The sequence below is a fragment of the Diadema antillarum genome, unplaced genomic scaffold (assembly GCF_040938485.1).
Source record: "Diadema antillarum isolate AM-2024a unplaced genomic scaffold, OU_Dant_1.0 seq00001453_RagTag, whole genome shotgun sequence".
Lineage (NCBI taxonomy): Eukaryota > Metazoa > Echinodermata > Echinoidea > Diadematoida > Diadematidae > Diadema > Diadema antillarum.
The window spans coordinates 16,021-160,199 of record NW_027272199.1 but is presented as its reverse complement, the minus strand read 5'-3'; the positions used below and the strand labels follow the sequence as shown (position 1 = coordinate 160,199).

At 39.6% G+C, this 144,179-nt stretch overlaps 3 protein-coding genes across 7 annotated transcripts; 2 read left to right on the top strand and 1 right to left on the bottom strand.

Moving 5' to 3' along the window:
* Positions 1 to 16,559: 16,559 nt before the first annotated feature.
* Positions 16,560 to 29,563, top strand: LOC139709592 (protein mago nashi homolog). Its single transcript, XM_071621554.1, has 4 exons — positions 16,560 to 16,677; positions 24,956 to 25,014; positions 26,213 to 26,406; positions 27,578 to 29,563. Exons 1-4 carry the CDS (start codon positions 16,581 to 16,583, stop codon positions 27,675 to 27,677), a joined length of 450 nt encoding a protein of 149 aa, XP_071477655.1. The 5' UTR covers positions 16,560 to 16,580; the 3' UTR covers positions 27,678 to 29,563.
* Positions 29,564 to 34,579: 5,016 nt separating this feature from the next.
* On the bottom strand, positions 34,580 to 126,302 carry LOC139709589 (uncharacterized). 5 transcript variants are annotated; one of them, XM_071621546.1, is made up of 16 exons: positions 126,250 to 126,302; positions 101,617 to 101,802; positions 100,217 to 100,744; positions 75,473 to 75,577; positions 72,582 to 72,736; positions 70,001 to 70,421; positions 55,990 to 56,016; positions 46,787 to 46,947; positions 45,783 to 45,984; positions 45,002 to 45,301; positions 42,558 to 42,693; positions 41,707 to 41,887; positions 40,981 to 41,106; positions 38,212 to 38,259; positions 36,479 to 37,535; positions 34,580 to 35,040 (listed from the first exon to the last, which is right to left on the bottom strand). In XM_071621546.1, the coding sequence occupies exons 1-15, from the start codon at positions 126,296 to 126,298 to the stop codon at positions 36,495 to 36,497; spliced, it is 3,666 nt and encodes a 1,221-aa protein (XP_071477647.1). In that variant the 5' UTR covers positions 126,299 to 126,302; the 3' UTR covers positions 34,580 to 35,040; positions 36,479 to 36,494. The 5 variants fall into 5 exon arrangements, with proteins under 5 accessions (XP_071477647.1, XP_071477651.1, XP_071477649.1 ...); XM_071621550.1 differs by lacking the exon at positions 126,250 to 126,302 and adding an exon at positions 111,805 to 112,816; XM_071621548.1 differs by lacking the exon at positions 126,250 to 126,302 and adding an exon at positions 110,407 to 110,631.
* Positions 126,303 to 135,203: 8,901 nt separating this feature from the next.
* On the top strand, positions 135,204 to 139,693 carry LOC139709591 (protein jagunal homolog 1-like). The gene is made up of 2 exons (XM_071621553.1): positions 135,204 to 135,520; positions 138,711 to 139,693. The coding sequence occupies exons 1-2, from the start codon at positions 135,435 to 135,437 to the stop codon at positions 139,156 to 139,158; spliced, it is 534 nt and encodes a 177-aa protein (XP_071477654.1). The 5' UTR covers positions 135,204 to 135,434; the 3' UTR covers positions 139,159 to 139,693.
* The last annotated feature ends 4,486 nt before the right edge of the window (positions 139,694 to 144,179 follow it).

Below are 144,179 nucleotides of genomic sequence, written 5' to 3'. Positions count from 1 at the left end.
TTTTAAACTTTCTATGGCATGGTTGTTTCAAGCTTCTACCTCTATTTGAAAGACATTTTTTGCTTCAACTCATCTGCTCCAGAACAATCTACTTTGAAATGATAGCGACCGGCGTCACCTGAGCTACCACTTGGTATGAAAAGTTAGTTTGCAGGCACAAACTCTTGTTTGTCAAACAAGTCTGCGCGCACCAAGACTACTACACGCACCACTGGCACTGCTACAAGCGTCAGTGCCAGTGGTGCGTGTAGTAGTCTTGGCGCGTGCAGACTCTCTTTACGACCAACAAGGTCTTGTCACAGCTAAAGTGGAAATTTTTACATAGTGAGTTTTCAAGTTTGAGACATTATAACTCCTGAACCGCATATGGTACTGACCCCTAATTTCACCAAATATTAATCATATGTTAAACAAAATTCTTTAAAATGTTTCAAGATAATCCTTCAGTCTTTTTCTGATTTAGGCTGAATCAAGCATTTTCATGATTTTCTTTTTTCAGACAAATATCAAAAAATGAGTATTTTTCCTTAAAATCTCAATCCAGTTATCACAATCTCCCACAAAAATGGTATCAACTTGTAGGAAATTTTATTTTCTTTCATATGACATCACATTTGTTGAAATCTGATGTTTCTATCAAATTCTATCTTTCAAATAGCAAATTCAGTAAATATGGCGGCCATCTTGGACGCCATTTTGGATTTGGAGGCTTTCGCAACAAATTTTTTGAGATAGACCAGTGACATGTTGTTTGTTACAATAGAAATTTGAAAATAAGCATGGTCTACTTAGTTTGTAGAGAGAGTGGAACTCACTCGTTAAGTAAGCGAGTTTTTAGGGTTTGGCCCTCCGGTTATTATGACATTTATTAATTTCAAGAGCTGCGTCTGGCGGCCATGTTGGATTTTCGCAATAAAAAAGAAACTGATTCTAATTTAATCCACTGAATCTTATTTCTCTTACCATTTATCATCAAATGGAGTAAAAAAAAAACCCATGCCCAGACAAATCTTAACCACAGAAGGCACTTTTTAGGTCCTCTGGCGGCCATTTTGGATTTTTGGCGGCCATCTTGGATTCGGGACAGATTTCAAGATGGCGCAGAAACTTATTTCGTTAAGTATGGTCTAAAGTACCAGAATCAAGTGAGAAAACCTTGACTGGAAAAAAAGGCAGTTTTTGCCTGGCTCTGCCCTGTCTAATTGTGTCTCGCCCATTCGCGTAGGAGAAATTAAAGTCTTTCTAACTCCCGGAAGTTCATTGACCCCGCCTATGACCTTTGACTTTGTGACATTCAACTCCCCAAGGGACATTTACCATCCAAGTTTGGTCACAAACGGACATACGGATAAAAAGTTATGAACCATAATCGAAACGCGACATAAAAACTTAACATTGAGCCCTAAAAGTTCGTTGACCCCTGTCTGTAACATTTGACCTTGTGGTGACCTTCAACTCCCCAAGGGACATCTATCATCCAAGTTTGGTCACAAAGGGACATACACATCAAAAGTTATGAGCCGTAATCGAAACGCGCCGTAAAAACTTAACATTGGGCCCTAAAGTTCATTGACCCCTGCCTGTGACCTTGAGCTGACCTTCATGTTTGGCAAAATGTGTAACTTTGTATAACTACTCTTCCTTCCAAGTCTGATTGAAATTGAAGTCCTCATTAGAGAGTTATTCAAGTTTTTGTCGCGTTACGGACGGACGACGGACGGACAGACGCCACAGGCGATCCCTTAGTCTCACCACACCTCCGGTGGGCTCGACAATAAATCATGAGGGCAGTTTTATTTTGCTTTGTTTTAGGTTGTTGTTGTTTTTTTTTTTTTTTTTGCTTTGTTTTAACTGCATAGTCAAACTTTCTAAGTACAGTATTTTTACCAGTGTGATGGAATATGCAAAGGGACGCCATGCCCCCATAGAAGTTCTAAAAGCCCCCTCCCCCACAAGTTTGCAATGTTCTCAGGGAGAGTCTACAAGAGTGCATGGAAAGGGAACTTCCGATACTCAGTCGGTTGAGCGGGTCTTTGTTATTCGTTTATGAGTGGTAGAGTACTGGGTAAACATACGTAAGTATGCATTTGCATTAAGCATTATACATTATCAGCTGACTTACAATCCATTATCAACAGATTACGCACGTTTATTTTTCAGACATCTGGAGTGTTCGTGGATGATATTACGCGAGATCTCCAGGCCTCTACTACTATACTGGGCTTAGCGTTGTCACTCTCTAATGGAATCCCCATTCTCTGTAAGTTTTATGCATGTAAATTTATAACTTATGTGTCTATGTCTATGTCTATATCCATACCTATACCTACAGTTTATCTACATTTATATCTCTATGTTTATACTTTTATCTACTATGTAAATCTATATACCTATTATTATGTAGCAATTATTATGACAATGTGTATCTACAATAATGATCTATATCTATATTTATATCTATATCCATATCTATATCTACACCTATATTCTATATCTATAACTATATCTATAACATATTTATATCCATATCTATATCTCATAGTTATGATCAGCATACAAGTCGACCGACAATTTCAGATATGGTGGACGTCAGCATTATTCTCCTTATTGTCTTAACAAAAATGATATGTTAATCAAAGATACCACAAAATGCTTCACTTTTGTGAGCATTTAGTAATCATTTTCTCAAGATTATTTCGGATTTTAATATTAACGACATAAAATCAGATATACAGGTAGTGTGAAGCATGTAGCTCAGAATTTTGTTCATGCTAGACTTTATCGTTCGACAATATGGTATTGTCTCTATAGTAGTAGAGTATATTTACACCATTATAGTACTTTGAATACTACTGTTAAGAGGAAAAATCAAAACTGTTAGCCCGTTGATATCAAGTGATTTATACAGACTAATGGATAAGATGTCATGTGCGCGTTTACATGATATATATACATATATATATATATATATATATATATATATATATATACATATGTATATATACATATATATGCATATACAGAATTTTATATATATGCATATATGTATATGTATATGTATATATATATATATATATAGAGAGAGAGAGAGAGAGAGAGAGAGAGAGAGAGAGAGAAAGGTGTTACATGGGTTTCATGACATCCCAAACTTTATGAATCTTTCACTTTGTTTTCTTCCTTTTCCAATGATTCCAGATACCGTGTGTCCAACACTTCTTCGCTTTATGACGCTTCGGCAATTGACTTTGATCGGTAGTTCCCTTTCAGTGGCTGGTTACATTACGGCATCAATGTCGACAAACGGCGTCCACTTTTTACTAAGCATGATCATGACAGGTGGGTAAATTACAAATTATTATTGTTGATAGGTAGGGTGCACGTCACGAGGCAGACACCCACAAGTCAAACAGCCCACAAGTCATTTATACAGCCCACGAGTCGTACAGCTCACGAGTCATACAGCCCACTAGCTATACAGCTCACGAGTTTGACATCAAGTGAAATAGGCCCACGAGTTAACAGCCCATGACTTCGAACCTAATCTTAAAAGGTTCACGAGACCGACACTACGCAAAAAAAAAAAAAAAAAAAAAAAATTCACGAGACCGGCACTACGCAAAAGAGGCTCGCGAGAACGACACTACGCAAAGAAGGACCACGAAATCGACAGGATGATCATCGAAATCCATAGACCAATTAAGAGTGCGCAATTGGCATAGGGTGTCCAGATAGTGGCATAAGGAAGAAATAATTGATGGGAAAGGGGAGCCGCTAGGGTGTTACCGCGTTAGTTGCTTCCCTGTCTTGAGCCATTTGTTGTTGTTGTTGTTGTTTTTGCGTAGTGTCGGGTTGTGTGCCTTTTTTGCGTAGTATCTAACTTATGGGCTCTATTTGCCTAGTGTCGAATTTATGGGCTGTATGATTCGTAGGCTGTATAACTCATGGACCTATTTTCTGTGTTGGTCTCATGGGTCGTATGACTCGTGGGTGTCGGTCTTGTGGGATGACCCCGTTTGGCACACAATGTCATGTAGACGATGTTACAGGATCAATTATTTATAAGATTTCTTATTCCTGCTCGGTCGCCATCTTGGCTCTGCAAATTAGGGTCAAAGGTCAGAAACGCATCATTCTGTATCTTGGTCATTTCAGTCGACGAAATGATCATTTCGTGACGAAATGACAACATTTCGTCGGCGAAATGATCATTTCGTTAACGAAATGAACATTTCGTCAACGAAATGGTCATTTCGTCGACGAAATGACTGATTTCATAACGAAATAGGCCACGCGACACCTGGCGCTCCATACAAATTGTCCATGGTTTAAAACCATGGTTTCAATTGTACCACCTTCGTGAATTCGGGCCATAGAGGCCACGATACATGGATCATTGTGTAAAATAACGACTTTTTGGCTATATAAGACGCCATCTTGACCGTGCAAATTGGGTTCCAAGGTCAGTTATTTTGTATCTTGACCAGCACATCGTGCCTTATATCCCTATATTTTTTTACACATAAGACCATGTTACATGAAACATTTCGTGGAATACCGACTTTTTGAGCTGATTCTATCTTACCTATGTGAATTATGGCCAGAGCTCAAAATATCTGTCTGGATGAAACCTGACCACTGTAATTTGACAGTCTTGACAAATTTCTAGTGTAGTATATTTGTTTGTTTTTCATTCTAAAATGAAAGGACTTGGAATGACGTTCGTAGTCTTCCTGACGCATGCCAGTCTACTGATCTATTTTCCCGACGTGTTTCATGTGGCAACAAGCGTAATGATGACTGCTGGCGGTCTCGGCATGATGACTCTTCCTCTAGCGGCCGAGGAGCTCCGTTCAACGTACGGATGGAGGGGAGCCATGCTCATCCTGGGCGGTTTTGAACTACACCTCCTTCCTTGCTGCGCCCTCTTTAGGCCACTCGGCAATGAAATGGTACATGTTAGAATCTATTAAGGCCCGAATTCACGAAGGTGGTACAATAATTTGAAATCATGGTTTAAACCGTGGACAATATGTATGGAGTGCCAAGTGTCGCATGGCCTATTTTGTTACGAAATCAGTCATTTCGTCGACGAAATGCTGTCATTTCGTTACGAAATGACTGATTTCGCAATAAAATAGGCCCTAATTGTGCGACACTTGGCACTCCATACAAATTTGTCCATGGTTTCAATTGTAACACCGTCGTGAATTCGAGCCGGCCTTACGGTTTTGGTTGAGATCGGGCTTCAGATTCTTATTTTGTGGGGAGGGGTTGACATCAAGAGAAATTACTTATTCATTATGAAAGAGCATAAAGTTCTAAAACGAAATCAAAATTGTTTTATGAAAATTGGTTGTGAAAAGGCTGAGATAGCCAAAAACAAAGTGGTCGTAATAAGAGGTGCACTCTAAAAAGATCCGGGTCAGAATTGACCGGGGTCCGTTGGGGTTATACACCGTTCCGGGTCAAAAATGACTTGGAATTTGATCATGAAGACCCAGAATGGGGTCACCCTGACCCAATTCATGACTCTGTATGAGGTCATATCTGACCCTATTCCTTGTCATTTCTGACCCGGAACGGTGTGTGACCCCAACGGACCCAGTTCCGGGTCAGTTCTGACCTGGACTTTTTTAGAGTGTGGGACCCACTGAGGTCACAATACATACTTTAGCAGTGCGTATACCTCAATCAGTTCCAAGCGCGCACTCAATCAATCATCTACTGTACAAGAATTCCAAGTTCGAGTTCGATGTGTTTAGAGCATTCTTTGTAGGCCTATAGGCCTACAAAGCTTTTGAGCAACTAGCTTAGCTTTTGAGCTAGTTGCACAGGCAGCTAACCATAAAGATAAATAAAAAGCAGTTCATAGAACCATCTTATAAAACAAATAATGCACAATTTTAGGTTTGTGACATTAGTGGAGATACAGCTCTCTCTCTCTCTCTCTCTCGGGTACATTGTATTCACAATGTTGTGCAGTACGCACTCCGCAGCGCATCGTGCATTACACCATTGCAAATACCCTCGAGTGCTCTGCATCTCCACTAACGCCCTCTCACCTGTGCATTTTTTGTAAGATATTTCTCTATGTCTACAGCATTTCAAAATTGTCTGCTTACTGCATTTTTCCATGTTGTGAGCCCATCGCATACATCACATACACTTCATTGTTTCTTCTTGTCCTCCAAACAAGGAATCGGATCCAGAGGAAAGTACTGATAACAGATTGACTCATCCCGAAAATATCTCCGAGGACATTCAACCTGAGACGAACTGCATGGCAACAGTGAAGGAATGTGTGGGATCAGTCATTCACACTGATCTCTTCCATGAGTTTCCAGCATTTATAGTGATGGGAATCCCTTTCATTTTCTCCGCCATTTCATACAGCTCATGGATTATTTTTGTGATCCCTAATGCCCTGTCGAAAGGAATTGTTCTGCAACATGCGGTGCTGCTTGCAACTTTTGGCGGCAGTGCAAATATCGCGGGAAGATTGCTCAGTGGCTTTGTCTCCCGTGCCCTTGTATTTCCAGATTATGTGATCTATTGTGGGGTTCACCTGTGTTCGGCTTCTGCCTTTTTCTTAAACATTGCGGTAGACTCTTTCGCAGGACTGGCCGTGTTATCGATTGCAAATGGTTTTACAAATGGGGCGTCCGTCGTCTTGGGAAGTGTGGTAGCTAAGAGTTTCGTGTCGAGGGAATATGAAATGAAGGCTTTAGCTGTTTACTACTGTACTTTCGGATTAGGGGAAATTTGTTCCGGAGCCATGACAGGTAATTATGGCATGTTTCCTGTTGATTGGGACTATTGTGCTAACACAAAACCATGTGCGCCTATCAATAAGTGATACTCTAAAAGTGACATGAAGCATGGAATTGAAGTATGAATGTCAACCTCATTACAACTTCAAAAATTGACATAACTCCCTGAAAGATACAAGTGAGTTTAAAGAGCTATACATTTAATTGAACTGAATAAATTGAATTAAATTTGTTCTCATATTTCCAACAAAACCAAATACAATTCATATCACTGGACAAAAAATAATCATTACACTACAATTCAAAACATAATACATATGTGTATATAAACATATCACATTTTTTAAATGCATGCTGTAATCCTAAGTCTGAAATTGATGACATTTTCGTACGTTTCATATTGTTCTTTTGCTTCTTGTTTCTTTAAATGATTAATTTCAGTGTTTCGCTTTTGTTGTATTTTCTTTTCATCTCACAGTGTAGGGTCTATATTATTCACCTTATTGCAAATAGGATAAAGTGTATGTTATATTTTGTTGACAAATGAAAATTTGAATTGAACAAAATTGAATTGAACAGTGCAATTTTTCTTACGTTCCGGCTATACCTTATGAATGATGTGTCCCGAACGTATCATTGATGACTATCAGTAACTTGAACTAATCCTTATTCATTAAATCCGAGACATGACAATTAAGGAGAAACCAGAGGCTATTTCATTAAGCTGTTCTTAAAGTTACGAACGACTTAAGAACGACTGATGATCAGTACTGATGTGCTATACTTATCAGAATTTCCATAATTCAGCACAAGAACTGATCACCAGTCGTTCTTAAGTCGTTTGTAACTTTAAGAACAGGTTTATGAAACACCTCCCCCGCCCCCTCCCCCCCCCCCCCCCCGGAAAAAAATAAGAAAAAAGGCGGTAACATGAATGTTTCATTTTCTTTACCCACTAGGTGCAGTTTTCGACGCCAGTGGATCTTACAACCTTCCGTTCAGTATTTGTGCTGTGACCGATATCATAACCGGATTGCTAACCGTTTTAGCGGTCGCAATATCACGCCACCTTAGAAAAAGTAGATCGGATAAGTAAGACAGCTGAACACAAGACGAATTGACAATGGCTAGAATGATAGATTGTTCGACCATCCCAACAGGTAATATGTATTTTGTACGGGATCGTTGGAAGGTACGCAGAAGAACGTCAAAATTACATCGAGCTTTTTCGAAACGCCCAGAGCTTCGAAAATGAACTGTGGATCAGGGAATCGACTCTTTACTTTATTCAAATTGTTGTGTCTTCTTTTTCGAGTACTTTAAAGATAGCTTCGTAGTCATAGCGGTTGAAATTTTGTGTTTGTTTTTTTATTTACTGGTAGTGTCCATGTTTCCCATGAGGTGGTTCGAAAAGCGACTCATCAATAAACTTCCCAGGCAAAACACGAGTACAAAAAGTAGTAGTTATTTTTTATTCTCCCTGGCGAGACGCTGAACGTATCATGGTACTGATAACACAGCGTGTTGAAGTTCAAAAAAGAAATTGAAGACAGGGACGGAAGCGTACCTGTATAAATCACGCTTGGCAAGTTGGGGTCGTCGTAGATAATTTGAACAATAGTAGCAGAAATGTAATCACCTTACGATGTCCCCACCACCTACGAATTCTCGGCCTGGATGGACGCTGTACAGTAATCACTAGTCTGGGCTCCGTCCCCTTTTCCTTGGTGCGACCAAGAGAGGGCGCAAATTTTCTGATTGCGATAATCGAGAGACTGCGCGCCCAACGAAAAAGGGTTTTTTCTCGGGTATCGCAATCCTCGGGTGTCACGCCCTCATACGGCTTGTCGCGTACAATCACGGCTACGAGAAAAAAGAGTCCAGAAGTTGGACTAAGTAATCACCGGCACGAGGCGGGGAGTGACAGAGACTTCTCAAATGCAGCCAGGAGTACGTTTTCAGGAGTTACGAGATACTTACTATGCTTTCAAAACGAAAGGAGAGCCATGTTAATGACGTTTACCTTAGTACTAAGATTGCATTGAGGGCGTGGCTCATCAATCGCTGTCAAACGCTTGAAATATACGTCGACTTTAACAGTTATCAAATGCATAGTAACGATACAATGTGGAACACACCTGCCAAATTCATAATACAGAGATTCTCATGTTCAAGAATTCCAGAGACTTTTTCAGTGCTGCATGCATTCAACATATCCACACCATGAATTTTCAAAGCTTGCATGCTTAAAATCTTCTCATTGCTTCATATGAAAGACCTCGAGTTCAAAGGGTTAATGTTAATTACATTTCTGAAAGACACGGGTTAAAAAAAGAAGAAGAGTGGGGTGCAAGTCACTGATTCCGTCGGGTGTCTGTCGAGTTAAGGGGGTATCTCACCGGGCTTGAAACTAGTTCGCGACTAGTTCGCGAATCTAGATTTTGCTAGTTGCAGAGACGTCTCCTGAAAATTACAGAGTCTCCGATTAGTCGCCAGTTAGTCGCAAGAAATTTGAACATGTTCGATTTTTCGTGAAGTCTCCACGACGTCTCCGAGACGTCTCCATCAGTCGCAGAGACGTCTTAGAGACGTCGCCGAGACCTACTGGAGACCAGAAAAACTGGTGAGAGGTCGCGGAGACGTCTCCGCGACGTCTCCTCGACTCTATTTGACGCTGTTTGACCTACTTAAAAACCACGTAACCTATCTGCGCGCTGACATCCTGCCTAGATCAAGTCAGGTGATCCTGCAACGGCCCCTCATATTTGAATTTTTTGGCACCTGCCATAACTCGTCTCCGAGACGTCTCCTTGGTGAGACCGCAAGACATTTTTATGTTGGAGACGTCTCTGCGACTGCTGCGACTGATAAGTTGGAGACGTCGCGAAGACGTCTCCGTTGGTGAGATACTAGCTTTATCATGAGGGTGGAAAGGGGCGGATCTATCGTGACGTTTTAGGTTTGGTTTTAAGATTCTTTTGAAAGGGATGATCATGGTTTTAGAAGACGCTACACAATGTATTGTTTCCACAATCACTGAAATTTTTTTGATTATGCTCTTTTATTTTCTACAGATGACCGTTTAAATGAATGGGCATTCAAGTAAGATGCACTGTTATTTTTACTGTCAGGCAAACTCGTAGCAGGGGTTTGGGATGGCGCCGGCGGCGCCTTCGGCCTATTAGTGTCCTTCCAGCATTTAGCTTTGTTCTCATCCTATTGACTGATTTTTTTTTTTCATTTCATTTTATTTCATTTCCGACGAAAGTATACAATATGGCAATTGCATAAAAACAAAGTAAGTACATTGTAACTTTTGCATACCCAAATGAGATTTTAATGCGCGTCATTTGTTTACAATGAGACAATAAACATACTTTAGATGAAGAAATACATGGACAAAATGTGACTGAATCATAACAAAGAAAAAGTCGGAGATGGAGGGGACTGCTAAAAAGCCAAGCTTGTTGCTTAATAAACATTATAAGTGCATTGTTTGAGCTGCTGAGGAAAAGTGGGCCCGGCTGCAGCCTCGTGGAAAAGAAATACGGATTTAGACAACAGCACGTGTTTAGTTACATTATTCAGTTTGTATGAAATCAAAGAAATTATTTTGGTTTTGCCCATTTCTCGCACGAGATCATTGGTTTATTCAATGAAGGCTATTGTTTATCTGTTTCATTGTTTGTGAAACTTATTAAAGGGGATGGCTAGTACCTAATCAGTGGGACTCATTTGGAATGCTGGGGGATGATTGTTCCAATCCTTGTGGATTCATTTAAGAGTACATTATGATATATCTATTGTTGTGTAAAAATTATTTGCTTCAGAATGGTCTCATATTCAAGTAATGTGCAGTTCAATATTTCCAGGTTAGCATGCCTGAACAGTGTCGGGGTGATCGTTAACAGCCCGTTTAATAATCGCCTTGTCACTGTACAGGCATGCTAACCTGGAAACATCATGTGTGTTTATCCTACATATCTCGTTGTGTGTGTGTGCGTGTGTGTGTGTGTGTGTGTGTGTGTGTGTGTGTGTATGTGTGTTTAAGAGAAGCAGTACATTTCCACAGGTTAGGATTAGATAGTGAAAATATAGTTACAGTTTGGAAAATAGGGGAAGTTGTTGTAAAAAGTCAGAAATTTGAGGGAAATATGTATGATGTTTCTTTTGTTGATAAAGAGGAATACGATATTTCTTTGAAAATTTTTGAAAATGTAATTTCATTGAAAGATGTCTCATTTAGAAAGGTGTATGAACTCTTAGTTATAAATTTACAGCAATTGTATACTTAACGTATTAAAGATGGTCAAAATGATTTTTTGTTTTCGAAAAAGGAAATTACACATATATTTCTAAGACCATGAATGACAACGATTTTAACAAAACTCAGGGAATTTCAGTTCAAATTATTACATGGAGTTGTTTACACAAAGGAAAATCTTTTTGAGTTTGGTTCCGTTGAAAATAACCGATGCTCTTTTTGTGAGCAATCGGTAGAAACATATAAACATTTATTTTGGGATTGTGGGCATGTTAAGAATTTGTGGCAGAAAGTGAGAGATAGGTTTAAGATGACAGATCTTCGAAATATAGAGTGGAAGTAGTATTTATTATCGGTGAAGGCAATATTATGTGTTATTGGCTGCGAGCGGGGATGGGCAAGCTGTTGCTGGCATAAACGTTATATTGATTTTATCAGCAGCTTTGAGTTTGATGAGTTTGACGGATTTGTATTTGAATTTGGTGCTTGCGTGCGGGCAGATGCTGCTTTTATGCATACGGTCCATTATGTTTTACGTATCAACATTGGGAAGAAGTCGTTTCATCAGGAAGGAAGGTGGTATCGGGTGTGTGTATGTGTGTGTGTGTGGGTGTGTGTGTGTGAGTGTGTATGTGTGTATGTATGTGTGTGGGTGTGTATGTGTGTGTATGGGTTGGTGAATGTGGGTGTGGGGTGGTTTAGGTTTTGGTTAATCGGGGGTTGGTAAGGATGGGGATTTGATTTGAAGGATAGTTATAAATGTATAGTATATAAAAATGATAGATATTGGTAGGATTTAATATTTAGAATAGATGTAGATTTATTTTCGGTTGGGAGGGGAAGGGTTGGTCGGGTTTTTTTCTTCTTCTTCTTATGAATGATTTCATTCTAGATTTGTATAAAGTATTTTTCTTTTTATGTATATGCCCTTGTAAGTGAGAAGGAGTTACATGAGTCAATATATTCAAGGGAAATAGGTTTGGTACATGTAAAAACTTTCTCGTGAAGAAATTGTTAGTAGGGTTGACTTATAATCGAGTTATTTACGTTGAAGAGAAATTATTTGCAGTATACACTGACAAATGGATTTGTGTGTGTTTTGAATTGCATTTGTACTGATTTTTGTTCATGTTACACCCAGAATGGGTTGATTTATGAATGATTTGAATGAAATCAATAAATATCAAGGGAACAAAAAGTGTGTGCGGGGCGCGCGCGTGTGTTTTCGTGTGTACGTGTTGAGAGAGCATAAGCATTAAGGCATTCGCCTTGTAAAAATTGTCCTCTGAAATGTTATGCATGATGTTGACGTTTATAATAAACGTGACGCTAAGCAGTAGATGAAGTGATGGAAGCGGATGAGTTATGGGCATCCAAATAACAATTTAACGGATTGTACTTACACCCCCACCCCTACGCCTTGACATAAAAAAGCACATGCACACACATACCAAATATAGAGAGACTCTCATAAATGAAGCGTTCATTTTAACTAAAAATACTCATGGCACTGTGGAACAGAGTGTTAGGCCTACGTTACATCAGAGTACCACAGAAGATATAAGAACAATAAGCAAACAAACATACACATGCACACGTACACACACACACAAACACACATAAAGTCATCCATCCGCTTCCCCTCCCTCTCACCAATCTTCCACATTGTCGTCTTCCTGTAACCTTTAATCTCATCCATAATTTTTTTCAGATGGCTAAAAACCCCTCCATTCATTATGCTGGGTATATAGTATGTGCGTCGTGTGCAAAATCCTGTAAAAACTAATCTTCCTCTCATTTGGGGACCTTCGACGTTATACTTTGCTTTTACATTTTATTCATCCATTTATGGACCTCCATGTGCATGAATTTGAAAAAAAAAATGTAAATGTGCCGTCCCTAATCCTTCGAACTGAAATGATGATAGAAAGTTTTTTTCATTTTATGTAACCCAAAGTAATATGTTGCATTCAATCGTTCTATATGCACTTCGTTGAATTGTCACGTGATACAATATTCATCTTGATGAGGTTATGTTGACATACATGTATCAGTTTACTTACCATATATCTACAGTCATTCATCTATTACAATTTCCCACTGCTAAAACATCAACACAATCAATAACACAGGTACGAGGATGACATTTCGTTAAGAAAAAAACGGATTATATGCCTACAATACCTGAAAATTAATATCAATCTTATCGTTCGATTCTTGAGATGACTCCGCATTTTGGCGGGATGCGAACATGACTATAGGAATCACTGCTTAGGCAAAAAAAAAAAAAAATGGAATCTGTGTTGTTGGTGCATATTGCGCATAGTGCTCACAGCAACATGCGAAAGCACGTAGCAGATTATTTCCTTCTTTATCTGAAATGTAAAAGTAAATTATGTCTTCCTTATACACGATAACATGATTCGCAATGTCAAGGTACATGCAGTTTTGAAATACAACCTTTTTGCCTTCAATACGTGAAATGAAGGTAAATGTTATATACCTGGCCAGGATAACAACATAGACCATCTTACAATGCATGTAAAACGTATTCAAATTATGGCATTTCTTCTTTGCCTGATGAGCTAACAAGGGTTTATCCTTTATCGGAAAAAAAAAACTACATTTTTTCACTAGTCAGTGCTACTTGAAATTCGGTTATCATAAGATTTGTGTAAGAAATTTAATGGGATTGTATGGAAAAGTATTTCACACCTTACTTGTCATAGCGTATGCCTAATTAATATCACTACATTAGACGTTTGCTCAAATGTCCTTCTCATAAATTCTGGCTAATTTCAAGCATTCGCTATAGAAATATAAAGTATGCTATCTGTATACTGCAAGTAATACGCATGATACACAAGCAGATGGAACTTGAGCAATATACATGATATATAAGTTCATAATTAGGGGAAATGATATGCAATGCAAATGAACGACATCAGTACGGAGTGGGCCAGTTTACAAGTGTCTCCAAAATGTATGATTTCTTTTCCCTTCATAAACCTGGTAACACGCTACTCCATCACAATGCACATGTCATGGGATACACTTTAAATACATTAGATAGCTGGTACTAGTAAGCCTTAAGCAAACCTCGAACAAGCTTTTGGGCGGCAGGAATTCAAAGTTATTGCTAAAAAGGTACATTAAATGCATTAAACTTGAATATTACAACAATCGTACGGTCTACTAAATTCAGCTGCACTATACTGTTTGGCATTTGTTTCGAGATCTAGGCATGCAAAGTTCCTCATAGGAGTACCAGAGTTGTAACAAAAGGAGTTGTATGGTTCCCATAACATATGCAGACTATTCATTCTTTTGATATATTCTAAAGGTCAATGCGCGAACCTGTGATTACTACCTATATATTTATACATTTCATGTACAAATGCGATTTCAGTTAGAGCCGTTTCATACACAAAATCCGATCTGTTGCTCTTATATTTCAAGCATCCCGTGGGGCAAATAGAGACATTCGAGTTTTCCCTGTTGTAATTATATAACTGCCTGTAGGCCTATACGTCGTGAATATTTACCTATTGATATGCCGATACAGGTCAATGAAAATACACGGCCTAGTACGAAAGAAACGTGCGTTTATATTCACTGTGTGGGTCTAAACATGCTTTGACGATTTCTTATTTGTACAACAGAATGATATAGTAAATATGCGTGAAATTTCTTTGTGGGATCCACATAGGTTATGGAGGAAACAAGAAGTAAACAATCATAGACGTTATACCTGACTTTTTATCTGTCTTACAGTGACAGGTTTTGCAATTACAGAATACTAAGTCGAAGATGGATCCCTGTGATGTCCAAGAATTGTCAGTAGAGATCTACAAGTCATAAAAACAAGTTACACGTGAACAGTCAAACAGATGTTATATTTCTAGCCGATGAGGGAACATATATTCAGGATGTTCAATTTCATTTCATTTCATGCCATCTATCTATTGAAAATGAAATTTCATTTAATTTCATCCTTCTATTTGGGTCGAGTATAACCTCTTCAAAATAGCATCTTGGAGCTTTCAGATTTGGATACAAATTATTGTGATGATACCCGACAGCGATTTTCTCTTTTTTTTTCTGCCATATATTATCTGCGGGTCAGTCAAGTGCTGTGAATCTTAAAGGGACTGCTTCAACTTGCTCCGAAATCTTTGCGGAGTCTGGGAAGAGGCTTGTGTCGTCTTCCACACACACACACACACACACACAAATCACTTCCAGCTGCATTGCCAATTCTATCAACCGTTTGTGTTCTTTTCAATTTATTTCTCATCACTTAAAAATGCAAAAAAAAAAATAGATTTACAGCATTAATAACTACGAAACTTTATTCTTCAGCTTTTATAAGCCAAGAACATCATCGATTGTTCTTTCACTTGGTGTAGTTTGTCACTTGTTTACAATATAAGCACGAACGTGTTCAAGATATGTGGACGAACATAACAAAATGTTTGGTCTCCGGCAAACAATACAAAATCTTTCATTGTCACGATGGGACTTTCAACCAACCGTGATGCATAAATGAGGTATGCTGACATGCAAAATAAAATGACTCATGCACTACTGCTTTGTAGGGCCTCCTGTGATGTTATTATTCCATATGACTGTCGTTCACGAAGGCACCTCGTGATTAACATTTCGTAGTCCTATTCCATCGACAGATCAAGACATAACAAAGTCATGGTGCATTAACATCACAGAACACAGATAGTGAGCCATTTCATTTTACATAAATGTAGGTCCTCATTCATGTACAGTAAGATTGAATGATTTCCATTTAAGGTATACAAAACGTTGCCTCAGATCTAGATAGTGAAGATCATCAACACAAAATATTTTTATTATATTTCGTTTCCGGCGCACGAGCACCACGAGACGGAATCACAGTAAAACACCACACGAGTCTCAGCTGAGTGGGTACTACACGCATTATTTCTCGGTGAATAATGATTAGCCATGAAAAAAAAAAAGAAAAGAAAAAGGCACTCTCATTCGCCTAGACGTAATATGTAAATTATGATGATAGATTGAAATATTTTCCGGAATGTCTTGATTGCTACCCTGAAAAATGAGTGGAAGGTAACACATAAAATGGTCATTCGATTGACTTTTTTGTTTGTTTGTTTTTTTATATTTTCCATCTTCCTTTAAAAAAGACACAAAAAATAAGCGAGTTCACGCCAACCAGGTCATGATTGAAAATATGAATTTCAAGTTAAAGAATTCGTACAAGGTGAAAGATTTCTTCGTCGTTTCAAAACAAAAAGAATAAACGACAAGGAGATAATTTTATCTGGAACTCATCCAACCGCAAGAATATGAACCATTCGTGAATTAAACTTGATCTGATGCGTCTCCCTTCGTTACGTCGTCCTCGGGCATCGACATCGGGTTCGTCGGCTTCTCGAACAGCGTCGGACGAACATGCAGCCGGAACTTCAGAGCTGTCAATGCAGCACCTCCTGCATCACTGGAATCGTAACTGTAGAGGGCGCCACGTACTCGGCGTGGAAGCGTGCAACATGGCGGGATCATCGAGTGAATTCTACTTGCGATATTACGTGGGACATAAAGGGAAATTTGGCCACGAATTTCTCGAATTTGAGTTTAGACCAGATGGTAAGATCTACTCTCTGATTTACTGTCTATTTGTTAATGAGAAGTCACTGTAGAAACGAACACCATTGAGTATAATTCTGTCTGTCTGCAATGGTACGAGTGATAACTGAGCGTAAAGTTTCAATAAAGGAACATGGATCTCAGTACATGGGGTTTATATATTTCGCAGCCAGTAAACAACGCGTTCAGCAAGTGCAAGCAAGCATGCATGTAACCGCAGCAGCGACCCCATACGGACAAATACGTACCGTAAAGGGGTCGCACAGCAAACCTATACCTGTCACGGAAGCACCTGATATGGCTAAGCATTTACGTGACCAGAGACCAAAATACAGGGTTTTATACTGAAATTAGTAGCCTTACTCTTAGATAAGATACTTACAATCACGGCAGGCGAAGTCGATTTACAATATGATCTGTTTTGAGAGCCCTGTGAAAGAGTTTATCCGAGGTTTTTTAGTCCTACCGCATTTCGTATTGTAGTACGACTTACACAGCGCATGCGCTAATATGGATAAAACGTAGCACATACTGTAATACGCAATATATGCGTGTGGAAAAAAAAACGGAAAGCTCGCTGAGAACTGAAATGAATATTCATGAGACGTAACAAATAGAATGCATGCTGGGCGATGATTTACTATCGGGCCTACCGGCACTTATTTATTTCGTTTTTTAAGCACATTTCGAATGTGTGGTTCATTATTTATTTGCAATAAAGGAAGTGCACACATAATGAACATCTGGAGATGTGAAGGATTAAGAAAATAACAGGTGATTTTCATGATAGAGGGTATGTTTTGGGGTTTTTTTTTTATTTTTTTCCCCAGTCTGCAGAGGCAATGCCCCAGATGTCTCATCTATAGATCAAGTTTCCTTTCACACTGTACATTATAGTTTTAATGTTGTACATTCACAATGGGCTCCACTCACAAGCTCTGCTTCTTGGGGACTCATATTCATTTTTGCTTCATGTTTATTTTCTACTGTGATTTGAATTGAATACACTTCTGTTACATGTTTTGTTTATTTCCAATAGTTGAGAATTGTTTGATTGTTTATTGAGAGACCTTTTTTTTTTCCAAAGACTTACTACCACATGAGAGGAGATCCTTCCTGTCTTTCTTTTTCTGTCAGGCTTGTCACTTTCTGTTTGATTGTGTGTATGTGTGTGTGTGTGTCCGCGTGCGTGTGTGTTTCATAATTATTGTGTGTAACAAGTTGGAAGAATTGGAAGCTAAATTTCTATGTACTGTGACATACAGATCAATAAAATTGACTCTTGAGTATTCATTCATTTCATTCATTCATTCATTCATAGCAATGGGACAAGAAGTGTCTTCTGAAAATTTTTGAAATTTCAAATGTCATAACTTCCTTATTTTTTATCCGATTTTATCATTTTTGCACTGTTCTGCTGGATTTTTTTTATCATTGTCGTGAAGTTGATAAAATTTTAGATTGGCTTTCATCTTAAAGGCATAATGGATTGGTTAATGAAAAACTAGAAATTAACCCTTTCAGATCCATCCACATGGTCATTGGGATTGTATTCCATTGCTCCCCATGGCTTTTTTTTTTTTTTTTTTTTGATGTTGTCTTGCTTGATCAATACCCTTTTAAGCCTTATACATACGTGTATGTACAATACTACTGAAATGCATGCCGGTATTCCCCAACGCGTTTACATCGTTCGTTTGCTTGCGATCGGCGGTCATGCCATCAGACAAGGAGTATGTATTCGTAGAGGCGCACGCATTTCTGTGGTCATTTCACTCATGCCTTTTTTAAACCCATGATCCGATCCCGGCTTTGCAGCAGCGTGGCAGATGACATGTTAGAACGAGTTTACTTGTGCAGATTTTTAGAAAAATTGAAAAAATTACAGCAGTATAAAGATCTGATTGCGTTTGTTTTCATTTCATTCCTTCAGAATGGTCTCATAATGAAGATAGGCACAAAAGGGATAACAAAATTTGTCCTGTTGTGTACCTTTCAAGAACGCATGCACAAAATGTGACGAGAAAAAAAATTTTAAAAAAATCATAAAATCATCGCAGTCCCGTTGAAATTTGTGGAAACAGTAGGCGCGAAAAGGATCTTGAATTCGGTCCTGCATGCCATGTTGGTTATCAAAAATGCATGCACAAATGTGAAGAAATTATCGGGAAAAAAAACTACTTTCAATCCTTCTTGTGCGTACATCACAACAGATTACAGCCGAAAGAATTCACGAAATCATCGCAATCCTGCTGATATCTGAGTTATAGAAATAGGCGCAAAAAAAAATCGTGATATTCGAATAGTGCGAAGAGATTATAGGGGGAAAAATAAAAGACACATTTTCAACCCCTTCTGGTGGTGCATCATCAAGATTACAGCCGAATATCAAATCATGGCAATCCCGTTGAAATTTGAGGAAACGATAGGCGCAAGAAGGATATCGAATTCGGCCCTGAATACTGTCTTTCAAAAAACGCATGAATAATTCCGAAGAGATTTTCGGGAGAAAAATAAAGAATGTTTTTTCAACCCTTCTGGTGTGTGCATCACAAAAGATTAGAGCCGAAATAATTCATAAAATCACCGCGATGCCGTTAAAGTTTGAGGAGACAATATAGGCGCAAAACGAATCATAAATTCGGCCGTGAATACCTTCTAATCCGAGAAGACGCGCATTTACGAAATGTGGGAGAGATTATCTGTAAAAAGTATAAAAGGACACATTTTCAACCCCTTTTGGTGTGTGCAAAGTAAAAGATTACAGCCGTAGGAATTCATGAAATCGTCACAATCCCGCTGATATTAAATTGATAGGCGCAAACAGGATCATGAATTCGGCCGTGTTATGATCTTTCAAGAACGCATTTACGAAATTCGAAGATTTTATCGGGGAAAAATAAAGAACACATTTTCAACCCCTCTTGGCATGTGAATCATTAAGATTATAGCCGAATAATAATCCATGAAATCATGGCAATCCCGTTGAAATTTGAGGAAACAATAGGCGCAAAAAGGATCGTGAATTTGGCCCTGCATGCTGTGTATCTTTCAAAAACGCATACCGCATGCACAAATTCGGGAGAAAAATAGGACACATTTTAAACCTCTTTTGGCGCGTGCATTATAAAAATTACAGCCAAAATGATTCATGAAATCATCACAATCCCGTTGAAGTTTGAGGAGAACAAGAGGTGCAAAAAGAATCATGAATTCGGCCGTATCATTTCTTCTAATCCGAGAGGACGCATTTACGAAATGCGAAAAGATTATCGGAGCAAAATAAAGGGCGCATTGTCAACCATTCTGGTGTGTTCATCACAACAGATTACATCCGAACAGTGATCCGAAGTAAAGTTCATGAAATCGTCACAATCCCGCTGATATCACGAGGTAGAAATAAGTGCAAAAAGGATCGTGAATTCGACCCTGATGCCGTATGCTGCCGTATATACCTTTCAAGAGCGCATGCACAAATGCGAAAAGATTATCGGGAGAAAAATAAAGAACCCCTTCTGGCACGTGCATCAGAAAATACTATACAGCAAAAATAATTCATATAATCATTACAATCCAGCTGAGCACCAAAAATGTGAAAAGCGCAGCAACTTAAGTAACGCGTGTTACTCTACGTGCGCCGATGTTGACAAAAAGTCACAAACGCATTTGATACAATCTGATTTTGTTCATAATCATTTAACACTTTAATTCACAAACATTCAATTCTTTTAAAATGGTTCTATACACGAAGAAGAGATAGGAGTACAAAGCATCACAAATTCGACCCTGCAGTGTACTTTCAAGAACGCATACTTGTAAGATACGGGAAGAAATTTTCGGAGGAAAGTTAAAAACCGCATTTCAGTCCCTTCTTTTTTTTCACTTCCTTTTCGTATCAACAAAACAATTCACAAATGATTCCTTTTTGTTCCTTCTCAAGGAAATGATCCATAAACAAGGCACTTGAGTTTACAAAATATTTATTTGCAAAATGTATTTTTTTTGGGGGGGGGGGGGAGGTAATATTATTGTCGACAAAAACATGAAAATAAATTTGCAAGCCAGTTAATGCTTTTTCAGGTTGTTGTTGACCAGTTAATTTTCTGTTCCGACCAGTACAAAAATGGGGAGGAAAAATGGATATTTACTGATCCGACAGAGACAGGTTGGACCGGCAGAAAAAAAAAATGGGTTAGTGTGCAGCCCTGCTTTATCCAACTTCCAAGATTTGGTGATGAAACCAAAGCAAGCACTCTTGCCAAACTCAGTTGGCAACATTAGGAAGGTGTCATTCTGTTTCACTGCGTTCTCCATAATTTCTATTTGCTCCACTTTGAACTTAATTCTTTTTGCATCCTCCTCTACTTCACTTAGAGCATTTTTGAACTCCATGATACCTATGGTATTGGTACGAACAGGTGTCCTTTATTAAATGAGACCGAGAACCAAATACGAGCGACATTGTACATATGGCAGATGACGTAAAATATGCATATTCATTTGCGCATGCGCAGATCAGTATATTTACGTGATACGTTCAAAACGTTGAACGGACAGTATCTCGAGTAGACGGTCTCAAAGATGACTATTTATCTTGTTTTCGGAGGTAATGGTGAGAAATACATAGTCGTTTCTATTGTTCAACAATAATGGTTTTATATCATGTGGCTTTTCGTTGCGAATCCAAGTGTCCTTTTGAGCGGTGAGTTGTTTACATGTTGCAGTGCATTTGAGTGCTTCTAAAATTGCATGGGTTGCTTCGGGGCGCTGTTACTGTGTTACAGCGCCCCGCGACGGGGTTAGCATGCATGCAGCAACAGCAACAGTGTAGTGTTGGGCCCGCATAGATAGTGTAACTCGACCACTCTGTTCTAGAGTTTCTAATCTGCCATCGACACTGTCGTAGGGCTTGTGTGCGTCTTGGCGTTGATAATTACCCACGCCGATGAAAATCGGCAGGGGGTTATGTAAAGGGTTCCGTATGTTTGTTTGTTTGTTTGTTTGTTTGTTTGTTTTTTTGTTTTTTTTTGTTTGTTTGTTTGTTTGTTTGTTTGTTTGTTTGTATGTTTGTTTGTTTGTTTGTTTGTTTGTTTGTTTGTGTACAAGATAACAAGAGAACGGGTAAACGGATTTGCACGAAATGTTCAGGGAATGTTTGGATAATGACAGGAAAGAATCGATTAGATTTTGGTGATAATCGGTTGACCCTTGCAAATTCTGTGTGACCTTGAAGTTTTGACCCCATGGTATAGTGACCATTCCGAAAATTTCCCGTTTCTCACTTTGCGATTTTCCGCTACCATACGAACACATAAACTCCCCAACGATCCGACTTCGCTGCTCAAATGTTCGTAAGAATTCCGAAATTTACGTTTAGGCCTATTTGAGGGACTATGTCCTTCTAGATTTATGAAAGTTCGTTCTCCGTCATCACAAACTGGCCCGTATTTTGATGATTTTTCAAATTAACATTGATTGTTTTTTTCGTTAGAGGAGCATTTTGCTCGGTCGCAGTCACACTGCACGATATGCGTGCTCAATGTCAATGCGTGTGCAAGGCCGCTGAAAATGCATCGCGCTCTACACTGTTGGTGCAAAATTGCACCGGGGACGTTGCGGCGCTCGTTGGTAGCCGAATACTGGTGCAGTAGACATTTGCATTCAACCCTTGCATTGAATAATTCCCGTAGACACTAATCATAGGGGTAATTGCCTAGGGGGTACGTAAATTTTGTTTTTCTTTTTTGCTTTTGTGGATACCATCAAAGATCGTACACTCATACGACCTTTGATATTTGATGATTTTTCAAATTAACATTGATTGTTTTTTTCGTTGGAGGAGCATTTTGCTCGGTCGCAGTCACACTGCACGATATGCGTGCTCAATGTCAATGCGTGTGCAAGGCCGCTGAAAATGCATCGCGCTCTACACTGTTGGTGCAAAATTGCACCGGGGACGTTGCGGCGCTCGTTGGTGGCCGAATACTGGTGCAGTAGACATTTGCATTCAACCCTTGCATTGAATAATTCCCGTAGACACTATTTCATAGGGGTAATTGCCTAGGGGGTACGTAAATTTTGTTTTTCTTTTTTGCTTTTGTGGATACCATCAAAGATCGTACACTCATACGACCTTTGATATTTGATGATTTTTCAAATTAACATTGATTGTTTTTTTCGTTAGAGGAGCATTTTGCTCGGTCGCAGTCACACTGCACGATATGCGTGCTCAATGTCAATGCGTGTGCAAGGCCGCTGAAAATGCATCGCGCTCTACACTGTTGGTGCAAAATTGCACCGGGGACGTTGCGGCGCTCGTTGGTGGCCGAATACTGGTGCAGTAGACATTTGCATTCAACCCTTGCATTGAATAATTCCCGTAGACACTAATCATAGGGGTAATTGCCTAGGGGGTACGTAAATTTTGTTTTTCTTTTTTGCTTTTGTGGATACCATCAAAGATCGTACACTCATACGACCTTTGATATCATCACACTCTCGGCTTGCTATAATCAAAATATCCCGTAAGAAAACGGCGTATTTCTCGATTTTTAGCGCTTTTTCCGCGACCCGTCGTGTAGACAATACTCTTAAAACTGGACTTAATTCGCGCGCGCTTGGAAAAGTTCCGATTCTGCACTTTTGACGGTGGAATTTGGGATTTTCGATGGATTTTTGGAGGAGACTTAAGGACTTTCCTGTACGTGAATGAGTGTTAATACCGTATGTGTAATGATGTGATTTGCGTGTGATGTGACTGTAGAACCAAAGATCGTACACTTCAGTGTACGATCTTTTGTAGAACTCACTGGCTGGTGATAAAGCACACTGGCAATTAAGTGGCCGAATTCTGGTAGATGACCGAATGCACATTATGTTTACCCCGACTTTGTACTTAGGCGTGGGTCTGCCGCCTTTGACGGCCCCTCTCTAGTTGTCTTTATTGTAATTTAGATTGTAATCAGGAACCTACCATTTTTTTTTTTGTTGTTTTTTCGAGCGCCTCGGCTTAGCCCACTGCTGTGGGCTGTGTGTCATCGACGTCACTCGCTGTCTGTGTGAGGAAAGCAGAGAACCTTGCACTAAGCCATGGATGACATTATCCTTGTGTATCCCCTGCGCTTGCTTGGTATTAATGCATAAATGGAAGGTTATCATAACATAACCCACCTAGGTCTAGACATTTAGGGTTAGATGTCTAGACCTAGGCCTAAATTACACATGTTTGGTCTTCTGAAAGACTGTTTTGCTTTTGATATCCTGAATCATTCGTTGTCATTTTTTGTGTGGTATGCATGGTGCATGGTGGATGAGCATATTGACATGAACATGCGGTGTGTACATGTGCTAGTGTGCATGTTCCTTGTGTGTATGTGTGTTACAGTGTAGTTTGCATTCCTTTTGTCTACCATGGTGAGTGTGTGACTCTGTGACTTTGCTTCTGAAAAAGCATATTGTAGGCCTAATGCATCTTACTTATTTGATGCATTCAATTTATTCTCTCACTTTATACTTTTGCACAAGTAAATTTTTGCACTCTCGCAAACAATGCCTCCTTGTCATCGTAGTGTGAACAAATAAAGCACAAAAATGATACCTAGATTTAATTCTGGATTAATAGCTTTTTCAAAACATGTATGATAACCTTTCATTCATGAGTCTTTTTTTTTAAATTATGTCAATTTGTATTAAACTTTTTGGACCCACCCTTTGTTACTAATAGTACATGTAAGCAAGGTGGCCAAGTCTATCTAATGTTAATAAAGATACTGTTTCTCTTGAGATTCAATTATTTCTGACTTGGACCACTCCATCACTAATGAAACTTTTTTTTTAATAGCATAGTTATCTAGACACAAGAGAAATTTTTTCTGTCTTTCTCTTCTTCCTTAAAAACAACAACAACAACTAGAGAAATGAAATAATTGAAAAAAAGAATAATTGAAGAAACCACCCATGATTTCCTGTCAATTTTTTGTACCTTCTTTGTCATATACATGTACATGCACATGTTCTAGAATCCCCCGTATTTACAACTTCTAGATTGGTGACATGTAAAAATTTGAAGAGAGAGAAATGAAACAGAACAAAGAGCAATAACCTTTCTACTTTAAGGAAATCGCTTACATTTCAGGTTCTATGTTCATGTTTGCTCAGCCAAGCAATACCCAACCTGAGAAGTTGCAATATAGAATGAAAGCTATGCAAGAAAGTAAAAACATATTTTGTTATCAAAATCAGACTGTATGATATGCAATTCTTGTTCATCTGTTTTCAGGGAAACTTCGTTACGCCAACAACTCCAACTACAAGAATGATGTGATGATCAGGAAAGAGGTTTGTAGTGCTGGGCCATGTTTTATGAAGAGTTAAAATTGATTATATAGTTGATTTCAACTGTAAGTCTATGGCAGCCTGTGTGGTAAGGAAATTTAAAATTGATTTTAGCTTTTGGTAAAACAGGGCCCACCTGGAGTAGTACTTTGTATTTTGGATTGTTTTAGGGGTTGTTTTTGTTTCTTGTTTTTCAGTGTGTTATTTCTTGTTAGCTGTTTTGACTTCTTATGGCTATTTTTAATATTTGCCATGCATATTTCTAACAATGCTTGTGATGTCCGTGAGTGATAATCCAGATTTCACCATTATTTATCATAGTTTTAGTAGAATGATCAATACTGTAGTCTGTCAATGACTAATGAAAGTTATTTGATACTAGAGATTGTTGTTTTTGTGCTCTGTTTTGCCATTTCATTGTAGTCAGAGTATGTTCTGTAGACACATTGCTGTTTTAAGTATGTGAAGTACACATGTACGTGTACTGTAGAACAAAACGGTAGACCTATGATTGTCACCTGACTGGTCTTGGGACTTTTGTTGTTGTAGTTTGTTTGTTAGTTTGTTTGTTTTTATCATGACATGTAGAGAAGTGAAGGTGCATGAAAGAGCCAATTAACTGAAAGTTGAAGCACTAGTTGGAAACAGAGAGTAGATACAGTGTAATTAGAGATGTGTTAGGGTGTTACTTTTGGCTAGCAGACTTAATTGACATTTCACTCCTATATGAAATGCCAAGTGAATAAAGCAACTTACAGCTGCAGAGACATCCATGCAGCTTTGATAAGCTGTGATTAATGGCTGTAAACTTTATATGATGGCTACCCCTTAGTATATATGATGGTTATGCCTATTATAGACTTAGCGTAACAAACCCTAAGACCATTCTTCATTTTTATTTCAGTCTTAATGAGGTAATGAATTTATCAACATCTTGCAGCATTAAGTTCTTCGAAAATTTAAGACAGCACATATCCCGCTGTTATTAGTACTTTGCATGTGTTCTGAAATAGTCTCATGCAATATTTCTTTCACATACAATTGTAGATATCAAATAGGCCCTACACTTATAAATCAAAGCAAAGAAAAGGGCAAACAAATCAGTGTCTCATTCCTTGTCACAAGCAAATGCAAATCTCACTTCATAACAATTTCTGTTAAACTCCACAAATCCCCCCCCCCCCCCCCCTCCCCAAACCAGGCTTTCGTCCACAAGGCGGTGATTGAAGAGCTGCGCCGCATTGTGGAGGACTCAGAAGTCATGCAAGAAGACGACGCCCTCTGGCCGCCCCCGGACCGCGTCGGTCGCCAGGAGCTGGAGATCGTCATGGGCGACGAGCACATCTCCTTCGCCACCACCAAATTTGGATCTCTCATTGACGTCAACAACAGCAGGTACGTACATATACTTACAGCCTGGAGCACCGATAGCTTATCATCAGACTGTTATTGCTGCTTAAAGTCATTATTTACCATTTGCAGATGAAAAAACAAACAAACAAACAGCTTTAGTGCATGAAAATAGTTTTGAAATGGGAGGTAGGGATAGAGAAAACTAATGTAAAAATATTAATTAGTATAATCAATTTAGATATACAAAATATAACAACAGTTAAAATCTTTTTCCTGAATAAACCATCTACATTTAGGGTTTATTTAGAAAATTAGGTGATATCTCCTTGTATTTGTGGCTTTATTGCAAAATTTTTGAAGGAAAGCTGTTTTTTGAAACAACTGAATTGCATATATGCATCAGATGTGATATCTGAGCAATTTTTAATCACTGCTCCCAGTGGTAAACAGTGGATTTAAAGGGGAATGGAACCCAAATATGTGGATTGAGTGAATGTAGTATTATTAGTGGAACACATCAACAAAGTTTTTAGGAAAATTGGATAATCTGTTGAATGAAAAGTTATGAATTTTTAAACACATGTGTGATGTGGACCAGGGAGTACGATCCTTTCAAAATCTAGCAGGATCTACATGTGTGGGACGTGCAATGTACAGAGATTGTTAACCCTGAGAGTATGGCATAAGATGAGGATATAGTCAATACCCCATGAACATTTTTTAAGCACTGATTGAGTATGTGTTGATTTTTACCAGTAATTACATGTATATCTTATCCACGTTCAAAGATGAGAACTGGTTTTCAGGGGATACCACATTTGAGAGCAATAGGATTCTGTTTGTGATCCTCTTATTTATATAATAACTACCTAAACCTATAATTTATACAGATGTCACCCCTCAAGCAACAAGCAATTTTACACACAAGCAATGCACACATAAACACACAGGCACAAATGTTAGAGCAGCCATGATTGGTTCAGTAACTTTCGAGAGGGAAAGCTGCTTGCATTATAGGGGCCAATTCGATGATGTAACTGTACATGTATGCAATGCTAATAAGCGAAGACTTCAACAAACATGTAGATAACAGAGGCACACATGCATACATACACGCACACACACACAACATGTCAGGAATGATGTCAAAGCCAATAAACATGTAGTACTAATACTGTTTCATTTCCCCTCTCACCATTCAAATGCTCTGCAGAGATGCCGAGGGTCTGCGTACCTTCTACTACCTGGTCCAGGACTTAAAGTGTCTGGTCTTCTCACTGATCGGCTTACACTTCAAGATCAAGCCCATCTAAGGACCATCCGTGCTTACTCATTCCAGGAAGAAAGACATTTTGTGTTGACTGTTTTCCCAGAGGGGTAAAGATTGTCGGAATGTAAAACTTGAAAGGGAGGAGCATTGCATGACCAAGTGACCTATTGCAAAAAAAGCTGGGATCTGACATACATCTGAAAATCAAGCACAAGCCTCTGAATACTCAGTTCTGAGTGGCTGATATCTGACTTATGTTTGATTTCCTGACTTATGTTTGATTGTATCTTTTTGTGGAATACAGCCAAGGGAGCAAAAAATGATGTTGTCTCTGCTTTGAAAGTCAGGGGGGAAAATCCTGGCTCCTAAAGTAGAAGCGATGGAAAAAAGACGGCAAACTCGGAAAGTTACTGTAGCAGAAAACTCATCAACCCTTGCAACCGCGAATTGTATGCGTCTAAATCCGTGGTGAAGGACTGAAGGCCGCAGGGAAGCTCACCGAGACAGCAAACTCAAAAGCGTATTCTCACCAGGAAAGGGGTTCCATGGACTTCAGTTGCATCAGAGTTCATCATGACACACTCGATGCATATGATATGATATTTCTCCCTCCATTTTTGTTTTTGTTTTGTTTTCTTAATTTTCCAAACGTATTGTGGGTTATTTTTGCCACCCCTTACCCAAATTCCATGTTGATTAACACCCTTGCAGCAAGATGTGGTTTGGTAGGATGCGAGTGACCCCTGTTACATGTAGGTGCAGCCGTGTGTGCCTTGTTTTAATATCAATGAAGAGAAAAGAACAGTCCGAGTATAATTCAGTGAACAATACACTGTAGAAATGTCATACAGTTACCATATATTGTATATGCCATGTATTTTGCAAGCATAATACATCACGCATTGAGACCTGTTAGATGATTTTGCAAGTGATTAAATTCTCAATCAAGAACCCCAAGTAAGTGCTATCCCTGTTCAAGCAGAAAGTGAGCAATACAGTGCTCTCCCATTATAACGAAAACGGTTATAACGAAATTCCGGTTATAACAGAGTAAAAATTTGGGGTGCAATGTCATCCACTCTATGTATTTCTGTTGTTTATTTGTTCGGTTATAACGAAATTCCGATATAACGAAAGAAAACTGCCGGTCCTGAGGACTTCGTTATAACGGGAGTCCGCTGTACTGTATATTGTACACTGTATGTTCGTTCGTGGGAGGCAGTGCCTTCGCGAGTTTTTTGTATGAATGAGTTGACTCCAGGAAACTTAGTAGAATTATAACACTGCAAAACATTTGGCATTTGGTACGCCTTCCCTTAGCCTTAAGCCATTGGGGACGGTCCGATTTTGCTACAACATGCATTTCCCATGGACACTTGCCCAAGTATACTCGGGACTCGTCCTCCAGGGGTTAAGCTCTTGTGCCATCTGGCTGCTCGAGGTTGCAATAGATTTAAAAAGAAGAGTTTAACATTAAGACTGACCCCAAGACTGTGGTATATGGTTGTGTGTTTGTAACAGATTTTATCTTTTTCTTGTCAGTGTCCAGCAAATTCAAATTCCGCATTTTTCAGAGATGATTCCAAGTATCCTACAATAGCTCATACATGTGCATGTCCATTTCTTGAACTTTAAAAAGTTCATGTTGAGCTTGTGTTGTGTTCAGTTAGTTCCCACTGCATGAGTACCTACAAGCTAGTACGTACATAAACTATCATTGTCTGTGTGTTATGGGTATATTTGTCTCAACAACAACAACAAAGAATTGTGTCGACCCCACTGGCAAAAGTTCAGGATTTTATTGCAGTTTTTAAGTTTTTTGCATTCTCATTTCAGCGTTTATGATTTTCACAATTTAGGAGTATTATGTAAATCATGTGATGTACATATAGTGTACGTAGATGTTAGAGTTGTTTGAGATTAAACAAAGTTCAAAGTAATTTGTTGTCTTGATCATTACTTTCCGAGTACGTTGTATATGCTTCAGTTTAGTGAATGCAGTGCTTCAGCATTTGTAGGACACATCAGAGAAAGTTTGAGAAAACTCGAATAAGCCGTTCGATAGTTATGCATTTCTGAAGTTATGGTGCAGCTTTCACTGGATGACAAGACTACAGCATTTTGTGACGATGGGTATGCACAATGATATAAAGAAAATAAAGAGATTTCCACAAAATTTCATTCCGTATGAAAAGTGCTCATTCCCTTGGCTTTTTACTGACAGATGTTTAGGGTACATTCCCCCTTCTTTCTAGGAGGTAAGTCGAGTGTTTTTTCATTATGCTACATGTAGAAATATGGAAATAGGTCAAGTTTTCTAAATATATACATGTACACGTATTCTGTATACATTGTGGTGTTGTCCATACATGAAGTCACAGAGTGAGGCGGTTTTCTCATCCAGTGATGGCTGTACCATAACTTTGACAATTACTTGTACTTTCAGAAGGGACTGTCCAATTTTGCCTCAAACTTTGCTGATATGTTGTTCTACAACTAACATTGCTGAATTCCCCCAATTCACATATTTGGGTTTCACTTCACCCGAGCAGAAACTAGAGCATGCACTACATATGCAAACCTCAAACAATGCACAGCTGGTACTCTCAAGTTCATTGACCATACCTGCCAAAATATTTTGAATCCTTCATAAAATCCAGAAAAATTCCTGGATCACTACCAAAATTTAATTATCAGTTCCTTGTGTCATTCTCGGCCTTTCCTTAAGTTTCATCCAAATCCGTTCACAACTTTTGAGTAATTTTGCACACATATAAACAAACTAACAAACAAACCAACACCAATGAAAACATAACCTTACTTGGCATAGGTAAAAATCAAACGTCCTGCTAAGTCTCTGTATATACTGCACTCATTTCTGATGGGCCAATACCTGACTTGTGTTTTATTGCATCTTAAACAGGCCCTGGGCCCTGTTTTATGAAGAGATATAATTGATTAGATAGTTGATTTCAATCACGAGTCTATGGCAGTCTGCGTGTTAAGGAAATTTAAAATCGATTATATCTTTTGATAAAACGGGGCCCTGGTCGGTCAACATGCACACACACACACACTTTTAGATTAATTGCTTATCCAGGTATACACATATACATACGGAAACTGAAACATAACTCTGAAAGCTCACACAAAAATAACAGGCAGGGTGGCATTTTCCATAATAATGATTTTTATTTCTCTTTAACAAGAAACAAAGCTTTTTATCATTCTCTCGATAATAATTATCATAATAATAATAATAATAATGATACGCAGCAGCCTGCGAATGAGGCTACATGATGTGATGACAACAATGAAGAGGGAAAAAAAGGGAAAAGGTATCACGAGAAGATAACAGGATTCAGAAATAAGAGACGGACAGAGATGGGCTTTTGTTTGAATTCACTACTGGACATGTTGCACTGGTTAAATCTTCATTCAATTACATCACTCCTCCGCTCGTTAATAATTCAAGACGCCTTCCCTTCGCTCACATGCATTATGCATACCACGTGACACTGGTGTAAATAAATGTAGCTTTTTTTTTTCGTTCTTTTGTATACATATACAAATATCACTCACTTGGTACACGAGATTGAATATAAGCAGTTTCTAGTAGAAGTTACATAGCAAATATCAAACTGTGCCGTGCAACTGCATACTCCCACTTCACTTCATCTATACATGTGTGAATCGATTGATTTTCTTTTTTAATTCTTTCTGAAACCCTATACATTACCACACTAACCAACAACCACCGAAGTGGGCATGGACAAGGAAGTTCAAAGCTTTATGCAAGTAAAAATTGTGGCATGTTCTACATGTCACTCGGCGCTGTTTACATTTCCCAGTCCATGCTCAATATATTATCTTTAGTTCCATTGCTATATAGTAAGATAAATGTTCATGCTACTGAGGAAGAAACACCTACTAAATCTCCTTAAAATGGTATACCCCCCCCAAAAAAAAAACAACAACAACAACTAACAAACAATAAACACATACATAATGCCTTCAATGGACATTGCTGATTCTATTACCTATCTGCAGGAATGCGCAAGTGCACGTAACTTCTTGGTTTCAGTGAATCTCCGTACACCGTATTATGATCCCCACTCTTTCCATTATTCCCTTCTCCCCCCCCCCCCCCCCAAAAAAAAGGAGATAAACAGGTACAACCCCTCTAACAACAATAATTCAGTCTAAATCAGCACACCTCAATTTTCACAGCACTCCGCTGTCAGTACCAGTCTTGGCAGACGATAAGGCATTTACACCAGATTACACAGAGAACAATGATGTTTATGGTAAAAATTCAAGAAAACTTGTACTGCTCTATCTTCAACTTTACGCAGCTGGGCACATACACCTGCATACTGAAGTGACAGCGTGACATCTCCACATGAATTCGTGCATGGGAAAATATGTGACTGTCAAACATTGTTCTTTTGGTAAAAGCTTATAAAAAATAATAAAAAATGAAAACAAAAAAAGCAAATTCTGATGCATGAATGCCTAAAATAACTCTTGAGATTTACACAGTTGTTTGATTCTTTTTATCTAATTCTCCACCACCCAAAACGACTCACACTCTTTATCCACAGACAGTGTGATTGAGTAAGCTTTGAGTATTTATACTTAGAACAATAGAATCTCACTTCGATAAAACATAAATAACTTAATATGATATAGACATTCACATGCAGTACATACAAAAAAGAACACAAATATCGGGAACATCTCAGATCACAAATTCGTAAATACAGGAAATAAAGTGTCAACAAATGTTTTCCTCTCGTGAAATCGCAATTCCATCCATCCACTAGAAGAAAAAAAAAATAGGCTCTGAAATAAATGGAGTAATTACAATAGGAACCAAATCCAGGCTTAGAAAAAAAGAAAACCATGAAAAGGAAGGAAACCAAGGAAATAAAAGAGAAGAAAACCAAGAAAAGAGTATCACCGTAAATAATACTGGGCTTCATAAGAAGTGGCTACTTAAACTTTCATGCTTTGCCCTACAAGTCATCCCCACACTAAAATCAGCAGTAACAGCATACTTCATGCTCTCATTATTTGCATCACTGTGATTTCCTATCATAGCACATCCATAAAACATCCTGAGTTCTTTAAAATTTCTTTTAAAATTAAGAAAATAATAAAGAAAAAAAAGAAAACCAAAAGCCAACAAGAGAGAATGAAAAAAAAAAAGGTATCCTGGATTAGGACCCAAATCACTGGAAATTTCAAGCTGTCTCTGTATTTGAATTAAAATACCAAGTCTTCCTCTTTACTACTCGCTAAAGACTGTTAAGCCCCTCCCCCTTCCCCCCCCCCCCCCCCCCCCCCCCCAACAACGAAAAGGACACAGAATTCAACCAGATATATGACGTTGTAATGCTCCCTACTGCATGGTTAGATGGGGGTCCTCGAACAGTTTCAGAACTCGCTGAGAATTTCATAAGTTTTTTTTGCAGCGTCCCACGAGAGCTATGCCAGTATAATAGATCAATATTTGTTAAGTAGTTACATATCGGCACTACATTACCGCATTGATCATCAGCTTCATTAAGTAGCTTTGTGCTGAATTGGAATTCCTTTAGCATCAACAAAATATGATACACACAAGTGCTACAGTCATGTCATTTCTTGCCAATATGTAAACCGACCCCTTAAGAGTCGAAAATTGTTAATTTTGCTACTGTCACCGTTACAACTTTTCTTCAATTCACACAATCATAACTAGAATGGGTAGTCAAGATAAACAATGCATTTACATTCGGGGAATATATTCGTGGAAACGAAATCGGATGATATAATCTCTTGACACAACACTCTACAGTTCTCAACACCATTTTGCACATTCGTAAAAAGAACATACGCAACAACACCTCACTCTAGCGAAAAGCAGATGCAAATTCTCGACAAGATCATCACGTGTGCGTACTTCAGTAGATTTCTTATTTTCGCTGTCATTTAAATAGAAATGAGAGAAAGGAAGTATCTCTTCAATCAATGATAAAATTGCATCAAGTATACAGAATTAGTTTCATTTTGTCACCTTACATTACGCCATGTTATTTCTTGCCAATGTATAGCTTTCATAATGCATCATTTTGATCAACCCCTTTCTCCATATCACTGACATAGAGTGCATACCAATTATATCTGATATCATATCATGGCACTTAATTAGTAGATAAGACTACACTACATATATTTCTGCCTCTACTGGGTGTATGGTACAAGTTGTGACTTACTGAGATTACTCCGAGATTATTCACCACTAAAATCAATGCAATTTTTTTTTCATTTGTTTAAACCTTTACAATATCATTCTCTCCGTTCGCTGCGTCTAAGTATGTACATACGCGACATATGTCCAAAACGGCAGCGCCTCTCACACGCCGGGAATGAAGGCACACGTTGCTAGAGTACGGCAGAAAATAAAAAATAACGAAGAATATCCTCTCCTTCGAATATCACCTCCGCTGACAATATCATCATCTATCTCGTGGCAGAGTTGCCACACAAACACCAGGATAAAGAATGAAAAACATAGTTTGGGAGCATATTTTTTTTTTGGGGGGGGAGGGGAAGGGGGAGTAATCAGAGAAATTAATGGTGTAAGAAGGGGAAAAAACTGCTTTGGTTTTGTTATTATTTCTTAATGACTGACCACAGATATATTTTGTCCAATTGCAATAAGTTAATTAAAATACAAAAAATAAAAGTGATGGCAGTTGGATGTGAAAAAGAAATTGTGATGCTGAGGAAAGTGGGGGGGGGGGAGGGGGATTGATCTTATTTGAGTTCTGTCTATCTTTGTCTCCCAAATGAAGATGGCAACATGTGAGAAATCATACTTCTGATAAAGTGTGTGTGTGTGTGTTTGTGTGTGTGGGGGGGGGGGGGGGGTGGGGGGTGGGGGGGTGGGAAGGGGAATAATATTTTTACTCATGCATTGATATGCCAAGCTCATGTGGCTGGGAAAAATTGCTCTCACATGGAGCCAAGCTTTCTCTAGCAACTTGTGTCTTTTGACAGCGGAGAAGTGCAGTATTTGGAGGAGATACTCCGTCAACGTCACTTCTCGCTGAGAGAAGAAAAAAATCTCCATCTGCGCCCAAGTCCATACAGTGTATATCGTACGTACAGTGCTAATACAACGGTCTTCCGTATGTCATATATATAGATATGTACACATTACACTACGCATGCTGTCAGATCAGGAGGCAGGGGGGATGAGGGGGGCGGGGCATTGTAATGTGGCTGCCTCCCACGAGTGGGCGGAGCTCTCCCGATGCTCGGCCAATGGGGAGGTGCCTCCAGCAGGGAGCAGGCTGGTGGTGACTGGATGGAGATGTCCACTCTGCAAGCTGCCCTGCCATGTCATCAATGAGATTCTGAAAGTGGGTAGAGAGAGAAGGCGAGCAAACGAAATGTTAATATGTTAGGATAAAGATGTGAAAGAATTACATGCAACACTGTTTTTCTCTGGGTTACTACAGAGACAAAGGACTTCTTTATCTCTCCCCCTTGGGTCATATCAGCGAGAAAACATTTTAGCATCACTGGTCCCACCCCATGATACTATGTCATTACTTCATAATTTCATTTCGATATGAAAATCAATTCCTCACAAAACATATGATGGCACACAGCAAAACCTCAATAGATGTACACACAAGTAATTAATACTAGGAAATTGACGTCACGTTACAAAAACAGAAGAAGTGCTACACTCTCTGCCATAGTATTACAGTAATTGAAAATTGGACATTTCTTTGAATGACGGTGGTGACAGCAATGACACTATGATAAAGCGATGAGAGAGGGTTCTGGTGACATCGGACAAATATTACCAAGGTTGTGGCTGTTCCCATAATTGAGCATCTGCATCTTTGGTCAATGAATGTGATATTGGGTTAACACTGTAACTTGTCAATTCATGAGTTGTGAGTGCATAATATAATTATATTAATATATAGAATCTATTGTATACTTGTATATACGCAGATGTATGGTATACAACACATTTTTCACAATTTGTATGAAAAGATAAGAGTCAAATTTCTTGGGATTGAAGGATGGAGATCAGTCAAGGGAAAAGTTATCTCTTAAAGAAAGAACAAAATATGTGATACATCGCACATGAATTTAAGTTATTGTGTCAATCCCATGTGACCAGGATGCCTTTTACAGATTTGTCTACTGAATCAACAATGAGATGATTTACTAACATTCAACTCTTCACAACATCCTTAATAATACTTGTCTGTCCTTCCACACGGCTACTGCCATCTGTTTCTTTCTGCTGCAATTCACCTGCACAAAATAGGTTTTTCGCTCGGGTGTATTCTCCCGTAACCAAACCCTCATAAAGTCAGTATGCCTACTGTTTATGTACAGATACCTCCATGTGATAGGATACATGTATATGCATATTTGTTAGATGCTTTCTAAATGGCATGAAGAATGATTACACTCAAGCAATGAATGGATGACTGAAGGAACAAATAGAAACACACTTTGAATTTACTAAGTCCACATATCATACCGACAAAGCCAATGAGTTAATAGATGATTCAGAAATGAATGGCTACATGGAATGAAAATAATATGGCACAAGCGAAGTAAACAAAATCCAAACTCTGCATGACTCTACATGATGTTGTCTGCTCTCAAACACATTGATAAGAAGGATTTTGTCATTCCTTTCATCCATTCCTATGTGATATTTTCTCCGGGCTGATATCTGCTTCGGACTCACTGCCAAATGCAGGCAGTCCCCTATGAGATAACCTCGCGGTATAAAGAAGGAAAATGGTGTGTGAGACATACCTCTGTTTTAGGCACATCAGATCTCACTGGTCAGCACAGCCCCTGATTGGCCATTGCCTTCAATCCCAGAATCCTCTGGGCTCTGGGCGAGCTTGACCCCAACCTTCAGACTGGCCTCCAGCTCTGGTCCGTCCTCCTCGTGTTGCCCGCCCTCACCATTGGTTATCTCTATTTCAGTTTTGGCCGCTGGAGCTTCTATAAGTAGCGGCGCACCCATAGTTCCCTTGGGGTCTATTACAAGATTGGAGTCTTGGTCCATTTGACCATTATTGGCATTCTCTAGTAAGTCTGTTTTCTCATCAGCATCCAAGATCTCTGGTATACTCGGTGCTTCTAGAGGGCCATTGTCCACTGGCTTCTCCTCAACTGCCTTCTCTTTGCTGCCTGGCTCTTCCGCTATTTGTTCTCCATCCGCATCACTGGTTACCATGTCAACGGCAGTGCCATCTTGAACATCAGCTGATGACTCTTGGACATCACTTGATGACTCTTGAACATCAGCTGATGAATCTTGAACATCAGTTGATGATTCTTCCCCCTCATGAGATGCTAGAGCATCAACGCTGGTGCCATCTTCCTCAACTTCCTTCTCATTCTCATCCTCTTTCATCTTCTCTTTCTCCTCCTCCTCCTTCTCCTCCTCCTCCTCCTTCTCCTCCTTGGCAGCTTCCCTATCAGCATCCCCTCCACCCATAATGTTCCCATCACCCTGGTTAGCATCTTCTGTGTTAGCTAGCGATGCAGTGTTAGTGTCACCACCACCACCCACTTCCAGCTCGGCTGCCGGCGGGCCGCTCTCCTCCACGCCATTCTGCGCCTCGGAGACGGTCGCCGCGGCCGCCGCATCACTGGCCTCCCCCTGCCCTTGGTCCCCTTCCTCCGCGCTGTCATCATCACCTGAAACCGGGTTGCTACCGATGGCTCTGTTGCCACTCAGAAGATGGCGGTATTTGTCGTTGAGGAGCATGCTCGAGGAGCTGATGCCGTTCGTCTTGTGATCCGCAGCACCGTCTGAGCTTTTCTCACTATCTGGTGAGCCAGGCTGAGAGTTTTCATCCTGAAAAGAAGAAAGTCATATATTTTGCCTGAAATCACACACACCAAATAATCATCAGTTTCTTCATTTCTGCACACATTATACCATACAGCCACTACCAAGTCTTCACAGGTAAGAAGTGTCCCAAAAGATTTAAGGGGTATGTCACAAGATCTTTTTGAAACTCAATCCTAAAAGACTCGGTTCAAATGAGAGAAAAAAGCAAAGAACAGAAGTTGATAGAGAAGCTAATGAGACATCAAGCAAGAGAAAGCAGATTTCCTTTCCAGTTTTTGCCGCTACACTAGTTGTAGGGGACAACAGGCAACCACAGAAACTGCTACTTTCACATAATCAGTAGCTACAGTACTTCTGGGTGAAAAAAGGGCAAACACTACAAACAAAGCAGAGTACTTTCCTGAGATCTTACAGGGTGTAGAAATGTTACATGGTGCAGCCTGAAAGAACTTTTTTGCAAATGAGAGATCTAATGAGATGCAATTGGTGAAAAGTAACCATTATATCAACAACACAACCCTAGTAGCACACACTTTTTAACCTGTTGACGACGAGTCCTGAGTATACTCAGGCAGGTGTCTATGGGAAATGTATGTTGTAGCAAAATCAATCCGTCTTCAACGGGTTCACAGTACACTGACCCACTGTCCTCATTCTATGTTACAATTTCCATGCTCACCTTGTTCTGAGCTCCTCTTCTCGCCCTCTTCATGATCTCATCAACTCTCTGTACAGAAAAGAAAAGATGACACACATGATTCATTTCCCTTCTGTGATTTTTACTACCAGTGCATACCAGAGGGTCCTGCCATTGTCATTACCCTAGCATTGCCAGGTACCCATTTTTATACACTTGGACTAAGATGGCATTGTGGGTAAAAACATCTTGTCCAAGGATGTTGGCACTGGGCTGGATTTTAACACTGGTCCTCCGAGTGGGAGTCAGGAGTTATATCCACTATGCCGCAGTGCCTCAACATAGCATGATGGATAGGGCAATTTGCTATATATGTCAATTCATCAAACTGCAATATTTGGGCAATTCCGCAGTTAGGTGGACATGACATGGATTAAAGAAATGTGCCTCTTTATCTTACTCCTTGATTTAGGTATCAACTAATGCCATGGATGTTCATCAATCATTAAGGTCTTTCAAATTCAGTAGATTTTATTTTTCGTATTCATTGATTTTGCAAGATCTAAAACCATCATCTAAAATGTACATGTGGGACTGGGGATGCTGAAATTCACTTAAATGCAAATTACAGTGGGTTCCTTTGAAATTTTTTCCTCAAAGCTTTGCTTAAGGGTAAAAGATGAATACATTTAAGTACTCCAGAAGTCATGTGACATTTTGTCAATTACAAAAGGGTGAAATGACCTGCGGAATTACTCCGGACAAATGTAACGTTACTAACCGTAACGTTACTAACCATGCTTTTGGGGGTCTAGCTAAAGAATTATCGGTCGAACTGCTAAAAAAAATTGCATGAACATTTGTCATGATGCAATAATTGAAATTAATGCAACACTTTGTTTGAAGTAACTTGAATTTTTGCACACTTTTTGTTACAAGACATTGATTTTTTTGTCATGTCCTTTTTTCGTAACGTTACTAACCAGCCCTTTAAGTTGCCATAGCAATTCTAATATTTCTTGGATTGTATTCATTCTTTTCTGTATCATAAACATGGGAAGGATGAATATGTTTTTGACATAATTTTGACTCGAAATGAATAAATGGTAATTTTGTAGTAAAAACAAATATCTAAATTTGTTCAAATGTAACGTTACTAACCGCGGAATTGCCCTTTTCCATCTTAGAAAGATAGAAGATGGCATCATTTGTAATGAGTGACTAGATTTCACAAGCTCAGTCCCTGCTGGCTCAGAAAAATCATTCAAAACAGCATTGTTTATTGTCATCATCATTATGAAAATGAAAAACAGAATGACAACAACACAAATATTGGAAGTGTTTAATTTTTCACACTGTCAATGATAATATCTTTGACATTATCATTACTATCATAATTATCATCTCTTTTATGATATTGTCCTTGTTGATATTATCATTATCATCAGTATCATCATTATCATCATCATCATCATCATCATCATCATCATCATTACATTATCATTGCTATCATTCTCACTATCATTATGAAAATACTAGAGACATCATGTGTATACTGGGCCCAAACAACCTGGAAGAGAAACGTAACAGAATTCCAGAAATAAACGCAGCTCCTACTTCTCAACCTTGGGGATGATAAAGGAGCTGAAATTTCCCACCTGCTCTGCTCACAGCCCACTGTCCTTGGCATGCATAATTCCATTCATTATTCAACCTGCTTCTGGTGCTGTTTGGCCTTGTATTCATCATCCTCTATAGTGAGTGTGTTTGTGTGTGTGTGTGTGTTTTTGTTTTTGTTTTCCTTTGCTGTGTCACACAGATGTCAAGACGGCATCAATTGTCCATGAATCAGGGAGTACATAATCTTCCTAAATCCCCCATTTTATCAGAGAGGCCTTCGTGGGGAAGTGGAGCTTTGCTAACACATCCCGTTTCATCTCACTTCCACTACATGGGCCCCATTTCATAAAAAGCTGCTATGATAGCAACTCTTGCTGCAATGGCAAGTATCGATGGTAATGACAAGAATCCTGCTTCCCGATTGGCTGCTGCTACGAGATGTCATCATTCTAGCAAGAGTTGCTATCCTAACATCTTTTTATGAAATGGGATGCAAAACTACACTTTTATTTTTGTGACATTGGGAAAGGGATGGGGGAGGATGAAGCAAATGCCCATAAAATAGTTTGGCATATTCAGGCCATGTAACTGGGGGAACACATTGGACTGAGGAGTTTTGTTAGGCACAGTTACCACCTTTCCAGTTGTGGTGACCCAGTATGTGCATGCCGCATGGGTTGAGCATGGGTTGAAAAAAACATAACGTATTAGCCGGCTTTTCCATGATGTTCAATGTGACTTTTAGAGTTAAACTCAAACATATGTGTAGAGTGGTGACAATTTCATCAACTTGAATATATGCAGAGAGAGTAAAGGACTTTCTCATGGTTAAGTTTTCTGATGATATTGATTACAACTCTTCCATCAGTGTTTGCACAAGCAAAATCATGCTAAGACTTGGCAATTTAGAAACTATGCTCCTAGTAGAATCATTTTATGAAAACCCATGAAACCCCATATACTGGGTCTTTAACGTATCTTCACATCAAGTAAAATGAAATCAAATGAAGACGTTACAGCTTTCTACTAAAATCAGCTTAAGCACAGATTAACAGCATTGCACTCTTTTGGGCAGTGAAAGTCAACTTAAACATGTATCATCTTTGCACTTTTTCAGGTGGCAAAGTGTGGTAAAGTGGCCAAAACCCCACTGGTGTCCAGATAAGATGAGAGAGGAGAAGACTGACTCACCCTCCTCCTTGCATCCCTCTCCTCCTCCTCCTTCTTGTGCTTAGCAGCCAGCTCAGCCTCCTGCTTCGCTAGCTCCTCCTGCCTCTTGGCAATCTCCTCCTGCTTCTTCCTCTCCTCCTCAGCTTTCTGGTAGGTGGAGAGAAGACATGGTGAAATACCATTAAAATGAGGTCCTGGGAACTGCTGATACTACATTGTTATAACTGGTCCCTTGTTTTAATGGTATGCATCAACGGTAGATTCTGGACTTTTTAAATGATATTTTAATCCCCCAAAACAGTTACTAAACCTTACACAGTAGTAAAGTCGAGTAGAGTAATTGTGTGATCCGGAGAACCTAGCCTTGAGAGAGAGGAAGAGAAAAAATATAGTCCAGATGGACTGCTCTCCGCTGGCTAGAAAGGTCAAAAGTTCATGCCTTGTAAACTTCTGAGGGAAAGTTGTCAGCTGTGAGCATATTTAATCGGTCTGGACTATTTGTTCTTTTTTCTCTGGGCTGCAAAGTTCTCTGGATCACATGCCCTCTCTTGACTTGATGCTTACAGTGAGGTTAAGCAGCTGCTCATAAAAAGAGTGCAGAATCTCTGCTAACTCAAACAAAACTTGGTAGCTCTGCCCCTCCCCTTCCTTGCCACATTTGTTAGCGTCACATCAACCTGAATGATACCATGCCATACAAGATCCCATGATGGCCAAGCCAGCCACCGGCAGTCGGATCACACCCACCTGTCTCTCCTCCTCCTCTTTCCTCAACTTCTCCTCCTCCATCCTCTTCTCCTCCTCCTCTGCCTCCCGGCGTAACCTCTCCTCCTCGGCGATGCGGTTCTCCTCGGCGAGCCTCATGGCCTCCTCCTCCTGTCGTATCCTCTCCTCCTCCGCCTTCTTCTTCCTCTCCTCCTCTTCCCTCCTGCAAGCAACCCACCAGAGATGACACTTAATTATCAGTGAGCGTATCAGGGCAATGACCCCCCAGAGGGCAATGATCCCAAGAGGACAATTGCCCCCCCCCCCCCCTTCCCGGCTAAATACTGGTTAGTGATAAGGTTAGAGTAAAGATTAGGATTAGGACTAGGGTCAGGGAAAGAGTCTGGGGTATATTGTCAACAATATAAAAAAATATAAAGAAAATTCCACCAAAATTCACTTTTCTAGCATTATGAAAGAGCACTTGACTAACCGCTTTCAGAAAGCAGGGGGAATAATTGCTACCCTAATCATATGTCAGTTTCAAGTTGATGGAATGTGTAATCTTTATGAAAAATGGATTTTTGTGGAATTCCCTTTATATTCTCTTTACTTGCATATTGTTGTCCACTCATACGTCATAACCTCTAGTAGTCTCCTCATCCAGCGGTTCCAACACCAAAACTTTAAAGAAATCATAACTTTTGCATCGATTGTGCGATTTTCCTCAAACTTTCACTGATGTGTTCTACTAATGTTGCTGCTTTCACTCAATCCACATTGCTCTTTGGGTTTGGGTTCCCTTTAAGGATGATGTTGTTGTAATTGCTACCACCATTGCTGTTCCTAGTTATGAGGGAAGATGGCATTAGAAAAGTTTTTCATCTCCTCACTTGAGCTGTTCCTGTCTCTGCCTTTCCAGCTCTGCTTCCCTCTCGGCCTTCTCCCGGGCCTGACGTCTCCTCTCAGCCAGGGCTTGCTTGGCCCGCTCCGCATCGGTCAGGTCTGGCTTGCCGTCCCCATTCTCACCTGGGCGGGGGGAGATGGAGGTGGGTTTTGAAAAACACAGAGAAATTTATGAAGGATGGGTTCAAAGGGAGACTCTAATGTCCTTAGTATGGTCCTTCACCAAGGTTAGATTGAGACATGTGATAATAGTAGCTATTTTTTTAGTTGGTTCCTAGTGTAATCTGTCTAGAATCTGTCAAATCCTGTTCAAACCGCCAATTAGCATCATAATGTTTAACTTTCTTGAATATTCAAATATGCGCATCATATGCAAATGAGACTAATCTAAATAGTGGGCCCAGTGAATGCTCTCTCTTATTATTATCACTAATTCATCCTACCAAGTGAGTTGCTGTTATAAAATGATATATTAGAATATAGGATTAACCCTTTCTGTGCTATGGACTTTGGACAGTGTGTACAATGCTATGGGGTTTTTCTGTGCTAATCAGCACTCAAAGCACACAAGGGGTTAAAGGTCATGTTCACCTTTGGGAACAGTGATTTAAACAATTTTCAAGATATGACATATAATGCATATGTGAAGGCCTGTTGTACCACAACATATCCTATCATATAAATATTTCGCGATAAAGCCTAAAATGTAAGGAAATGTCTGCATTTTTCTCAATAAACCGTAACTGTAGACGGTTTAGTCTGGAAACATTTTTATCACAACTATTGTTCACATTTAGTATATTTAGCAATACTTAACATCGATCCTACCCATTCAAATTTTTACAGTGGTTGTTTCTATCCATAACTCACATTTTACAACTATTATAAAGCACTAATGCTGGGTTTTTGTTTCATCTGCGATTGGTAAATTATGCCTTTAAAGGATTAAACTGCATACAGATGAGGGATTGGTCGTTACAAGGCACTGGATGTACAGCTGCTGTACTCCATATCATGTTTCTGCTTTCCACATTTTACAAACATTATTACATTGTAGTTTCTTTTCATATTCCTTCTTCCTCTCCTCTCTCTCTCTCTTCCTTTCTTTCTTTCTTTCCTAGTTCTTTCCTTTCCCTCTTCTTTCTATCTTTGACAGGTCATAGCAAGTGTACTCAAAGCACAGCCTCAAAGAAACATTTTTTCCAATCAGTCAAACTTTCAGGGGTCCACGTGACCAACAGAAATAATTTGAGTTAAGAGACGACCCTATAGGTGACTGCTCCAAGACCGCAAGACATTGTACATGACCAAACAGTCTGTGTTGACTCAGTCACAGCCACTCGCTCCTTTTGTCGCCACCTATTCGACATGTCTGGGGGGCCACGCATGAGTAAGGACTGAGCAAGAATGGTGGCTGCTTTTCACTGTGCACGCCTTTGTGACTGCACTTGTCTCATATCGCCAGTGATAGTGGTATGACTGCAACCACCACACATGACCTTGTTTCTTGCAAGGAGAGAGAGTCCCTCAGACACAAAAAAGGCTCAAAGATTTGCAAATTCTGACAACACAATGAAACAATATTATGCAGGTCAATCAAAATCTACGAGAAAATTTGGGCCCATCGGGGGGAGAAATTGTCTAGATTTGGTTTCAAGCATTCAATTGCTCAACTTTCCATTTAACTTTGCATGTGCTAACTCTCACAAAATATAAAGTGAAGACAAAAGTTTCACACAGAACTGGGACTAGACTACATTGTATGTACACTAGGTATGATGTATGTCAGCACAGAATATCTCAGCAGAAGTTTTTTATTGAAACCTACCATGTCTGACAATTGTGTGATAAGAGCAAAGCAAGGTCAAATCGATTTTGTTGCTCTTTCTCTTATCTTTTTTTATGGGGGAGGGAATTTCTTTTCTTTCTTTCTGTTTTTTTTCACTTTCAGTAAGTGATCCTCAAAGTTTGCACTCCTTCAAAGTTTTGGCAAAGAAGACTGAAACAGTGTTTAAAGGGTGTGTACAGTTCTGGTCGAGGTGAGGATTTAGCTTTTAACGTTTTGCGAGATATTAAAAAACCACTCTATGAGATGTCAAAGAGCATGCAGTTCTAAGGGGTATCAAAAGTTTATTCAATGAAAATCGGTTTTGAAATGGCTGAGATATCCAAAAACAAGGTGAAACAAAGAGATCCTAATAAAGTTGTGGCATGTCGCCTTTTATTATTAGCACTTTTTTGGATATCTCAGCCATTTGAAAGCCAATTTTCATCAAATAAACATTAAATCCCTCTTAAAATTACATGCTCTTTCATATTTCATAAGAGGTTTTTCATTATCTCACTTAGGAATGTTCAAAACATGAATCCCCACCTCAACCAGTACTGTACAGTCCCTTTAAAAAATGTTGATTCATCTCATCACACTCACTTCCATTCTGCTTGGTCTCCTTTGGCTTCGACTTCTCCGATGGCCCCGACGTCGGCGTAGAGGGAGCTTTGGTGGCTGGAGGCGCCTTGGCTTTGTCCGCTGCCGCCGCCTTGGGCTTCTCTGCCGCGGGCGTTCTGGGCTTGTCCGGGGTGGCGCTGGTCGGGGATTCCTTCTTAGCTGGAGTACTGGGTTTGGGGCGCGGAGACTGGCTGGCCTTGCTCGGGGTAGGTTTGGTCACCCCAGCTGAGGGCGTGAGTGCCTTCTTGATGGGAGGGGGGTTACTACTGGTGGATTTGTTGCCTGACAGAGGTTACAGTAAGAAAATTTGATAAGGCTTTTACACTCTGCTCATGTACACCATCATTTCCAACTTTTCTTTTGCTGGAATGCCCACTAAATACAAACTCACCCAATATCAAGATGCAAAATTCTTTGACTTGCTGCATGTACAATGTATGTATGGGATTCCAAGATTCAAAATTACAATGAGCAATATATCACCAATCTTTGTTTGCAAGTTCTTAACTCATTAAGATGTTTTGTTGTTGCTCTACATGAACGTGCACACATGACTTATACCAACTTTAAGAGAAATGAAATTGTAAATACTGTGGTACCTATCCTACACAAGAAAACACTGTAAAATGAAATGGGACAATTTTTGATGGGTTTTGTAAAACAACATTAAGTTTGAAAACCTTCACTCACTCAGCAATTTTTTTGTTCTCCTAAAATATATTCTTTTTTTGCACATCAATGAATGAGGATTCTGCACACTTACTCTGCGTTTTACCACTGGAGTGGGAATCTGAAGACTTGTCTCGCGGAAGGTTCCGCGGGGAGGATGGCCGTCGAGGGGTGGTGGAGCCCCCACTGGCCAGGCTCTCACCCGATGCGTTGGACGCGTTGGACGACCGCGCAGAGAGGGGTGTCCTCTGTCGGGGTGAGGGTGGCCTGCCCACCGTCCGGGGTGATGGCGCCCTCTGTTGACCAAAATCAGGCAGATTGTCATTGAGAGATTGGCAAAACATACATGCTTCAATGTGATGTAGTGAGCATTTCTATTTACTGACTTCTTACAATGGCACTTGCTCAACAACAGCAATTTGTAAAAATTTGTTGCCTTTGTTTCATCAGTCTATGCGATCTGCAAGTCAAACTTGTTCCTTCACTAATTGCCATTAGTGCATATCTCTTTATATGCGTATACACTCACACATCCATCTTTTGTTTTTATTCTGCCTTTAATGTTTGCATATTCCTTTTATTTGGCACGGCTGTACGCGGTAGTCAGTAGAAGGTGAGCCACAGTATCATCCATTTTGTGGAAACTGCCGCCACAAGGAAAAAAAAAAGAAAAGAACAACCTTGCCAAAAGCAACAGGTGAATGAACACTTTTTCCGCATCATTATTTCCCCTTGAAGTATTAAACAGAGGGTATGTCCCTTGGCAACTTATCCCAGTCATGTGGAAAATCATCAAAGGTTTTCCTGGTAATAAGGCCAGTAACAAAAGCAACAAGAAGCATAAAAAGGCAAAGGGACACAAGCTGAAGACTCCCTGGCTATTAATCTTTTCAGTCACCACATCAGGACAATAGATGCAAATCATTTTGGCAGGGCAGCATACTGTAAGACATGGAAGGCTAGAAGTGTGATGGGGGAGGGGGTGGGGAAGAGGGGCAGGTAAGAGGGGTGGGGAAGAGGAGGGGGGAGTGAAAGGGGAAGAAGAGGGGGAGGGGAAGGGGAAGGGGAAGAGGAGGCACCAGTGTGTAGCTGCATTACCTTGGCAGAGCTTGTGGGAGTTGACAGGTTGGTGGTGCTGGTGGAGGGGGACTTCATGCCCCCCTTGGGCCTCGAGAGCCTCTCGGTGACCGCCATGGCCGAGGCGCGGGGTCCATGTGTGGGGGTGGAGTGCGTCGACTTGATGTCACGCGGCTGAAACGCTGTGTGGTCAAACAAATCAATGAAATGGTCAATGGTGTGTTCATGGTCTTTTGTTTGTTTTTTGTTGAGTACAATGTGCCATAGGAATGCAAGAACTGCAATATCATTACTGTGATCATTCCATGCGTATGCATTCAATTGCAAGTTGTGCTCAGCCGTATAGAAAACATTTGCAAACTGCATCACCTGTCTATTTTTTTTCCTATGGAAATGAAAACAAAATAAAGGTAGTACCATGAAAGACTTTCTGAATTATATTTCATTACGTCACCAAGCAACACTTGACTTTGCCTCCCTCACTGATGAGAAGACCAATTAATTTTCTTGTTCTTCCGAAGCAGCAAAGTCTGTCATCAATAGTGTCACGTCATCCTATACTAAATTCTATACTGAGAAGAAAAATTGATTCCACAGCTTCTGCCCAATGCTGTTTTCATTAAGGAGTGATTGAAACAGATTCAATTCAGAATTCACATAGATCATGTAGTTATGCATGAAGGAAATGATATGTAGAAAGTTACTGTGACAGTGATAGCTTACGATGGTCAATGAATTTAGTGAAGTTTGAGGGACACATATCATACTTTGATATTCTTTCCACGTCACTTCTTACTTTCCTGTATACATCATACAAGTAAAAAGAAATGACCATTGTACATTTTCATGCAATGTGCTGATGAGACACAATATTTTTCAAATGAATGGCAAATCATGAGTATTAGACATCTCTGCAAAACATGAAATACAAATGAACATACAATCATCATATATCAAAGTATATCAAAATATCACCAACAGGTTCCCGCAGAGATCCGTGGCACAGCTGTATTCTTACCCTCATATAGTACCAAGAGCAATCTCATTCTCTGGGCAGCATACAAAATAAACTTTGTAATGCTACAAATTGCTTGATTTTGAATTTCCACCACCAAAATTTGGTTGCCTTTTATTTCAACATTCCCATTCCCATATAACATGCAAATTTGGCACAAGGGGCAATTCAGATTGCACAGTACCACCAGGCCAACAACTTACATCACAGCTGCTTCTAAAGAAAAAAATAGTGAATGAGAGATCAAACAATAAAAATCATCATCTTTTAGGGCAGTGAATCATTTATTCCTGCACATTTTAAACATGTACCAGACACAGTGATAAGATTGAATGTAAAGAGAGGGGAAAGAATCCAGTGCCTTTGAAAAACAAATTGCAAAATGTTTGTCAGAACAGTATAAACAAAAAGTTTTTTGGTTTTTTTTTTAACACATGACTGAAATACACACATTGGGTATATGAAGTACCAGATATAACCATTTGCAAAAACACATATATGGCAAAACTGGAACATGCATGTCTAGGCCTTTCACATGCATACAAACTTAGCTCAGAAACAGTACAAATCTCACTCAAGATTTACATATGATTCCCCCCCCCCCCCCCCAAAAAAAAAAAAAACACTAAATAAATAAAAAATAAACATAAAAAATAAAATAAATAAAATAAATAAATAAACAAATAAATAAATAGATAAAATACTGGCCCTTTTTTACACTTTTATTTGGTCCATCCTCTACATTTGCTGAGGAATTTGACAGCCATTTCTTAATAATATATGATACTTTTTAAAATTCTGCACTATTCCTAGAGTTTCTTCCAGGCATTTTTATGACTATTGTCTCTTAATATAAATCTACATAGTACAATTGTACAATGCACTTCCTAGTGAATGTACAGTGTAGTTTCTGGGTGCCTTTAAAAGGACACACAGACCTTATCCATCCCACAGTTAATCAAAGTTTCATTGGGAAGGGGGAAAAAATACTGAAATGTGTTGAGTCACATGGATAAAAGTCTGGCACAATAATGCACCACTTCCTCACCTCACCGCTCCTGACAACTTAATAATCAACAGTGAGGAGAGTTTCCATGAACATTTCCTTTCCTGGAAATAGAAGTGGAGGTCCTTTCCAAATGCGTGAAAGATATGTATGTAAACTAACCTTGTGAATCAAAGCTGAATACACTCTAATATATACCAACCATGAATGCACTTAGTTCTCATCATACGTTTTTTATCTCTTTGTACCTGACTGAAACATAATTCACTTTGCATCATGAGTGAAACAAGGGAAGGGGGGATGTGGGGAGTAATATTAAGATATTTTTAGAGATTAAAAGGGTATCAAGGGCACATTGGAAAGAAATAACTCATGGTTACAATTAACATAGAGATAGCTTGTAGTAATTAAGCAATTCTTGTCATCACGGTTTGCATGTCAGAAATCTTGAGCCTGTTTACGCTGCACTGGAAGAACTGGTGGAAATTTTGCACAAATGAGCACAATCTACATCTTCCTCATAGCCAAATTCAAAGGGAGCACTAGTAAAGAGTGTAGTACAATGTGTACTTGGTACATTGTATCTAGTAATTCTGGAATAGGATTGAGTGTATGAAGGTACTCTACAGTGAGTCTGGCAGCTCACAATGGTGTGACTTCGAAGGGGTGGAACAATTGTATGTGAATCACTATGTGAATACCACCAGGTAGTAAAGAGCGTGTATGGGAACACAGCCACAGTGACTGCTGTCATAAGTTTGCTCTGATGCTAAAGCATGTTGAGGTATCCCATTAACCCTTTCAGGCCAATCTCTCCAAACTACCATTGGCACTGTACACAAACAAGCTGTTGATGATAATCAAAGAGCTAAAGTAGGCTGACATTACACTAAATGAATCATTTTTGGATAGGAGACTTAATACCCTAATTCACGCACCCACCCCGTCCTGTACTCCCCCGCACACTTGATCTAGGAAATATGAATTTCTCACCAAGCATTTATTTAAAAAACAACCTTCACTCCATTTCTTTCGCAATAGGAACTCTGCCGAATGAGAGCGGCTATCATACCTGACAGCTGTACGCAGCCGAGCCACATCGTAATGGCTTAATTGGCTCCCGTCAGAGTACTTCCCTTCCTCCGCCGCCTCCGGAGGATGGGAGGGACTTAGATCTAGTGACGAATGCTCCGTTGGACTACTATCAATGGGCTGATGGGAGGGCGATTCTGCTATGTCTCATACAAAATCTAGATGAGTTCATTGATGCAAGGTGCCATGTACTTGTTACAAAGAAATTGTCATCATACATACATGTGTCATCAGTGTCAAAAACATTTGATTGTACTAAGAAAGACATCCAAGTACATATGTAATAATGGCATGTGTCAGAAAAAAAAAAGAAGGCAGATTTGATAAGGCCAGTTATGAAAGAATATTCAACAACCACTTCTTTACTTATTCATCCTTCTCCTTCTTCCCTCACTTATCCACCACATACCCTAAAACTGACTATGAATGATGAGCATGGTTTACATAATCCCACTAGTCCCTTCATAATGTGTTACGACCTTCACATGGAACTGTTGCATTGTTAACCATGAATTTAGTTTAGTTTAGTTTAGTTTAGTTTAGTTTAGTTTAGTTTAGTTTAGTGTAGTTTAGTTTAGTTTAGTTCAGTTTAAATCATTAAAACTCAATCACCCTCCTAGGGCATGCAAGTACAATGTAGCAACTTTGGTATAAAAATGGCAAGAATAATAGTATAGTAACAAAACATGAAGTGATACTCTGTCGAACTCGTACATAAACCTCCACATTTCTTCTTTTTTTGTGGGGGGGGGGGGAGAAGGGGGAGCAAGGTTGGCAGGGATGAGATTAACCAACTGTCAAAAAGATAGCCTTGCTGAGCTTAGCACATTGGCATATATAGAGGATTCAGCTATTGTGCAACAAGCTATTATACAGCTGTTCATCTTTCTCCAGCATGTATACTGCCATATCCCTTATGATTATACCTCATGTGAATGCATCCACAGAGGTACACATAGGCTAAATATATCCTCTACTTGACAGAATTCATTCAAGCTTTCCCCGCTTCGCATCGACTGAATAACACTAAGGATTGGGGGGAGATGGGGTGGGGTATTAAAAAGGGGAGGAACTTCCAATGTTTCCTTCCCACGGTTCGTATCGCCAAAATGGACGAGTAAAAGATGTAGTTAGGATATGCCGCTAGTGGGGGAAACAGGCACGGGGTTGGGGAGACACCCACACCTTTGTAGCTAGGTCTGTGAATGTCAGTCAGGCATTTCACACCTGATGACTTCTTTCAAACCAAAATGGAAACAATGCAATCCAAAATGGGAAGGTGCAAGCACAATGCTGCGATGAGACTGTGCTGTATCCACGGCTGATGCAATTTTCACTTGAGACAGTCCGTTCACATGAAATTTTGTAATATCGGCTGTCAGAACAGGGCATTTTAATACAAAGAGTTTTATATTTCTTCAAGTTGCCATACTGGGCGTTATTAAGTGCTGTAAGCTAAGCTCCACACCTGAAACATTGAAACAGGTAAAGTGATCATTCATTTTACTTGCCTATCTGCAAGTTCTATTTGGGCAAGCGGGCAAGTGAGTTTTTAGCAACATGCCAGCATTTTTGATGCCTACAATTCAGTCTTTAACTGGCTATCTTCAAAATCTCACCAATGCATACAGTATATAATACAGGTACAATTGTATGTCTCTATTTACTAAAGATGGGACTCTGAAAGAACTGCACTGAGGTTTTCAGGCAGATAATGTATTGAATAATACTCTTTACGATCAAATACTAAACATCCATGCAATCTACAATCAAGGTCGCAGACCTTTTCTTGAACCGCAAACCTTGCACAGACAAAGCAAACAGTATCTAGCCAATAGCTTTCATTACTCATAAATAAAGGGCTTTTTAGGCCACGTCCTTCCATGACTTGGCTTATCTGTGCAGTCAATATCAATATAACTCGGTAGGTATTCTGTTGACACTCATCACAAAGCGCAGGTGCTGTGGTTTAACCTGTTGCCGTGACGATTAAGTCATGTTAAGAGCATGACACACAAAGCTGCCTTGCCTTCTTACTCAGAGCAGTAAGGACTATTTCTGATACACATTTCTACATGGGAAACAAATCAGAGACACTTTATACTTCATACAATGGTATAAATGTACATGCAAAGTCAATGCACTGGTACCAAGCCACTTTACACACATGGCTGACATTGATTACTGTTCATTTTTAGACAGGTTTGTATGTTAACTCGTTGAGGACGAGTCCCGAGTATACTCGGGCAGGTGTCTATGGGAAATGCGTGTTGTAGCAAAATCAGTCCGTCCTCAACGGGTTAAATTCTCTCTACTGCTTGGGTATGGATATACTGTATGACATGTGCCTCATAGTGAAGCCCATAGGCTATGCCATGTGCTATTACAACAACTCATCATGCATACTACATATCATTAAAGATGTCACAAGTCTGAAATACTGAGCAATACAATAGTAGAGTACTTGTACATTGAACCAGTGTATTCCTTTGAAGCATGCACATGATTGCATTCAAGGCACTCTGCTTTTTATGAGTAAAATCCGCTCATCGAAACAGCCATGCCACTGGTATGTAAGTCGCAAACCAATGATATGTTCTGTAACAAATGCAGCTATGAATCATAAGAACTTGACAAGCTCAAAAGCTGTATCAAGTATCACATCTCCAACCTGCAGTGCCAAAGGCGAGATATTCCCTATTCTATACCTGGTGGTACACTACCGGTATATGAAAACGTAGTCAGCATCAGTCACATGCTTTCAAGGCTATACACTGCCAGCAAATGTGATCAAAACAGTGGGTTGTCAATGACCTGTCAAGGCAGCTACTACTTAATACCTGCTACACAATCTCACCAGATCCATTGCCAGTGCAGTTTAAAGAACAAGTTCACCATCATACAGCATACTGTACATATGGATTGAGTCAATTTATATGCAGGAACACTAGAAGAACACATGAGTGAAAGTTTGAGGAAAATTGGACAATATGTTCAAAAGTTAAGAATTTTTGAAGTTTCAGTGATGCCGTAGCTGGATGAGAAGACTACTACAGTTTGGGATGTCACATGCGTAGAATGATGTAGAGCAAATATGAAGAAAATTCAACCTTCAATTCAAAACTTGCCTCTTTTGCCAATATGAAATATGAAAAGGAATTCTAATTTTCTAGAATATGTTGCCAAATTAAAGATGAGTTACAGACAAAACCATGACTATGATTTGAAATTCCTGCATTTCTGCAAACTGCTATGCAAAATGGACTTCAATGAGAAATTCATCCATCCCCCTCAAAAAAAAAAAAAAAAAAAAAATGGCAATAAGAAGGATAAACTTTTCTAGAATTTGTTGCCGAATAAATTTTCTAGAATGTGTTGCTACACTAAGGATGAGTTATAGACATAACCAGGAGAAGTCTCTTGAAAATTCTGCATTGAAGAGATATAATATCATACAAACAGCGGGCTCAATAGACGGAAAATATTAATTGACTCTATCTAATGAAGCACCATCAATTAATAACCCCTGGGAAGTCCATTCTGAAAATCAGTTTGCCTGAATAGAGGCACAAAATAGAGAGGAACAAGACAGTGAAAGTTCAAAGAGATTCTGATGAAAACTAAGGATTAAGAAGTTATTTTTTTAAAGTTGTGATCAATCAAATGCAGATTGGCAACTCTGTGATCAATGTAGCATGTGAGCCCATCTTCCATTTGGCCTGCACATAAAATACCATAAAATCTCTCTTTTTTCGTTACAGATGGCTTTATATATTTTTTTTCCATACAGGGGTTGCATGGATAGAAATGTATTCCTACATTATAGTACTTCAAGGGCCCCCAACAATTGGAAATGTACTTTGAACAAAACCGGGAAACGGAAATGCATGATTTTATAATAATTGAACTATATTCATGCTTTAGTAGCATGTTTCAGAGTACTGCATGACCAAGCATAATTACAACTTGATTCTTTGGTATAGAATAGATATCAAAAAGATGATGAGTACTTTAATTGTGGTTGTTGAAAGCACTGTTAAAAATATATAGATTGATTTTCCAAATGTTTAAATACATTGTAGCAGGGGGCTACATAACATTTTTTTTTTACCGCTTGCCCAGTCGGGCAGGCACATTTTCAAATTGTTGCAGAACACTTGCCCGAAAGTGAATTTTACTTGCCTGAAAAGAAAGTCCAAAGATATAAGAAAATGATATAGAAAATCACTTGTAAAGTCAAGGGCTTGATAAAACACAATTATTTGAATAAACAGCACATGTGCAGAGTAACAAACTTGGTTCGATAGAGTGCTGGTGTTGGATTGGTGAGACTTCTTCATGTAAGTGTTGGGAAGTAAAGATGGCTTAAAAATGTTTTACTTGCCCAATTCGGGCAAGCATTTATTCTCATTGTTTCAAAACACTTGCCCTACTTTGATTTTTACTTGCCCCGGGCAATCGGGCAAGTGCTTATGTAGCACCCTGTTGTAGGTACAGCTGTAGCAAAGGTTAAGATCTCTTGTTTATGCATACAGAAGTGACTACAGTGTAAATTTTCCTCAAACTCACATCATACACTTCCATTTTCATGCAAAATCACGACATGATGTGATGACAATGGGCATGCAGCTGGTGATATTAAAGCTTTCTGAGTTTTTCAAGACATTTGTACAAGCATTGTTTTCATATTACACATTCCGACCTCGATCATCCAGCCTTCTTTTTTCCAGACTTCTTTTTTCCAGACTTCTTTATTATCCCTTCAGGAAATGAAGACCCCCCCCCCCCCCCCCCCCAGGCAAAAAAAGGAAAAAAAGTAATTTCAAACACAATTCAAACTCCTATAAAACTTGGGAGCACAGAAATTACTTATTATACTGCCTACAGAAATATGTTATGAATTTTACAGTAAAATGTTTCAATTTCATGAATATGACTATGACTGTATCACAGGCTAGCATAAATTACACTATTGTTGCAGTGTAAACTACATGTACCTGCAAGCGCTGTATATACTGTAGCTACATGTACCACTGGGTCGGCAGTCTACATATATCTCATATACCTACAAATTGTATGTACACTATACATAATCATTACATGTCTCCCATATCAGGCCAAATTGCAAAAATCTGAACAGGCGCTATAGTCCCAACATGGCCGGATAACAGAGGTCGGACTGTCAACAGTTTGATCACTAACCTATTCCCTGTGATGGATTATGGAAAAGAGTAACAATGTGATGCATAGTTGTCTGATATATGACTTTCCATCAAAGTGTCTGCAAAGTACACTTCTATTTAGCATGCCTGACATTTGTGTAAATTGTTTCTTTAGGGCTTTTTACACTTGTAAATTTTTGCTTAGCCCCGGACCAACGGTGGGGCTAAGGGGGGGCCTTAGCCCCACCGTTGGTACGGGACTATCGTCAGCCCACTTTCTGTTTACACTCATTTTTGCCAAAGTGGGCTAGCCCCACCGATAGTACGGTACTATCTGGCCCTGCAAAATAGCAGGGGTTAGCACCACAATTGCGGTGCCAAGCAAGTGAGTGTAAACAGAACGAAAAAATAATCCTGGGCTAAGCGATGGAGACGAAGTCCGACCCTCACTGACCAATCAGAAACGAGGTAATCAAGTGCTGCCGGTGCGTGCGTGTACGTGTACAGTACACAGCGTAATTATGAATATTCATGTGGTTTGGAAAGTCCGGGGCTAAAAAATACGAGTGTAAAAAGGTCAGTTTTCTCCTTAGCCCCGGAGAAGAGATAGTACGGGACTAATTGGCGAGTGTAAAAAGCTGAAAAAATTGGTACGGGACTAACGATAGTCCTGGGTCAGAGAAAGTCCAGGGTTAAGAAACACAAGTGTAAAAAGCCCTTTTCTTTCATACATGTACTTGTATTTTCCACACAGACAAGAACTGGGCCTTACATACTACTTTAGTACACTACAAGTAAAATACTGATGCAGCATAGCTACACATAAATTTTTACATGAATGAGGTGCAAGCGGTGTTTGACAATGTATACAAAAGTTTGTACATCACAGACTAGCACAATGTCACATGACCACAAAAGATGTTTTCCGGCCATGCCTTTAAATCATTACCTTTTGGTCTTGATCTTTTGTACGAGGCTTTGGAACAAAATAAACAAAACATAACATAAATCATATATTTATTTTATTTTATGGAATTAACGACATAAAATAAATTTTCAATCAAATGTATGCTGGACATTTAGTAAAACGGGTAACACAGGTGTACATGGCAAACTTCTAAATGTGGATATTTTTGGCCAAGTCATACTTTTAACGGAAATTTTTTGAAACATGGTTTGCAGTTTACTTTATACTGTGACTGATGCATCTAGATTAAACTTCAAATCCAGTTTGTAAAGCCTGTAACAGATATAAGAAGTAGCAACAGCTGCTAAAATGGCACCAGGCTGGTTAAACTGTCAACTCTTGAATCAATCTTCAACTATGAACTCATAAAGGTGTATCGAAATGCAAAAAAGGCTATCTCAAACCCTCAGAGCTCTTCAAATTGACTATTAAATGTATCACACTTTTTTAAAAATGGAATTTTATGTCTGTATAGTTGCATGACAAAAATCAAAATATCAAACAAAATAATTCCACATTCACAGAAAGTAACCATCTAGCAAATAGAATAATAAAATTGATACAACCATGAGACAGCAGTTAAATGCTATTAAAGCACCATGTCAACATTATCAGGTACTAGTACTAAAACAACTATAACATTTGGAATGATATCACATAAAAGATGAAACATATGATTATTTGGGATAGAAATTTGGCTACAGAATACATGTATATGAGGGCTTCCACACTTTATACAAAAGACTCCATGACTTGTAACTGTGTTTCTATATTGCATAATTTCTAAATGTGTTTTACAGTATAATGCAAAGTGTTCACACACACACACAATGATTCTACTCGTCAACTGCTTATACTGCAAAGGATGTTACACTCAACAGCTGCATCAAAGACGCCATGGCCTGTGAATCACACAGACAGCTCTCAATATGTTCAACATGCAAGAATATGTACAACTTGACATGTGAATATAGTTCTATTATGTACCATTTGTACGATCCGGCGAAGCTTTACTTCCTTGATCACGTTTCAGAGGTAAAACCATCTATTTTTAACACTTAGGCCGATAACATGAATCTAGCAAAAGTTGATAGGAACTTACATGTGGGCCACAATTTTGAGACCATTCAAGGTCATGGTTTGAAAACATAATGCAAATTACATAAAAAATTGCATTCAGACTTGCACTATCTATTTTGGCATGCGGCACTTTAAAGAAAATAAGATCTTTGAAACAGTGAAAGCCTTCACTGCTTCCTACGAAGGGGCTGAGAAACAGCTTGCTCCTCTCTAAAAAGTTAGCACCCATTGAATTTCAAAACATCATTAACTGATTTGGATGACACGGGCAAGTCAAGCAGCACTACCAACAGAAGAAAAATATGGATGCCAAGGGTTGCTTGATTTCTTTACAAACAGGCCCACTACATGAAAGTTTGAAGAGTTATCATAATATCTAAAAGACATGCCAAAACAAATTAAAACTAAATAAAGTAGAGTATAATTTGTCTTTTTAAAATTGGTATTAAATAAAAAGAGTGATGGTACATTTCAATCTCTCTTCCAGCATTGTGTGCCAGCTCTTTATGTCCATTTTGACTGATACTACATTGTACATAGTATAAAATATGCGATTACCAGTGTTCTCTCTCTTTCTACTGCAAAAGAATGGAGTTGCACAGTCAAATGTTCCCAAGGTGCAAGGACAGACACCGTTGTGTAGTCTCGCTTTAAGACATCACTTGTTCTGTTCTGTTCTGTTTTCCCCTTTTTCAAATAATATGGCGTGGGCTTCACTCTCTTTGTCTACCAATGCCTCGGTGACTGCCTCCTACAGCCTACTCAGACAAGCTGATGTCTTCTCCGCACTCGGTCTACCCAGATGGAGACCATGTGCAGTGCAAAGCCTTGGACCTAGACTAAGATATTGTACCTTCAGGAGCTGTAACAACTAACAGCAGTTACATTGTATACTGCATTATATCTCAATGGTATTTTAAGAATATGACTTTCTACGGGTTAACATTAAATGCACTGGGGTTGGGACACCACATCCACAGACATACATGTAAAGACTGAGACTAGCCTTATGTCAATACCAAGATATTTTGACCAGCTAGACATACTTTACAGGAGTATCAATGCTATGCAAGAAAGGTAAACAAGAATATAATATAACTCCATTCCATCTACACTGAACCGCCATGCAAAGACAAACATTCCGTTCACGGCCACAATAACATGGGACAATGTTAGTGAACACTTTTCACACAGGTGACAAGTACCAGTACTGCTATACTATATGGCTGAAGTCAGTTTTTGCCACAAGAACAAGTGTCATGAAATGCCGCAGTGCCCGCAGTATTCCCTATTCACTGTGTACTGCGAAGGGCACAATAACAAAATGACTTCATAACATTCATTCTCTAATATATGCACAACGAATCCGTACTAATGGTGAACTCACATCTGGCATAGGAAAACAATCGCGACAATTTGCTTCATACCACAGCTCTGAAACTGTACCTTCAAATGGCTCTCTAAACAGCAGAATCTCCCCCGACATTGCACTCGTCATGATTCCTGGTGTACGCGCTACCCGTCTCTCTAAATGTCTGCCGTGACACAAAAGCAGTAGGTTGCCTCACTATAGCAGAAGCCACCGTATGTCCTTGTTATTCCAAAGTACTAGATAGAATGAAGTCACTACACAGGGATGTTCCCCTCAATCACAGCGCACCTTGATGTGACTGGGAACACGTAAGCCGACCGATACTAGACACAGCAGCCAACTGCCTCAGCTCATCAAAAGTATTCTTCCCTTAAAGGTAGAATCCCATCTTTCGCACTTCCTGCCTACTTCCACAATATCCATCATACCATACGGCACTTAAGGGTATTGTTTACCATTGGGAGCAGTGATTTAAAAAATGTTCAAGTTATCATATGTGTAGGTCAGTTGCATCACAAAACATCCTACCAGATAAACATTTTGCAATTAAGTCTAAAATATAAGGAGATATTACTATTTTTCTCAATAATCCGTAACTGTAGATACTATGGTTTATTCTGGAAACAATTTCTTTATAACAATTGTTCACATTTTTTATATAACAATACTAAACTTTGATTATACTGATTAACATTTTTACATTGGTTGTTTTTATCCCTAACTCACATTTTAGAACTATTTTGAAGCACACTAAAGCTGGGATTTTGTTTCATCTGTAAATGGTAATACTGCCTTTAAGTAAAAGAATATTGTGCACATCAACTTCTTGATCACACTCAACCTCCTGCGGTGAATCATAATCCTTATTCTATGTTCACTGGCCTCTCATCAATTCCCAAGGCACTTCAAGAGTCTGCTGGACTTTTAAAGGGAAGGCAAACCCAAAGAGCAATGTGGATTGAGTGAAAGCAGCAACATTAGTAGAACACATCAGTGAAAGTTTGAGAAAAAATGGACAATCGATGCAAAAGTTATGAATTTTTAAAGTTTGGTGTTGTAACTGCTGGATGAGGAGACTACTAGAGGTTATGATGTATGAGTGGACAACAATACAAAGATAATATAAAGGAAATTCAACAAAAATTCACTTTTCTAGCATTATGAAAGAGCACTTGACTAACCGCTTTCAGAAAGCAGGGGAAATAATTGCTACCCTTAGCATATGACAGTATCAAGTTGATGATTTGTGATTTTCATGAAAAATTAATGTTTGTGGAATGTTCTTTTATATTTTCTCTATATTGCCGTCCACCCATACGTCATAACCTCTAGTAGTCTCCTCATCCAGCAGTTCCAACAAGCAAAACTCTAAAAATTCATAACTTTTGCATCGATTGTCCGATTTTCATCAAACTTTCACTGATGTGTTCTACTAATGTTGCTGCTTTCACTCAATCCACATTGCTCTTTGGGTTTGCCTTCCCTTTAAAAGCACTGCCATACTGCTCCATGGATACTAAGAGTTTTATTATTGTTGTGCATTTATTTCATACCGGACAGCACAGTGTGTTTTATCTTTACTGACTTTATAATTACGTTCTTCATTCAGTAAAACCAAATTTCTGCTCCATACTAATAATCCTGGTCAGGCCAGCTATCACAACGTTATCTTCCAACAAACTAGCGAGTTCAGAACATTCCAAGAAAGAAAGAAGCCATCATTGTGTTGTTCACATCTTGAGTTTAAAGAGATGTACATGCCAAATTCTTTGTGAGAGATTACTCCATTGTATGGTCCAGATATTTACTCGGTGCTCTGGTCAGGATTCTTTACACGGAAGCGACCCTCTTTTGTTGAAGCCTTGAGGTCTTACAAGATTTCTCTATATGCACAGCATGCAGTAGCACAATTGACATATGTACTGTGTATTCATGGGAACTCTAATTACCAATGCCTTTGATGGGCAGTGACAAAACAAATCATGCCCCAAAATTTTCTATATTTTCTTTGCACATCCAAGATGTCTGCTACTATCTCTGATAGTATCAATTAAATAATGTCATCATGTCTTAGCACCAGGAGTATTATATTACCCCTTTTTGTGCCAAAGAATCAAATATATGCACAAATTTCATATACATACATCTGAGGCGATACTATGTGGCACACAGATGGTTGAAGATGGTCTATTATAAAACACACAGTCTGCAGATATCTCCCAGTTCCCGCCCATTCTGCATCCCACACTACTACTACTCATGCCACATGTTTATGTGAATACAATACTTTTTGTGAATTGGGACTTTCCAGACAATATGCGAGTGGCTTTCCTCATGAATTTCCTGGTATACCACTGTGGTTCTCATCCAGACATTTGTGGTTGTCAAGTCTATGTTCAAGGATTTGAAACCTCTTTACAAGAGAACACGTAGTATGGTATACGGCATTGCCTACGCTGTATGAAGAGTGTTACTTGGCTGGGGAAGATTTTCATCGATTTCATTAATCATGAAACAAAGAATGTTTCCTGCTTGGTTTTTATCAATGTTCTCACGCAAAAGCAGGTCTATTATGATTTCAAGCACAGCATAAGGCATGGAAAGTGAACCCCGAAATCCACACACACACCCACCCTCTACAATGTTTATCTTTGGCAAATAATAGGCTGTCTAAATTCACTCCTACAGTGTATCAAATACCCTGGTGGATACAGTCGACTGCCTCCAACATGTTCAACTGTGTCGAAGTTTCTTTTTTTCAGGCCGACATTTTGCTTCTCACTTTATAACACTGAAAAAAAATTACAACAACAACCACTTACCCTTTCCCCGGTCAGCTTTCTTTGGTCCATGCTCAAACATTGTAAAATCCTTGATCCTAAAAATGTCTCCACATTTCGTCCCTCATACCAACACAGGAAGTAAACAGTATGGATATTCCAAGCACTGAACAGCTCGTCCAACACAAGCCCAGCATAGGGAGTCTAGTCTCATGGGCACAATCTACACAGTGAGTATCGGCCTAGATACATGTAGCTACAATCCAGCATCACAATTAGCCCATCCAGCCTGATCTCAACGCTGATAGAATATGTGAACAAAAGATCATAACTGGGATATCGGTAGCCTCTTTCCTTTCTCCACATCAAATCATGCCGTCGAGTGGGCAGAAAACACGCAGGTACAACTCTCCCCCTCTCTTGTCACAGGAAGGAAAGGAAAAAAAAAATGAATGCAACTTCACAGTTGCCGGTACTGCGCAAGCAAGACGTACTGATGTTCCACTACAGGTTTCACTTGGCCGGGTGATTGTTGGTGGTCACAAGTGCGTGACAGATGGTGTCTGGGCAAACCTGTACGACAGACCTCTACACTCCAAGGCCCTGAATGAAAGTGCACCTCGGACCCTTGCCCATGGACAGGAAGTGCTGAGCTCTGTCCCCTCTACCTCTCCAGAGAGAGGTGGGAGGGTGTGGTGGGAGGTGGGAGGGGTGGCCCTAGCCAAGAGGGTGTTGAAGAAATATCACATACCCCCCCCCCCCCCCCCCCCCCCCCGCGATTTAAGAGAGCAGTTATCAAAACAGCGTGGAAAGTTGACTTTTCGTGCCCTACATTCCATGGCCATTTGACACTCCACTGTGACCACAAGTTGTTCTTATCATGAAATGATAAAAAAAAAGAAACATAATAGGGTTCCAGTTTGTGCACTTGACAAGAAAAAAAAATCACAATTATCCTTCCAAACACACAAAAACTGGGCAGATTAAAAGCATTCCTACCCCCACTTCATGTTTGAGCAGATTACAGGCTTGATTTTTCTCATTGAAGTACAGTTTGCAAGTATGCTTTACACCTCTTTCATGGCTTATCAATACAATAGTGGAGCGTGATCTGGCTCAAACCTATGGAGAGAAAAAAAAAATTAACAGTGCAAGTACTTCTCAATAAGTGTGTAATCTCCTCTGCAAACACAGGGTTGCCATGAAATGAATAGTGCCTATCGAATGGATACAGGCTGATGCATTGCCAATAAAATACCGAACAAGTGTACTCTCCCTCAAAAAACGTACAATTATATGGCACCTACTACTAAAGGCTAAATTTAGCTGTGCTATGACTTACACATCCCTTCAAGCACTGTGAGATGCCGTCGGCCAAGAACGCTGCAAATCTCTGGAAAATTGGCCCCAGACACACATTAAAAGACAGAGAACAGATGTAATATCTCCAATGTGAAACGTGAGTACCATCCACTGGTTTATATTTCATTTCATAAAACGGTATTCTCAGAGTATCAGAACCCTAGCCACAGTTGGTAATACGAGCTCAACTCTCTAAACTTAATTTTAACACTCTTGTATCATACAGTGCAGTACTTCGCATGCAAGCATCATTTGTCAAGCAGCACTAGATCCCCCCCCCCCCTTCTCTCTCAAGATATTGTTGACTACTTGTACACATTGATGTCTGCGTTCCTACATCTAACTTTCCTCTGCTTATCAGTGCCGGGTTTTGACTCATCAAGCATCACGTTTCACTGTTATGACTGCGAAGAGTGTCAAGCCATGGTATGGAAATTATGCATACTGTAAAAACAGAAATGCTCAGGTGCATTTAAAATTTGCAAATTTTGCGAGAGCCAAGATTCATGAAATCAAAATGCATGAAAAGAGATCTTATCTACACTATATGAATAGAATGCCAGTGGCAATTCTCAAAAATTTCATGTCACGAAAACATCATGCTTTTAATACAGTAATAGGTGTTTTGTGTATGTGAATGCCCATCACTTCTTGTTGAACAGTGTGAATGAACAGCCTTTTTGTCAGTCAATAAACATAATTTTTTTCCGGTTCTAATTACGGCAAGCTGCTTGTACATGTAGTTTGAAATACACTTTGTGCTGTGGAAACTACTATAGAGACTCTTTATACTGGAAATGGACAAATATTTTCCTGTATTGATATCTGATGACAAATGTTTTTAAACACATAACAAATCATTTATATACCATATGTTCAAATGTAGCGTAACAGATTATCACTCAATATATTACAATCTAAGACAATTACAATCTAAGAAAATTTCATAGCTCATATAAAGTAAATATATCTTTGACGTATAGTCTACATTTACAAACTTCAAGAGCTCTCAAATATACTAGGCTGTGTCCAGTATCAATCCCAAGTAAGATAAGTACTATACACCTATCAAAAATAAAGTAATTTGGTCCAGTTCAGCACAATGATGCTTTAAAAATAATGAATGATAAAAAGTGTACAGGGCAAAATGACACAGTGCCTCCGTTAAACCTTTCAGCTCACTGTCTTATGAAAGTGAAACACTTCTCCAGGCTTGAGATGACTTTGTCGGCTATGGTATTTAAAGCTCTCACAAACCAATGAAAGTGCAAGTACACTGTACATTCTCATGAGGGTTTATACACAGTACAGGCAGAGAAAGTAGAAATTGCATGGTGGACAAAAACCTATGGAAGTTATGGAATTTTACAGATTCACGGGTCTTCACAAAACAGCAGTTTTTATAAAAATTTCACAAGCAAATATTAAAGACTGGATAATGTCATTAGCCTAAAGGTCTCCCATAGACCTGCACATAGTCTGATGTCAAGCGCACTTCATTTAATAGCAAATATGCCCTTTTTCACATTAAACAAACAAAAACATCAAAGGGAACAAACATGTAAACACCCACTGCACTAAAGCAACTGAAAAGTCTTAATAACTTGATCAATGATGACGCTTTGATGGAAAGGGTTGTGGTTGTGTATTTTCAACAAAATAAAAAGGTGATTTTGTTATACTCCTTATGTACAAACCAATCATACACAAGTTGTGAAGCAATGCCCTTTTTTGCTTAATCGTATTTTGATGCAACCATGACATGGTTGCAATACTACTGAAATGAAAACAGGTAAAAAGGTAAGATATCACAACAATTATTGAGTTTTTGTGTTTTGTTTTTTGTGTTTGTCTTTGTTAAATCAGTCTACTTGAAGATGGAAAGGCTGATAACTATAATCCTAACAATCTACAACCAGACTGCATAGCCTGTTATGATGTAAAAGAATTGTCATGCTTGCATCCAATACAGTCTACACCCACACAGATGATTGAGTTTTCTCAACCAAGTAGGGCTTTCCACCAGCTTCCCCCCCCCCCCCCCCTCCTCACAAATAGAGGGCGCTGTTCATCAATATCAGAGCTGCAGCATTGCTCAGTGAAATTTCTGACATTGACTTGCCAGTCCTGGTTTCTATCTTTGGGAATAAGCCAACAGTGTAATTCGTAAAAGCATGTATATACATATAAAAAATTTCCATACTTGTACTTGTAGATGCAGAATAGATTTAAAAATCACATTTTATGATAGCTTTTGCCTTCAAGAATCTTCACTACTCTTTAAATAGAGCAACATGACTGTTTGCTGAAGATCATCTTGGTTTCTAGAGCACAGCTTGTACTTTCAAGTGACTAAGTCATACACATTGTAGTAGTGAAGTACCTGGTCCATGATTCTAATTTCTGCTGCAGATTTATAATTTATCATTAATATATGCTAGTGTACATGCCCTTCCATAGCTGCACTTGTGTTGCAGTTTTGTAGTGCACTGCAGCTTGTGAGAGACAAATAACAATACTATTGGTTTCACTTTCTATTAATGGCACCAAACAGTTTGAATTACTGGAAGAGGTATGTGGAGGCTGAAGAAACAGAAATTAATTCTGACTGCCCTCACATATCCTCGATGTTTGTCCCAATGAGAATGTGCATTTGAAATTCCAATAGCCAACACTGTGCAAGCGAACAGAAGACTTCAAAGTTCTTTCTGTCATGGACAGACAGTGGCAAGTGATCACACAAATGCACCTCATTTCAAGAAATGTGATAACAAAATCCACATAGACTGTCAGTGTTGATCCTTTCCTTTAGCTTTACTCTCGCACACAACTCAGAGCTTAATTTCAGCATGGGGGAAACCACAAGGCGAGTAGATGCCAAATTTGTGCCTCTTGTCAAAACCGTTTCAAAGGACACGTCACGTATATGAAGAAAACTTAAAATACACGGCAGTTGCTATTGAGCCAAAATTCAGGCCACTAAATCAATACAGACACAATTAACTCTAATACTCCCACACATCTATTTATATCCACACTAGTATCGCTCAGATTGCAAGCGTGTCAGTATGTTGCAGTAGTTTGGCTTCAAGACTTCTGCCCAACTGCGTGCTCACGAATATTAAACCAGGAAGTAGTATCTTCACCAAAATGGAGGAAAATATATCAAGTATCTCAATGCTTTACTGAGACAATGATGATATGGAACAAAAAGGGGAATATGACTATATGCAACTAAATCCACACTGGGATAAAAAGGGGTTCTCAGATGTGACATACATGTAACACAGATCATGCTATATGATAGCAACTGACACATCTATACTTTTTGAGTGCAGACAAACATGTATATTAAAGTCCAGACAGTCAGCAATGAACAGAGATAAGATTCACCTTGGCATTTACACCATACTCTGAGCAACGATCATTTTATTCATTCCGATGCAACAGCTATATATCGGTGCAGTCTGAAAACATGTTTGTTTCCCTTTTGTCTGGATTTCATGACAATTACGTGCTCAGACAGTTGATTGTATTTATGCAAGACACACTGTCACCTGTCCGGCAGAAGGGCCCTGATCTGACGCTTGCGCGCTCACAAAATCACAAATCAATTATGTTGCTTCATATGAAAGAGTATCAATATGTAAAAAACCAGAATTTTATTTTGAGGTTGAAAATTTCATGCTAGGGCCCTTTTACCAGGCAGGCAACAACACATGCATGAACTGAAGAAAAAAAACAAAATAGTACGTACCGGTAAATAAAAATAATCGTACAGTAACACTTCAATTACATAATTGTAGACATCCACAGAACAATGAACATCTATCATTCCACTTGAATAACATCAGCGACAAATGCACTTTTACTAGCACTAATTCTATTCTATTTGCACAGTCACACAGGGCCAAGACATTAGACTAGTCACTAAAACCTGGAACCAATAAAGTGAAACGAGTCAATTCTTTCACAGCACAACACAGTTCCAAGCATGGTGAGAGTCACTCCTATTGATGAAGTCAGTAGAATATCCTTCGTCGTCATTTTTTTTTTCACTGACACATATGAGAGATTGAAATATAGTGATAAAAGTGTTCTTGTTCATAGTCTTGTTCAAAGCAAATCTGGTCAAAACACCATACTGTCTGCTACATGTTCTTAAATTTTGTTTTCGTTATGTAATAGTTAACATCTTTTGAAGTATGTATCAAGTATATATCTCTCAAGGACTTCTAAAACATTATCATAGGAGTCATCATCTCACCATGCTTAAGACCTCAGACAAGCTGGTCTCATTGCCAAACCATCTCAGCAGTCATTTTCATGCGCAGCCTTTCACAAACAGCGCATAGCTAAAGAAAAAAAACAACAACAACTACAACAGAAAAAAACGAAAAAGATTTGCGCCAGCGATGAGCCACAAGGAGAGTAGCATCGGCAAGGAAATTGGGGGGGGGGGGGGGGGGGGGGGAAGGGGTGGGGGTGTAGACTCAGGACCAAAGTCACACGGGAGAAAGAGGTCAAAACAGGACCTATGGGGGCATTTCTGTCTATTAAACGCTAAATCTAGAGGTATGTACAGGGTTGTCAGTTTGGGTTAACAGAATCTTCATTTCTTTTTTACAGCCACTTGCAAAAAAAAAAAAAAAAAAAACGTAATAAGGACAGGAAGGGCATGTCAAATCCTATTGTTACTCAGCAAGGTGGCATCCAACCAGTATAATGCATGACTGCCCTTCATGTAAAAGATGAATCCTGTGTAGGTGGACCAAAGGCCATCAAAAAAAAGGTTGCGGATGGTCGCACTGACGTTCTTCACGACATCCAGTGTGTCTTCCCCCTTCTAAATATAAAACAAAATGATTTTCCATATGCTGTTAGAAATCAATCTGGGTAAATCCGAGCTTGCATTATGCCAGAAGTATGACTATAACAATAGTATGACTATAATAATAAAGGCTTGTCTAGTGCAGGTGCATTTAATAACCCACAGAAGACAATTTGATACTATCAAAAAGTAGACTCCAGCTTATTGAAACACATATGAAGTTGTTCTAACTATGTTGAAAACCCAGCCAACAGGTTGTTCTTTTTTTTTATCTCTCTTTACAAATATATTTTACTTGGCCATGCAAACACCTAGTCCTCAGAATTAAATCTAACAATCTCACTACCCACGTTAATCTTTACAACTTTATTTTGATGTATCAGTAAACGATCCCAACATTATGTTTCACTTGGACAGTATTAAATCTTTTATGAAAACGTATATCAATGGGTAAGAAAATAAGTATGTTTACACTTTTTAGCCAATCCCAATCCATGCATTCTGATGTTCTGTTGATGGCTCATGTACAGATCCAAACAAAATCTATTTCCTTGACAAACCTCAAGGCAAAAAGGGGAGAAATTATTAGAATTTCTGTGAATGTTTTGCTTGTCTCCACATGGTTTCATATCAAGCTTGCTAAAAAGAAAACTCTCCTGTTACAACAGCAAGTCCGTTCTGGCAGTTTGACCAGTTAGTTTCTCACCACAGCTCCAACAAAAGAGGGCAGCATTTCAGACTTTTGTCATCCCTACGATTATCTGCCACTGGACTCTCTTTGACTAGATTTCTGCAGCAACAATACACATTTTGATCACAATGAGTCATATCAAAATTCTATTTTCATTATCTTCCTGATTTCATCTGATAATGTTGTCATCATTCCTCTTATCAATTCCTCTGTATCATATTTCATTAAATTTCAACTTAAACCTCTGTCAACTTCCAGTGAATTGACAGGCTTACTGCATTGTAAGCAAAACTGCTGGTAGACCGACTGCAAAATGGCAATAAAATTAATATTTCTTGACTTGGATAGCAGATATTACTGAAGGGAGCAGCAAAGAGGCATAGTGCTCATAATGAAGATGTGCAAAAATGATTGTAAATTTGCCAGGGGGGAAAAAGAAATCTGTATAACTCTCAAATCATAGAAAGGTTGCAGGGTTTGAGAAAATTGAGTGTGTTGAAGGAGGAGCTAATTTGGGGGTCAAACCAAAAAACAAGGAATTTTTCTGTATCTTCTTTTTGTTTTATTTTGTGTGTTGGTTGATCCTCCTACGAGCCAACAAAAGTAAAAAGCTATACAAATCGAAAATATGGAGGGGAATATTGGGTCATATACTGTGGAAACAGCTCTTCCAACTTAAAGAGGAAACTGTTCTCAGAAAATATACATTGTATCACAGAAAGTGTGTGGAGATGGACGATCATTCATGCTCTGAATTTTGGGACAAAAACCATAATTCAAATATGCCAAAAAAACTGAGGGGAGTCAACACTTTTTTGGACAGAGTACGTGGACAGTGTCACATGCGTTTCTTGACAGAATGGTCCGTCCACTGTTCAAGAATGATTTGGGGCGGGTCAGACCCGAAGCGGTACGGGGGCAATGTGGGGGGCAATACTTACGCCCCCTGTGTCACACGAAAAGGACAAGCATATGATATAGCTCAGCAGAAGTGTGACTACATACTTAATAGGCCAGAAGCATTCAAAAGAGGCTTCAAGATAGGCTCGAAACAAATGAACAAGGCACAAAGTCAAAATGATCTGCTATCAAGAGAACCGAATCGCAGATAACTGTGTGTGCAGTCATTCTGCTTTTTCTCCAACTGCTTTTTCAATAAGCTTTCGTATATCCTTACCTGCCAACTCCAATGGGATAAGTTCTTTTTCAGGGGAATAGAAATGCATACTTACATCTGCAACATAGCTACACTCGTAGGAATACAGTATGACCGAAATTCTGAGGACTATGGGTGGCCAAGCTTCATGATTATAACTTGAGAGCAAAATCTCAAGGTGACGAGGACACAAGAGAGAATGTAAAGCCCCTTAGCTGTCAAATGTTGCACTACAGTGCAGAGATGAGCTGTAGATAGGATTTGCTTTCAACTTGTGCTTTTCTACTGCAACCATTCGATCTCTTTTCTTTTTCGACGAGCCATCATCCATGGCGTGCAGCAGAAGCACAATGTGCAAACTGCGCGGTTAATTTTAAAACTTTCATACAGCACTTGGACAAAATTTCACTAGGTACTGGACAAACCTGTGACTTTATATTTGTATGGTTTATGAATATCTTTTCTATTTTCCTTGGGTAGTTTAATCATTTGATTCCTGTACTGCACTGATAGTCTGAGGTAGGTTTGTTTGACAGGAGGCTCATCTATGAGTTTGAGAATGGTTTATCTGATCTTCGTCACTGTGAGATTTTCCAGCTAAGTCATTTCACTATTTAGCCCCATCCTCAACGAGACACCCGGCTACAGCTACACCTTGGGAGAAGATTCTTGTCAGTAAGAGATTAGAGAGGCGAGAGGGAAGGTATTTTAGTCAGCTTACATGCAAGGTTTGGGGTAGACCGGTGGTGAACAGGCGAGCGCAATGCACCAACAGGCGAGCGTGCATCCGCAAACCCCGGCTCGGGGGTCGTCGCCCCGGGCGACCCGGGCTTCTTCTTACGTGTCTCAGGGACATGCATCTGGAACCAGTCATCCTCATTGGGGCCCAGCCGCACCAGCTTGACGGAGCGGTGGTAGATGTTGGACACGGAGCTGGACAGCTGCTTGGAGCCGGTCAGGTTCGACGTGGGTGACTTGCGGGTCAGCCGGTCTGAGCTGCGGCCCCGCGGTGTCAAGGCGCTGGGGGTCGGCGAGGGACTCTCCCGCGAGCCAAACGCGCTCCATGACCGGCGCTTCTCTCGTGAGCCGTGGGCTGTGTCCTCTCGGTCACGCGACCGCCGCAGTATTGCCTCTTTCTTTTGCTGCAGTCGAAGTAAAAATGAGAACATGCATTGTACATATTGATCACCATGAATGCCATCATTCAACACAAAGAAGCACAATTACGAATCACCTGCAGAAAGTGAAAAATGTGACTTACGCTGCCCACACATGAGAAATTGTTGCGTAACTGGCATACAGAGACTACTTCCTCTATTGCAGTCAGCCTACAAACCTGGTTGCAGATATCAAAGTGCAATGAACTGATAACACTCATGTCTGGGATGTACATGGGAGGGAAATGAACATCTGTGAAGCTGAGTGAATTTGCCATCCTACTAAACTGTTCAGCTACAAAGCATAATCACCCTTATACAAGGAAAACAGTGATTTGGTAAGCATGATCAATTATGTTGTCTATAAATCAATCACTATGCACATACTAGCATTAAATAGAGGAGAAATGTCTGAGATATGAGGCAGCAGTAATCAATACACAGTCACTATTGAATTTGATTGAGAAAACAAAGTTCTTACACACAATTCACATTATGAAAGCAAGAAAGTACAGTAGAGGGGTGATGTATGCTATGAGAGATTTAATCACTTTTTTCCCTCTGTACAAACGTATATGTAAGATTCCAACTGCTGATCTATAATTTTTAACAAACATGTCGGAAAACAGGAACCAGCGGGATTCGAACCTGCCATCAAATGCTTTCCATTCAGCAACACTACCACCAGGCTATCCCTGGTACCCAACTTTCAAAATTCTGATATTGTTATGTTTAGTAGACCAAGGTGGACATTTGTTCCAAGGAGGGTATTCATTCCAAGTTCATTGTGTCACTGCCAGCAACCAGGGATAGCCCGGGGGTAGTGTCGCTGCCCGGAAAGCAGTAGATGAGAGGTTCAAATCCTACTGGTTCCTTTTTTCAGACATGTATGTTTTCAGCAGTTGCAATCCTACAAATCCGTTTGTACAGAGGGAGACAAGCGATACAAATCTTTCACAGCAATTCACATTGTATTGCTTTCTTGGGGGGGGGGGGGGGGTGCAGTGACAGGAGAAGGTCACTGGTCAGGAATACACCCGACAGGATCTAAATCAGACTACATGCTCATATCCCCATTATCAATTGCAGTTAATTTCCCACTCCCACATGAGCATCTTCCCACCCGACATGGAAGAAATCAGATGCGCTGAAACCAGATAGTGCGCATCCTCTTCCTGAGAGAAGCCTACTGGGCAATCTAATCTCTATGCTCCTGATATCACATTTCGCACAATCAGAGGAAGTGAAAGCCCCTCTAAAAAAAAAAAAAGGAAAAAAAAAACATCACTAGTCATGTTATGGGAACTTTTTAATCTACATTTTCACCATACTAAATGTTCAGCTGGTATAGAGACTTTGGCATCGAAATGTTTCAGCACTGGCTGGCAATGGGAAAATGTCAAATGGCTAAACAGGGCTTCAGATAAACTGTAGCTTCCGAGACTGCATGCTGTATTTGGGCGCGAGACAAAAATGCCCCTTGATAATACCACCTTGAACTCAGCCCTTATTTGCAGACCCATCTCCCTCCTGCCTTTCAGCCACCTCCTCGTCTTGTTGACCCACCTCTACCCTGCCTGTATATCAACCTTCGCCTTGCTGATGCACCCATTCCTGACCTTCCAACTATACCAACCTACAACCTCTCTGGAAACAAACTTCGGTTCTCCCTGTAAACTAAGCCTTGCCTTTCCCCTCTGAACTGACCTCCACCTTCCCCGAGGAAGCAAATACCTTCCTTGGAAAATTCGCTCTCATGCCTGTACACCAGCTTCCACCTTACAGATGGAACTCTTCCCACTACCTTCCCTGTTGACTCACCTCCATCCTCCTTGTGGATTCTTTTCAACCCTCCCTTCAGATCAACCTTGACTTATTCTGTGAGAACAACCTCCTGTCTGAGACCCATCTCTTCTCTGCCTATAGACCTTCCCCTACCTTACCAATGGACCCTTCCCATTGACCATTCTTGTTGATTTACCCATACCTGTGAGCCCACTTCCATCTTTTCTGCATACCTCCTCCAAGCTGTCCCCCCTGGAGTCCCCCTCCCCTTCCCTAGAGAACCCTCCATCTTCCTTGAAGAACCCCTCCTGTGGACCCATCATCACACTCCTTGAGAAGCACCCTTGCCTATGGACCCACCTGTTCCACCATCTCCTGCTGCCTCCGGCGCTCCTCCACCGCCGCTCTCCTCTGCTCGTTCCTGTCCTTGAGGCTGTCGGCCTTCTTCTGGAGGTGGGCGCGCCGGTTGCTGACCGACCTCTCCTCCCTCTCCCTCAGTTTGGAGGCATCTATCACTGCACACACACACACACACACAGAGAGACACACACATGGAAAAGAAATCATACAAAACATCAGTTGGAGGACTTGGAGTGTAAGATTTTGCTTAATTAAGCTCTACCACTATTAAACAGTGATGTCTGGAAAAGGTGTTTTTCTGGAGAATGATCGCTTAAAAAATGTTTGCCTCCCTGTAGCAATCTGTCATCCTCACAAGACTTCATCATTGCAGAACTTTCTATTTAATACAAAAAGCTAAAAATATTATCACAGAGAATCACATACATATAATCCAACAACACACAGGAAAATTTGGGATGAAAAAGACGAAAAAGACCTTCAAAACTTTTTCCTCGAAGACGAATGTTCCTTGCAAAAAAACAACAAAAACAAAAAAAAAACCTGCTCATTGTCCAGCATAGTTCAGTGAATGTTTTGTACTAATTCACAATTGTTGGTTGAAACTTTATCCTCAAACAGACTTTTTATCAAACAGCAAGCCTGGAATAAAATACATACAATTTGGATTTTTTACAGATATTTCTACTCTGGAAGACTAGATTGATTTACTTCAGTTATACACTAAAATGAAAACAACAATCTCTGGCCACATGAATACATTTGCCCTCACCACAAATCCCACTTCATACAATTTGCGGATTTGATGAATTTTTCCTTCAGCTGTATGCATCATTCACATTGCTCTGGAGTATTCTTTTGCACTTCTTTCCCGGAAATAGTTGCACAGTGTACAATGTGCATCAACAACACGTCAATATCAAGTTTGCATTTTATAACTCACTGAACGCAGCTCTCCCAAAAATAAAGCAGACAAGAACCTCTGTTTATGTGTAAGAGCCAACAATGCCAGAGAAATAGAAATCAATGTATCTCTGCGCTCAACAATCCAGGAAGCAGGGGAGGAAAAAAAAATTAAAATGGTGATTATGATCTTGTGGAGGTTGTTGTTGTTGTTGTTGTTGTTGTTGGTTTTGATATACTGTCATCCCATCATCCCCATCATGCTTGATTACCCACGGGGCATGAAACTTGGCACGAGTGTATCACAGCAGCCATCAGAGATGCAGGCACAGAACTCGAGCCTGGCCTGAACGTACTGTTCTCTCGGTGTCACGACATCATGTAAAAGCTTTGGTCAATACCCTCTGTATTAGCACACTCACGCATGATTGTAAACTAACTTGCAACCTAACTAGAACGAAAGTACGCTGGGGACCAAATAGAGGGAGATCACTAAATTTGCCAATAAGGCTCTCCCTGGGCCCTGTTTCATTTCACATAGGAATTACATGTATATTGAGCCAAAGAATGAACCCAAACATGAGACAGATTCAGATCAGATCTAGTTGGGAAGGATAGACATATATTCTAGACCATGTCAAGGTGGGCACGAGATATTGTTCTAAATAATGGCTTGGTGAATTTTCATGACTACAATGCCTCTAGCTCACCTTGAACGTCCTGATTGTTCAGTTATTATAACACACAGTAATTTGATGCCAAGAATACAAGTTCATCTGGCATCCTTGTGTTTTATTCATAGGTATTTTATTCAAGCAAGGTGGAGTATTTTTCATGGTGATTCAATCCCATTACTATGAGGCATCAAGGTTAGGTCCAGCAATTAAACTGTGGAGCAGAATGACTAATGTCAAAGGAAATCCAGCTGAAGCAAAGCCAAGTTGTCTCTTCAAGCATATTCAGTATGAAAGGCTTGTGGCGAAAGTCAAACAAACAAAACACGCCAAGACGTTAACGCATCGCAGAGAAAGATGTTGTTTCCGGATAGCACCCACATTCGAGCGTAGTTCAGTGTTGTGGTCAGCTCAGAAATGCGTCCTGAGGCAATGTTTTAAAGCAGGAAGAGTCCACTTTGAGGGAACAACAGAAGTGCCCAGGGACATCCAGGGACAATCTCATCAGCACACCACATTTCCATTTCCACTAAACTCTTATGGGATGATGGCCATTTGTCACAATGTCTGTTAGGATATGGGTTGAACGAGGACAAGATTTGGCAGTGAAGGAACAAATACATTTTATGTGTCATTGACTTTTGTTTGGAGGATGTTTATAAATCACAAATCTACAGTACCATACAACCACCTTACAGTGTTATGGATGTGATTTACATCTAGTATTGGCTTGGCGACTACAGGCTACTGAATTCTTACGCAGTCAAATTGTGTGGATGATGTCATATGGCAGGGGAAATTCACAGACCTTTAATTTTTTTCTTACATCCACAAGAGAGGGCAAGCTCACATGACATTTGACATACATGTAAAATGTACCTAAAACCATCTGAAGATGTTTGTTCCTTTTAACTTCGTTGCAATAAAAGGCAACTGGCAATTTTTGATATAGCTTTAATAGCTAAAGTAAACTGTAACAGTGGGGCAATGGCAATGAATTGCACTTGTTCATAATTTTGCAGACAAGTTTTCTCTTTGTTTTCATGTGCAATATTTCCCCAAACTGTGTGGTTTTATTTCCCCATGGTTCTGTGGTGCATGAGATTCATAAAAACGCCAAGACCTAGGAAAAATCTCGTGATTACAGTAATGGAGTATTGAAAAATAAAACCCCTTTGGGTTGTGGTTGCTGCTGCTGTTACAAAAATAATTATTAAAAGTTCTTTGTTTTTGTTGTTGTTTTGAAGGATATCAGGGGAGGGGTTTGTCTATTTGTTTGTTTGTCTGTTTGTTTGTCTGTCTGTTTGTTTTTACCTGGTTCTTTCCTCTGTCTGGTCGGTCTGTCATCTGATGTGGCAGTGGTGTTCAGGTCGTCATGAGTGGCATCGGCCGTTCCCTTACTGCCCGAGTCGTCCGTTACTGTTTGGGAGAGAAAAGAGAGAGATAGAAAAGAAAATATGATATATAAGCACGGCGTATTCACAGGAAACATTCTGGCTGCATGCCACAACAAACCATGCTGCATGAATTGGCAGACAGATTGATTTATTCATGGAAACTCTCATGCAGTTGAATATCCATGAATTATTTGATGCGAGGTGAGGAAAAACAGGAAATATATGATGACCGCAGGAAGAGTGTGACTGTAATGTATCTTGTTAGAGAGTACCACTAAAGACAAGAATATTGCAGGATAGAAAGGTATGATTTCATTTTTCATAGTTCTGGTCTTATTGACACAAATTGGCATTGACCGCAGAAGCTCAGAGAATACAACACATCACACATCAATTCACACGTTTGAGATTATTTTTCGTAAACAGAACGAAGCCAACAGCGCATTTCATATTTCATAACTTCATGAATACAAATGTCCTTTTACATTGTAAATACACATGGCTGTATTCATGTGCCTGAACACTGCAACTGGACATTAGCAAGGAACACTCCAAACAGAAACACAGAATGGGACAAAAAGTAAAATATTCATACATAAAATCAATCAATCAATCAATCAATCAATCAATCAGTCAGTCAATCAATCAATTAATCAATGGCTCCAGTGAATGGGTTAATTGATGATCCTTGATCAGCACACCTGTGGTTGAATCAAAAGGCTCCCTGTGAAAACAAACTTATTCATCATAATTATCACAGGCCTAACTTTGCCTGTAGAGTACTGACCATCGCATCTCAGCCTTTCAATATTTCTACTAATCAGAAACCAAAACAGCTGAATATTAAATTCAGTCTTGCTCTGTAATCTCTCTTTAAAATCAGGTCCGCATAGTGGACAGCAGAGTAGAAGTCAAATAAATCTAAGCCATATTATTTAAAGTATTTCCCTGAAAACAATACAAAATAAAACAAAAGCAAAAGCTCTTTGCCAGTCACTATCACATGCAAAGAGACCAAATATTTGCAAAATATTATGCTTTGTCATTACACGCACGTACACTGTGAGTCTTTCCCCCAGCTATATTTGCCAAAGACCCTTCATCATGTCCACAGCTCACATATTTCCATGACTACGCAGAGACCAGGCTCTTTTCTAAAGCTGCATGGGTTTCAATGGAGCATATTATTACTGAAGTCAGCCCTCAATACCACTGTCACCTGCCTCCCTCAACATCGCTTTCATAGACACACTTTCATGATTTGGCATTTTACGCAGAGTTCAGTCAGGATGATATTGCTGGCTGGTTGTTTGTTTGTTTGTTTTTTTGTGGCTCTTTTTGAAGTCATTTCTGCTAATCATTGTGGACAATCTCCATGTCAGGTGAGTCTGAAGTGCCATGTGATTGGTTTCTGATAGAACTGTCATGTGACTATCGGACAAAAATGTCCACCGTGCTGTCTATCAAACACTGTGATGGTTCAAACTCAGACATTGTCTAACTTTGCAGATGATGTTCAAATGCATTATAAAGAAACACACACACACACACACACACACACACACACATACACTACAGCATACAAATGTTTTGAGATGACACGGTCTCCATGGCATCTATCAACAAATATCACCAAGCTAATAACCCAATTACTAAATGCTTACATTATGTAGTTTCTGGAAAATAATGAGTTACTGAGAATGGAAAATCTAGAAAATCACAGATTATTACCATTACAAAGCACCTGTGAGTTTTTCGTAGATTCATTCTCAAATACATTTAATATCAAAAACTCTGGTAGCATGTACGACCACGCAGCTCAGATTTTCAAACCTGAACAAAATTCTCAAACAGTGCCTTTACAGTAAATTCCATGGGAAAGTAATTGTGTGTTTGTGTTCATCTTTTTAAGGGGGTGGAGGACTGTTGTCTCCCTTTCTTGTAATTATTTTCCTTTCTTTTTTCATTTTATCTCCACAATTACCAATATACGAAAACAAACAATTTTTTTCTTCATTTCCTTCCTTACTCAATACTGACAACCAACTAGACTATCATAAGAGAGCAATGGACAAAATATGGATTTTTTTATTACAATGTAGGTGGAAAATTATATCAGGTGCAAAAAGAGAAAGAAAAAAAATGATGAAATAAGGTCTGGATGCTAAGGCTAATTCCCATCCTGCTCAAAACCGTCGCCCAATTCTCTGCATCGCTCACTTTGCTACAATCTCTGCTGCTCAGCTCACGATGGCCACTAGCTGCTGCTGTGCGTGTCGCCTAATGATGTATTGAGCGCGAGCTTAGTCACGGACAAGCCAAAATTGCAAATGCCTTCCTAGCACTTGACGCACACATCATGTGGCGACATAGCACGGCACATACATTGTACCAGTGCCACGAGCGAATGGCACCTGTCATAGACACCTGTAAACATGCAGACTAGCGTCCGGAAAATGCGGCAGATCAATTCTGACCCTATATACTGCTTCTATCAAAGTGGATGAATGGGAAGACTAGGTTGACAGACCGCTTCCTGTAGCGCGCCGATGGGTTCGGCCAGCCATCATGCATCACAATAACATGTGATATGTGGGGGGGGGGGGGGGGTGGGGGGTGGGGGGTGGGGAGAGAGAGAGAGGGGGAGGGGTAGGGTACTTTGAGAGGTGGGCTTGAGTGATGATCCTCTTCAGACATGCCCATACCAACAGAGAAGTCAAACGCTAATGACGGCAGAAGGTTTTGTAGTGGACGAAGGAACGACACATTACCACTGTCATCTGAATAATGAGAAATCAGGGAACACACAGACTGATGTGAATACCATAACCTCATACCTGGTTTCACAGCTCATTCAAATGAATTAATTTTCACTAATCTTGCATTAAACAAAATATATGCAATGCATAAAACATAAATAATCTATAGTTGTGGTCTTGACAAAGAATAAACAACACCAACAACATGCCAGTTTGTACAGGCATACAGTATGCACTATTGTTTATCAAACTGGCCTGTTCCACTATTACTACAAAGTAAAAAATGGCAATTCATTGAACTACTTTCTCTCACAAAAAGTCACCCACAAAAACCACTGGCTAGTAAGCAATCAGGATCCATTTTGGAATAGCATATTAAAGTGACCACTGCAAATATCATCATGATGATTCATCACTAACAATTTTGATATGAAACACCTACAGTGTACATGTATATATCTCATTAAAATAGCAAACAGATTTTGATCCACAATAAAATGAAATCAGCATGGTGTGGAACCTGAATGGCTTTTTGCAAGTTCCACTGGTTCCCATGTGGTTAGATTTGATGGCTGGATGTCACATGTCAACAATGATACAGCAGATTCTTTCATGTCCTACTCTGCGAGGCTTCTGAAAACGCTATGTGAATTATAACACATTTTCAAAAGCAACAAGGTTCAACCCTCCTACGTTTGCACTGATTCACATCTACAAATACTCGCAGATCAAAACGCATTGATTCGAATTAATCATTGTCAAACTTTGTGCAGTGCCATCGAAAAGCCAGATATGAATGCCCTGCGAACGCTGCACCCGGCACAGACTTGTGGCAAATGGCTGCGTGTGCCTATGAAATAATTGTCTGTGTAGATACGCACGATCCATAGGTCACAAAATGTCCTCAGTACTGTGCAAGAAAGGAAACCGAACACTAATGCGCCAAAGTGCATGTTTATTCAATAGAGCGAAGGGTACACGTGTGCATGCACATCACTCCATGCTTGTAGTACATGTGGTCTCACATGATGTTATCTTTACATACTGTCTGGGACAATTGCTATCTTTTCTATCAAAAAAAAAAATGGGAAAAAAGTCTAGACTTCTCATCTCGCTTCAGGCTATAAGGTACTAGGCAATATATCTAGGCATACGTGTACAATCATTACAGGTAATTGATTCAATGGCCACTTCAAGCATGCAGCTCAAATATACAATACAGCCACTTCTCCCTATATCATGAAGTTCTCAATCACTTTGTGGCATTGGATAACCTTGTATATCAGCTCTCATGCTGTCATTTACATTACATTAAATGTACTTTTAATGCAACACCATCTCTAAGAACAGACATTTGGCCAATGCTGCCTATTCAGCATTTACAAGTGTACTTGTATGTGTCAATGCACATAATTACATATGTGTATTCATTTGTTCTTTTATCATTACCGCTATATCCAATGTTATTTTGTGCATGTCTTCTAAACATTTATATGAATTTATGACATCATTTCTTAATTAATGAGTTCAGGTTTTGCATGATCCTATTGCAATACAATGTATATGAACACTAATAACATAATCCTTCATAGATATGGGGGCTAGGAGATGAACTAACAATAACACAGCTTGAATACTTTCAAAGAAACATTTTTTTTTTGACAGTATTACAATGTATATTCTAGGGTCACTAGATCATCACAAGATTTTGACAGGGTCTATTTATGTGAACTAATGACATTATTACACACATAGTTTTGACATTGTAAACTGCAAAATTATACTTATACAGTCAACCCCTCCCTCCCCTCCCCCTCCCCCCCCCCCCCCCAAAAAAAAAAAAAACTTTTGGCCTTCAGTAACTGCAAAGTACATCAATAAATATTATCTTTTCTCATAGAAATATTGGCACAGTGGGTGAGAGAATACCCTATTAACTCATTGAAGACTAGTCCCAAGTTTACTCAGACAGGTATCTATGGGAAACATGTGTTACAGCAAAATCAGCCCATCCTCAATAGGTTAAGACTATTAAGCTACACTCACTAACAAAATAAAGGAATAACATTTCCATTGCCAACATTCACAAGAAGGGAGAAGAGCAATGAAGACATACAATGGAATCCCCCTCCATCCCTCACACAAACACATAGGGCTATCAATCCTTTTGGCAAATCGCTGATCTGGGACCGATAATCGCTTTTACAACATTCATTCCTTTCCTAAAGAGCACTGAGCTTTAAAAAGTGACAACACTGCCTCTCAAACCTTTACAATTTTCTTCAGTGCAATGACTACAATTTCCCCCCTCTTCTTCTTGCAAGGCTTCACTGACACTAAGGCTTAAGAGTCCAAGGTGTCATAAGTGAGCTCTTTGTTGACACATTTATAACAGGCACCATCACATAGTCCACAGGGAGTGTAAGAGCGCAATGTTCTGTCAGTGAGGGAGCCCCACACTCTGAGAACATCCATGGACGTAGTCTCACTTCCATGCTCACTCATATTTTCTTCTTTTTTTTTCTTCTATTATTATTTTTTCTCTTCTCTTGATTGGCCAGCAAAGGGTACAAGAGTAAAATATTCACATGAAGAAGGGAGGAAGAATATCTAGTGATTTTTACAACAAACTGAGCAGTTGTGTTTTGCATTGCATTCTATTATAGACACCTGCAAGAGGCTATGTTTATCTTACTTTTGGTTCCCTGCATTTGAGATCTTATCATATGGTAAAGTTGAAATAACAATAAGATAACAATAAGCTAGTTTCATAGTTTATTTCTTGTGTGCACTGAAATAGAACTTTTTAAAATAAAGAGGAAGAAAAATCATTACACTCTAACATGAAATCAAGTTTAATAGTATTATGTGAAGACTTTAAAAAGGCAGTCAACTATAAAGCTCTGAGCAAGTACTATAAAAAGTCCAGGGAAAAATTGGCTGATATGAAATTCAAGTATCCTGTCATAAGGTTTCGTGTCAAAATTATAATTTCCATCAGTCCCGCATGTTTGGCCGTGGGAGGATTCTGCATAGAGCAGAATGCGGCCAGGATCGGAGGAAGCCTTGAAGCGAAGCCGGGGTGGGCAAGCCCAGGGCGGAGAGCACGATGTAAATTAAGCTCGGTTTAATTGGAGGAAGAGCTGCCATGCACCAAGGACTGCCACTGAGCGATATCGACTGGTTCTGCACAAAAAAAAAAACGGAGGAGACAGGGTCTCGTCGGGGCGTATGTGCCCGCAATGTGGGGGAACTGGTTCGGCCATAAGTCTTGGCCACTCTTAATAGGGGGAAATGTGACCTCCAATCACAGCAGGGCAAATACTGTACACCACTTTTTTTTTTCTTCTTCTTCTTCTTTTAATGGAGCTTTGCGACTGACTCACAATATCAACAAATTAAAAGCCGAACCGTTCCATTCCAGGAAAATTCACTGAAATCAGGATGACATATAATGTAGCACTGATGCTTTACAACTACAATTTGTAGGCCCCCTACTGTACAAAGCTCCAAGAGTCCATTTTCTCTACACATAATCACTTGTATAGATATTACTGCTAATACCTTGTATATATGTATATGTGTGCATGGATGCCAATTCATTGCTTTCAACCAAAAAAAAAATAAAATGCTGCTAGGCAGACAACGCTTTTATTCCACTCAATATCTTTTGAAATCCAATTACGCTTCCAACTTGAATCAAGCTATTTTGGATGTTGCCAGGTTATACATTATGTAGTTTAATCAGGCGACAAACTACATTGTACATTGTAGACCCAATGTGCATTCATACTGTCTATACAGTGTAATGCATGCATCAAATATAAATGTATATTATGTCCTCTTTTCCCTGGTCTAATACACACAATTGACATGCATAGCAATCTCCAATAATAAACATGCAATTCAATTTATGAGAGATAGGGAGTTACAACAACAACAACAAAAATCCACATCCACTTATCCAGTTACAATGTATTCAAAGTACTGAATGTCGGAAGCACTAGCGTATCAATATTTATCACACAGCTGTAATACTAATATAGCGCTCACGTACAGCAACGGTCTATTACCATATAGGCCTACATACATAATCCTGTACATGTATGTACTTTAATTACAGAAATGGACCTTGAAGCAAAGAAAACACATCTCACGCTCTCATGAGATGTGAGGAAAGGTAGCATAGGTCAAGACTTCAATGAAAGAAAAAACAAAAACTTTCCTTGGGTATTTGTTATCTGAAAATGCATTTCGTAAAATAATTTCATTGCTACCGCCTAACTTACTGTGTGACACTGTCAACTTTAATAGCATATCATTCACTTTACATGTACAGTATCTTGTTTGTGCAGACAATGAAAACAAAAAGAATTTTTCAGAAAAATTCTCATAAATTATGTCTTCACACATTTCTAGGAGTTAATTGTCCATTCTAATACATAAAGAGTAAATTCAGCACCTCCCTTCGCCAGTTGTTACTTTATCACCAACCTTTGACCCCTAAATTCTTGTAACCTGTGATAATGACCAAGACAAAATGCAAGAGGCATCCACAGAAACTAGTGTCAAGATTAGAACAGCCATGCGAGTATTCAAGTATGCAGTGTGAGTCACACTCAAAAGCCAGAAAGAATGCTTTGTCTTTTCCTCGCCAAGAGGCAGCTCAAACTCAACTATACTCATGGTGGTGCACCTCCATTTCAGCTGCCAAATAAAGATGGTAGTTTGATCGAACATTCGACAAACACTTCGCTAGTGCCAAATGCCATCAAGCAATCAACTGGCCATTCTCCTGTTTCAACAGCCACCCCCCCCCCCCCCAAACCTGCCCCTTTCTCCCCTACCCCTCCGCCCCTACCTCCCCATCCCCATCTCCGCCCCAAGCATCAATGCTAGGGACGGACATACATTATCATCAAATCTCGTCACATACTCCATTAAATGCAGCATAAATACTCAAGTGTCCTTCTTCGCATGACATACATGTATGTACGTGCATCTCTGCAATGCACACTGTACAGTTGTACAAAATGTACATGTACAATTGTACCATAGCAATGCGCAGTTTGCACACTGTGGTGCTGCACGTCACATTCGGGTCTTCATTATTACTCCCATCATCGGATACATCACATTCAAACCTGCGCAAGTGACGTCTCACAGAAACCACTGCATATTGACCGAATGTGCCGGAGCTGGAGTGTGAGGGGGTGAATCACCAGCTCTCAGGCAGGCAGCTGCCAGCCAGGCAGCCAGGCACACAGGGTGACTCGCGACTCCACTCCTTCGAGCACAGATTCTTCACTTCCCCCGTACCCACATACGGCATACATTAGCAGTGGGCAAAAGGGCAATTAAAGGACCTTTTTCTCCATTTGACTATATAAATGCATATTGTGGACTTACAATGTCCCATATTCGATATTTGTTTTAATGGGGCAACAGATGCTTGAGATTGCATTTTTCTATTTCAGAAGTTCTGAATGATACGTTGGCTGGCCCATTGGTGGCAAGCAGCTCTGGAAATTTCCATAAGCAGGGATCGCACTTAACTTTTTTTTTAACTAGCCAGGCGGACTACTTAGAATCAATTTTGACACTGAAGCAATATTTTGGCTAGCCAGACGGACTAGTTACTTCAGAATTTTATGATTTTTAGCTAGTCCCGACATGATTTTGGGTGGCCAATGGCCAGCGGACCATCGCCAATTTCGAACCCTGATAAGCACTTTTCAAAAAAACAAAAATGCCACTAAGCATGGATTTCAAGAACATCCTCTTAATATTCATATGGAAATCATCTTCTGAAGGAATGCACTGTCCAAGCATCTGCGGATCTCATGTTTATCAATATGCATGAATTCAAGGAAAAGACATAATGGACAATATTAAACAGACTTATCTAAATGTACAATAATTATGTTAAAATGATAAGGTAATAATAAAAGGGATGGTGTGACGACGTGTATCAAATCTGCCCTAAACCTTCTGTCATGTTGTACGCCTACAATGTAAGTACTAAAGAGTGCTCTTGGTGCCCTCTGGGGGCCCAGCATAAAAAAGTTTGACCCATGGGATGAAATATTGGAATTGATCTTGGTTTTCATACTGCTTTACCCATACATCGATAGAGATAGAGAGGAGCTTCTCCAGTTACCATGGCAACATGCTGCTTACACTTATTCCTTCAATTTCCTGTCTTCCCTCAAAGCTACACAGTGTACATCCTCAGGGGGGATTAAGCTGCGGCACGATTTCATCTCATCAGCACATGGATTGCATGACATCGACAATAATGTTTGCGCAAAGGGCGAGTGGGGACCCGAAGCTGTAATGTTGACATCACGGAGTAATAGATCCCCGAGAAGACATCCGGATGTTAATCCCGCCTGCCTGAAGCCTCCCAGGGCAGGGGGTTTCTGGCGAAGGAAATGCCGCTACTTTGCCTGTATAGGAAGTGAAGCAGTGCTATTCCGTGCACCAGTGCTGCGCCACTAATCCGGCCGTAGACTAGAGGTAAGGGAAAGTACTAGTGCACACAATAACACACACAGTGTACAACATTGCATGATGTGTGATTCATATTCTAGGTTGTACAAGTGCCTCTTTGCTGTGTAGTTGACAAACACACGCACAAGTGTGTTGCTCTGAGGGTTTGTTGAATTATGAAAGCCTGTCAAAACATTCATCAGCACAACAATGTACCATTTTAAAATATTGATGACCATTTGGGGACAAAGATGCCAACAGTATTTATGAAAAGTAAGAGAACTTCCCTAAGTTCAGCAGGCTTACCTCCGTGGATATACCTTTCTAATGGTCCCATCACACGACAGTAAATGTCCAACGAATGCCCAATGAATTCGAAAATTTGAAGATACGTTCACATCCATAGCTAATACTAGAATAGCTTGTAACATGTGTGACATTCTTTGTATTCAATAGCTATTCGTAGGGACTAGAAGAGATATGCTGTCCAGATTTTGAACATGAAATGTTTAAAATAAATATTCAGCTCCAGCATATCTCTGTGAATCCCTATGAACAGCTAATGAATACAAAGAACATCAAACATGCTACCAATGTTACACACTATTCTATAGCAACAGATGCAAATGTATCTTCAAATTTTTGAATTCGCTGGACATTCATTTGGTATTTGCTGTAGTATGATGGGGCCTTGAAAGAAACAAGACAAAAATAAGCCAGTTCACAGAACCTCAGCATGTGCAGATAAATGTCAATGCAGATCTTCTCTTGAAATTGAATGACTGTATAACTCACACATGTTACTGTATTCTACAACTAGATATGCCTCCGCCATAATGCATGGTTCTCCTAATAGGTCTATAGTACAATGTCTTGACAATGTGTGATGACAGTTTCACACAACTGGCAAAATATAAAAATGACAGGTTTGACACAAATGTGCTGAATGTTCACTTTCCTAGAACTAGGTTCAATTGGATGAATGATTAAAATGTCAGAGTGCAGGTATTTGGGGAACTGATGATTTTTACTTGACTTTTGACCCTTTTATAAGTTTATGCATTGAGTAATTTTCAGGGTATTGAGAAAAAGTATAATTTCAGTATCAAATGGAAAATAGCATTATATAAACCTGGCCTTTGACCTTTGACCTCACAGTTCCAAAGAGAATCACTGTTAGGTTGAACATGCATAAATATGTAAGTTTCATGATGATACCTTGAATTACTTTCGAGATATGGAGGAAAAAGTGCAATTTAGCACTTTCACTTGACCTTTGACCTTTTGACCTTTGACCTTTTGGCAAGAAACTTCCCCAAAAATATATATTGGGTAATACATGCCATACATCAAGTTTACAAAAAAAAAACCTTCAGGCATATTGCATTTTAAGGAAAGTAGTGATATTTTGAGGAGTTGACCTTTACCTTTGACCCATGACCCCCAACTTCCCTAGATAATCACGGCCCATCGGTACAAGCATATATACTAAGTTCCATGAAGATACCTTGAACCATTTGCGAGATATGGAGAAAAACATGAAATTTCAAAAAAAAAAATCACAAAATAACCTGTGACCTTTGACCTTTGACCCTGTGACCCTAAAATCCACACAAAGTATTATCTCCCAAGGATACCCTCATACCAAGTTTGATGTAAAACCACCACACGGTTCTTGAGATATCGACAAAAACAAAACGGGACGGACGGACGGACGGACGGACGGACGGACGGACGGACGGACGGACGATCCGAAAACATAATGCCTCCGGCCACTTCGTTGCGGAGGCATAAAAATGGATAGGTCTTCATGAAATGTATGTCACAAATATTCATGCATGACCTACAATGTACGGTACCTTGTACAGTGTACATTGTACACTACAGGTGCATATCATAATGTGTACATGAATGTGTGTACATTCTTTTCATCCAAATTAACAAAAGCCGTTCAAGCACCACACGCATATCAATTACATGTACCACTTTCTGCTTGGATGTTTTCAACTGCTCTTCTAATCAACAAATTAATCTATGTTTTGAAAAGTCTGTAGTTCTGAGGTCATTGCAGACCATAGCTAACTGTGGACTGGCTTTATACACTAATACTGTATATATTGAATATTTCGCGAGGTTTTTGTTTTCGCGTATTTCACGAGTCAGGTGCTATTCGCGAAATTAAAGACACGCCAAAATAATGACTCTGATCCCAATATGAATGTTACGCACATGTACACATTTCTCAATGCAGTACAATACTCCATGATCACGAATTTAACCAGTCGCTAAATCGTCAGGAAGTCCCGGTTTGCAAGATTTCGCAAAAATTTGGACTCGCTAAATATATGGGGTATACAGTACTTTATTCAATGTTCAAACTAACCAGTGTATGAAATGAAATCTAATATGTCACATGAGCAGGATGTCATCAACAGTGGACAAAGGAAGGATATCTCTGAACTTTTTAAAGTTTCTATTTCACTCTAAAGCAGTACTAAATTTTGTCAAAATCACATATCACAGAAATTACATATCATGACCTCACGGCCTAACAGCTCTATAGGTACATAATACCAGTACTATGTGAAAAAAACAACACACACAATAAGTTTATCTTTTCTGCAGTGATTTATCAACTGTCATTCCTTAGGGGTAAAACAAAACAAAACATTAGTACAAAATCATCAAAACTCTTTATGTTTATGATAGTGATTTGACATAAAGGATATGATTTGTCTGTTTCGGAATAAGAACTCACAAGGCTTGGACACATACATCTATCTGATGGTTATTTTCATTTTAAGGACGTAGAATTCATTGGCCCATTTGCAAACAGAGGCTTAAGAAGCAAAAAATTAGAGTCAATTCATTATAGCATAAAAGCCTATAATGACAGCATTTATGTAAAATCAACATCTTTACTGTCACTGCATCACTAATGTGCACAAACAAGGCTGAGCATTATCATCGGTAGCAATGTTCTGCCTTGATTTCAGTATCATTATACCTGGCTTCCTGTATACCTCAACCTACCTGCAAACTCCTACAAACCCCTCCGTAACAGTAATACCTAACACCAATCTCTGCTAATAACATGCCCATGACATGACAGGACCGGCTTTTTCCATTTTTTTTTTTTCTAATTAGTGGGCCCATCAACGGCAGATGGGGGGGGGCGCGGAACATACACGTCCTTGATGTGGAGTATATTAAAAATTTGAAGGCCTTCATTTGGGAATGAATAAGTCTGGCATCTGCAAGAGGAAATTGTCTGAGGAAAAGATGTGAAATGTCGCAGTGTAGACATTGTGAGATGCGAGTATAGATTGTTGCCGCGGAAGAGACGGTTGCCTCTCCGCTTTTGGCCTCTGAGAAATACTCGCAGTAGATTTTTCGAGAGATAAGGGGCGGATCGTGAGCTAAATCTACTGGACCTGCCCTACATGTACAAGTGCAGCTCAAGTAGGGATGTTGGAGAGGTCAGTCAATCTATTAACCCGTTGAGGGCGAGTCCCGAGTATACTCGGGCAAGTGTCTATGGGAAATGCATGTTGTACACCGTAGCAAAATCAGTTCGTCCTCAACGGGTTAAAAGGGACATTCACACTGCCACTAAAAAAACAAAGTTTTTTGCACATTCCTGTTTGTTGTCTGATGTTACAAAGTAAATATGGGTATGCAGGTGAAAAAAATGAAATCCAAAAAATCCCTCTTTTTCTTAAACTCTGTAGTTTTACTCTGATTTTATTGCCGGTGTAACACTCCTCGGCTCACCATTTTAATTGCACTTTTTTTGGTGACATGACATCTGCTCTCGGCGCAGAGAATCTTCTGCCTGCCCAGCTATACTAAAAAACAATGGCAAGATGTGCTTGCGGACTTCTGTAACATATAAAAAAGACACTGAATATTCCATTTTTCTTGCACATGCACATTTCCTGTCAAAACACTGGAAAGTTTCTGCTATTTCTGGCAGTGCAAATAATGCATTGCAAAACTCCTGTTTTTCCTCATTGTTTGTTTGTTTTGCAATCATATGCATATTATCTAAATGTGTGAAAATTGCAACTATTCGCAGAATTATAGTGGTACACTATGCATGTCATTAGGAAAAAAAAAGGAACTGTGTGGCAAGAAGCATTAAATGCCTGTGCATTCAAGATCGTACAAAGTATAGTATCACCAACAGAATTTTCATTGGGGGAGGCAAAAGACTTTAAAAAAAACTACTGGCATCTTTGAAAGGATATACAGAAAAATGTTTTCTTTACGACAGTGAAGAAAAGACTAATGTGTAGATTCTCGTTCCTACATTATATCAGCTACAATGTACTTCATAATGCTACAAATGTAATGTTACAAGAGTCTGGAAGTCCATTGTACATTGTAGTTGCTGGAGTCAGACAAGACAAGAGAAAATGTGCTACACATCATATATATCATATCATATTTGGTTTCTAATACATACATGTACTGTATATATTCCATTTGCTGACATGTGTTTCTCAGCATGAAACAGATGAAAAACTGGTTCACATTGGAAGACTTTGGAAAGAGGTTGTGAATGGTGAGGATGAATTCTCATTTGTGTGTCTGCTGGCTAGTCAATTTCCTGTCACACCATCCATAAGAAAGAAAATAGGTCTACACGCTTCTAGTATAGGTACAATTGTATGGTATAGAAAAAAAAATGGCAAGAAATACACACATTGCTTTTGCAGCAATACTGGGATGATATTGAGGTTTGTTGAAAAAAATTGGAAATCAAAATTTTCAGGTGATTTTGATACATAGAAAAAGAAAAATGTGCATACTTGAGAAAAAAAAATCTGAAATCAGATTTAAATCTACAGAATATATCATGCCTGGCTATATTTAGTGCAGCTGTGAGAAACAGTCTGGCATAGAAAGTATAATCAGTAAAACCTACACAAAGTTCAAACTTTACTAGGCCTACTTCTGGTACTGTCATAAAAATTCATGAATATTTGCCAGTACACTGCATTCACAAAACACACACACACACACAAGAAATGCATGCCCCACACGAATGTCAAGGTAATGCCCCCCATGAAGGTACAACAAATGAACTTGTCATTTTTATGATAATTTGGAGACAGCTGCATACAGCTGCAGGCAAATCAAATCAGTGAGTCAGTGAAACATTGTTGTAAAATGTACAGTATCTGAGTTTCATGTGTTGCACTTAGTCAATGTTGCACATATTTTGTATGTACACTGTACTACTGTACCTTTTATACCTGGTACCAAATTTTCCGAGGTGTAAGGGGCGGGAAGAGGAAGAGTTACACCCTAAAAAATGTGTCACTGCCTTCATATAACACATGACATTAAAGTGCTGCTCACTCAAACTTTCTCTTGGCAAATGCAATGCCATGTAAACATAATTTTCTTTTTCTCTTTCATTTTCTTTTTTTTTTGGGGGGGGGGGGGGGGGGGTGGATACAGCTGAAGCTACAAACAACTGTCACTAAGACATAAAATTTGATACCTAAATATGAAAATTAATACCAAAACATGTCATCACAACTTTACAATCTAATACTACAAGCCTGTTTCACACCAAATATTTGAGTTATCAATTTTCTTGCTTTATTAAAAAAAAGGAATAAACTATGTGAATCTACTGTATATAAATTAACACAGAGTAACAGCATAAATCTTCATCTCCCAATCTTTTAATTTGAATTACAGCCTTGAAAGGAGGCTACATGTAAACAATCCAGCCAGCAGTCAACCACTCACAATATTTTGCATCTATAAGACTACCAGTAATCTTTCCTCTCTCTCCCCAATGTTCCTCAATTTCACAGCTAGATTTACGAGGGCAACGTTTCCTTTATTTGCTCTTTGCAGGAGTCTTTTCACAAAAATATGAAAGAAAGTCAGTCGCGCGAAAGCGTCAACTTCTTTTCCCTGACATGACCGAAGAGCCCTTGGTCTGCACGAGGGGTAAATCCCAGACTGAGAGCATCTACTTCACGCTATCCGTGATCCACTGTCAACACCCTTCCCGACGCATGGCACGCCTTCAAACAAACGCCCCATCGCTCAAAAGATCCGGCATAGAAACATTAACGGCGATGCATTGTGGTCAATTATGCAGCATATTGAGAGAGTAAACAAGGAATATATGATTGGGAGTCTGAATGGGGAAAGGAAATGCTCAATGTTTGCTGTTTTCACACAAAACACAGCAGTACTACCAGTGGGTGAAAAAAGGAAGAGTAACGGTAAAACGTTTCTCAGTGGCAGCTGCTCTAGCTCACAAATGCAAGACCCCTTTCATAAGTTTGCAATCATTTTCAGTTACGCAGCAAGCGCTGTTACCATAGCAACTTCTGAAAAGCCAGCAACTGATGTCACAGTAGTTTTTGTAAATACGTTGTCATTGTCAGCATAATTTGTGAACCTACTTTGACTCATAGAATGTCTCCTTCACACTAGCTATGTTACAATCACTGGCATCCTACAATTTGTACCTGAACACTATTTCAATGGCATTAAGCAGGCCTGAAAGGGATAAATGTCAAGTAAAGCCCATTTCACATCTTCACCATTCACATACAGACTATACAATTGTAGGTATTATCAATTCCCTTTATTTCAACTGGAGGCAAACTTCAATTAAAGATAATCAGGAGTCACCTTTCTTGCAACTAATCAAAGAAAATATGCACAACCTAAACCTTTACTGTCGTAATTTCTTGGGATGCTCTATTTTTCTTTATTGACAGAAAAGGCGGCACAAGTCACCACATTTTTCTTCATTTTATCTTTGTCTAAAAAATTTGGGCTTTGAAACTCCTCATTATACGTGACTTTCCTCACGCATGCTATCAGATTAGCGTGAAAACAAAATCTCAGTTTACAAAAGCAATCACAATAATTACTTTCCGTTTGAAGAAATGTCGCTGCATCCCTGGCTACAAGGCATAGATATGGCACTCCACATTGGATTATATTTTTGATATCCCACTGCCCATTATTCCATGATCACTGCGATAAACCTTTCGACCCCTGAATACACACATCCATATTAAACTAACGTACAGCTTCACACCAGCGGTCGTGATCACGCTATCCAATTGCATTAAGTGTCTGCACCACTTTAGTTCATGTAAACTGTGTGTGCCACGGGCTGTGCCAAGTAGATATTGTACAGACTTTGCATTTAAGGGGATTAGAGACACACAAAAGTAACCTTGACTTGTGGCAATACACACTACTGCTGTACAACTTGACAGTAAATGGCTTAGTGATTGAAAAATCGTCTAATACATCATCCTGCACGCGAACTCAAATGCCCAAAGTTTTATCATGACTGTACATTATGTACATGTAGCTTCAAAACACAGGAACAAAAAAAAGAGTGCTATCCTTTCTCCTAAGACCCCCCCCCCCCCCCCCCCCCATGGCATCAGTTAACAGTACATGCTGCACACGTTCAAGTTTCCCCTTTAATATGCTTTGAAATTCAAGCATGCCTTTGAACGACTCTGTAATGTGGGGAGACAAGGGCAGCCCTTTCTCTTTTTAAAGACGTCCTACAATATGGCACCAATTAACACATGCTGGAAAAGTTTAAGTTTCCCTCCATATGCGTGACTGTGAGATAGAACAGTCGTCAGAAGAAACAGAATCAAGAGATAAAATCAAAAACTAAACTACGCGAAACTACAACAACAACTCTCTCCCTTTCAAAACAAATGCTTTAAACTTTCAATAGCATAACTCCTGATACCAAGCACCATTATGAGTTTATCATACAGGGAAGTGAGGGTACCTGCTTGTCTCCACACACATTTTTGTGGGGGTTTTTTTATAACAGAGAAAAAAAAAAGCAGGGCGGCAGTGAGCAGATCATAATACCAGTTTTAAATACTTTATCAAAAAAAAGAATAGTACTCGCGATCGTCTGTAATATTATGAGTAGGCATTGTATGATGCGATGAGCACAGACTATGCCATCACCTTGCCAACATCAATCTCATGTGAAAATCTGATCCCGATACCTGGTGCTGAAAACCGTATTAAACACTGTCAAGACAAGTTTCTTGGCCCACCCACTTTTCCTTATATGCCCCTTCATTGTAAAATCAATCCTCCAGTTTAACAAGATGGTCTCCTATATTGTACGCCATAGTTATTTAGCGAGTCCAAATTTTTCCCCAAATCGGGACTTCCTGACAAATATCGTGAGCAGTTAAATTCACGATAGTGGAGTGCAGAACAAAAAATAATGCCTCCGGCACCACTTCGTGGCGGAGGCATAAAAAGAAAAATTGTACAAAAGCATATCACATATTATGTTAGGATTAGACTTTTAAAAATGCTTTCACATGTTTAAAAAATAGTGAGTAGCACCCATCTTTTAAAATCTGCTTAAACAAAAACCCTACGAAATATATGGCATGTGCAGTATATCAAATGAAATGCAACTGACAAGTACCTGGCTTTTGAGTGTAGCAGCAGTGAAAGCGTGAAATTAAACTAAATCAAATAACAGCTTCCCTCAAGAAAGAAAAAAAAATAGATAAAATGATGGTCCTATTTACCCAGGGTAGCCTCTTCAGTGCAGGCACTAATCTGCCTGAGGACCCTGCCATTATCAATCCTGGATAAAACATCTTGTCTATTAAAAGGCTGTTTGCACCATGCAGTAATTTGAATCGCCATCAGTCGTTCATCAGCCTAGAGTTTTATCTACTCTCCCATGGTATCAACTGGGGGATCAATCCCCAGCAACCCAGTGATAACAAATAAATACATATATTCATGTTACTTTTTTTTTTTCAAGTATGAAATTGTTGGATTGTTCGAATGAGGGCTTACTTGAAACAAAGACATTATCCCACATTGTATGTACATAGTACAATGTACAGTGTACAGTTGTACCTCAAAAAAATCTTGAAATAATTTTACCAAAGGCTATTTTGTTGGACATACTTGGAGCTTGAATGAATCATACAGCATGTACACAAAGTCCTACTAGCTGCAAAATATTTGCTATGCTGATTGAGGAGGGGGGGGGGGGGTAATAAAGATTGGAAATTGAATTCAAATAAACATCTGATCTGGAAGAAAGACTAGTACAAACCACAGCTGCTCAAAGGACAACAGATCAGATCCAATGGCTTTTGAATCAAGGAGAGTTTGACACGCTTAATTAAGTCCTTGCACAGTTTGGGCCATGAACCACTAATCTCCCTTATCGTAAACCAAACAGGGTGATCACGTTGACCACAACTGTGAATTCTTGTGGTTTTTCAATTTCTATACACATAAATAAACACATAATTTTTCTCTTCCAAAGCACTCCACTGAGCTGTAAACCATTTATAATGCAGTAGCAATAAATCTCATCCCTGTATCAAGCAGCGTCATTTCCACATTCCAAAGCATTTACTAAGTCTTTTAAAGTGATAAGATCATTAAGTCACACAGTCTTTCTTCCTGTTCAAAAACAAGCATGCAAGGGAAAATTCACCACTATGAAATCAAAACAATCATGTACAGTACTGAGCCAATTTAGTATGTTTCCTTGGCTGCAGTGATAGACAATTTATACATTATTTGCCAGATCCGGTTAAATTCTCTTCCTACAATAGTGACATACATACCTGCTAATCAGAGCATATCTTGCTTTGTAAATAAAACAAACAAAATAAAAACACATCCTTGAAGCACAGTGTAGACATGGTTCTGTACGTAAACATGTCTACTCGGCTCTGAGAACAGTGATAATGAAGGTCCCATTAAGACAGGGTAGCCACTTCAAAACAGCCCTGCAATGGTACACTAATGTCAGGTACCCATTTTCACACGTGGGTCAAGAGGGACATTTTATCCAGGGATGTTCACACCTGAAGGAATTTGGACTCCAGGGTCCTATTTCATAAAAGATGCTACAGGATACCAACTCTTGCTGGAATGGCAATTTCCAATAGCAACAGCTAATCAGGAAGCTGGATTCTTGTCGTTACCATGACAGCTGCCATTCCAGCAAGAGTTGCTATCATATCAACTTTTTATGAAATGGGGCCCAGATCTCCTGCTGCTGAATTCAGAGCCACATCTACTAACCCCGCGTTCACACTGGGTCCTGCGTCGCAGGGACAGCCAAGAGAGATCTGATCTTTTCTACAACTGACTGTTCACACTACTGTAAAACGAGGAATCTTCGCGTGTATTTTAATTTTGCTAGAGCCGAGTTTCGGGAAATTAAAATGCATGCTAAAGATCTTGTCTACACTATATGCACTGAATGTTTAGAGGCAACTCGCAAAAAAATTCAAGCTGCGAATAAGGCCATCGGCTTCCATTCGCGAAAATTTCATGCCACGAAAATATCGTGTTTTACAGTATGTCTTCACAGTGCAGAAGCTGGGGGGGGGGGGGGGGGGGGGGGAAGAAGCAATTGGGGTTTCAGGTAAGTCCTGCCATTTAACACCAGAGTTTGCACATGCGCACATTTGATGAATACAGGTGGGTACTGTCAGCTTGAGCCTATGGTCACTCTCCCATCCAAAATTTGTCCCTGGACTCTGACAGGCTTGCAAGGATGCCATGAAAAGTCCCAGTGAGCATCCACACCGTGGTTTTGGAGGGGAAAGTCCTGCGGCATGAGACTTTCCCTGTGATGCTGGGCCTACAGTAGTGTGAATGCGGGGTAGCAGTTTATCAGTGATCCCACTTGCCTGGAGCAGGTGAAATTCACCGTCAGGTATTAAAGAGCACACACAGTTGCCAAACCCTGAGCAGTTATTTTCTATTCCCAAACCCCACCATGCTCTTTTTAATACAGAAAAGCAAAGAATTATGGCGTACCATATAGAACAACATACAAAACAAGAATGAGCACAATGTATGTGATGTACCGACTGCACAGCAAGATTCTGTGAAAAAGCATTACCTTTAAAATGCTCATGAAATTCTTTCATCTCTTCAGGGCAGTAATGTCTTAAGTTTCATGTTATACCAATTTGCCAAAGTCAGACACACCGAGACAAATCACTTTAAATAAAGCATCATGATACAGCAACGGTTCTCAAAGCATGAAATCAAGAAGGAAATTTTTTTTTTTTTAAAGAAAAAAAGATTGGATGATACCAACAGACTTTTATTTATTTATTTATTTATTTATATGTTTTATTTTCACAGGGTGGCTCCGTCAGTGGGTTAAACACTGTTGTTCTTGGAGGCCCTGCATGAACACATACATACAAATAAACACAAAAATGTATGATATCATACAATACCAACAACAAAATCATATTTGCAGTATCAAATCTGTATATATCTTAATATACTGTATACTGATGTATATTAAACTCAAAATTTAACAAATATTATGCAACACATTACATCCTCATATCCTTAAATTTCCCCTACCTCAGAAAGAAAAGAAAAACAAACAGAAAAAAAAAAAAAAAACTTTAGACTTTGTATCTTCTCATCTCGGATTTCAAATATCATTTTTTTCCCACATTTTACCTCCATGCAATTTCTATCAAAAAGTAATAACGATAAAAAAAAATGATTTTTTTTTTGTTGTATTCATAATCTAACCTATTGTCAGTATTGATAGTAAACAAAACCTGTCATTTTTAGAGTACATTATATTCTAAACAAATATATAGCATATTTTCTTCAACAGCATTGATGCTGGACAAACATCGCTTTCTCTCAGCTGGCATGCAAGATGAGTTCATGAATCTGCCATATCATCACTCCAACCTCCTAAACAAAGTACAGCATAATTTGCTGGTTAAAACAAGTACATACATTACAAGTATACGTTAAAACATTAATACTGTTGCAAATGCTGGGGCTGCAGCACAACCTTCAACGTACAGTTGAGCCTCTATTATCCGGCCTCCCTTTATCCGGATCTCTCTATTATACGGACGCAATCTCGCCGTGAATTTTTTTTTTTTTTGAATAAAGCCATACGGGAGGAAAGGGGGATTCCCAACTCCTTGAGAACTCCTACACAAACACACATGAATTACATATTACTTCCAACATGATTGACATACATATTACATCAAATTTCCTTCCAAATTGCTTACCTTCAGACATTTTAACATCCCCAAACATCCCCAAATATAACAATGAAAAGGTTGCAGTATACACATTACTACATGTGGTACTACAATGGGCTACATCAGTACTTGTGTATGTATATGTACATGTATAAAGCATTGAGTCTCCCGTATCCGGCCAAATCCCTTATCCGGATGAGCCCCGGTCCCGACTTGTCCAGATACGAGAGGTTCAACTGTACATGTACAGTCCAGTGATGACTGATATTATCAATACACAATACTTTCAATGCTTTGTGTTATATGTTTCTAGTGCTTTTTGCTGTGTTAACTGCTGCAATAATAAAACTGGTTTTTGTGATGAACAGCACAAACCAGCCATTCAAATATCAGAAATACTCAAGCCATATTATTTTTAAACAAACTTTGCAGATGTCTCTTGAACAGCTGTGCAAATACAAGACAAGGGACGGTGCAATTTTTTGTCACTCGTTGGCTGAACGAGTCTTTCATTGTGTCACCTAATAGGGAGTATCCCACAGATTTCAAGCAACGATGAAACGTGTCCATTTCTTATCGATTGACCCCCTCAACCGAAAGAACTTGAGAGTGAATGAACTGACAACAATGCTCATTGTGTGTTTTTTAAAAGCATTGCAATCGATGGAGAAATCCACGATGACATGGGCGAGAATTGGTGTCTAAAAAAGGACTTTAAAAAAGTATTACAAAACTGCAGTAAAACACTCTTTTGTGAATGATTTTTTTTTCCTCCATCCTTTGTGATAAGAACACATGTATGACTCACGCATAGCACACATGTTAGTTCAGCAATTTTCGATTTTTTTCTTTTTCTTTTTCTTTGATTTTGGTTTTTGGTGCTGAAAATGCAAACGTGGCAGACACACAGCAATAACATGCAATCATAGAATTATTCATCACTTTTCTCTCTTTTTTTTTTTCGCTTTGCTTTCCCTAGAGTAACAAATCATGTATTTTACTTTTTTTAATCTACAAACAAGAAAGCACACATATATAGTATTAAAATGAAAGGAAGGTTCAATAGCACAATTTTTTTTTCTTTGCTCAGCAGTTTTTGGAAAGCAGACAATGAACAGACAGTGATGAATGAATTTGCAATGGAAACAAAGAGGGAAATACAGTAACAGGGCACATGTTCTGGATTTCTTGAAAAATAGAATGACCTGTAGATATGATTTGCATGTCAAGTCATACAAGGTTCCTATTACAGCATGCTGCCCACATTACGTCCTTTCATGCAAATTAGTTTGTTTGTTTTTTTAATCTATCGGCACTTTCAAAAGTTTCAACTTAACATGTCACTGGCATAACGAGGGAGGAATTAGCCCCTAATACCTTTTTTTTTTCAAATTTATTGCTCTACTGGCAAAATACAGAGCACTCCAGTTACAACAACAGTATGGACAACAATAGTCTTGTTACAGCAAAGTAAAAATTGAAAACATTAAAACATGAAACATTATGAAACATATCCATTATTTCATCACTAAAGGACCAATTTTGAAGGAGCTCCCATCACACCATACTCCGTTTTTTGATATTGAAGCCAACTTAAAAACTGGAGAGTGAAACTGCACTTTGAAGTTGTTTTTCAGCTGGAAAATTTACATAAAAGTAGACGGCAAAGCGTGGTCACATTGGTGCACGTGGGCGGTATCTCCATTATACATCTGTTGCTACCCAGAAATAGCTAACAAACAAGAAAACGCAGTCAATGTTTCTCTGTCATGCCTGGTGGCGAGGGGGAAATAACACATTAGCTTGATGCTCACGAGGGGCATTACCTTGATTTATCATTCCCAAGGAATAATCGTGAGATGACAAAAACATCTCAAAAATATTTTGTTTCGGGATGCTCGGTGAAAAAACAAGGAAAGAAAAGAAGGAAGTCTATCTGAACAGCCCTTAAGACTACAACCGTACCTTACCACAGAGCATCACAAAAAAAAAAAAAAATGAAATGTACGCTTGATGATGTATCTTGTTATGTAAGATAGCATGTGATAGCTAAAATGTACTTTGTTGTTCCTATCTATGAAACCTTTGTTCATTGTAATGATTTCCATGTGCATTTCCATGGCACCTTCTTTAATTATTATCATACCCAAATCTTTATAGAGCACAGAATCTACAATACTTCAGCATGCGTTGCTTTTGACGTGGTTCCTCCCAATGTGGTGTATTCTGACACCAATGATAATATTTCATTTCAAGCACTTCTAGAGTACTGTATATATTTCTGAAGTAGTCAAAAGCTATTGATAATATGTACATTAGATATACTAAAATCAACATGAGTCCTTCACTATCATTTTTTCCCTCTCTTATCACATGACTCTGCTTTGCAGCTACAGTACCACCCTATCAATTTATCAAAGCAACATGAAAAAGAAAGAAGAAAAAAAGACTGGTTGTCGATGTTGAAGAAAAGCAGGCTTATCAGAGGAAACGAGCCATCTTTGCCCTCCCTGGTTGCCGTGGGTTACATCAATAAACACACAGGCAAGGTCTCGCCACTTCCTGAGATGGGGGGGACAACGTCTGCTGCTGGAACAGTCCCACACAATCACATCACTTGCTCTCCACTCAAGTGAATGCATACAAATGTACACGTTATGTCTCTATCATCCCAAACCCACACATTCAGAGAGAACCGGACGAGAAATCAGAATATAAAGAAAAAAAAAATCTTCATGCTCTAGTTTGCTGCCTCCACGCGGTGTTAATAAACAATGCAAAGATTCATGGAGAAATGACTTAAAGAAGCAACTATGTGATTGCTTGGCTGATACACTGCCTTACTACAATGTATTTCTAAATGTTGGTTCTTTTTATGTTGTCATGCACATAATCTGTTAATAATCTCTGCATGCTGAAAAAAAAAAGAAAAAAGAAAAGTAAACAGACAAACTACATCTGAATTATTCATTTCTATGAATGGTGGATGAGTTTTAGTAGCTCCATGGGTGTAGATTCCAGCACCTGAAATAAAAAAGACCTTGATGAAAATGTGCCGAGTACTTTCACAAACATTTGTGCATGGTTTTTTTTTTCTCTCGAGTCTCACTAAAAGCGAAATGCTTTGCATTCTTCTAAACAAAAGCAACATGTTAAACAGTAGCTACACATAGATGAGGACAAAACAAGACTGGAAATGAAATAAAGGCAGATGTTAGCAAAGAATCACAATGGTTAGAGGTGATTTCGTGCACTGCTTCCTATCCGTGCTGTTAGCTTGAGCTGGCTGGCATGACATGAAATGCTTGCATCGGCGTTCAGATGGAGACCGGGTGGGGTTACCTTCCGATTCTGTCTCGAACTCGCGGTCGGTGGTGATGATGTCAAAAGTCTTTGATTCCGAGAAGGCGGGGCTCAGCAGCCCTTCCAGGTGTCCCTCAATGTCGGTTCCACTCTCGCCTTCTTCTCTGGTGTCGTGCTCCCCACCCTCCGTCTCGCCTTCCAGTTCATCCATGGTCTCTTCTTGGATGGCATCTGGGGCAGGCTCCTCCTCTGCCTCTGCATCGACATTGTCTTCCTGCTTCATATCTCCTCCCTCTGCATTTCCACTTTCCCCACCCTCTTGTTTGCCAACAAAGCCAGGACTGGCTTGCTCCTGTTCTACAGTATCCTGATGCTCTTCTCCTTCCGCCGCGCCCACGGGCGGCTCTTCAGACACCACTGGTCGCACCTCCACAGGAGCAGAGCCATCCTGACCCGGATCTTGGGGCAGGTCTTGAGCCAATTCCTGGTCTGATACCTGCTCTGGCTCTTGGCCAGGGTCCAGACTCTCGAGGCTGTCCTGCTCGATCAAGTCTCTGTCACTATCATCTAAGGAGGTGCAGTTCCGCAGAGGAAGAAAGATTTGGTGGGCCAAGGTATGGGTGTGATGATGGTGGTGGTGGTTAGAAGGTGGAAATACAAAGTTCAAGGAGAGATAGACAGGAAAGTGGAGATCAGAACAAAACAACACATCCAGGTACCAGCAAATCTTAAGGCAAAACTACGGACCATACCTACAGTGCAGCTATACTATGGGTGGATATCCCATTCATTTCTTTTTTTCACTTGTTTAGTTAGATTTACAAGGCAGCACCATTTCACTGCTCTATCTCAATTCCAGACTTTAATTTCACCACAAACATAGACTCACAGCATAAAACTAAAGGACCATTTTAAGACAAAAACTACCATATAATGCACTGTATATTTCACTGTATTTTCATTTTCATGAATTTCCCGAATGCACCAATGTGCACAATAATATTACCTCCTGAAACACAAATGTGCTGTTTATTATTGTTTTGGAGGTGGGAAATCACAATTTTTCTCAATAAAAGAGATACTTCTCTTTCATATTGTCAATTTGGTTCTCTATTGCAAATTTAACCACTAGAGAAATTGTCTTTCACAAGTCCAAAATTGTGAAACACATGGTGTATACAGTAAGTCTTAACACACACTAAAAACACACAAAATGGAAATGAAAGTAACGACTAACTACTGTACAGTACATTCATAAGCAAAATACTCTAGACAACTATTTAGTAATACAGAAGAGAAGCTCAAAAAGAAACAGTGGAGAAAAATTTGCATACATACAGGTGAGAGAGAGAGAGAAAAAAAAAAGGTGAGTTTGGATCTACACATGGACCAGGCTCCACACTAATAACATCAACTCTAAACACACGCATGAAACATACCCGTCCTCTGGGGTGTGTTCGCATTACTGTCCACAGTAACGTTTGCGTTGGCCTCCGGGTTGGCGTTTATTTCACCGTTAGCATTGACCTCCATCTCAGCGTTAATGTCCATATTCCTAGAGGTTTCCATGGCGTCCCCGCCTGTCACATGACTATTGTCCAGAGGTCCTATGTCCGGAATCAACCCTGGATGAAGAGAGGGGGGGGGGGGGGGGGGGGGGACAGACAACAGATAGATCTGTAATCACAGCAGCACCATTGAAGATGACCACTTGAAAAGCCACCTACGTGTAGCTCACTTTCTGTTCACTAGAAGGTTGCCTCATTCAAAACGAGCCCAATTTATCGCCAATGAGTACCTGGCATGCCCACTGAGGGGTAGCATGCATGACAGGTACATTGTCAGCGTGCTGTCATTGACCATCACTGAAAATTCTTGTTGTGCATTCTTCGCTACTACCATGTATTGTCTACTGTCTTGGGAAGAAAAAACAAGATGGACTTTTAAAATCAGTAGGAGAGTTTGCTTTATATGTAGACAGATATCCTTAGGGAAATAGGCAAATACTGTACAATGAACATGAACTTACACTGTATATTCATGCTTGCATTAGAATGATCTCTACCCCGAGCCTCAAAAACAAAAACAACAATAAATCTCATTATCAACACAGAATGGAATGTTTGATCTCACAACAATATAAACACATAAAAATAACATTAACAAATGTATTTTCAGCATTTCACTTGCATTCATCATCTGAGCCCACATTTTAAGAGCCACACACTACCTCACCACACCAAAACCAGGGGAGGAGATTGCCCACTGAGTAATTACTGCCCATTATCTATTTTTTCACCAAAAAAAAGCAAGATTGATGGGGTGATAGGAAGTCCAAAAGTGTGAGACAGGAAAGGTGCCTCTAATAAAAGACAACATGACCCAGACCAAGAGGTCACATCATCAGCTTTACACCACTCTCTGTCCTGCCACTTATGAGTGCAAGGAGGCAGGCATAGGGGAAGTAATCAGGGGACCTTGTATTATAAATGAGAAGTTATTTATTATAAGCTATCATCCGACATATTACACTAACACATGCACAAAAATACATACACACACACACACAAGCACACATACACACACACAGAAGTATTCATTCACATGTATGCAGAATAGGCTCCATGACTCCAGATCAGAAACTACATTGTATTATCAGTGACATCACGTACAAAGACATGTCATCTTTAGTATCAAACAAAACAAAAAAGTACACTGCACTTTGTTCCCAGTTTCGATCCATGGGGGGAAAATAAATCCACTCTCGAAATGCCAATAAGCACTACCTGAAAAAGCATTTGCTGCTTCTTTCTTTCATAAATCATGTTATGATTTTGTTGTTGTTTTTCAGATGCTGTGAACTCTACGAGGTCATTCACTCATGCTGGTTTAAACTTCCTCTGACCAGAGTTGTCCAGTTTTGCCAAATGAATAATTTTACCACACAGAGTCACTTTCCAAATGTTGAGCATAAAAACTGTAAATGTACATGTACGCAAGTTTCCTTCGACATGGTATCACATACAGGTACGATAATCTCACAGAGATCTATATTGATCAAAGCAATATTGATGGCCTTTGCAGCACTCCATAGTACTCAAAAGAGAATGTTTGTTTGAAGGAAAATGGCAATATCAAAGAAACAAGTTGGCATACAGTTTTGACAAAACCAGATACTATATCTTCAGGAAGGTGCAGTATACAATGTGTAGAAATGCATGCATACACACACAAACACAAACTCAAACTCATAATAAGCATTCATATGAAGAAATTCAATCATTTGCCTTCAGAAAAATGAGACAATATGTAGTATGAGGCTATTAAACAATATCATATTCACATACATGTATGGGTACTTGACAAATTATAGCCACTCCTCTCTACAATATAGGAATTCACAAGGCTAAAGGGATGATACAGTATTGGTGGAGATAAGAATTGGGCTTTTAACTTTTTGCGAGATACCAAGAAAACACTTATTATGTAGTACAGAGCATACTATTTTAAGAGGAATTCAAAGTTTATTTGATGAAAATCGGGTTTGGAATGACTGAAACATTAAAAAAACAAAGAAAAACAAAGCGATCGTAATAAAGTGTGGGTCCCACACTTTATTAGAATCACTCTGTTTTGGATATCTCAGCCATTTCAAAACCAATTTTCATCAAATAAACGTTGAATTCCTCATAGAATTACATGCTCTTTCATATTTCTTAAGAAGTTTCTCATTATTTAAAAAAAAAAATGTTAGAAACCTGAAAATAGGTCTCAACCAAAACTGTATGATCCCTCTAAGCTTCGCCAACTTCCGTCAAAAGGCCAAAAAGACACAATCTAACACAAATCTATTCAGATGAAATATTGTTCATTTCACTGCTGTCATGAAGAACGAATTTCTCAAGACATGTCCTCCTCCAGCTCTGCTACACTGGCTTTGAGCTTGTAGTGCGAAGCATGTACATTGTACAATGTACAAGTAATCCTCAGTAACAAGCAATAATGGCAATGATGAATACTGGGATACACATCACTGAAAGACATACTGTATCACAAAACACATAAAACATTTGCAAACATCACCTGCCGAATCGCATTAATTCCCGACTTTCCAACGCACAGCTGGCAGTAAAATGAAGCACCCAAAGAAGAGCCAGACATCACAAGTAGGTACAAATAGATTGTAAGCGCAGCTCGAAGTACGACGAGTGCCTGTTGAACACTTCAAGTCCATAGCAGACTGCCTCCATTTCATCCCCCCTTATTTACACGCATGTGTACATGTCTACACAGACACCCACGAATGTACAGTGCATGGAGTAAAGGAGGTTCCCTGCCTAACGCTCAGTTGCACGCGAGGGCAAACAAAAAGGGGAGAAGGCTCTCTTGCCTTTGCCAGGGAAGATGCGGACACCTGAGCTATTTTTAGCCAAGCAAACTTGGGTGAGTCAGTCGCGAGGAGCCAGTGCACCACGGTGCATGGAACAGCGCAGGCATCCTCCCAGGCACCTCAGTAGCCAGCCTTCCAGCATTGAATATGAGGCACAATTATGTCTTTGCCGCATTACAAATCAAGTTTACAATGCAGTGGCTGGCTAGAGTGAGGCCTCAAGGGGCATTGGAGAAGATGGTTAAAATATGTACAAACATATGTACATTGTATCATGGATTTCTTGGAAATACATTACAGCTATATGGCCAAACTTACACCAGAAATGGGTTTCTTTGAACAGGATGCATTGAATGACCCATACAACACAACAGTTTGTTTGTTTGTTGTTGTTTTTTTACAGAAATACAGAGAAAATTTTGATATTCCTCAACCACTTTAAAGAGCTGCATACTCTTATTGAGATCACTGATGTAAACATACTTTTATTACTTGAAAAATATGTAAGTCATAATTATCTAGAAATCCAATGACTACAACCTTTGTATACAGTAAAATGTATGGGGGATGTGTGAAATTAACGATGATAAAACATCAATGCATCATTTATCTGCATAAATACTGCAGCCACTGCTATGTTTTGATTTTTTTTTTAAACTAAATGATGTTTAACAATGTTTACAAGAGTGGCACAAGTAGGGCTGGCATGAGTCACTTTATCAAAATCTGGGAGATTCCAAATGAGCAATCGCTGAGATGGTCGTGTGCCACAGGCATCTCAAAAAGCACAAATTACAATGTATTTTTGCATCAGGGAAATTTTATATTCTCTTAAATCTACAGTAGATACAGTGAGATGTTGGAAGTTTTCAGGAAGCCTCCTACAGAATCAGGAATACTTTGCAGCTCAGCACTTGACAATACATGTAATACTTTTCAGTGTCATGTACAGTACAATGTATAGTGTATCTGCATGAACTTGACGGGGAACTGCGTTGCAAGATTTCATCTCTTGTGTGAGCTGCTGGGGGCCGTTTGAAGATGTATACGGTAGGTCCTACATGTACATATATGTAGCTGTAAATATTATGATAAGACATGCTACTGGAGGCACCCAGGCGACCCTGAAGGACTGAACACTGGATGGACACCTTGACAAGTGCGTCACTCCCTCCTGATTTATAGGGCTTTTTACACTTGTGTTTCTTAACCCCGGACTTTCTCTGACCCAGGACTATCGTTAGTCCCGTACCAATTTTTTCAGCTTTTTACACTCGCCAATTAGTCCCGTACTATCTCTTGTCCGGGGCTAAGGAGAAAACTGACTTTTTTACACTCGTATTTCTTAGCCCCGGACTTTCTAAACCACATGATTCATAATTACGCTGTGTACTGTACACGTACACGCACGCACCGGCAGCACTTGATTATCTCGTTTCTGATTGGTCAGTGAGGGTCGGACTTCGTCTCCGTCGCTTAGCCCAGGATTATTTTTTCGTTCTGTTTACACTCACTTGCTTGGCACCGCAATTGCGGTGCTAGCACCGCAATTGCGGTGCTAACCCCTGCTATTTTGCAGGGCCAGATAGTACCGTACTATCGGTGGGGCTAGCCCACTTTGGCAAAAACGAGTGTAAACAGAAAGTGGGCTAAGGATAGTCCCGTACCAACGGTGGGGCTAAGGCCCCCCCTTAGCCCCACCGTTGGTCCGGGGCTAAGCAAAATTTTACAAGTGTAAAAAGCCCTTATGAATACCCATGATGCAAGAATTAACCCATGGACTGATGGACCTTGACCGCACAGGAAGCACACATCGGGTATTACCGACAGATAGTGGATTTGGTATTAAACTATGCGGTGCACTTCATTATACAACTGGTGCACTTTATACAACTGTGCTGCTCACAATGCACCCCTCCTGTCAAGAATGAAGGTCCCCAATTTCACATACAACACGGGAGGCAAATGAATTACTGCATAATGAAATGCTTCTGCCATACAGTATCTTTGCTGCACATAAATGGGCTTGGACAAAAATGTGTAAGTTCACCAGCATTCACTGCGGGCATATAAATATGCCTATCAAAGAGAAATCATCATAAAATTCAAGGTGTTGTCTGGACATGTGTTCCCCTCCCCCCCCCCCCAAAAAAAAAGAAGAAAAGTTTCCGCTCAACAAAAGTCATTTTTGAAGGCCTAATTTCGCACTGTAGAACTCTAAATATGCTTTTTGAAAAGAGCAATCCAGCAACTGAAAAAATACAGTATACAGATATTACAACTGGAAGTTATGCTAAAAGCACAGAGTGTGCATTTGATGCAATATTTGGTACCCTGGGATACCAAATGAAAATTCGCCATTTTGTTTATTTATTTCTTTGTCAGCATTGTACCCTGGGTTACCAAAAATGTGTAAAAAATTATTTTTGCACTATTTTGTACAAAAATGCTCTGACGTAATCTTCACTGTTTAAAAGTTGACATGGAAGGAATATCGGCATTTGGATCGTTATAACCGTGCCGATTTAAAATGCCGGCGCTGATGATGAGAAATAGTCGCCATGACAACATTGCACAACTGTATGATAATGGACACGAGATGGTGCTACACAACGCTGAACCCCCGGTTACAACGGTACCCCAGTGTACAGCATGCCAAATCATTTATTTCCACAAAAGTTTAACCTAATAATGAGTGCACAGTGTAAAGCACTATAGTCCCACTCATACAGTGCCCTTGTATACATTGTACAAACTGTACGTGACTACTGAAATACAGTATCCAGCTTTAAATTTGGGTATGGGTGACCACATTTATCATGGCTGGCCTACAATATTGTACACTGTAGATTTGAACCTACAAGAAAACACTTTGCTTGGTGCTTCCTGGCCGCAAACCATTGAATAATTTAATGACTTCATTCTTATGAGAAAAAGGGGGGAACATTTTTATCGTTTCATTTCTTTTTTTCTTTCAAGAGGGAATAGTCTACAGTATACTTTCAACTAAATTATCTATAATGTGTGTCACCTGCAGAGGAGCAGTCAGCATCCCAGAAGACCCATGGGTATTTAGGCACATCTCATATTTTTAGCATACAAGTTGCTTTTCTGTAGTATCTTTTTGTCGTGTATATACAATGCTACCTCAAAAAGGATGAAAAAAAAAATCCCTGAAAACATCCTGAACCAGACTACACATGAGTAACTCTGTACTTTGAACTGAATACTGAGCACTGTTCAAGTGTATTCACATCAAAGCCCCCTTCTGGTTCGTTGTTGTTGTTGTTGTTGTTGTTGTTGTTGTTGTTGTTGTTGTTGTTCAACATTATTGTTGTTGTTGTTGTGCAGCCAACTATGAAGCTGCTTCTCACTGTACAATGATGTGTGATACAAAGATGGCCTTTCATGCCTTTTGATTGACTTCACTGATCATGACCACATTGACCAAGGACTGACCTTATAGTCCTCTTTGGATGGGGAAATATTTTCCTATTTACTTCTATGCACTTTACCCACTCAACTTTAATCACTTGACTTTAAAGGAATGGTATAGTATTGGTGGAGATGAGGATTGGGCTTTTAACTTTTTGCAGGATACCAAGAAACCACTGATGAAATAGTACACTACTGTACAGAGCATACCATTATAAATGGAATTCAAAGTTTATTGGACGAAAATTGGTTTTGGAATGGCTGAGGCATCCAAAAACAAAGTAAAACAAAGTGATCATAATAAAAGGTGGATCCCACCGTTTTATTTGGATCACTCTGATTTGGATATATCTCAGCCACTTCAAAACCAATTTTCATCAAATAAGCGTTGAATTCCTCTTGGAATTACAGTCAAACCTGCCTTAGCGGCCACCTGTCTATAGCGGCCACCCGTCTATAGCGGCCACTGAAAAATCCCCCCCCCCCCCGAGAGAAAAGCCCCGTTAAAGACCCTGTGTATAGTGGCCACCTGTCTAACGCGGTCAACAGCCACAAATTTTGTTTCCCACGGTTTCCCTGTCTATAGTGGCCAAAGAGCCGATAATACAGCGTGTTTTTCTGCTTTAATTGTAGCCGTGCCAGTCATTCATAGGCAACGTTCAGTGATCGCCACCGCCGCATTCATCACTTATTCAGTCATAATAATGTACTAGTGTTAAGCTTTCTTCACGACTGCACACATGCTACTGTGCAACAACACCTGCATTGTCCAATGCATGAAACACACGTCTGCATACAATGTACGTACACACATATACATATATTGATCTGTACATAGTACATGTTAGATGTATACAACGATGATACACATGTACAATTTTATACATGTAGGCAATGCACACAAAGTTGGATAACCTGTCTATACAAAATGTAGCAGCCACCTGTCTATAACGGCCACTTTTTTGTCTCCCTTGGGTGGCCGCTATAGACAGGTTTGACTGTACATGCTCTTTCACATTTCATAAGAGGTTTCTCATTATCTCACCAAGAAATGTGAGAAACCTGAAGTTAGTTCTCAACCAAAACTATATATTAGGGATGGACAGACATCCTGAAAACATAATGCCCCCGAGACACTACATGGCAGAGGCATGAAACAAGGCAAGTGCCAAATTGTGTCTTGCCCATTCGCGTACAAGAAATTAATATTTTTCTAACTTCCAGAAGTTCATTGACCTGCCTATGACCTTTGACCTTGTGGTGACCTTCACTCCCCAAGGGACATCCATCCAAGTTTGGTCACAAACAGACAAAGGGATCAAAAGTCATGAGCCATAATCAAAACACGCCAGAAAAACTTAATGGGCCCTAAAAATTTGTTGACCTCTGTCTGTGACCTTTGACCTTGTGATGACCTTTATTCCCCAAGGGACATCTACCGTCCAAGTTTGGTCACAAACAGACATAGGGAGCAAAAGTTCTGAACCACAATCGAAATGCGCCCTTAAAAACTTAACATTGGGCCCTAAAAGTTTGTTGACCCCTGTATGTGACCTTTGACCTTGTGATGACCTTCACCTCCCCAAGGGACATCTACCATCCAAGTTTGGTCACAAACAGACAAAGGGATCAAAAGTTATGAGCCATAATCAAAACGTGCCATAAAAACTTAACATTGGGCCCTAAAAGTTCGTTGACCCCTGTCTGTGACAGTCTTGCAAGTAAGCTTTAACGTATGACCTCAAATGACCTTTGACCTTATCCTGTGACCTCCAATGGCACCATAACATGAAGGTACCCCAAGTGCATCTATGACCCAAGTAAGGTTGTAATCCAAGCAACTTATGTGAAGTTATTCGTCAAAAGAGAGTCTTGCAGGTAAACTTTAACATAGAAAAGAGAGTCTTGCACATGACCTTTGACATCATCACATGACCTCCGACAACACCATAACATGAAGATACCCCTAGTGCTTCTATCACCCAAGAGTGGCTGCCATTGCTGTAACAGTTGCCAAGTTATGCATCATAAGAGAGTCTTGCAGGTAAACTTTAACATTTGTGACGGACGACGGACGGACACCATTTGAATCCCTCAGTCTCGCCTTCACCTCCAGTGGGCGAGACAAAAAAAAAGGATAAGTTATCCATAACACACACAAGTCGCAACAAAATATGATCACAACTGGAACCATCAAATCCTCTAATCATGCTAGGTGCGGAGACAATCCGTCACATGGTCATTCCCATCCAATCAGTTTTCATTCACATCTGCGACATACAGTACATGGTGTACATACTGTAAATGTTGCACGTGTTGCGCAGTGAGACATTGCCACCCACAATCAGATAAAGACTACAATGTGCGGGTACATGTCATTACATTAACTTCACACATCACCTACTTTGTGTTTCCCATGAATGACCTCTCCCATCTGTATTCTATAGGCCTAGCCGATATGGAGGATACGGTACATCACGTCTGGACAATGAGAGCCGTTGTCTATCCTCAAATATGAATCCGGCATTCTTTATGCTCGGCAAGCTGGAACAACAAATATTGATTGGTTTGGTGGCATCTGCAAAGAGCTCAGACCCGTCTGGGACCGGCACCCATAGCTCCGCTTTTCTGCAAATATATGCAAACATGAATTTACACCACGGGCACGAATGTCCCGTTCCCTTCCATGAACCGCTTGGCCTGCATGGCCTCGGGGCGTTTATGCAATCTGCATTCTGAGCGGGCCCGCATAAATGTACTTCACTCTCTTTAGACTGCACGCGAATAGAATCCATTTAATTGATTGGTTGTGCATGTGATACATTGTTCGCGACCATGGCTAAAGGTACATTTGGGTAAACAATCACATTTGTTAACCTTGCGTGCACCGGAAAAGAATACATTCTGGCTACTACTGTGGAAGGTGCTGAACTCATCCCCTCTGTGCAGACTAATACGTACGTGTACATTTCAGCTACTAATAATATTCAAGAAGAATTAGGCTACAAACTATGTGACAATAAGATAATACCTTGGTTAAAAATGTACATTACATTTACATTAGCACTTCTTCACAAACAGATATGAGGCTCCTGTTTACCAATTATCTCCTTACAAATCATAAGTTTGGAGTTTGGACTCTGATGTACAGACAGAGCTTGTGCACTTTTGCAAATAGAATGGTAATGTTGCATAAAAATATCTCTGATTTAACTTTTTTCAAACATGTATTAAAGCATAAACGTGGAATGAAAATATAGATACAAATGTACAACATACAAGCTGTAAGTGCTTAAAGATAAAAAATAAAGGAAATCCAATTAATATAAAATTACTAGACTTTGTACTCATACAGTGTACTTCCTTGTCTTACCAGCAATTGTGCTACTCTTTACTATTCAAGCACCATTTAGAAGTATCCCATAGAGTACATGTTTACTTTAGCTTAATAAATTTTAGGATATTCCTCATTAAATTCTTTTATATGTGACATGCATAGCCTCTACATACTCAGGTATACTTGCACATTTATTTACCCAATCTGTTGGCCTACACATACATTTTTACAAACACCTACCAACACACAAATCAATCAATGACTACCTGTTTTAACAGCTGATGAGAACACTACAGGATTTAGTATTTTAAACACTTCAGTATGACATTTAGAATCAATGTCAGCGCATACATGTATTGCATCAAATAAGCACCTGAATTAATGCTACAAGGTATGGTAAATCTCCAAACAATTGGTCACCAACAACAGTACATAATATTTTGTAATAATACGAGATCTACTCACAAAGTTTTGTGGGAATGACAGTCAGTATCCCCCCGGCTATCCGTTTAAGATTGGCTCATGTGACCTCCGTGTGCCTGTGTAAGAGTATTGTGCCCGCATTCTACTAGTGTACGTCTCTCGCGGATATTTTGCCAGGAGAAGAGCTGCCTCTCTGACTGATTTCTGCTACTTGCTATCTGGGCAAGCTTCCTGGGGCTGATTGTGTCAGGAAACGCCAGAATTTCCTGCTCCCCCGAATGCTCAGATGGGTCACTCTTGTTAGCGCCAGGCGCCTGTCTCGATCAGCACACAGTGACACATAAAACAACACACAGACACGCACCACATGCAGACACACACGCAGAATGAGTGCGCGCAATCGTAACCCGTGCTAATACCCTTGTACTCTGTATCACTGCACTGTCTTATACAGTACATTGTACATTGTATGCTTTTCTTGTAAACAAGTGGCTCAGGTTTTTTGTGTTCTTTTTTTTTTCCATTTATAATGTTGCCTATCCCTAAAGAAGAGGAAAAGAGCAGGGTTAGAGTTAGACTCACACAATGACAGACAGTCACAGAGACAGGAAAGCACATATATTGTAGCATTGACTAGTCTGCCAAATTTCAGACACCAGGACACCCGACAGTGTTGAATTTCTGCATGCTCTGCTAAAGACACAACACAGATCACGGAAAATGCTGTCGACTCCAATTCACAGAAATGTCATGCCGCGAATATTTTGGGTTTTACTGTACAAGTGTATGGACAGCCAATGGTACTAAATGATCTCCATTACCCTTTCCCCATCCCACACACAACTGTACCTCTGCGCTCACAATGTCATGTACTGTATAGTGCACATCACCATTAAAAACACACAAACATATACACACAGACACTCTCACATGCACGGAAGGACGGTGCATGTACATTGTACATACAGCTTTCATTGTATGATGTTCAAAACGTTTATTCATGACTCAAATGCCCATACAAATGTATTGACACATGTCTGGCTGTGCTAATCTGCTGGATCCTATTTATACGTATGTACGTGATGAAAGATGAGAGCAGTACTGTATGCACCCTGTACACTGTACCCTTTACCTGTGATTAAATGGCTATTCACACATTTCAACTGTTGTTTTCCTCAGATTAAAAAAAAAAAAACACCAGGGAAGATAAGTACTGCAGAGCTTAACTACCAGTCCAGTCTTTTAATACAATATTTCAGCTGCATAGTATATACAGAGACTCCAACTCTCCCGTTTTCGACGGGAGATCTCCCGCCGAAAACCCATTTTTGCAAAATCTCCCGTTCTCCCGTTTGAGATTTAATTTCTCCCGCCCTGGCTCTTTGTCTCCCGTTGGAAAGGATTTCTACATATTTCTATCGTATGTTGAAAAAATAAGCCTTAGATAGCACCAGAGAGCATCTAGAACCCTGGGAATTTCGCGCTTCGCACACATCAACTTTGAGTCTCCCGTTTGCTAGGGGTTTCAGGCGAGAGAATCTCCAGATCAGAAGGTACTTTGGGTTGGAGTCTCTGTATATAATGCAGTATCAGTTCACTGCATATAATATTACATTGGAGTCATTCCTATAAAAAAAGACAATAGTTGCACACATCTATGTACTAGTATTCATCACTCTCCTCTTTGCTCATCCCCCATCCCCATTCTTGACCAGCATACCAGTGCATCAATATAAAACAGTATTATACACAATATGTGTACATACACTGTAGCTCTATACATGATTTATTTAGACCTACAATTGTACACTGCGTATGCATGTCTACAGGACTTGGGGGGGGGGGGGGGGGGGCAGGAGTATGCAAGACCCGACCAGAACTCATCCAACACTGCCCCCCCCCCCCCCCACATCCCATGACAGACACACAAATGACTAATGAATAAAAGGGGGGAATGTACATGTATCATATAAAGGGCTGTAAGATTTGAGGAGAGGAATAGTAGAAGGAAGGTACGCTGTACATGTACTGTACACCAAACAGATGTGACACATACAACATTGTACAATGTACAATGTAACTTCACTCATGTCTTGGGTCTGGCAAAGTACAATATGATGTACATGTTCCCTATCACAGGCCCTGAACGCTGGAAATAATGAATGCTTAGGGGAGGGGAAGTTTCTGATTTCCTTCTCCGAGCCAATCTTGCGCGCATTCCTGCTACCCTTCACGGGGGCCACGGACCAGTGAAATGCCAGTTTCAATTTCCAGCCCACATTGTCATTAATTTGGGGGACAGCCTTAATGCTATCTGTGATGTACTCTTCATTGATCTACACACATAGTGCGACTGCATTTCAAATGTGTCTCGGCTCTTTGAAAACAACAGCCTCTTACGATAATTTGCACTGATTCCAACTTGTAGGTCAAAGGTTAGTTCTTTTTTGAATCAGAGAGAGCTACTGCTCGGATATGATTCATCTACAGAGGGCAAAGTGAATGCTTCTACACAGGGCTTGGCAATATCCACTACAGTTGTGAGTGTGTATTGTGATTAATACTGTAGTGTGTCATGGTAAAGGAGGCCAAACAAAAACTTCACTCTAAAAATGTGCACATCGGATATTTATAACGCACTGGAGCAATGTCTATTCACTATAAGTTTTGTTTTGAATACATTTTTAGTTACCTCATGCAAAGCATTCTATAAAAAAAAAAAAGGAGAGTTAAATAAAAAATAGAAATGAGAAAAGCATTGTGAAATGTAAATTTAAGTTGTGTACAATACATTGTACAATCACAAGTCACTCTTCAAACAAGTGGCATTTAAAACTGTATTCCATCTTTCACCAAAATATCAACATGATTGATTGAATGCATCAGCAGACAACAAAAAGCTACATGTATGTGCAAGTGTACCTTTACAATTAGCTGTAATTTTACCATTTGAAGTATTCTATAATCTACAATTGTATGTGTTGATGGTATTGTATTGTAATCTACAAAATTGATAAAGTCCTAAAATAGTTGCAGTAATTTAAATGGTGAAAAACAAAGAGAATTTGCTCCAGAGGTATTCTTGACCTTGCATATATCAGGAAACTGGTGATGTAAAGAAGTGCTAGAAATATTTGTTTGCTTTGTGGGCGCTGAAGTACGTCGTATTCATGAAAGGAAATCTGAATTTCATAATCATTAATGTTCCCTGCTGAGCTACTGTATGATGTATTATGGAAAAGGTAGGATTGTGTATGTGGGCGTGTGTCGTACATTGAGACCACCTGCATTCAGCAGACAGTTGTGTAAATGATGTTTCTTGTGATTTGTTTTTTTTTTTAAATAAAATCTCTAGCTCTTTAAACTTTGTGTATTCCTTTTTGCAACTCGGAAATTAGATTCCTTTCAGAGGAAGGTTGGCTTTGTATTTAGATAGGTACAATGTACAATCGTGTATGCAAGTAATTCAGACCTTTGCACAGAACATTGATAAAACTAGAGAACTTCCTATGATGGACGGGAAAACATTTACGCTGTACATGATTTCCAATTAAATTTTTTTCAGATCCCTACCCTCCCCCTCCCCCCCCCCCCCCCCCCCCCAAAAAAAAAAATAACAACAGTTATTCTTAGCACAAAAGGGGAGCATTCTCAGTGACATAAGGTTAGCTTTTCATTTCTTTCTTTAAAAACTCTGAGGTGTATGACCCTATATTTCATACATTGTACATGATGTTGGGAGACAATATTCTTCGACGATGCTAAAATTTTGCGATATTGCGAAAGGAATATTTGATCTTTAAGAGTGCATTGCAGTATTTGTATCCATTAGAGGACAAGAGAAATCTAATGCCACAGTCCTTGATGATTCCTGCTATGCCTACGTAGGTTATAGGCCTAATGTGTTATGATGAGGCAAGATGAGGCAAGTTTGTACTGATGCGGTGATGCTTTACAGTGTATATGGGGTCATTTCCTTTCAAAGCAAGTTGTATTGAAATATTTCTAGTCCTTCGCTAAAAACTATGCTCTGGCATTAAGAATGCCAGAGTACTACACTTGTACATGACACACAACGGGAATGTACATTTGTACATCGTATTGTAAATCTAAAAATCACCATCTTTCACAAATATTTATGTTCTCTGCTGAATTCTGATGTACACTGTACATTGTACTATGGAAAGGTAAGATGGTGCAGATGTGCTGATGCAACTATAAAAACAGAGAATCTCATTAGGCAGTCAGTCTCTTGCTATCATATTGATTGGTCATCTATCCAATCAATGCTGGCTTGCAATCAGGGAATGTGTTACAGTACAGGTCTAATGGGTAAGTTCTAAAACAATAAACTGGAAAGGACTATTTTCAAGCACACAAGAAGTGATTTTTTTTTAAAACGTATAAAATCATCAAAGTACACAGAAGTACAGAAAGGTGATATTAAGCTTAAAGAGGAAAAAATGCAGAGAGGGGGACAAAATATTTGCACAGTACCAAGAATATGGGAATTTGCCAAGTCAAAGCATGCCCAAGAAAATACTTCTGATTATAAATATGAAAATCAGACTACCGGTATTTGATATCATTGTGAGTGGCCAAATTGAAGTCAAATGAGCAAACTGGTGATGAAGTCTAACTGATGAATTACATACACACACACAAAAAAAAAATACAGTACGTAAAGTTGTAGTTGTCCATGTATGTAATGTGAAAAAAAAAAAATGGTAATCACTGAAGACTACAAACAATGGTTAATTTGTTATTGCTCTCACAACACAAGGGTTGGTCATTAGAACAGCACACATATTATGCTGGCTGAGTGACAAATTAGATAAATCACTGATTTTTCGCTGATGAGCCAGGACGGTAATGAGTCACAAGGCGACTTTGAGGTACATGAGTTCTATCATGTTGTTCATCATCAGATGAACAAAATGATAAGCTGATATTCAAAGTTGTTGTTATTCTTTAGCGGCACACTTTGCAACGTTGCAGTCATGGTTTGTTAAATTAACACACAAAGGACAAAAGAGATCTTTTGTTGTGCACCTCATTAATGTTCAGGCAAGAACTCCATCTGTGATAGACTATTGACCCTGATGCTGCTATTTTTCCTCAGGCAATTGGGTATTTAATATTTTTCAAGTATTAGCATCGCAGAGTTCACATTGTGTGAAAAATAGCTTTAAATACGAGAAAGGGGGATATGGTTCTAAGTTCCTAACATAAGTTGTAAATAATAATTGTATGGACACATGAAATTGTGTGCTTGCAGTAAAATTATTGTTTTCTGTGTATACAATTCACTCTGCAATATTTTGCAAATGAGCTTTACTGGATCCAAAGCTGCCATCCTCTGCAGATCATCAACAACAATAACAACAACACGTGTATACATGCTGATGCACCACTAACACACACACGTACACTTACAACACACATTTTGACAGCAAAATTTATATTTGGTTAAAAATGAAAAAACTGCATAGACTCAGCATGCTTACTCAAAACTTCAATAGAAATTATCTATTTTCATGTTAAGCATTTTCTTTTTTGATAAAGAAAAAAACATACTTAATATCATGATAACAGTTGGGCAGCTTTGGAAATCTATTCTGAAGTAACCTTGAATGCATACAATTTCTGATGATCTCATGGCTGTGCATCCTTTGTAAAAGACTCTACATCACATTTCAATTTGTATCTTACAACCACTACTATCATAAACTGAAGGTCTGTTGTTTGCCATCAAATGACATCACCTGGTTGGGAGACTAGTTCTCACAAAATGACTCATGAGCAATGTAAGTCAGCAAGTGTACACACAGTATGACAGGTAATGAAGTGTTGAGTGTATGGTGAACTCGTAGAGCCGTCTGCTGACATGGCCATAACAAGCATGCCAAGACTCATAATGAGTCTCGTTTCTAATATCACTCCACGGTTACTTGATTTGATCATCAGAGGTAGAGGTATGTTATTATTAATACAATATATCATTACCCTACAGTAGTTCATCCCATAGAAAACATGAGATACCTTGTGCCGATCGGGAACAAGCAATGACCTCCCTCTATGTTTCAATTTTGCAGCTACTTCTGTGCTGTACTGAACACAATGTTGTTCTTCAAATCAGTACTTTACATTGTAGATTTCGTACACATGTATGAGAATTGACTTTTTTTCAAGAATTATTGAACCATTCTTCATACAGACTGTACAGTTTACATACATGATTTCCACGCTTTGGATGGAAACAAGGGGTTTTACTTCAAAATCATGTTTCTAAAAAATATCTTCTTTCCCTATCAATTTGTTTAGATTCTGTTTTGGCATGTAAATGTAATTTTGTCTTTTTCATGATTGTTCAACATGAGCAGGAGTTATGTGGGTTTCCTGAGAATCATAACCGGACCTTCCTCTCTTTACTGTGCAACAAGGAAACATTGGTTTTGTTTCAAACCTGTCTGCACGAGCTGGGGCGGATACGAACTTGTCCTTGACGACACGCAGAGTTCAAAATGACACAGCGCATCACAGGGCCTCATTAGACTTGCGATGTTTTGATTGCAACGAGCTGTGCCTGGCTGATGCAGGAAATGCATGTGATCAAAATCAATCCTGGTGAACACTGATGATTCACACACTAGCAGGATAACCTTTCAGACCATTCCTCCCTCTGATAAATACATCAAGTCTTCATGACATTTTGCAACTGATATTATCATATTGTCATCAAAATGGCAACTCCTAATTTCACTGTACACATCTTTGTACATGCCTACACTTGTATACCAGGTACACAAATTTTGAAGGAAATTTACACAAACTCACAGATACATGTACAGATACAAACAATTTGAGACAAAAAATTAAACCCAAGTTGTAAATATGTTGCCAATTTAATGATCAGTCACATACAGTGTATTCAGTAATTCACAACTGCAGATACATTTTTCCTGTCAACACTGCAACCGATATAAACGTGTCCAGAACAGAGCTTAAACAAAAGATTTTTTCCCTGACTTTATGAATCACTAGCAATGAATGCTGCAAATTCCAAAGATACAGCACCAAATCACAGATATATCATTCCTCAGATTTGATAAGTTATTTATGACAACAACAACAAAACACTACAAGATGCTGATGTGTCATGCCCTCACGCAAAGGCATCCATAAATTGCAAGCACATCATACAAAATTCTTTTGTGCTGCTGACTCTCATAATAAATGCTTTTATCTGCAGCCCTTCATGTCAATATATTGTGCCCTACCATAAACCAACAATATGTGGGACTGTCTCTGACTGCTGTGTACAATGTACATTGTACATGTCTGTACAATGTTTGTATTTGAATACACACTGCAACATGTTGTTACAGTTGCATTGATAACAAGCTGCAATGTAAATAGTAATACACACAAATGTGACCCGCTACAACAAAATGGTCCTAAAGTCGCGCACGGTCGAAGCCGTGAAAATCGAGTTTGAAGTCAGAGCATAAAAATTGGTCAAAACTTACGATTTTCTGAATTTGACATATTATTACAGTATGGCATGTCTTCTATCATCTGTCGAAATTTTGAAGCAAAATGATGAAAGGAAAGACTAAAAAATAGCATTTTTCTGGGCCATGTTTTTTGGTGTTTGAAGGAAGCAGAAACTGGTTCGAACACAGGGGCGTCACCAGCTTTTTTTCAAGGGGGGTGCGTTTTGACACTAAATGTTCACGAGATTTTTTTTGACAGACATTTTGATTAGGAAGCTCTCAATCCCTAGACTTTTACTGTTTTTTTAGGGAAACCAAGCGGGGAAAGGGCACCGGTAGCTAGGATTTCATCTTGGGGGGGGGGGGGGGGGGGGGGTTGGGGTAGTATGCGAGGGAGCGAGCAAGGGTGGGGGGAGTGTGTGTAAGTGCCGGAGAGGGTTGCACCCCTATATAAATGGATAATGGAAATGGTGTGAAACGACAAATTACTGGCAGCGATATCAGGGGAATGGCATAACGACTACATGCGAGCGAGCGGATCGAGCGAGCTTGAAAATTTTGACATTTTACAGTCCAAAAACTGCCGTTTGTAGCCATATTTTTTTGCTTTGTAAATTAAGGGGGGCGCACCGGGCGCAACTGCTGGCAATTACTGGCAGCAACATCAGGAGTGGCATAACAATTAAATGCGAGCGAGCGAAGAGAGCGAGCTTGAAAATTTTGACATTTTACAGTCCAAGTCCTAGTCCAAACGCTGCCATTTGGAGCCATCTTTTTTCGCTTTCGAAATAAAGGAGGGGTGGGGGCGCAACGGGCGCAACTGCCGGTAATTACTGGCAGCAACATCAGGAGAATTGCATAACAATTAAATGCGAGCGAGCGAGCGAGCGAGCTTGAAAATTTTGACATCTTACAGTCCAAAAACTGCCGTTTGTAGCCATATTTTTTTTTTTTTTGCTTTGGAAATTAAGGGGGGTAGGGCGCACCGGGCGCAACTGCTGGCAATTACTGGCAGCAACATCAGGTGAATGGCATAACAATTAAATGCGAGCGAGCGAAGAGAGCGAGCTTGAAAATGTTGACATTTTACAGTCCAAACACTGCCATTTGGAGCCATATTTTTTCGCTTTCGAAATAAAGGAGGGGTGGGGGCGCAACGGGCGCAACTGCCGGTAATAACTGGCAGCAACATCAGGAGAATTGCATAACAATTAAATGCGAGCGAGCTTGAAAATTTTGACATTTTACAGTCCAAAAACTGCCGTTTGTAGCCGTATTTTTTTTTTGCTTTGGAAATTTAGGGGGCACATCGGGCGCATCTTACTGTTTGCAATTACTGGCAGCAACATCAGGTGAATGGCATAACAATTAGATGCGAGCGAGCGAAGAGAGCGAGCTTGAAAATTTTGACATTTTACAGACCCAAAACTGCCATTTGGAGCCATATTTTTTCGTTTTGGAAATAAAGGAGGTGGCAGCAATACTGGCAGCACTATCAGGAGAGCATAATGATTACATTCGAGCGAGCGGAACGAGCGAGCTTGAAAATATTACATTTTACCGTCCAAAAACTGCCGCTCTTTTCTTAGCCATATTTTGTCGCTTTGGAAATTAAGGGGGAGGGGCACCGGGCGGAACTGCTGGCAATTACTGGCAGCAACATCAGATGAATTGCATAACGATTAAATGCGAGCGAGCGAAGAGAGCGAGCTTGAAAATTTTACATTTTACAGTCCAAGAACTGCCGTTCTTAGCCATATTTTTTCGCTTTGGAAATTAAGGGGGGGGGACGCAACGGGCGCAACTGCAGGCAATGGTATACTGGCAGCAACATCAGAAGAATGGCATAAAGATTAAATGCGAGCGAACGGAGCGAGCGAGCTTGAAAATTTTGACATTTTACAGTCCCCAAATTGCCGTTTGTAGCCATATTTTTTTGCTCTGGAAATTAAGGGGGGGGGGCGTACCAGGCGCAACTGCCGGCAATTACTAGCAGCAACTTCAGGAGAATGGCATTACGATTAAATGCGAGCGAGAGGAGCGAGCGAGCTTGAAAGTTTTGACATTTTACTGTCCAAAAACTGCCGTTTGAAGCTATATTTTTTTTTTCGCTTTGGAAATTAAAGGGGGAGGGGGGGGGGGGGGACGCCCGGTGCGCCTGGTGCGCCTGGTGCGCCCCTCTCCCTGGATCCCCCATTGGTAGTCAAGGGTGTGGGTTTATGTTCATTGTTCTTATACTGTGGGAGGTTTGACCAGCGAGGTGGCGTCGAAGTGACCAAGCGGGGAAAGGATGTCCAAAATCTGCACTTTAGAGCATCCCCTAAACTAATTGTGCGTGTTTGTTTGTGTGTGTGTATTATATGTACATGGAAAAGTTAGGAATTAGCCCAGGTCAAGTCTTTTTATTGGCAATGCAAGACATTTTTACATAGACTAGCATGTAAAGCAACACTGCAAAATCAATGATCTAGCTTTGACATTCTACATCACATTGCGCAACATTGTAGCCACTCTTCGTTCGGATGTACTGAGTACACTGCGCACATCCTGCTTATATGCAGAATGCCAACCAGGAATCACGCTGAATCACAATCTCTTGTCGGATCCGGGCATTTTGAACAATGTTTCACACTATATACCTATCTAATTATGGTTAAAAGAAATCATAGAAAAATATCTTATTTCTTGATCACCTTTTCATTCAAAAGCAGTTTACTAACACCTGAATTACTATTTCGGTATACTATCTTTTACCAGCGGATTGGGAGGGGGGCGCACCCCCCCCCCCCCCTCCGTAGTTACTCCACTGCTTTTGGGTGAAATAATTGGACAAATTTCTTGAATTCTAACAAAAAAGCAAGAAAATCTTTTCATTGCGGGAATTATGATTATGTGGGGTGGGGCAAATGGTGCGCTTGCCTTCCAATATTTTTATGGGGGCAACATTTTTGTTTTCTTTCAAAAGCAAGAAAATCTTCTCATTTCGGGAATTATTAATTATGGGGGGGGGGGGCAAAATTAAAATATGCTTGCCCCTCCAATATTTTTATGGGGGTAACTTTTTGTTTTTCTGTCAAAAAAAAAGATACGAAAATCTTCTCGTCTCTGGAATTATGGAGGGGGGGGAGGGGAGGTGGGCAAAATGATATGCTTGCCCCTCCATTTTTTAAAATCTTTTGCTAATGAGGCTAAGGCTCGCTCTTGGGTTGGCAATATGGATTGGTCAGAAGTAACGTACATAGACCCTACATACTTGTAAGTAGCACACGTAGGCCTACATGCAAACGTGTATAAGTGCTCCGTATCGTACGGATGTACAGTACGGTCGATAAATAGTAAACACTGTAGAATATTAATAGATAAAATCAGTGCTGCCAGAACCAGGGGTGCGAATTGATTTGTGTGTGTGTGTGTGTGTGTCCCTGGTGCAAAATATAAAAAAAAAATAGAAAAGAGTAATTATTTAGTGTCCGGCGTTGAGGTCGCTCGCAGACTGATTTTTTTTTTTTTTTTTTTTTAAGGATCTGAAGGGGGGTGCGTTCGCACCCAACGCACCCCCCCTGGTGACGCCCATGGAACATTTGGATTGAACGCCACAGATAGGCTCCGCCCCTAAAAACGACCAGAGTGATCTCATTGGTCAGTTTGCTGCTTGCCGATAACCGAAGCGTGAAGCTCGCACACTGCCCAGTCGACTGGTGCGTGCTGGCGGGGTGCGCTATGCCCAGCCGCTTCTCCTCATCCTGGTCACTGATTGGTCGGTGAGGAGACCGCCGACGCTGTGTTTGAATGAGCATTTCGGGGGTTGCTAGGGCTTACCTTCTATTGTCCGGAGGTGAATACTGACTTGCGTGTCCCTTGATCATGATTGCGTCGCAAGGAAAACTTTTAGGGCGCTTTTCTCGAAACAGTGATTTCAGAGACGTCTCGACATGCTCTCTTTTAAACATCGATATCTCCGCAGCCGATTATTTTTATATGATGTGTTAACAATGTAAAGCAGGAAGATTAGGGAATTGTGTCATGCAATTTTCAAATAATCGACCTCACCCGACTTTAGGATCATTTTGTTGTAGCGGGTCACAAATTACCTGTACAGCTGTATGGTATATCATGTACAGGTAAAGACATCAAACATCATTTTCTTACTCTCCCTACCCTGTTTACTTCAATGTGTAATGGGGTATTTTATAGGAGTATACAATAGCCATTGTAAGTCTGATATGAAACTTTCAATATACAGTAGACCTCATAATATCTGAACTGCAAGAGTGCTACGTAGCTTTCTTAGTTTTTCATATTTACCAGTAAGCTCTGAAAAAAAGTCAGAGAATATATACCATTTGTAATTGAATTATCAACAAAAATACATACATGTAAATGTACATATTTGTATGTTCATATCATGTGGATTGGGTACACTGTATTGTGATCTCCTGAATTTGATATGCTGTCTATTGATATGGCTTTGTGTATAAAAGCGTCATTGTTAATTTCATATAGCATGATCCAACCCACAATTTCAGAAAGAAAAAAAAAAAAACATATATTAAATGACTCTGAGGATTTCCATCCTACATATCCTCCAACTTCTTCAAAACAAAAACAAAAAGAACTACAGACCTGTACATTTTATAAATCATAATATTGCATATTCGAAATTAAGTAAAATTCATTCAAAAGCTTCTTCTATCTACTGTAGGCCTCCACAATGCATGGAATACGCAGTTGAAACTTACAAAGGTTTCATGCTGCGAATGTTCATGTTTATGTTACACATATCTGCAATGTTTCAAGGATCCCCAAGCAAAATCATCTCTTTTTTCCTTTTTTTTTTTAGGGGGGATAATTAAGTCTCTCTGATCTGCCCTCTTAGACTTTGTGAAAATGCCATATTAAAGGACAAGTCCACCTTCTACATGTGGATTGAATAAATGTAGCAATCTTTAATAGTAGAACACATCAGTGAAAGTTTGGGGAAAATCAGACAATCTGTTCAAAAGTTATCAATTTTTAAAGTACAATTGTATCTGAGCAGTCACGGCTGAATTAGAAGACTACTACAGTGTATGATGTCACATGGCGATGCCTAGAACGATATACGGACAATATAGAGAGAATTTCACAACATTTTATTTTTTGAAAAAAAAAGTGCACATTTCCTCGACTTGTCACTGACGTATGCTAAGGGTAATATTATCCCCCCTGCCTTCTGAAAGAAGCAAGTCAAGCGTTCTTTTATTATGTGAGAAAAGTGAAAATATGCTGAATTTTCTTTAAATTTTCTTTATATTGTTCAACACGTGACATCACAAGCTGTAGTAGTCTTCTCATCCAGCAGTGACTGAGCGGAAAAAGATTGTCCGATTTTCCTCAAACTCTCATGTTCTACTATAAGTATTGCTGCATTCATTCAATCCACATGTCAATGAAGTTAGACTTGTCCTTTAAAAGTCTGGAAGTTAAATTCTAGTTATCAAAGTAAGTAGATATACAATGTTTGTGCCAGTGGCAAACTAGAATCTGACTTTAAAGGACAAGTTCACCTTCATAAACATAAGAATTGAGAGAAAGTAGCAATATTAGTAAAACACATCATTGAAAGTTTGAGGAAAATCAGACAATCCGTTCAAAAGTTACGAATTTGTGAAGTTTTTGTGCAGTAACCGCTGGATGAGAAGACTATACTGCAGTGTATGAATAACGTAGATGTCACATGCGTACAACAATATAAGGAAAATATAAAGAGAATTTCACAAAATTCCATCTTTTGAAAAAAGTATACATTCCCCTGACTCGTTACCGACAAATGTTATGGGTAATATTATTCCCCCTGCCTTTAGAAAGAGGCAAGTGAAGTGCTCTTTCATTATGCGAAAAAAGTGAAAATATGTTGAATTTTCTTTTGATTTTCTTTATACTGTTGTACGCATATGACTCACAAGCTGTAGTAGTCTCCTCATCCAGCGGTTCCAACACAAAAATTTAAAAAATTCATAACTTTTGCATCGATTGTCCAATTTTCCTCAAACTTTCACTGATGTGTTCTACTAATATTGTTGCATTCTCTCAATCCTTATGTTTATGAAGGTGAACTTGTCCTTTAATAGTGATTAGTAGAACACTCCAAACAAACAAACAAACAAAACACATCACAACTACACTACAGTACACAGTTACACACATGTATGCAAGATGACTGAGTGAAAGTTGATTAATATCAGGACAGGAGTTGTGTGTTACACTTTTGTAAATCAACTAAATGTTAGCTCTCTTCACGCTTCTTTCATCTCTTCTGGGCTGTTTTACTAGCCTTAAGTGATTAGCAATCACACTCTGTAAAAACACAGGAATTCTGGCAATGACTGTCAGTCATCTGCACCCACTTGAATTGCACTGGCTTCCACAGAATGCAGCAGACAGTAGGGCCTACTACATACACTACAGTAACCCAAACACACAGCACAGTATTGTACAGACGCACTCACACACAAGCAAGCACGGTCAATCATATTACACGCAAATGAATTGGCAACTATTTCGAGCCCGAGGCAAGTCAAGATTTGACTGATTTTTTTTCACTTGAACGAGAGGCTAATTTGTCTACGTGTAGGTTGTACATACGCACAGAATATTATTCCCCAAAATATGCCGACTGTCGCAGCGTCCTTATACCGTGGAATGAATAATATCTTATTTTCAAGATTTATATTTTGTCAAGTTGGGCGCGCCGCGCCGGTCACGCAAAATTGCCTGCACCATCATGGAAAGACGTCACGTACGGGGGGTGAGGACATGTTGCAGACAACCCACAGACAAGTCATTGATTCTCTCACAACAAATTCCCTCGTCGCACTCTCAATCGTACAAATAACTCACTAACCTAACATCTTATTGAGCTAAGACTCATCGTACATGCAGCTAAAAGCATAAAATTCCAGAATGACTTGTTTAACAAGCTACAAGTTGCACGTAGGCAGCTAAATCTTACCTTGTTTTGCATTGGTTATTTGATCGTCTAACACTGTGCTCTCCGCCATGACTGTGATGTCATTAGGATCAGGACGATGGAACGATAGCCTGGGCATCAGTCGTTTCCTGTCTTTCTAAAACTACCGAGCATTGTCGACAGCTTTTAAAAATCATATAAACGATAAACAAAAGAAACACAACTTGATTAAGACAATCCACATAAGTAACGAACGCTGAATAAAAGTGACCGTGCATCACAAAACGAACTAAAAGTCGCACGCACTGATTTTGTGTGAGGACTGGAAATAGGTGTAAAGGGTCAATTTGGTCAGTCTTCACTTTTTTTATATTTTCTGAAAGAGCAAGCCTTTTTCTACATTATGCTAAAATTTGGTATCATAAAATGAACAGGAAAGTGTGTTTTTTAGCAGTATATCTCGAACACACTTTTCTTTAGAATAGCTTGATTAGGTGTGTCTTTAGAGTCCCCCTGTCATTTGTTAAAAACCCTTCACACACTCTTCACTTTCAACTCTAATAACTTTAGAAAGGATGATGCTACTGCTTTGAAAGTTGGCATTTATCAAGGACAGAATGTGTTAATAGAATTCCATGCTCAATTTCAGCTTAATCTGATAATCCCTTCATTATTGTTAGACCGGTGGTTTTCATCCCGTGTTTTTGTCCCATTCATTGCATAGGTAGCACGGCTTGAATAGACCCTGTGCTTCAGAGCCTCTTTTCTCAGTTTCACACTTTTCTGGAGTACGTGCTTTGTTTCCAATGTTTAGATAGGTTAGGAGAGTCCATTCGATTTGAGTCATACCTCATTTTAAAGCTTAAAGTCTGCTCTGTCAGAATATGCTCTTAACTAAAAATCCATGTCTGGCGTCTTTTTGTTTGTTTTGTGGTGCAGGGTCACAAAAAATAGAATAAAAATGAAACAGACACATAAGTTAACTGTGAACTTGAGAGAAAGAGAAAAAACGTGTTTGTTTGTTTTGGGGTTTTTTTAGCCAGCAGGACCTATGTGTTTTGTCCTAGGCAGCATTGTAAAAAGAAAAAAAAAATCGAATTATAAAGATTTATACACTGTACTTGATCTAATACCTCATAAACACATCTGATGCCAGTCATAATATTGTTCGAAGTTTGCCATGTTTTGTAAACATGATGGAATACTCACGGAGGAATGTATAAAGATTGAAGTCTGAGCAGACACGGGTGCCTCGCGCTTCTTGCCCTTTACATGGTCTATTAAAGAATTTTAGATGCTTTGATTTAATGCGTGTGTTCCAGATATTTATTTTTCATTTCCTTGTGCGTGCTCAGTGTATCATTTGTATTTTGGCCGCTGTTCAATTTACCAATTAAGGCTGAAATATATTCCACCGGAACGCAATTTATACTACACACTCAAATAACGTGAACAATATTTACAGGCGCCGAGATCTCAAGAATATAACAAACAAAAGCAAAAACAAACAAAACAAACAAACAAACAAACAAAAGACCACTGAATCACTGATGTCCTTTGGCCTTTGTGGGCAACAGGACACCTTGATATAACGTTTATACACATCCATGTTTTGCCCGAGATCCCCCCATCCCCACGCCCCGCCCCTCCCCTCGAGTCCCCCACCCCTTTCATCTTTGCATTTTCTTTCTAAGCAATGGGGATGGTGGGCTAATACATGGTTCACAAACTAGTACCCCTTTTATGCTAGAATGTTGTTCTCAAATGCCGTTGCTTCGCCCTCTTATAATTCAACAAGCAAAGATATATAAAATTAGTTAATAATGAGCAGTCAGCAAAGCTTACATGGGCGCACATAAGATGTATTCACCTCATCATTTTAGAAACATGCACGGGGGAAAACTCTGATAAATGCATGCATTGACTCAAAAGAGAAATCTTTTATTTCCTTTTCAAAAGTTGCTTGCATTTTGAAAAGATTGAAAGTTTCGTCTGTGGACCATTCCTCCCTATAATAAATCCACATTGTGCGTACAGAAATTTCGTTGTTTATTCCTTTTAAGAGTTGTTCCCTTTTTTTTGTCAAATGGATGTATGAGTTGTTGTTTTTTGTGTTTTTTTTAAGGGACTGTTTGTTTTGTGTTGTTCAGACGAAATTCGTGATTAAAGGTGTGGATGATAATGGCGTCGCGACATAAGTGGTGCATGGTGGTGGTAAAAGCAACATCAATCGTGGAATCATTATAGCAGTAATGAAATTAACAGTCTCAATCATCATGTCATCATCATTTAAATACTATTTATTATCATTATTATCACCATCATCATCGCCACTCTATATAAACACTATGATTATCATGGCACCATCACCAGGGGCCGCGGGTCCAGGGGAGCTGGTGGCTGCAGCCCCCCCCCCCCCCCCCCCCCCCCAAACACACAACACACACACACACGCGCGCGCGCGCGCAAACACACACACACACACAAACACACACACTTTTATTTATTTTGTTTTTGAGGGGGTCCAGGAAAAAAACAACCCCCCCCCCCAGAAAAAAAAAAAAACCGAGCTAGGGTATACCAATGACTCGAAATCCCAATCCCCCCCCCCTTGATATCGCGGCCCCTGCAATATCATTATTGCCTGCCTTTTGTGGCGTTTGATACTCTGAGACTTTGACACCACCCAAAGTCAAGTGAGAAATTCTGTGAATGCAACATACCCGAGTAGACGTGGTACAAAGGAAAATTTATGTAAAAACTGCTTATTCTAATAATTATTATTTTCGTTACCATGTGTATTGTTTTTTTTTATAAAAGATGAAATCATTTTTTCGTGAAATAGAGAGGATATAATAACACAACTATAACGAGATGACATTTGAGATTAACAAAATATTCTTCTGATTGAAATTAGCTTGAAACTCATGTGAAGTAAGAGAGAGATACTGCATGAAGAAATGTCAGAGAAAATAATCTTCGTAAGGGCTTTGCCGAAAGGACCTGGCGCAGAAAGGATGAGTAGCCTATAATCATAGCCCATTTTTTCCCCGATGTTTCGGATGGTCCGCTCAGTCCATCTTCAAGAGAATGGAAATTATACTGACTGTTAGGGTGGTATCGAAAATATTCTGATCATCGATAAGGGGATAGTAGTCTGATCTTCCGGAGTTCCTCTTCTGTTCAGCTCAAACTTCCAATTGATTCGGTATATATATATACCAAGCAGACGGGGTCACGAACAAGTCAGCGGCTCTGATGTTACAGATGCCTCTAAAATGCCTAACAACCGTTTGAAGCAGGAAGATAGAGAGGAAGCTAAAGGGATGCAGACACGTCGGGTGCGTCAAAAATGGGTTTCGATGCATTTTTTTCATCCTGTTGCGGAACAGAGGCAATAATGCCACTGAACTTCGCGATCTAGGAAATTGAACTGCCAGGTTTTCGGAGGTTTCATTATTTCCAAGAGTTGGGAAGAGGTCGTGAACGAGTGTATAGGGCAGGAAAAACAAACAAAGTAACTATACTATAGTTACATGATTTTTTTTTTTTTTTTTTTTTGCAAGCGCGATGCAGAGTGATTATCAAAAGGCCCCGAGAGTAGAAAATGAATTCTTCCCTACATGCGTAGTCATCCACTGACAGTTTGTCCTGGAACATGATCATAATAGTCAAAGGATTTGCTCCAAAGAACACCGTGCCCGTATGAACGAGTCATTGTACAACAAAATAATGTACACAAACAAACACGTGGTTATTCAGGTTCAACACCGCTGTGGCTATTTTCGTCACAATAACACTATATACAACAATATTGCCAGCGTGTCTCCTACTCGACTCTTCGTGATGTATGAGATGAGAGCTGCTGTTTCAGTATACGCAGCCAGGCGTATCTCGAGGAGTCAGTGCGGCTTGAACATAATACAGTGTAATACCCAATAAAATCCTCGAAAGCATCAGCGTTTTATTGTTGACATTCATGCACCTCCTTGTTGGTTGGCTTGAAATACATCTGGGGGGCATTTCATCAACGAGTTCGTCGGAGTTTTCACCGACAAATTTGCTATCAGCCAATCAGACGCAAGGATTTACACTGACAACTGTTCAAAGCTAATGAAATCCTTGCGTCTGATTGGCTGATAGCAAATTTGTCGGTGAAAACTCCGACGAACTCGTTGATGAAACGCCCCCCTGTACTACAAGTATACGTCTTCTCACCGTTTTCGAACATGCTGCTATCCACTTGTTCGGTTCAATGACATGTATACTGCTCGTTGTGTCTATTAACCGGTTATGTGTATTCAGATTTTATGCATGCTTTGTTCACAAAAGTTACCCTTAACAACCACAAAGCTTGCCCGACCTACATACTATATACAACAAAGTCGAATGCCTGCCTATGGAACTTAATGGAAGGGAGCATGTGAATGAACTGCTTCGTTACCAGACTGTTGGAAAAGAAAATTACAGAAGCGGTCTATAATAATGAGAGTGTTTCATGAAACGCTCAATTTTATTGCACAAAATCATGCTCTGCCGTGTACACAAATATATTTTATAGCGGCAGCTTCTGTTCATTGATGACCTTCATTGGGTGACCAAAACTGCACAATATGTCTTTTTTATTATACTTCAACTCAGCATTATTGCGTGTCAAATGATATTTCACATCTCTCGATCGTTGAAAAAACATGCATCAGTTTGTTTAGAATGTTTACCTGCAGATCCATCGGCGAGAGAAGAAGTTATTTCTACAGGTTATTTCATGGTAACAAGACGCATTGGGTACACGTCACGAGACCGACACCCACGAGTCATACAGCCCAATCATGAGTCATACAGCTCACAAGTCATACGGCCCATGAGTTATTATACAGCTCACGAGTCATACAGCCCATCAGTTCGACACTAAGCCAACAAGGCCCACGAGACCGACACATTACGCGCCGTGTTGTATCTGTCGAACTCATGGGCTGTTTTCACTTAGTGTCGGTCTCATGGGCTTTATTTGCTGTATATGACTCGTGAGCTGTATGACTCATGGACCTGTTTTCAATGTCGAACTCATGGGCTGTATGACTCGTGGGTGTCGGTCTACTGGGATGACCCCGACGCATAGGGATGCTTAACTTATCAGAAAACCCATATTCTCATACAATTCTATTTTCATCGTTTGTCTTTTATATATCTTTCATCTTTTATACCATTCTTTATTTCCAATTAGCATATCAAGTAGAATGTGCCAAATGCCCAACCACGTCATCTGAAGACTGATTAAAGATTATAGTAATTATATTATGCAGGTATTGTAAGATAAGATTCTTCTTTCCCATAAGAACTATAATCAACAAGGTAATTCCTCTTAATCTGAAAGATACAATTCACATTTTGTGTAAAATTAACGATGTATTATCTCCTACAGTACGGTGGGAGTTCCTTTGCTCCCCCGGGTTGCTATCCCCCCCCCCCCCCCCCCCACACACACACACACGTTTTCTGAAACTTGGTACACGCATCACCACTGTTGGCAACGTTATGGCAATTACAATGCACAGTACGATCACTGTGCATATTTGTTATTGTCAATTAATTAATGGAGGCATACTTTAAAGGATTCCAGTACCATTTACAATGTAGAAAACAAGATATAAAAATCGGACTTTCGAAAATAATAAGAATGTGAACTGCTGTAAAAGCGTTTCGTGAACACAAGAGGGCGACAATCAAATTTGCGTTTGCGCAACAATCAAGCGTCGTCGGATTTAGGTCGTGCGTACACACTACCTCAATACCTGTAGTATAGCCTAACTTGTAGTTCGGGGTAGAGATCGGTGGTTGTACTTGATCAGTCCACCACTTCACTAATCGTTGATCGGTGATGACCACACTTTTGATATGCATGGGCAACCATTTATCTGCTTCGAGTACTGATTGGCACAGAAAGCTCCATGCGTACGCGTAGGGGCCTACACACTGTCCAAAGTCTCTATACGGTTTTGTCTAAGGGTTGATTTATTTTTTATATAATGTTCTCAAGACTAATGGGGATGCGTATTTACTTTATTCATATGCGTAGAAATAAATTTGTTCTGTAAGTTAATTTCCTCAAGTTCTTTTTGGACGATGCAGAGTGCCCTGAAGCATTGACACAGGTTCACAGCTGGCATTTTAACGCGCCGGATAGGAACAGGGCCGGCGGAACCGGGGGTGGGGTGGGGGGGGGGGGGGGGGGGGGAGGGGGCGAGCTACCCCCCCCCCCCACACACACATACACACTTTTTTGCACCCATACATGTGAATACATAAGGTGTCACCACTTTGCCTCCCCCCCCCCCCCCCCCCCCCCCCCAGTCGGAAGTGGAAGCGCCACTAGAAAAAAAAAAATGGAACCATTGAGCGCGGTATATACGGCCTTTGTTTTTGCGCTGAAGACCCTTTTGTGTGTGTGTGTGCGTCAGCTGAAGATACCCGAAAGTAACACCAGAAGTTGCGCTGAATGCCTTTTTTTTTTCTTGTTAGCTCATGAAACCCGGAAGTGGGCTCCCACTTTTGAAAACGTTTATGGCGCCGGCAATGAGGAATATACTATACAATAATAACCACTCGCAATAGTCTTGTGTCGAAGCCTATTCTTTGCTTGTCTGCTGGTTACATCTTCATCTCCCGTTTCGTATTCAAACTTACCACTGTCACTTTCTTGTCATTACGCTTACGATGCTGCATTAAAGGAACAAAATTCCTTAATTGGATTTACACGTATACGACAACAATCATCCTGTTCCATTTCTGACATTTGGTTAACGTGTTTTCTGAAACTTATAGGCTTAACAAATGCAAACATAGGAAAAATGACCAGAAAGATGATATAGAAATCATATTGATGGATTTTTCCATAAGAAGATTTCTCATGTACCACACAGCTTTCTGACCAGTTTTACTTTGTTAAAACATTTATTAGATATTTGATATCCGCATCACTTCAATGATCCACCCCTCAAGCTATCCTTCGGGCTTACGTCATCTGTATTCACAAACTTTCTTCATTTAATGCCCATTCCAAAATCGGAGTGGTGTATACGTTCAATCATTGTTGAGCGTTCTAGTCCTATCCTTATATTCTAGTCATTGATCAGCGACCTTTCGACAGCATTGTAGCCGTTTCATACTGTTTCAATGGCAGACCCAGGGAGGGGGGGGGGTGGGAGGCGCGCACCCGTATGTTTGGGTTTTTTTTGAGGGGGGATAAAAGAAATAAAAAGGAAAAAATGAAAAGGCAAGAGCTTTTTTTTTGGGGGGGGGTGTCATCTGATTAAACCCGGAAGTGCCAGCACCAGAAATATTTTGTGCCCCCCCCCCCTTTACGGAAATTATCCTGGATCCATCACTGTACATGTACTTTTAGTTGCACTTACGTTTCCATTGTCCAAACACACACACACACACACACACACACACACACACACACACAAACACAATATGTCAATATTCCGATTATTGTCCGTGGTGCTTGAGAAATGTAAGAATAATTTATCGAAAGCCATCTCCAGCATAAGACGCATAAATGACAAATATAAATATGATATTTTTTTATGCTTGACATCATCAGAAGTAGCAGAACACGCAAGGCATTTATAATATGATGCTACACTCATTCAGCGATGATTTCCATATATTTCGGATTTATGTCGAAATGCTTGATCACACTTCTTCATGACGTCATAAGAATGCAGACACTCGCAACACTATTACAAGAGTCATGAATTTAAGAAAGTCAATATGACATATCTAAGATTTTATTATCTTTCATCCGTCATTTCATTTCATTTCATTTCAAGGCATAATTTACCAATTGCAGATAAAACAAAAACCCAGTATTAGTGCTCTAAAATATAGTTCCAAAATGTGAGTTAGAGATGGAAACAACCGCTTTAAAAATTTAAATCTGTATAATCGATGTTAAGTATTATTAAATACACAAAATGTGATCAATAGTTATAATAAAATGTTTCCAGACTATTAAAACCGTCTACAGTTATAATGGTTTATTGAGTAAAAATAGTGATATCTCCCTATATCTTAGGCTTTATTGCAAGCATAATTTTTATATGGTAGGACGTTTTGTGATACAACACACCTACACATAATGTGAAATCTTGAAAAAAGAATTAAATCACTGCTCCCAAAGGTAATCAGGCCCTTTATGTTTCCACGCAAATTATACAGCGTTGTATTTGTAACATACACCAGGGAAGTGATCTCCCTGCATACACCCACATTGAGATCAATGAAAAGTATTACGTATTTTGTAAATTCAGTATTTGTATAGATTATGATAATATTGCATGGCACTCTTTGTCAAAATGAAAAATAAATGAAATGAAAAAATGAAAATGTTTACTAAGTATTTTGTTCAGACCATATCATAAGGGAGCATCCCAAACCCTCGTTGTATTAAACTTTGAGTCATCAGTAGTGAGCTGCCTCCATGTATATGCAGAGTAAGTTGTGACCTCTCAGCAGTTTCATGATTGGCTGAGTGCTATGGAAAGTTGCCATTCAGCAAAAGATGCTATCCGAATATCTTTTGAGATCTATTGAAATACCAATTAAAGAAGTTGCGGATGATGAGTGTGCGAGTGAGTAAGTTTTTTTTTACATGACACAGCAGGGAGGTGCAAAGAGAAATCTCCCCCCCCCCCCCCCCCCCCCCCCCCCCCTCTCCCAGATTCGTATCATCGCATCGCAGGTAAATGATACAATGTACAGTCGTAGGTGTAATCAGGCAGTTCACTTTTGTTTTTGTTTTTTTCCCCTTGACGCCACAATACATCCTTTTGCGCTTCGTAAATACACGTTTACACGTTGTCGCATACACATTGTACGTCTCGGGATCGTCGCATAGCGTATAGCGCTGGTACACTGCATCACTCATCTTGAGCGCGAGCTAGATAGGGCTATTGACGACCCAACCGCGGCCAGCTAAACTAAACCCCAGACGTACCCGCCTGCTCCCCGCCCGATCTCTACAGCAAGTAGCTTCTCATTCGCTGCCCAATTTCGTATAGATTCTAACCACTGTCTCGCAAATTCGCAACTTACAATTAACCTACAAGAACGTGGTACTGCCCCGGGCCCCAGTTACTGTCTGCACAAATATCTGCGAGTTTTCAACATACGGGTGAACGCCACGCACGCCGACCAGTGGGCGTGGATCAGCGGCCAGGAAGATGTCTTCGAAGGGCGCCAGAGTAGCGGGAACAGATGGTAGTGATTATCAGCATAGAGAGCAAGTTGCATCACAATACAAGATAAGGTGATTCATCTAAACCTGAACTGTGTTTACGACATAAATTACAGCTGGTGATCTGAATGCATGATACTCATGAATTAGATTATTAGTTCCTCTTTTCTCCTTTATTCTTTTAATCTTTCTTTCTTCTCTACTACTAGTACTAGGGTCTACTCTAGCTTGACCTGTCATTTCAAATCTTTGTGTTGATACTAATATTTACTAACAAAAGTGATATAAAATTACATATAAACAAGTTAGAAATCTACATAACGTTAGACCTATACCTATTGACTGTACTACTGTACTGACTCTGACTGCTACATGCTGTCTTTTGTACTTCCAGAGCTGGTCTCTGCGTACCAAGTCTCAAGCATTTAAAATTTAGGGTCTGTCTCACGATCTCACGCATGGCACCCATTTTTCTGACGCAGCAGGAGTAGACTCTATAGCTTAAAAGATTAAAGTGAGAGTTGCAATTGAAGGCATATTTCCCTTTTGTCTTTCAAAATAAGTAAAAAATAGTCACTTAAGTATGCACCAGCTTGCACCATTAAGAGCTAAAAATTGAAAAACCTCCCTACCGTGGGAGGGCAACACCCCCCTCCCACACCTTCCCCTCTCTCAGTCGCTTCGCTCCCTCGCTCATGCACATGCGCACGCGCCGAGATGCTGAGTCATGAAAATCTCACTCATAAAAATTTTTTGAACTTGGCATCTATGTACTTCTACTTCTACTACTTCTATATGGTGCTTCTCATCAAAGCCTGTACGCAGCAACTGGATGAGGGTTCGTGGTGGTGCTTCAGACAGTGGATGTCATTTGTGCTTTGTGCTCTTTCAAATGTATAGATTACAGGTGCTCACTGTGCAAGTAAAAACAAATCTCTGCCATGCTTAGCTTAGTTGGCTTCTATGGCTCTCTTGAACTGCTCAACAGAGGGCAGTTCAATGATGTGTTGAGGAAGCCTTTCCCAGTCTCTGATTGTCCTTGGGGAAAAAAAAAAACTGTATTTGTAGGCATCCAAGGTAGAGCCGGTTCTCATAAACGTTGATGTTGGCTACTTCGTGTTGTTCTTTGTCTATGTTTGAGGTAGTGTGGTATACAACGTAGGTACTGCGCTTTGGTTGTTTGTTGCCTGGTAGAAGGTGGTGAGTCGAGCTTCTTTTCTTCTGTCTTCTAGGGTAGGGAGACAGATAAATTTACTTTCCCTCACCATAGCTGTGACACTGGCCTCTCTCTGCAGTTCCCACATACAAAGCAAACAGCTCTTCTTTGAATTTTCTCCAGCAGGTCTGTTTGGTTTTGCTTGTAGGGGTCCCATACTGTTCATGCATACTCTAACTGTGATCGAACCGGGTACTAGGGTTATGTAGGCTAATTTCTTGATGTCGGTAGAACATTTCCAAAGGTTTCTCCGCAAGAATTGTACTGTACGGTACTGCTGTAGTGTCAGTAGGTACAAATGGTAGGCCCCACCACTGTGTGTCCGTACTTAGTAAATACGGAGATGGCGGCGGCATGCCTCTTTGAATTATACTCATGAATTCAGCCCCACCGTGTGGCATTCAACAGTACATAAAAGCACGAAGGTGGGGCTTTCTTCCACAGCTACAGCTTGTAGTGTAATACTCGTGAATGCGGCCCCACCAAACGGCGTTTACACGAGATTGATACAGCGGCGGGGCTGATTTCCACAGCATAGCAACTTTCGTCCTTCCTTTCTCCCGTTTTTTTCTCTGTTCTTTCTTTCCTTTCTCCCGATCATTTTCGGAAAGACTTCCTAATGTCCCTTGACTAATTTAACCATAAATACAACCCTAACCTAAACCTAGAACCTAAGCTTGCTTGCTAACGCACGGATGCATGCGTACTGCGGTGGGGCTGATTTCATGCTTTTTGCCAGTAATGGGACCCTACATATTCCATTATTCACTGAATTTGTAAATCGTTCATTACTAGTCCAATGAAACCTCCTGTGTACTGTAGTGAAGAGTCTATGTAACATGTAAGAAGTTAGAGTCTATGTCATGATGTGACTACAAAAACCGAAGTGCCAGCTGCTTTTAGGTTTTACTTTGCACGTGTGTACTGTACATTGGTATATCAATGCTCAATTACAAGATGTCGACACTGGTGGTGATGGCTGGTTAGTCCTTGTTGCTGCCAAAACTCAAGCCTGGTACAATAAACCATAAGTTACGCTCAGACGACAAGCCTTAACCTCAAGGTTAGGAAACCTCGTAGTTAGGGACCGTGTAGACGCACTCGTAGTTAGCTAACCTCGAGGTTAGCTCGATGTTAAGAGCCACGAGATATCTCAGGGTTAGCGCTCTGACCATGAGCCGCGGCGGGTCCCGACTCGTAGTTAAGCACTGTGTGGACACAAAAATCAACGAACTCAAAGGGGCAGGAGTTTAACCTTGAGGTTTCCTAATCTCGAGGTTAAGCTTCGTTGTGTGGACACACGTCAAAGTTAGGGGGCAAGAGCTTAACCTCGAGGTTAGGGCTTGTTGTCTGAACGTAACTATTGAAGTGTAGATACAAGGACCTGCAAAATGTTTATGTCTACCTCCATATTCCAATATTTATGTAAATAAAAAAATGCTTTCAAATTATTTTGGCATCTTTTCTCTGTATCTGGATGGATATGAAATGGTACAAGCTTGAAGATGAGGCCGAGTTTGCCTGTCGCCCAATTTAGCCAATTGGGATGCTATCATTTTGTTGAGTGGATTTGGCCTCACGACAAGCATTCTTCAACAGATGGTTAAACAAATGAGTGGCCTGGTTTAATACCAATAGCATGATAATCCCGAACAAAAGATCAAGATTAAGTGATTGAATATATGGCATACATTATACATTGTGTAGGTCCAAGGATTGGTCCACCCATTCAAGAACCAAGAACATTCTTCAAGCTTGAATGTTCATGTGAAATCTTTTATGTACACATTTATGTATGCAGGCAGAATATATCCTTTCAAACAGTAATAGTGTATGTCATGTTATGATTAATGACCCCAAAGTTGAATGTTGGAAATGGGCAATGATACAATCACATGCTTGTAGAAATACTTGGTACATCATTTAGATCATTTATTCCAAGGAAGGCCTGATATACTCTGTACAAGTTGTCTCGCAGGAAACATACAGGTGGATAAGGCTGTGACTTGACTAACAGTAAGTGCATTTTGAACTTTCTCTCCACAGTGCACAGTTGAAGTCTACATTCCGAACATGTGTCCTGCTCAACATTGCCATCGTCTTGGTCCAGGTCGCCGCCCTGGCAGCTGCCCGCCTCAGCCTCTTTGAGTCGGCCTCGGACTTCCACCCCGTCTACTGGCAGTACACGTGGATGGGAACCGGTGTGCTCTCCCTCATCGGACTTCAGGCGCTGAGAAAGAACCAGGTCTGGATGCTGAGCCTGCACAACAACGGTCTGATGATGTTTGGCCTTGGAGGCCTCTTCTTCGGGCTGGTAGCCCAGTACTCATCCTACCAGAGGTACCTCATCACGGGAGAGATGAGACGCCTCGCTGATGTGCCGGTGTTTCTAATTTGGATCGCGGTGTTCATCCCAGTGGCAATTCTTTACATCGTAACCATGTATTACTCAGTAAAACTTCAGAGAGCTTGGGATGTCAGGAAGACAAGGTGAAAGTAATATTCTGTCTCATTTAAAGCAAATGTCAGTAAAGTGAACTTTCAAAAGCAGAGCTATGTCATTGACACTTGAAGACCATTTATGACAGTGAACATCTCAACAGGAGCATTTGTTTGGCTCCACTTCCGTTTAGTGTAAAATTTGTATTTTCGGTAGAAATATATTGTGCAAAAAAAAAAGTCTCTTTCTGTATTACAGATCATACAATAAGCACTTACATTAGTCAACCTTTAAAGGAAAACAAAACATTCCACACCCCCAGAGGTCAGCAATGTCTACTGTACCACTGTTTGATGTTTTGTTACGGGATTCCTGTGCTGTGTTTTATTGAGTATGACACACACTCTTGCCCATGAAGTCATACACATGTTCCCTCATGCAAGCTACAAGTACTGTATTCGCCATATATTTAGCGAGTCTAAATTTTCGCGAATCGGGACTTCCTGACGATTTCGCGAGTGGTTAGATTCACGATCGTTGAGTACTGTATCGAATGGAGAAATGTAATATTTACGGTGTGCGTCACATTCATGTCGGGATAAGAGTCAATATTTTTGCTTGTCTTTAATTTTGTGAATAACACCTGACTCATGAAATTCGTGAAATATTTGGCGTATACACATTTACAATATTTGTTACTGTTCATTTAACACATGTTTTTAATACCCTTTTGGCCACTATGTATAATTTAGATGCATGTTGTGTCATGAATTACATGTACACAGTACGTAATCATCGTATAAAGATTGTGTTTGCACAATTGTGTGCAGTGCCAGGCTCTATCTCAGAGTTACATTGCATGAAATTGTACATGTGAGGTAAATACCAATGATCTGTAGAATGGCTGTAGCTCATGATCTCTTATTTCGTACTGGAGATTGGTTTAACTGCACCCTATGTCAGTGTCATTTTGAATGCACTGGAGGTTCTTCTTCATTTCAGGCAAGAGAGATTTTCAACCCCACCCCCCAAAAAAGAGAAATGCACTTGTACTTTTTTTTTTTGGGGGGGGGGGTGGGGGTATTATAGTGTTTGGTGTATTGATGGACTGACACATATGACACAAACATTTAAAATGGAATGGTTGCAAACAGACATTGCTGATCACAAAGGATGATTTGATTCTACCAGCAACCTTATTTTCAAAGGGTTCTTCTTCTGTGTGCCCCCCCCCCCCCCCATCCCAGATTTGTTCAATATTTTGTCAGTTGCCAGCCTACAGTATGTTTGTGTTTTGTGATTGTTCTAGTGTAGTATCTTGGGCTTGTGGCTCACGGATGGCAAACATATCAGTATGCAGAAACAAAACATGTTTTACAACTGCAGGAAATTGCCTAAAATACAGCTGTAATAGTTTTTAATGGTTTGCTCATCTGCTTTGTCAAATATATGCAGTTTTCACAAAAAAAATTGTCTATTTAAGATCATGACACTCTCTATTATGTACAGATTATTTGCTTATTCATTGATTAATCTGAAGTTATTTTGTACTTCCCTTTGCCCGTATATGTACAAGGTGATGATGTGACCTACTGTAGTTGTGTTTTAGTGTATGTCTGCCTTAAATCTGCCATAATCATGGTAAGTTTTCAGAAACTCGCCCCATTTCTTTTTGTCATGACAGATTTTAAAAAAAATACAAAAGGGAAGGATATTGCTCGTTGTAAAGTACATGATATGTTTCGAAATGAACCATCAATTCATTGCCCTGCTGAAGATTTCATTGGATTGAAACATGCAACTTCATATCAAATAGTACACATCTGGAGAATTCAAACATATCTCATTGGTTGCAGAGTGGCTAAGTTTTCCCTATTGTGCAGGAGGTTGCCTGAAAACTTTATCTTCATTTATCCCGTGAAGAGAACAAAAAAGCCCCTCACTGATTTGGGAAATGTTTTCATGTCGTGAGATGTGTGGGATATGCTTAATGATCTTCTGATTTCTCTTGAAGATTACCTTGATTTTGATTTGTTAATGTAGGCAGCCTTGTGTTAAAGTCATGTTTTTAGCTTTGCCTCCAAGAGAGAATCAGGCCTCGGGCATCATTTTTTGTTTTTCTGTCAGGACCACCGTACTCAAAGAGAAAAAGTTTTATTGCAACTGATTAACAAATCACCCTACATCAGCGTAAATAAGCACAGAATTGATCAGTGTTTTAGTATATGTACTAGCCATGACAAAAGAATTTGTCAATCGGTTTCAATAAAAACAACTTGATGGAAGAATTTCATCAATTTTGAGAAAGAGTTTTCCTTTTCACCCTTGACAGAAACCACACAAAGGTTGTTTCAGTCCTTTTCTGCAATTAATCCTCGTAATGTAAAGAAATAATTGTGGACATTTTTTGTGAACAGAAACATTTAGAGATGGAATCAAGCTTCATGTTACTCTGATCATTCAGATGATAAAGAATTCTGAATAAAACAGAATAAACTGCACTGGACAGCACCATTTTAGATTATATTTCACAACAGATGCGTAATCACCCTAATTCATGGAACAAATTCATCATGGCTGAATGCTGAGGTGACATACATGTGTATTGTGGCTAATAATTCATTTTTAGGGCATATATGGTGGGGTGAGAATGATAAGGGTGTTAAGGTTCCTCAAACATGGCTTTAGTGGCAACTTAACTCGTTTAGGACGGACTGATTTTGCTATAACAAGTACACAAGTGTACATTGTATTTTTCATACACACATGCCCGAGTATTCTTGGTACTCATCTTCAACGGGTGAACGCCCTTGTCATTCTCAACCGACGATATAGTCCAGATTGGTGTAGTTATGACAGAGTATGTTACATATACAAGTGTAAGTAGTAGCCATACCCATGCAACAATTCACAATAACATTGCATGACATTGCATATGTATGGGGGGGGGGGGGGGAGAAGTCTTGTACCAATTTTCTCAGTAAAAAAAAATCAGTTTCTGAATACTACTGTACATAATCTAAAATTTCAGTTTCATAGGTAATATCCATGATTTCATTTTGATGAGACACAACCTGCCTCTTGCTTCCTTAAATTGTGAGATTGTGGAATTGGTACATATGATTTACATTTATTGCAATCACATTGTGAAAATTGGAAGATAATGAGTTGACAAAAGCAATCTATATTTGATCATAACATTGATATGTGATAGAACTGAGAAGTGAAATAGAATAATGCACAATCATAATACATCAAATCAGTCTGTGATGAACAAGAAAATATATCGATACTTAAGAGAGAGGAGAGAGAAGGAAAGATTAAATAAAAGTATACCGTACATATGAATGTGTGTATTTGGGTGTGGTGTATGTGTCAATTTTGTATGTGGATGTGTCTCTGTGTTGGGTTGTGGCACTTTATTTGTGATTGCATGACTCTGTGTGTAGAACATGTATGACTCTTAAAATTTATTCAGTTGAAAAAAAAAATAGATCAGAATGTGTTGTGGTGGAATAATATCACAAAAATGTCTTAGGGAACATCAGGTTTATAAGATTATGTTCACCGGTGCATGAATATTCAATTTTGATACAATAAAGTTAAGAGGAAAGTGAAGAGATATAAAGAGGCACCATTCAGAGAAAGTGTCTAGATTTTTTTTTTATTGGTGCTAATATCTCTTATGATCTCTGATGATTTGCATACTACATTGTATAAAGTATTTTGTGTCAAAATGCACTGCCTTGTGTGATCAGAATGTATCTAAAAAGAAATTATATTTTGCCAGTGGAGTACATGTATATTGTATTTCATCACTGCAAAGGCAGAGCCAGTCCTCACACCGCCCCCCCCCCCCCCCCGTGTTTTGGATGAAACTCATTTTATGTTCATTGATCCATGCAAAATGTCTAAGTTTTCTTCTTCTCCAATACTGTCCTACACCCCTATGCAGGGGCCAACCTAGTCTAGCTTCTGGACTCTTTTTACTCGTAGCCGTGATTGTACGCGACAAGCCGTATGAGGGCGTGACACCCGAGGATTGCGATACCCGAGAAACGTTGGGCGCGCAGTCTCTCGATTATCGCAATCAGAAAATTTGCGCCCTCTCTTGGTCGCACCAAGGAAAAGGGGACGGAGCCCAGACTACCTCTGAACCCCCCCCCCCCCCCCCCCCAAGATGGTCTCTTCCCACCTCCCTGTTCAGACAGTGGCGTACCGTGGGTCAAGACATTGGGGGAGGGGGAAGGGGGCAACTCGTATGTGTGTGTGCGCGTGTGTGCGTGGCTGTCAGTCTGCATAACGGAATGTGAATATACATTCAACAGCGCAGTCACTGACCTACATTGTAAGTTTTCCTTACATGGATTATGGAATGACGGTGTGAAACGACAAATTACTGGCAGAAACATCAGGAGAATTTCATAACAATTAAATGCGAGCGAGCGGAGCGAGCTAGCTTGAAAATTTTGACATTTCACAGTCCCGAAACTGCTGTGTGTAGCTATATTTTTTCGCTTTTGGAATTTCTGGGCGCAACTGCTGGCAATTACTGGCAGCAACGTCAAGAGAATGGCATAACGATTACATGCGAGCGAGCGGAGCGATCGAGCTTGAAAATTTTAACATTTACAGTCCCAAAACTGCCGTTTGTAGCCATATTTTTTCGCTTTGGAAATTAAGGGGGAGAAGCACCGGGCGCAACTGCTGGCAATTACTGGCAGTAACATTAGGAGAATGGTATAACGAGTTGAGAGAGCGAGCTTGACATTTTTGACATTTTTTTTTTTTTGACATTTTACAGTCCATAAACTGCCGTTTGTAGCTATCTTTTCTTTTCGCTTTGGATTTTTTTTTTTTTTTTTTGGGGGGGGGGGGGGGGGGGGGGGACGCCCGGTGCGCCGGTGTCGGTTTATGATCATGACTGGGGGAGGTATGACCAACGAGGTGGCGTCGAAGTGACCAAGCGGGGGAAGGATGTCCAAAATCTGCACTTTAGAGCATCCCCCTATTGTGCGTGTTTGTGTGTGTGTGTGTTTGTGTGTGTGTGTGTGTGTGTGTGTTTGTGTGTGTAT

What these genes read in the sequence shown, in the direction of transcription:
- LOC139709592 (XM_071621554.1), top strand. Translation starts at nt 16,581, where the DNA reads ATGGCGGGATCATCGAGTGAATTCTACTTGCGATATTACGTGGGACAT. An exon ending in ATTTGAGTTTAGACCAGATG is followed by an intron (nt 16,678 to 24,955) that starts GTAAGATCTACT and finishes ATCTGTTTTCAG; the next exon opens with GGAAACTTCGTTACGCCAAC. An exon ending in ATTGACGTCAACAACAGCAG is followed by an intron (nt 26,407 to 27,577) that starts GTACGTACATAT and finishes AATGCTCTGCAG; the next exon opens with AGATGCCGAGGGTCTGCGTA.
- LOC139709591 (XM_071621553.1), top strand. Translation starts at nt 135,435, where the DNA reads ATGTCTTCGAAGGGCGCCAGAGTAGCGGGAACAGATGGTAGTGATTAT. An exon ending in GCATCACAATACAAGATAAG is followed by an intron (nt 135,521 to 138,710) that starts GTGATTCATCTA and finishes TTCTCTCCACAG; the next exon opens with TGCACAGTTGAAGTCTACAT.
- LOC139709589 (XM_071621546.1), bottom strand. Translation starts at nt 126,298, where the DNA reads ATGGCGGAGAGCACAGTGTTAGACGATCAAATAACCAATGCAAAACAA. An exon ending in CAGACAGAGGAAAGAACCAG is followed by an intron (nt 72,737 to 75,472) that starts GTAAAAACAAAC and finishes GTGTGTGTGCAG; the next exon opens with TGATAGATGCCTCCAAACTG. An exon ending in AGAGGGATGCAAGGAGGAGG is followed by an intron (nt 38,260 to 40,980) that starts GTGAGTCAGTCT and finishes TTTTCTGTACAG; the next exon opens with AGAGTTGATGAGATCATGAA.